Source organism: Cupressus sempervirens, chromosome 5 (genome assembly GCF_028749045.1).
Source record: "Cupressus sempervirens isolate cs-2001-9-10 chromosome 5, ASM2874904v1, whole genome shotgun sequence".
NCBI lineage: Eukaryota > Viridiplantae > Streptophyta > Pinopsida > Cupressales > Cupressaceae > Cupressus > Cupressus sempervirens.
This window is the reverse complement of record NC_143122.1, coordinates 29,859,453-30,003,631: the sequence shown is the minus strand read 5'-3', so window position 1 is coordinate 30,003,631 and position 144,179 is coordinate 29,859,453. Positions and strand designations below refer to the sequence as shown.

At 35.6% G+C, this 144,179-nt stretch overlaps 1 protein-coding gene across 1 annotated transcript; it reads left to right on the top strand.

Moving 5' to 3' along the window:
* The first annotated feature begins 54,494 nt into the window (after window positions 1-54,494).
* LOC149554436 (Class II aaRS and biotin synthetases superfamily protein) lies at window positions 54,495-133,406 on the top strand. Its single transcript, XM_089828490.1, has 9 exons — window positions 54,495-55,165; window positions 66,090-66,474; window positions 67,376-67,994; window positions 68,459-68,638; window positions 69,743-70,000; window positions 70,155-70,289; window positions 98,765-99,046; window positions 119,690-119,830; window positions 132,810-133,406. Exons 1-9 carry the CDS (start codon window positions 54,619-54,621, stop codon window positions 133,143-133,145), a joined length of 2,883 nt encoding a protein of 960 aa, XP_089684616.1. The 5' UTR covers window positions 54,495-54,618; the 3' UTR covers window positions 133,146-133,406.
* Window positions 133,407-144,179: the final 10,773 nt, after the last annotated feature.

The following is a 144,179-nucleotide window of genomic DNA, read 5'->3' as shown; positions in this document are numbered from 1 at the left end:
TTGGGAGATCCATTCTAGATGGCATTTCAATTATCTAGGAAACTATTCATTCAACATCAAAGAATAAGGAGGCATGCATGTTGATGAAACTAGAGATAAAAAAAACATATGATAAGGTAGATTGGAGATTCTTATGCAAAACCCTGGAAGCATTTGGATGTTTGCATCAATGGATTAACATCATATATCAATGTATCTCAACTCTAAAAATATCATTGTTAATCAATGGTACACCAAGAGGTTTCTTCAGTATTTCAAGAGGGATTCGACAAGGTGACCCTCTTTCACCTTTCCTCTTCATTATTATGGCTAAAACCTTTGGGAGAACTATCAAAATAGCTCAAATAAAGGAAAATATTAAAGAAATTAAGGTCACAAATAATATCACTAATACCACTCATCAATAATTTGTAGATGACACTATCCTAGCTAGAATAAGATCTAAAAAAGAAGTAGAAAACTTTTTAAAAATCATTAAAAATTACACAAAAGCCTCAAGACAAAAAATTAATGCAGAAAAATTAGAAATCTTCTTCATTAATACACCACTAAAAATCAAAGCAGTTCTTTCAGCATTACCCACTTACCATTTATCATGTCTTCAATTGCCTAAGAATATCAATAATAAAAGTAGAAAAAAAACTGAGAAACTTCTTTTGGAAAGGTACAGAGGATAAAAAGAAGGCAACTCTAATTCGATGGGACAAGATCTATAGGCCTAAAGAAGCAAGAGGATTAGGAGTAAAAAACCTAGAGTGGCAAAATGAAGCATTAGGAGCCAAACAAGTATGGCGGATGTATCAAGAAAGATATAATAAATGGGCCAAAATAATGTATAGCAAATATCTGAATGCAACATACTGCACATATCTTCTAAGAACTAGGAACCCTCTTAAAGGATCAGTAGCCTAGAATTTCATGCTAAAGTGTAACCCATTGATTTCAAATTTTGTAACTTAGGATATAGGTAGAGATGATAAAGCCCTTTTCTGGGGAGACTCCTGGAACAGTCACCCCCCTGGATCAATCAGATGTCCCTATAAATCTATAAATATACTAACTTCAAAATGGGGAACTAAGTTAGCAGATTATATCTAAAATGATCCTTCTAATGAAGAAGTTCCATGGAGATGGAAATCTTAGAGAATGTGGGTCTATTACTAGAAAATTAGGAGAAATTAGAAGTTATCCTTAGAGAGTGCCCAATCAATTAGAATTTATCCTTAGAGAGCGCCCAATCAACTTCCATGACAAGGAAGATAAGCTAATTTGGGTAGCCTCCAAAGATGAAACATATAAGGTAAAGGAAGGATACAATATCATAATCAATTCACAAAGATGGGAAGCAATAAGCATGTCATTAAGTCTCTATTGGGATACAATAGGATTACCTAAAGCAGGTATTTTCCTATGGGAAACTTCACAAAATCGAATCCTAATTACTGATAGATTTAGGAAAATGGAATTTGAAGGCCCATCTAGATGCATAATATGTAAAGAAAATTATGAAACTGCAGAACATCTCTTTTACCAATGTAAATATGTCAAGGAGTATTGGGAGTGGCTTAAAGTGAAACTTAATTGGATAGCTCCACTCCCGGGGGATTAACAAGACCACTTGACAAGGTGGTCTAAAGAACCTAATTACAAAGTGTATGGAAAACTTTAGAATATCACCCCTACTATTATAATGTGGGAGATCTAGATAGAAAGAAATAGATGGATTTTTAATAATTAATAACTCAATGCTTCATCTCTCCTCGACAAAGTTGAGGCAAGAATCACAGAAGTTATGAATTGTAACCTTAGAAAGATTATAGAAAAAGAAGGCTTGCTCTAAGAGTGGGATGCAGAAATTAAAAAGAACTAGAAACATTTGATCAATCCTCCTCTCACTTATAAAAAAAAGAAGAGCACAGCCAGAAGTGAATGTAGGTGGGAACCCCCACCTAAAGGATGGAAGAAACTTAATTTTGATGGAGCCTTAAGAGGAAACCTAGGGATGGTAGGAATAGGATGTATAATTAGGGAAGATTCTAGGAACTAGATTATGAAGAGAGCTAAACCCCTGGGCATAGTGACTAACAACGTCACAAAATTAGAAGCATTACATGAAGGTTTTAAACTTAGTATTAAATTAAAAATTAATAGGATTATTATAGAAGGAGACTCTCAAATTATATTGAACGCACTTAGGAAAATGAAAACTCCTAATTAGGTCTTGCTCAATCTAATGGATAAGTTTGAAGAAGTAAGATTTAACCACATTTATAGAGAAGGTAACTCAGAAGTCAACCAAATGGCTAACAAAGGAACAGATGGTGAGAATATTCTTGAATTAGCTAGCATCTTAGATAATGTAGCTTATCATTAATCTTCTCTCCTTTTAATTCCTCTCCCTTTGGCACTTGGAAGTATGATTTAATTATCTCATGAAACTTTAATAATTTTTTATACTCATCAATTTGAGTACCTATTATAGATAGGCAAAACATAGTAATCATAAAATATATGGATTGCTTTTCTCACGACCGACAATGATCCTCAAATGTCATCATCGCTCACTTCTCTCTAGATCTTTCTAGAGCTCTGAGATAGTATTTATAACTTGGCTCTTTGTCATTTCTTCACTGCATTTTCTTTGGGGAGTTTAGACATTTGCTAGGTTGGCATAGGTTGACTTGTCCATCTCTAATAACATCAAGCGTCATCCTTCGTCTTTCTTTTGTGCCCCGTTCAATACCTGGGTCCCACTGTGCAAATGACCTTGTAGTCTTCCTTACCACTTTTGCACCTTCCACTTGGCATGATCATGGGGACTTTCCCTAATAGAATCCTTCTTTCCCAGGGACCCCTAGAATGGTGACACATGTCACCTTTTTAGGAGTCTTTCCCCATTAATCACCAAAACTCTACGGAGCTTCTGGATTGGTGACGTGTGTCACCCTTTTGGGAGCTTCCCCTTTATTAAGCCTTTCGGCTCCAAGGTTCCTCGGATTGGTGACATTTGTCACCATTATGGGAATTTTTACTCCAACGGAATGGTGACATGTGTCATTGTTCAAGGAGCTTGTCTTTTAGTAGGCTTCGGGTCCTTTAGGTATCTCGAGATGGTGACATGTGTCACCATTTCGGGCACGTGTCTCTTATGCTTCCTTGTGGGTTTTAGGTGCCCTAGAATGGTGACATGTGTCACCATTCTAGGTGGTTTTGATTGTTATATAGGTTCCCATTTCATCTTAGACTTGTAGGTTCAATAGCTTTTTCAACAATACTCATTAGACATTAGTAAAGATGTAAACTAAATTTATTAAATATGGATTAAAAATAAAGGGTTATATTTCTAACACTAATGCTAACATTTTAGTTTAGCTCTATGATGAATGAGTTATAAGGAAACAAAGATAGCAGTACAATTGGTAGGAATAAAGATTTGTTATAAGTTAAAAAGAGAAAATCATTTTTTTGCTCAAATTCAAACTTAAGAAGGTATGTCATCGATATAATTTATAAAAGGAGGAATGCCTCCTTAAAGTTCCTTTTAGGGCATCTATAATATATACAGGACTTCGATCTCGGACTATACCAAAGTCTTTCTTAGCCCCGTTCTTTTTTCTCTTGTGCTTGTAGTTGAACGGGGAAAAACTTTTGTAAATTATTACTAATAATATAATATATGAGAATTTGCCTTTTACCAATAAAAAAATTTATTGATGCTAACATATATTCAACTTTTTATAGAACTTTTTTATTTACATTATATATCTTTTTCCAAATCTAAGTCTAACTTAGATATCTTTTCATTTGATGTTTTATATTTCCATTGATCAATTAAATAATAGAATATACAACAACATACTTAATATTTATTTTAAATAAATATATAGTGCAATGCATTTATAAGTTAAAAAGTTTAGATGATTTTAAATTTATTAAATATTTAAAATAACATATAGTTCAATATATTTTTTGTTTTATTTGCTAGTGAAAGATTACTAATTCAAATCCTACTACTTTTAAAGTTATCATATTCACATTTTGTAGAATACAAGACTAAATTTTGAAAATGAAGAGCAATAAAAATAGTATTAAAGAGAATATGCTTGCAATTATATGAGACAACAACGTGAACAAAGGACTAATGCTCAAAGAGAGGAAGTTAGAAGTCCTAGAAATGAAGAGCAACAAATACAACACAGAGAATATGTACAAAATTATATGAGAAAATGACACGAACAAATGAGTAATGCAAAAAGAGAAGAAGAAAAAAATTATTGAAACCAAATTGATAGAGAAAGAATGATCAAGCATAGGGCAACTATGACAGTGGAAGAGATTAAATAAGAAATAAGAGCACATCATACACAAAAATCTTAGGATAATCAAAATATAATGATAAGACAAACAAAAAGAGCTATGAATATAGATGATTTGAGTGAAAGAGAAAGACAACAATTACAATTATGTAAGTGTGAATCAAATCAAGGACAAGCTCAATCTCATGAAAATGGTGGGTTTAGTTCTGATGGGTCAAATTCTATGGCAATAGATCGTGTTCTATAAACACCAACTAATAGAGTAGAAGATCTAATGAATGTCAATTCAAACAATTATAATTTACAAGAGGAGTTGACATCTAAAATAAGAATACAAAGACAATTGAAAATAACACAAAATAGAATGGATGGGGGAACAATCGATACTAATGAAAATAAAGAGATTTTCTTGAGGACTTTACAAATAATATTTTGAAATGGACTAGATAAACTTGCTATGCCAAGTATGTGCTACATTTGTTAAGAAGGTTATATTGCAATGAAGGTTGTACGGGTCCTTGAAGGCCCTATTTGTCATCAAAGTTGCATTAAAGGCATATAGGAGACTACTAACTGAAACTCTAATTGAAAGAGAAGAAACATATCATGTGTTATTGGAGTTGCCACTAGTACAAAGTAGAAAAGTATTTGTTATGTTAGATGTTTCAAGAGAGGTGTTCAATCCGGTGATAAAGAATGAAGAAAATGAAAGTGAAGCTCACCTAAAACAATTCATTGAAGGATATATGGATAGACCATATGTAATGAAAAGTGACACGCTAATAAATGTAACTAGATCTTGGAATTATAACTCCAAAAGAAAAAGAGATAATAAATGGCAAGCAAGGACAATGATAGTTATTGTGAGAGTGTTTCCAAGATTTACAAATATGCCTTCATGAAACTCAAAAAAATGGGTTGATTTTTGTTGGTTAGAGTTATTATTGTACAAGCCATTTCATGATATACAAAGAGATATTCGAGTGGATTATACTACAATTATATCCAATTGGGAGTCCCTTGATTATAATCCATGACATGTGGCTATGAGGACTATTGAAAATGAATATGAAAATCATGCTAAATTTCATGACAATTCTAAAGATGACAATGAATTACCAAATAATCAAAATATAATTGAACATGAGTGGGAGATAATATCAAGATTACATTGCGGACAAATGATGGATCTAACAGAAATAGATATGCTAGGCATAAGAGATATCGATAGACAAAATCCATGGAGTGTAAAATATCAAGGAGAAGAATACACAAATAAAGAAATACATTTTATCAATGCTATGAAATAAAATGATTTATTAATACCTAAAGATATGGTGATGAGTATATCATATGAAACTTTAGGTGCTAAGAAAACAAAAGCACTTGATAATATTATGACACATTATAATCAAGGTGAAAATGTCATGCTATTATGTATGATAATTCAAGAACAACTAGAATAGGGAAACCATATCTAATTCAAGTGATTCGTCAAGGTTTTTATGATGCATCAACACCACAATGTTCTCCCCTATTATTATTAGCACCAACTAGAATTGTAACTTTTAATATTGGCACATCAACAATTCATTCAACTCTAAGATTTGGACTCTTACTGATTTTTCTGACTTACAAGGTACAAGGCTCACAACTTTACAAGAAGAAATTCAAAATATTAGGTACATGTTAATTGATGAAATGAGTTTTATTGGACAAAATTTATTACAATATAGATTCAAGATTAGGTCAATCTTTTCTAGAAAATTAAAACATGAGTTTTGGAGGAAGATTGATTATTTTAGTAGGAGATTTGGGACACTACCTCCTACTAGTGACAAACCTCCTTATGATAGTAATGCTCATGAAAAGTTATTATGGGAAGAGTTCAAGACTACTGTTACTTTGGATAAAGTATTCAGACAAGAAGTTGAAAGTGAAGACCAACAGAGGTTTCACCAATTACTCACTAATATAAGAGATGCAACTCCAACTATAGATGTTTGGAAATTGTTAATGACAAGGACATATGTTTCATTGCCCCAAAATGCTAAGGAGGAATTTGATAATAATATTAATTTATTTTCAAAAAATGATAATGTGCATAACCATAATAGAAAGAAATTATATCATTAAAAAACTAGTCGCCCACAACATTGCAACAAAAGAAGATAGTACTAATTTAGGGGGAGGTCAAAATAATGAACTAGATGTTGAATTATTATTTGCTAAGGATGCAAGGGTCATGTTAACATCTAATTTTTGGATTGAAGCAAGACTTGTCAATGGAGCTTTGGGATACATTTGAAATATCATATACAAACCTGGAAATGCCCCACCAAATTCACCAACATATGTTATGGTTGAATTTGACAATTAATCTAGAATGCCATTTGAAGAAAACCCTCCAAAATCAATTTCCATTTCTCCAATACAAAGGGGGTGCCCACGTCAATTGCCCTTACGTTTGACTTGGGCATTAACTATCCATAAATCACAGAGATTAAGACTTTCCAAGCTAATAATTGACATTGGACCAAGAGAAAGGGCATGACTAACATTTGTTGTTATTTTACAAGTTAAGTCTTTGGATGGACTTAAAATTTCACCACCATTTTCTTATGATTGTTATGAAAAGATGAAGACAAGGAAGAAACTTTTGAAAAGGAAAGAAGAAATACTCATATCTTTAGAAAGAAATTAATTGTATGCAATATTTTTACTATATTTCAATATTTATAAAACATAATGAATAGGACAAGCATCATGCTTTAAAATATATATTTTAGATTAATAAATTCAATAGATTAAGGTTTACATGTTGTATTATGGATGCTACTAGCTTAGATATATCTTTATACATCTATCGAAAGCACATTGAGAGATATCAATCTCGAGGTGCCTATCTATTGAAATAGGTGCCTTGAGATTGATATCTCTTGGCACATTTTAGATAGAAGTATAAAGATATCTAAGCTAGTTGTTTTTCAGTTATTTTTCATCTCACTCCACTTTTAACTCTTATTTTTTATATTTATTTAATTTGTTTAGCTATAATCTACATTGTCAACTCCATTTTTTATATTTATTTAATTTAATTAACTATTATCTACACTTTAACTTTTGTTTCTTTTTATTTATTTAACTTTAAAATCATTAACTATAAAATAATAAGATATGTCATATATTATTTAAATATTTCTATTTATTTAGTTTAATTAATTATTAACTCTTATATTTTATTTATTTATTTAACTTAATTTGTTATTATTATTTTCTTATTTTTTAAAATGTCATTTTATTTAAATTAGAAATTATTTATAATTTAATTTATTGAAATAAGATTTTATTTAATTTATAAATTTCAATTCGTCTCCACTTTAAATTTTTCTTTTTTCCCATAGAAAATTTCTTATATTTTTCTATTAAAAAGATTCTTATTTATTCCTATTTATTTAAAAAATAATTAATTATTATCTCCACTTTTAACTCATGTTTTTCTCATTTTATTAACTTTTAGTTTTTAAAATTAATTGAAATATTAGCTTTAAAATAATTTTAATTATTTTTTAAACTAGTTTAGTTTTTCACTTTAAATATTGATTAGCAGTTTAACAAATTGAATATTTAGAAAAGGAATTGCTATTTTTTATTAGTTCCTCTGTCATTCAATGTAGTACAACTTTTTAATTTGTATGTCCAATTATAACATTTTATTATTCAACTACTTTTTGCGACTATAAAGTTTTAATATTTATTGTATATGAAATAATTCAATGCAATATATTTATTAATAATTTGATTGGTAGTTTTGTGCTATAGTAGGGAATGCAATATATTTATTGATAATTTGATTAGTAGTTTTGTGCTATAGTAGGGAGTGCAACTTTTTCATTTGTTTGTCCAATCAAAATAATTTATTATTCAAGTGCTTTTTGTAACTATAAACTTTTAATATATGTTGTATTTGAAATAATTCACAAAAATATATTTATTTACAATTTGACTGTTGGTTTGTGCTACATTAGGACTTTTAGTTTTTTGTACACAAAATAAAATAAATTATTTTAGAGATTTTATACATGTTATTGTTGTCAAGAAACATACTTTAGATACTGTCTATGAAACATAATCCATATTCTCTATCTTCTATCAACATGAACTAGATGCTATGCTTCCTTGTTAGTTCTTGTCATAGGCTATGAACTATAGGCATCGGCTAAAACTTAACCAGTTATTAATAACAAATTTGAACCAATTAAATAAAGATTTTTTTAATATATTTCTAATATATTTTTTTAACTAAAAGTAAAGTTGCCCATTTGTTAACAAAACATATTTCAAATAATATTTTTCTAAGATCTCATTGGTTAAAACATTTTAGGCGATAATAGCCTTTTTTCAGATGGAGGTGCATTATTTTTTTTAATTTTATATAGTAAACCATACTCTCTCTTTTTATTGATAAATGGCCAAAGCGTTTATATTATGCTAATAATTTAAAGAAATTACAATGTTGAGTGCCTCCATTCAAACGGGCACTAGTAGGAAGGAACAGAGAAGAAAACCTCCAGTCTAACTCGGGACCATAGTCTTATACAGAATACAAATATAAAAGGGCCATACCCCAGTTCTTTAAAATATTACATTACTTTTAAATACTTAACCTATTTTATACATAAGTTCTTGATATATTTGTTACTAGGAGATCATTCATCCTTAACATTTAAATGGTCTAGTCTAATCTCAAAAATTAGAGTCGCCACCCTGCTTACCGATTATCTAAGCAATCTGATAAGGATAAGCCTACAAAATTTATGCTATCACAACCACTATAAACTTGATTTGATAGTTAGAATATTTAATAAAATTTAAGATATTGTGTTACTTTAGATGATAATCTATTAGAAGATATTTAATTTGACTAGTTAGCCATTTTCATATAAGAATAGTTGAAAATTGGACAACTCAATACTAGCCAATAAAAACAAAATATAGATCTAAATAGATGAAATTAAAAAGACCTAAAATATGTATGGAATTGATGGTGAAGAGATTGGTCTGTGATGAAGGATATTGGCGCGTGTTTGTTGTGTTAGGGCACGCAGGCCCGTCCTGCGTTCTTCTTGCCCCCTAAAGAGTGGTTCCTCTAGTGTGGGGGCTACTAGGTCCTACAGCTTGGGCATTTTTTTATGCACTAAGTTCTTCCTTTGTCTAGCCGTGGGTGAGCGCCTGCAACGGCTTTGTCTTTTGTCGTGCCTGTGGGGAGGGTCGGTGGTGGTGAGGGGTTGAGGGGCTTTTGCCCCATCTTTCCCTCTTCCTTTGCTAAATCGGGGTTCAGGGTGAATAGGGGATTTTAGTGTCGCCTCTCCCCTACCTTCTGGTGGAGAGTTGGAGATGGGTGAGCCAGCTTCGGGGTTGCATGCTAGTAGTATGGCTCAGAAGGGTAAGCCCCAATCAAGGGAAGGAGAATCCTCCTCAAATGGGAAGTTTCGATTACAAAAAACTAATGGATGTTTGCAGAAAGTTGAGGTTCGGTCAATCTTGCTTATTAAACCTGAAAAGATTTTAGAGGATGTTGAGTACTAGAGCAATCATGCTCTTATTTGCAAATTTTTGGGCCTTTGCCTGTCGCTGCCTATGTTGGATTCCTGGGCTCGTCATGTGTGGAACCCAGAGGGAGATATGGAGATTTTGTTAGCAGCTAACAATTACTTTATGGTTATCTTCTCATGCATGTCAGATAGGAATAAGGCCTTTGAAGGTGGCCCTTATTTCTTTAACTAGGTGGGGCTATTCATCAAGCCCTGGCATATGGGCTTTAACTCTGCCGAGGAAATCCCCTCTCGAGTCCTAGTGTGGGTTCGCTTGCTGAGACTTCCATTGGAATTCTGGAGGGAAGATATTCTTCACTCAATCTCTATGCTTCTTAGAAAACCTATGGGAGCGGCTACACAGACTCAAGATCGAAAGGTAATTTCTTTTGCTCCTATTTGTGTAGAAGTTGATTTAAATAATCCATTACCAGATTCTATGGAGATATGTTTGGGGTCTATTTCTTGGATTCAATAGTTGGATTACGAGACCCTACCATTTAGATGTAGAATTTGTCATGAATACGGGCATCTTCTTTGCAAATGCCCCAAGTATAAGAACCCTTCTTTGGATGCTCCTGGTCCCCTTAGAGAGGATAAGGGAAAGGCCAAGGTATCTAATGGACTCATTGATAGTGAGGGATTTACTCAGGTTAAATCTCGTAATAAGGGCAAAGGTAAGAAGAGAACTTGGACAGACAGGCAGACTAATGGCACATTTAACAGGTTTGAGGCTCTTGGAGATATGGTCCAAGAGGAAGACATTCTGGTCGAGCTCTCTTCTAAGGCCAAAGGTCAGCATGAGAATCAAGAAGGAGATATGTAGAGAGAGGATCAAATTCTAGTTACAGGGGACCTACAAGCTGAGCAGTTGGATATTGACTTGCCCCCTCTTGTTCAAGATATCGGGGATCTTCGTGGTTCACAAGATTTGCAGGGACCAGTTTTGGTGGCCACTAATTCCCGTAGGTATAAGGGGACATCAGACCATGGAAAAAATAATAAGGCTCCTATTGTTTTAGGCATTCAGCAAAAACCCTTCAGGAAGGGGCCTTTAGACAAACCAGTAAAAAGTGGTAGGAAGACTGATTAGGAGAAAGTGAAGATAATGGGGGAAATTTTGGTTGAGTCTGGGTCTGTGAAACCCATTGATTCTCATTTTTCTCAACCCCATAAATGATTTTAATATCATGGAATGTAAGGGGGTTGAACAGCATCCCTAGACAAAAGGTTGTTCACAAATTAATTGAGTCCCAGTCTCTTGATATGGTCTTCATTTAGGAAACTAAACTTTCATTGGATGGATTGGCTAATTGTGTTATTTTTATCTAGCCCCAAGGCTCTTGGCAGGGGGTGGGTACCATGAATAGTTTAGGAGGGGTGGCATGCTTATGGGACCCAAGGAAAGTCTCCCTATTATGGTGGATCTCTAGTCGGTCTTCCATTTGTTTGGTTGCCACTAGCTTTGAGAATGGAGAAAGATGCTTCTTTTCCAATATTTATGCTCCTACAGACTTTCTAGGTAAATCCCAGTTATGGACCCATATTCGATTCATCAGATCCCTGGAACCTTTTCTCCCATGGATCATGGCAGGAGATTTTAATGCAGTTATTAGCCTGGAGGAAAAAAGAGGAGGGTTAGCCAGGCTGGACCAATCCTCAAATCTGCTTAGAGATATGATTGGCTCATTGCTTCTCATTGATGTGAAGCCAGTTAATGGTGTCTTTACTTGGAATAATTGCAGATGTGGGGGGAGGCTATCTCATAAAGGCTTGATAGATTTTTGGTTTCCTGTTATTGGATGGACAATAGGTGGATCACCAGTTCTGAAATTCTTGACTAGAGGGGATCGGATCATTGGCCCGTTAAGCTTTCCATCACTTCATACAGAGTCACCAAGAATCCCTCTTTCAAATTCTAGCTGATGTGGCTCAGAGACTTGTCCTTACCTGAACTTATGGTGGATTGGTGGGTTGAAGGGATGCCAGATCATGGTACAACCATGTATAATTTTAGTAAGAGGCTTCAACATGTGAAATACAGGCTTAAGAGATGGAATAAACAGTGCTTCGGGTATCTACATGTCCAAAAGACTACTGCTCAAACAAAGCTAGATATGATTACTCATCAAATTCGAGACCAAGGGTTGAATTCTAAGATGAGTGAAGCTGAGTCCCTAGCTCTTAAGGAGCTGGAAGAATGGGAGCTTCGGGAGGAGATTTTCTAGAAGCAAAAATCCCATATTGACTAGCTTCAGGAAGGGGATAGGAACACTGCCTTTTTCCACAACTTTGTTAAGGCCCGAAAGCATGGGAACTCTATCTCCTCTCTTGTCTTAGAGGATGGAACTCCAATTTGTTCTTGTGCAAATATTTCTAGGGAAGCAGTCAATTACTTCTCTATTCTCCTTTCTAGGGAGGATCTTTGTGCTGGGCCTGAAGAGCATGATATATTGGATTGTATCCTTCACCTAGTCTCTACAGAGATGAATGCCATCCTCTTAAGACCTATCTTGCTTCCAGAGGTGGAGAAAATTTTGTTTAATATGAAGAAAGGTAAGGCCTCTGGTCTAGACGAGTTTTCGATTGAGTTTTTCCAAGAGTTCTAGGAGATAATAAAGTATGATCTCCTAGACGTGGTCTAGGAATCATACAGGAATAAATAGATGTTGAAGTCTCTAAATTCTACCTTCTTGGCTCTCATACCTAAGAAGGAAGGGGCTAATTGGCTAGATCAATTCAGGCCTATAGCATTATGCAATGTTGTTTACAAGATCATCACCAAATTGATTGCTGAGAGGCTCAAGCCATTTCTTGGTTTTTTGATCTCTGCTGAATAGGGTGGCTTTGTGGACGGAAGACAAATTTTAGATGGAATTGTGATAGCAATGGAGGCAGTCCACTCTATGGCTACTTCTAAGGAGAAAGCTATGTTCATTAAATTGGACATGGCCAAGGCTTATGATCGAGTGAGCTGGGAGTTCTTATAGAAAGTTCTTTTGACTTTTGGGTTTGTTGTGGAATGGGTCGAATGGGTTCTTAGCTGTGTGACATCACCCTCCTTCTCAGTTCTCATTAATGGAGAGCCTTCAGAGCTGTTTGGTGCCTCTCGGGGACTTCAGAAAGATGACCCCCTTTCTCCCTACTTGTTCATTATCATGGTAGAAGGTCTTGGTAGATTTTTAAAAGCTTAGGTGCGGCAGGGTTTTATCCATGGTTAGAGTTGGAATGGGAACCTTCCTTGGTATTCTCATCTTCAGTTTGTGGATGATATCGGATTGATGGGTATGGCTAGAATCAGTGAGGAAATGAATATTAGGAAAGCTTTGGATATCTATCTAAAAGCCTCAGGACGGAGAATTAATGAAGACAAGTCTTCTATTTATTTCTTTAATACTCCTCAGCTTATCCAGAATAGGATTGCTAGAATTCTTAGATTCCAAATTGGTTCCCTTCCTCTGATGTATCTGGGGGTTCCTTTGGTCTTAGGTGCTCAGTGGATGGCTTACTGGTAGGCGATTTTGGATAAATTCAGGAATAAGGTTAGTCACTGGACTTATAGATGGTTATCTTCAGCTAGGAGAGTGGTGCTACTAAAGACTATGGTGCAGTCTCTTCCCATTTACAGGTGTTGTGTTCAAGTTCCCCCTTCTAATTTTGTTCGGGAATTTGATGCCTTATCTCAACAATTCCTTTGGTATGGTAGCCTCTTATCCTCAAAGTGGAGCCTAGTCAGGTGGGAGTATGTGTGTAGGCCGAAACATGTGAGTGGCCTTAGGCTTCGCTCCATGGCTCTTTTTGTTACGACCTTGCAACTAAATTATACTGGCGTTGGTGTAACAATCAAGATCAAGAATGGGCTAAGATTCTTTCCCATAAGTACTTTCCTAGTGTGGATTTCTCTAAGGTGCCATGTTTTCCTTTGGTGGGGAAAGGTTCCTGTATTTGGTATACTCTTAAGAAGGGAGCCCAACTAGTTAAGGAGGGGCTCTTCTAGATTTGTAACAAGGGCTCGAATACTTTGTTTTGGTAGGACTCATGGGATGGCCATCCTCCCATTCTCTCTAGCTATCCCCAGCTTCTCCCCCTTTCCCAAACTTTCACTAATGCAGGTTGGCTTAAGGTGGAGCATTTTAAGACTGTTAAGCACCTAGGGTAGGTTGAGATGACTTGCTGGAAGGATTCTCAAGAGTGATCGATGGGTGGCTCTGATGAGGATCGTACCCTTCTCTCTAGAGTTCTGGAGGATAGTTTTTGCAGCTCTCTCAATGGGAGGGACAACTTGGCTTGGATTCCTAGTCCAAAAGGTAAATTTACAGTGGCTCAAGGCTGTGTTATTCTTTATAGGAACTTACATGGTCTGGTTGAAGTGAACTGGTGGAAGAAGGTTTGGAACAGCTTTTCGTGGCCCAAGTGTAACAATTTATTATGGTTGTTGGCTTAGAAGAAATGCCTCAATTGGGAGAATCTTCGCAAACGAGATTTTCAAGGACCTTCGATTTGCGTTCTGTGTATGCATAATGAAGAGTGTGTCTCCCACTTGTTTTTTCTCTGCCCTTTTTTGAGAGAGATATGGCATAGATGGTGGGAGGCTTGGTGTCATGGTTGTATTCATGCTTCTTCTGTTATTGAGTTATGGGAAAGCTTGGGCAAACCTCCTGCAAAGACCTCCTTCTTACAAATTGCCTGGTTGGTGGGTCTGATCTTCATTCTTTGGAACCTCTGGCTAGAAAGGAATCGCAGAATATTTTGTGATTCCAAATTAGGAAGTTCCCAATTGTGGAAGTCGATTCTTAATAGGCTCCAGGAGATAATCTATGCAAAGTGTGATATGTCTATTAATATAGATCCTAGGGATCAGGTTATTGTTAAGAATATGAACCTGAGTGATAACTAGCGAGGATGTACTCCCAGTAAAAGACTAAGCCATGGTAAACAGCAGGTACATCAGGATGGGAGGTGGTCTCCTCCCCCAACTGGATTCTTGAAGATCAATACAAATGGGTCTTCTTGTGGGAACCAGGGTCATGCTGGTATTGGGGCTATTGGTAGAGGTAATGATGGTGGTGCGATTTCTCTCCTCTCTATTTATAAGGGTCAACATTCTAATAATCTGATGGAGGCCCTAGCTATTAAAGTTGCTATTGAGCATGGATGTTCATTAGGGTGGCAGAAGATCATCTGCGAGTCTGACTCTTAGATTGTTGTGGATATGATGAATAACCAGAGGTTGGAAGATGTTAGTTGGCAACTTGCCTCTATGGCTAGACAAATTCTTGGTATATGTAGTTCCTTGGACTCGGTCTCCTTTCGTCATATCCCTCGCAAATGGAACAGAGTGGCGGATTGTCTAGCAAAGTGGGCTTCAGAGAATGGGGAAAGATGGGTTATTAATGGTAGGGATGAGTTACCTTCTAAGTATTGTGAGATCATTGATTAGATGTTACTAGAGGACAGGAATATGTAATGCCTTTTTGGGCCTTTGGCCTTTGCCCTGTAACTTTGCTTTGAGTGAATAAATTTTTACCCCTCTTTTTTCAAAAAAAAAAAAAATGTATGGAATTAAATAGTAAACCATATTTTTATTATGTTTATAATTTAACACTTATTTAATTTATATTCCATTCATTCAAATCCACCAATGAAAATTGATTATATTTTAAATTTTTTAAATAAACTTAAATTATATAAAGATGAGACTTACATTTTTAAACATAATATAGGGTACTTTACCAAAGATTTAGAATTTTTTTATATTCACAAATAAATGTTAAACTATTTTTTTTCAATTTATCTACTTATAAATAATTATTATTTCATATAGTTTTATAAGTTTTAATAATATTTTATTTTTTAAATTAAGTAATTAAATGATTGAGTGGTTATATAGTAATTAAAATATTTTACTAATGTGTTACAAATATACTTTTCTATTTAAATAATAACCTCAATTATTATATACTTTTTATCATTATAATTTTATATTTTTAGTTGAAGTTATTCTATTTTATAATATTTTAGACCATTATATTTTATAGTGTTATAATGTTTCATCATATATTAAATATCTTTAAAAGCCTGGTCCAATGTATTATTGTTATCTTAAAACATTTCTAAGTTGACTCTACAAATTTATTTATTTCCTCTTTAGTTTATTGTCCACTTTTACTTTGATAATTATGAGAAAATCTCATGTAGTTAATTTTGAATTTGATTCAAGAAAGGCAAACCTACATTAAATTCAACATTTATGTCTCTCAAAATATTTAGTCCTTTTCTGAAATAAGAGACTTTACGTAATTATAAATATATTAATAATAAAATAATAATATTTATATTAATTAGAATTTTATTTTTTTATCGACCAAAGCCTTGTGATTCTATTAATTTGATAAAATACATCAAAGTATCTCCGTTCAAATGAGCACTTGTAGGAAAGAATAGAGAAGAAACCTCCAGTCTTGCCCGAGACCGTAGTCCTTTATTATTACATTATTAAAAGGGGCATACCCCAGTTACCAACTTTCAATTTTGTTTGTTAAATACAATATAAATGATTAGATTCCTTCTCTAATTATTACAGGTTTGAATGATCTCTATCACGATCATCTTTACTATTCAGTGGTTGGGATGTGAATGACAAATTCGTCCTGATCTTTATTTGCTTGCAAAAGACTCTTCTTCTACTATTCTGAATTAAGAGGTTACACCTTGCTTACCTGTTGATTAGTGATGCAAATCAAAAATAACATTAGTACTATTAGTTAAAAACATTGAATTAGATATCCCTGAATTCTTGGCTAGATATCCTTAAGTTTCTATCATTTAACTTTATGGAAAAGATTTCTATTATTAGTAGTAAATTTTATGTTTATTCTTACTCAACCTCTAACATAATATCCACCCATGCTACTTACTTAATCCTAACATTCACTAGATTAGTGTCTAAAGACTTTGTTAGTTATTTTGAATCCCTCTTAAAATAGCTTTTATTTAGAATCCTTGTTCTTTAATCTAAGATTATCTAAAACTATGGCTTCGACGTTATGATCAATAGCTCCCAATCTAAGAATAGGATCCATGCCCTAACAAGACCGATTATTTATGCCAATTTAATTAACATTTAATATGAATTGTTTTCTTTAGATTTGAGTTTGTTGATTCCTATGCTTAACAGAGTATGCTTAAACTTGATTTTGATTCCCAATTAACCTCTTTCTAAGAGGAATACATTAGTAGGCACTTCTCAATGCTAATCCCAGGATTAGTATAATTCATGATTTTCCTCTCATATTCTAGTATCTAATAAACTTTTCCTCAAAAAATTTAGTCCACAGAAAACAAGACCTGAAATCTAGAGAGTTCATAATGAATATTAATTGTCCTTAACAATTTCAGCCATGACAAAAAGGCATAAACCATTCAAAGGATGCAATAGATAAGAAATAAACCTAAGATTGCCTCATACCATCACATCCAAACAAACTAAAAGAGATTATAACATATAGTTGTATCTATATTTGTCAAGTATTTACAATCAAAGCTCTCAAGAGAAAGAAGAGCACGAGCTTCTATAAACTGTTACCAAACTATATAAACAAACTATGTATTACATCTATGAGAAAAAAGCAAAAAAACCTAGAGTATAACGGGTCATCAAGGACAAAATAGAGCAAAACATTGTCCATCAGACATAAAATCAAAATCTAGCAAAAGCACTATAAACCAAAAACCTAAACCAAAAGAACCGACGATACTTTCGATCAAAACATCATATCACAAAGGACTAGACCTCATCCTTTTTAATGCAAACCATAATAATTTTCAAGGCTTCCTTGATCTTAGACATTGGGCACCCAGGAGGAAACACATAAGCCATCTTCTCTTTGCTAGATTTGAATAGATTAGGGTGAATAAGTTCCACATTTTCTAGATTGTCCAATTCAACCTCCAGCTCAATGTATGCAGAGTAAAGATTTAAATAATTCTGGAGTCGTACCACACTCTACTCCTCCACAATCCCTCTCCAACACAAAATAAAGTTAATGTTAGCCTCATGTTGATTTCAGATTGGTTTTGACAAGTGAGTGTCAACATACAAGTTATTTACTTAGTTCATGTCAAACAAGTAGTACATGTCGAGCACAACATGTATATTATAGAGCATGTTGAGTCATAGTGAGTGGCGAGTCACTCATGTGTTGAGTCACTCAAGTACCAAGTAGACAGTGTATGCTGAGTGACACAGGATCCAAGTAAGCACTGCATGTCAAGTAACATAGATGTTGAGTCACAACATAGAGAACTACATATGCTGAGCATCAGAGACTTCAGATGCCGAGTGAAACAATTTTGACATATTTGTTTATAAAAGCACAAACAACTATGTAAACCATTTTTTAGCCGACTTAAGACTGAATTTTGATATTTTGGATATAAGGAGGAATCTTGAGTTGGATTCCTTGTACAATTACATGCAACCAATCAAAAAATGGGAAGGATTAAGTGGCAAAATGGATGAATCTCGGTCGTAGATTCATACCTAACCCTAAGTCACCTAAGTCTTCTTAAGGAGGACAAAACCTAAACTCTCTAACAAGTAAGGTATTAAAGGAGCTAAGAAAGAAGTTTGCATGTGCAAACAAAGCATTCATGAAGTTGAGATTATATTGTAGAATCAATTAAAGTAGAACAAAGGAAAGGAAAAGGATACAACAAAGAGACATACGATCAAGGAGGATCAAGAAGACATCAGTTTATAAGTGATCTTTTATCAAGCAATTAAGTGCTAACTATAGAATCAAAGCTGAGACATTCTAATAGGTGATTTCAGTCAAAATCTCTTAACAGGGTAGTCCTAACAGGCTGTATGAAATCCTTTAACATGGTGCTTACTTAATTGTAAGTTAAAGTCCTTTAACCATGCACACTTTTAACAGGATGTTGAAATCCTCTAACAAGGTGAGACCTAACAATCTTTTTAAGTCTTTAACAAGGTAGACTTTTCATAGGGTAGATCATGTTTCATGGTCAAACATTGTAACCTTCATTGGATACACTTTATTGTTGCAGTATTGAAGATTTGTGGATGTCATCCCCACCCCAGTTTTACCTTCTTATTAGAGGATTTCTAGGTAATCATATCTGGTGTTATACATGTGTGAATGCTTATATATTTACATGATTTAGATGTACATGCTTTACATGTTATTTTAGTTTACTCATTGAATGTATGAGATGGATGTGTGGTGAAAGTTTTATAGGTCCAAGTTTAAACTATTGATTCCCCACCCCCTCAAAAGTTTACCTTTCCTATTGTAATTCCAACAATTGGTGTCTGAGCCTTGTCCTCTGAAAGAGAAGCTTTGCAACTTTGAGAAAAGATCTTGAAATGGAAGTCTACAAGTTGGGAAAGATTATTGAGAACTAGGGAATTGAAATACAACTCATTCTACATCAACTGGATGAAGCAACAAAAGAACTAAAGAAATCTTTGAAGTGAATCAAAGAAATTGCTATTGCAAAGAATGACACACAATACAAAGAGATGGATACTATTAAGCTATTTCAAGTGGAGACTCCAATGAATTTGATGCAACAATTGTAGATCTAATGGAAAAGAACAGAGCCCAAGCTGAGGAAATTAGAAATCTCAAGTTAGAACAAGAATCACAAGCTATACTGCTATGTGAGGTGACTGAATAGAAGAAGAAAGCTATGGAAGACAAAACCATGATTGAAGAATACAAAAGAATTTTAAGCAATAGACTAGAAGAAAAGTCAATAGAGCTAACCAAGATTTCCAACATGCAATTGGATGCTCTAAGTCAAATGATGAATGCCAATTATGAACTAAATGTTAAGGACATTGAGATAACCACATTGAAATTGCAAATTGAGAAATTGTAGAATGATCTAAAGAGGGACCTTCAACAAGCCAAATAAAGCCATCAAATACTTTGAGCAATTATTGAGATCCCCTAGATCCAATAATGATACATAGGGACTAGGATATACAAGCATTGAAGGAGAGTCATCCAAAAGTGCTGAAGAAAGGAACAACAAAGGTAATAACTCCAAACCTACTTGTCATAATTGTGGTAAGAAAGGACATACTACTAATGTGTGCAGGAGCAAGACTACAAATTAGAATATCAAGCCTAAGCACATGGTTCACTGTCATAAGTACAAAAAGCAAGGTCATCAAGCACATGAATGCAAAACCAAGACCATGAATACACAAAGTTTTGAAGGATATTGCTACAACTGTTAGAAGTATGGACATAGAGCTTTTGAGTGCAGATCCAAACCCATGTGATCATCAAATAGGCAAACAAAGGTAAGGAGCAATGACAACTCTTATAATTGGGATTATAATACAAGATATAGCTATCATTACTATCAAGAATATGGACATGTTCCTAAAAAATTGTATTAGGACACACTTCAAAGGTAACTACCAAAGGTGGTTGAGTCAAACCACATGTTTTAGCTACTTGAAGACTGGTTACATCAGTAGATATTGTCCAACAAGGTCAAAAGCACCAAGTTGTGAGTTTGATAAAGGAAAAGGTAAGGCAAATATTGAACACATCAGAGATGAAATGAACAAGACATGGAATAAAAAGGATGGTTGCAACACATCAAATGGAGAAGGGATCACTTCACCCAATAGGTTAGGTGATCATACCTCATCAAACTAGGCAATCAAGAGGTATGTGGGACTGATATTTAAAAGTTACATCATACATCAATTCCAAGAATGAACAAAGATGCAAGATGTTGTTAGAAATCCAAGATAATATTTTAAGTTTTTCATGTCTCTATCAAGTATGAAAAGTTCCCTATATGTTCCAAGTGGAATGCTAGAAGATGCCAAGCTAACAGAATGGCTAGTTGATGTCGAGCTCGTAGCGGTTTTCGAGTGATTGAAATGATAATGGATGCCAAGTGAACCTAAAACTAGTTTATGCTAAGCTTACAGTTGTGTAAGCACTCAAACATTAATTATAGGGTTTCAAAGGGTATTTGATCAATTATTGAGTCATTTTTTCATCATTTCAAAATCGAGAAAGAGTGAGCAAAGCATAAGGTGATCTAAAAAATCATCCAAAGCGATTACAGAAGGCTTGAGCAATGATTCATCACCAATTTGTCAGATTTTATAAGGTATTTATCAAGAGTCGAGCTACACAGTTTACATTTTCATAAACCCTAGTTTCATAGAATGGTATCTAGTTCGAAGAATATAGAGAGAAAGGAAGTTTTGAATGTTCAATTAGTGAGTAATGAAGTTAAGCCACCCATTTTTAAAGCTATTCCTGACATTGCATACAAGTAGGACCCTTATGGTGCATTGTCAATGATTCCACTGAATATGTTAATGGTGCAAGATACAAGGAAATGTTATAACTATAAAATTGGTAGCATTGGGGATATGGAGATCAGGGAGGAATACAACAGACTCTATGATAATGGTTTCTTGAAGGAAGAATTTAAAATCGTAGAGAAAAAGGGGTTGACACGAGCCCTAGATTTTCCAAATGTGTTTAAGACATAATGGATAGATAGAATGGATAAGAATAGTGCTTAGCCGAATACATGATAGTTCATTGTGGTTGGACAACGAACCTATCAAAATTACTAAGAGGATAATCCATAGGGTTACTAGTTACCCAACCCTAGATTAGCCTAGGACACTGAGAAGTGATGCTAAAGAAGTGATTGAGAAGAACACTAGTGTTGTCTGGAACAAAAGAGGCATGACAATTGATACAACTACTGATCCATTGATTAAGTTTACTGTCAGGGTGATTTCACACAAATTTTATCAATCTAGTAGACTAAATAGTGTGCCCTACATAGCTATGGATGTGGGATACAAAATTTTCAAGAAAGATCATACATGTGATCTAGTAGAACTCCAACTACAATAGCTAGTTGAGAACCTTGGAGCCATCAGAAAGATAAAGAGTGAACAATGCAAATTTGGTTCTATACTGATATGCATATTCTTTTATGTGCAAAACACCTTTCCAACATCTAGAACGGTATCTTGGAAAACCAATAGGTTAGTAGTAGTTCAGATTGGTGAATACATATGAGCAGTTTAGAGAGAACTTTGAATTTGTGATGACTAGCTACTTTGAGAATTTCAAACAGTCAATGAAGAAAAGGTTGAGAATATCAATATCACTAGTAGAGAAACACTATGATGATGTATGTTTTCTAGTGGATGCCAACTACACTTTTGTACAAGCTGCTACACCAAGGGTGAGATGGTTGAGACCCTTAAGTTATGAAATCAATGTAGATGAAGCTTTTGTAGCTATTACTGCATTACTTGCAGACGAGGTAGATAAAAGTGCAAAGATATTTGGAAATTATGAAATAGCAAAATCCAAAATCATAATGGAACTCAAGATTGCCTCTACCATGAAGAAAAAGGAGAAGATAGTGAAGAAATTGAAAGCTAAGTTTGGAGAGGGTGTTGAGAAGGAGAAAGAAGAGGATGAAGAGGAAGAATACATTCAAGCACAAGCACCTCTTGCATTAACTCAAATATGGGTGAAGATCAACCAGAAGAGGAGGAGACTGAAGCAGTTGAAGGTGTCAAGGAAGAAGAAGTCGAGGAAGCACCTACACCCACTAATACAAAGAAGAGGAAGGTCAAGGCACAACCGGTGGCAAGGGCTAAGAAAATTGTAAAACCAAGCCAAGCCAAGCCTACTGCACCTGCTATAAGAGCTAGTACATGTGCAACTACACAAAAGGCTAAAGAAAAGACCAAATAAGCAACGCAAGGAGGTCAATTGCAGAAAAGGCCATGGAGGAAGCATCTAGCACAAGTTGAGTCTGATGAAGAGAAAACTAAGTTGGATGACATTAGCCAATTTAAGATGGTGAGTCACAATCCTCTTTTAGACTTAGAAAATTTATGTGAAAATGTTAAGAATAGTGCAAATTTATCAGGATTTACACATAGATTTTGACAATCTTGGTAAATTAGAGAAGAACCAAGTGGAGGAGGCCATATATTCCATGATGGAAAAATTCAAGACTACTCCATTAGATATTTCCAACTCTATGCCCAAAATTTTATATGATTGAGTTGAGCAGAAATGGCGCTATTGTCTGAACCTAGAGAGACAAATTAGGGAGACCTCATTGGCACAAGTGATGCTTGAACTAACTAAGACACAGATCGCTAAGGCTGTGAAGAAATATGCAGTTAGATTCACACCTAAATATAGAGCCTTTAGCATATTACAAAACAACATTGAGGATGTAGTGAAAAAGTCCACACAGATGTGGAAACTTACTTATAGGTTGACTACAGTAAAGGAAGGAGAACTAGAACCCATTGAAGTAAAGGATGATGACAAAGATAACACTATTGAGGAAGGAACAAGAATGCAAATAGATGACAAGGCAACAACTAAGCTAGAGTAGCATGAAGAATAGAGTGTGCAAGACACACAATTGTCAAGTGTCAGTCCTCAACATGTCACAAGTGAGATTATTGAAACAGTAACTAGTAAGGTTGTTTTTGACCTATCAGCTCATAACATCAATCCTATTATAGAGAGTGATTGGAAGAAGATATTAGATCAATCTACATTATAGGCCAAACTTTGTGAGAATCTTGTTTTGGTCAGTATAGATGAATTGCAAAAGTTAGTGACTAATACTGAAATGGAAAAGGTGAATCCACAAGAACCACCTTCTATCATCCATCAAGTCACTACCATACAACCTTTGGTCAAAGAACCTTAAGGTAGATCAAATAAGGTTGATACAATTGAGAAGAGTATAGTAGAAACACAAGCCATTATAGAAGAATATAGTGGAACAAGATAGGTAATCTTATTTGCACCTATAGCACAAGGTCAAGGTGCAAGTCAAGTCATTATGGAAAAATAGGGAAAGCCTGAAGATAATAAGATGACACCTCAATTAAAGGAGCAAACAACCATCCAAGTACTGGTAACCTTACTAGCATTTAACACTCATTTTGATGAGTCTTGATATTGCTCTATTTTTATTAACCTTTTACCTCCTACATTTCTCACTTCTTTGGCATGAAATTCCCTTTTTGCTAAACTATTGATAGGAAAGTAGAATATTTAGTACTTCTTTAAAGAGGGAAGCATAGTTCCTAAAAAGCTATTAATTATAAGAAAATGATATATTTTGACTGGTGCTACTACAGGAACTAAGGATGTATGAGTATGGAGCCAGCCGTTTAGTTGGAGCAGTTTGAAAGCTATAATTTTGCTATGTTATTTTGGGCAAATAAGTTATGAATGTTTAAACAGATTAGTTTTGGGCCATATGTTATCTTGGCCAAGTTGTTTTGTAATCAGTTATATGTGGCCAGTAGCCAAAACAAATCATTATCTATATTTAGGGAGTAGGCCATCGACCATTCTAGCTTAGTTATTAATATGGTTAAACATCTTAAGCCTATATAAGCAAATGTTAATCAAAAGACAATATATACATGATATATGAAAACACTTTGTTTATATTATCTCTGAAGTCTGTGATATTAAAAGCGTGGAGTTTCTATAGCAACTGGTTTTAGAACATCTCTCACCTTGTGAACTAGAGGAGGGCCCCCTCTCAGGAAACTTGGTGAGCTTACTTTAGTTTGTTTTGTGAGTATTTTAGTATTGATTGATTTTGTGTGTTCCTTTACAAATTGAATTGACTATGTGCATTTATAAGAAGTTTATCTCATATATTTTTGTTAATTAAATCTATACAATGCATGTTGTTTATTAATCAAGAATTCAATTGTCTGATGAGGTAATTGGTTGCGACATTCTTATGAAGTAATTGTCTGCTATATATCATTATTCTGCCACTACATAAATCTATTACAGAATATTGTCCCTTGCATTCTTCCTACTGCATCCATCCATCTATTGAACCACTTCTTGTTGCTATTCATAATACTCTCTGTCACCATCTATCACACTTATCATACTTCCTGTCACACTTTGTATTAGAACTAGTTTGTTGTAAACAACCTCCTATCACCACTAAACCTCCTGTCACAATCTAAGTAGATCTCAACTCTTAATCAAACCAACTTTTAATCGGACAAAACTTTGCAATAGCATTCATAAAGACATTGTGTTTAATTGTTTAAAGGTGTGTTAATAAGAATCCAAACTTTAGATTATAATCCATTTGCAGAAGTAATCTTAGATGTGTGGTGATTTGGATAGTTTAATTTATTAGCAAGTAGTAATTTACATTCATAAACCTCTTGATTTATTATTTTCACCCCTTGAGCAAACAACCGTTATATCTCTCACAAGTTTACGAATCCCAAATTGACATTCTTAGGGTATTGTTGATTCAATCATATACCATCAAGTTGAACTTCAGTTTTACCCAACATTTTTGGTGTTGTTTCCGGGGAGAGATATTAAAGGTGTGAAACTATAATAGGTCAAGATAGGAACAGCGAGCCCTTGAGAAGTCTTGAGCAATTGTCGACCTTGCTTAGGATATTACCTTTGGTTTCCACTATAGTAAATCATTTAGGTGCATGAATAGGCTTAGAGATAGTCAAGGTAGATTTGTTAAGAAGGAATCGGTAGGTAGTTCAAACATTCAAAAACCACAAAAAGAGAAAAATACATCAACTATTGAAATGAAATCAAGCAATGAAGTTAAAATCCATCCATCTTCTCAATCTACCTCTCTTACTACACCTGCTGATATTTTTAAACAATTTGCAAAGTCATACGAAATTAGGTATAGTAAGCCTGCAAAACCTTTGGAACAACCTTTTAAAACATATTTTACACCTTGGACAACCAAAGTTCTGAAAGAAGTCATGGCTAACAATATCGAAAACAACAATGCAGGAGGAAATACTGTTAGAAATAATAGGAATGCAATTGTTCAACACAAGATAACATTTGAGTTTCCTATTCAGCCTCCTGAGGATGATGCCCCTATGAAAAACATCCCTCACTCAACACTTCCCATATTTAGAGGGTCAACCTCTGAGGATCCTGATATGTTCCTATTTGAATTTGATGTCCTTTGTAAAAGCTATGATTATCAAACTGATGCACAAAAACTAAAGCTCTTTTTAGCTACCCTAAAAGATGTTGCATTACAGTGGTTTATGAGTCTTAGGGACATTAGAACATGGAACCAAATGAAAGATGCTTTTCTAGAAAAATATTAGGAGTACTGTAAGACCAAGGAAGTATGGGATGAAATATTTTGCATGACTCAACAAGAAGAAGATTTAGTTGAAGATTTCTTAGAATGTTTTTCCTTTAGCTTACAACATTCAAGACGTCTTGATTTAACTTTAGAAACTATAAACATGCTTTTCTTAAGAGGGATTCACAATGAAACCATGGATGCCTTAAACTTGATTGGAAAAGGTGATATTTCTAAAATTTCCTTTGAAGATATTTGCAATATATGCAAGAACTATTTGCAGTCTCATCAATCTATTCATAGAAATTCAAGTAAGTTTTTCGCTATGGGTAATACATCAAGTATCTCTAAGTGTAAAATTGGTAATTTACTTGAAGATCTTAAAACTGATTTTTTAAATCATATGGGCAAACAAATTGACATGTTGTAATCTCATAGGAAACATGAGGAAGCTAAAAAGGCCTTGGCAGTATATTGTCTAACTTGTCATAAGAAGCATGGATCAGAAGATTGTCCTTAGCAATTCTCTAACCAAGGTCCATGGTATGGAGGTTATCAACAACCCCAACCTTATCAACAATGGCCCCGAAGTTTTCAACCTAGTACACAACCATGGCATCAAACATGGAGGCCGCAACCTTTGTATCCACCTCCAAAATCATTTTATCTACCTTCACAACCTTATACACAACCCTATCTTCCACAACAATCCTTTCCTCCACCACCATTAATAAACCCCTATCAACAACCTCAACAATTTCTTCCTCCCATACCTCCATCTTCTTCAAATCCACCACAACCACCTAAACCCACATCCATGCCAACTCAACCAAATCCAAATCCTAATAATAAGCCTCCTTAACCACTCTATAATGGTGAGATGGCTAATTTTCCTACCTACCCTGTTAACACAGTTGAGTTGGATGGTGTACACCTCAGATCTAGGAAGGCTCTTAAAGGACCTACTATCATAGAGGTCCCAAATGAATCTGAAGAGGAGTAAAAAAAAGAACCTCCCTTTCCCAATCAATTCATTCATAAGCCGGAGCTTAAAGAACCAACACATTCCGAGTTTGATATTTTAAATGAATTGTGGAATGTTAACATCAAAATTCCTCTTTTGTAGGCTCTTAAGGATGTGCTAGTATACAATAAGACGATACAAGAATTATGTACCCAACAATAAAAAAAGAAGGATCCAAAAATTGTTCAAGTTATTGGACAACTAGTAGAATTAATGTTGGGAAATATCAGCATTCCAAAATATGCATATCATGGCAGTCCTGTCATCCAAGTAAGTATCGGTACAATTATTATTCCTAATACACTTGTGGATTTAGGTGCTGCTGTAAATGTAATGACAAATGAAACAAAAATAAAATTATCCTTAGAGGGACTTAGACGTACTCCTAAAGTGCTTCAAATGGTTGATTGATCCTTAATCAGACCAAAAGGGGTTATAGAAGATGTCATTCTTTCCATTAATAGTTGGGATTATCCAACTGATTTTATGATCCTTAAGCCCAAAGCTAAGTTGGGGGGATATCCTCTCATTCTTGGAAGACCTTGGTTAGTAGCAGCCAATGCCCACATTAGTTATCGGCCAGGTAACATGATTATTTCTAATGGTGAGAAAACAAAAGAGTTGACCTTATATCCTCTTGCTCAACCATTATTGGACACCGAGGACCCAACCTAGGTTGGTTGTGATTTAGACAATTATGTTCTAGTTCTTACCATTGGGCAAGTATAATATTTTGAAGACCCAACTGGTGAGGCCATTTTAGTAAACTTTCTTCAAAATAGGTATGAGTCTAATGATATCTTGGAAGCCATGGTTTTCCCCTCTCATGTGACTATTGACTGTCCTTTTAGGAATTTTCCTTTAGTTGGCAATCCTCGATCTATTCAACACTTCCTCACGTTACATCAACTTCTGCCACATCAATGTTTGTATACTCCATTATTATCCTTAGAAAAGCTAGAAACATCATCGAGACCCCTCCTTAGTGCTCCTACATCATCAAAACCTATGGAGATCTTACCCAAGTGTACCCTCAATATTAATCCACAGTTAACACCAGCTCAAGTTAAGGATCTCATAAGTATGCTTAAAGAACATAAAGATGCATTTGCATGGGAGTATCAAGACATGCAAGGTATTTGTCCTGACACTTATATCCGTCACATTTACATAGAAGAAGGAAGTTGCCTAATTCAACAACCGCAATGCAAACTCAATCCTTCCTTGCATGATATTATCATAAAATAACTCCAAAAACTCTTGAATGTTGGTTTCATTTATCCAATTTCAGATAGCATGTGGGTATCTCCTTTGGTTGTTGTTCCAAAGAAAAATGGTAAGTTGCATACTTGTGTTGATTATCGAGCTTTAAATAAGGCTACTAAGAAGGATCATTTTCCATTACCCTTTATTAATCAAGTCTTGGATACTCTTGCAAGGAAGCAATTCTTCTCCTTCTTGGATGGATTCAACAGGTACAATCAGATCCACATTGCCCCAGAAGATCAAGACAAAACTACCTTTACTTGTCCATGGGGAACCTTTGCATACAATGTTCTTCCTTTTGGGTTATGTAATTCCCCTATGACATTCCAACGCATAATATTAAGCATCTTTGTTGATCTAGTTAATGATTGTGTAGAAGTTTATATGGATGATTTTATTGTTCATGGAAATACCTTTGATGAAGCTAAAGATAACTTAGAGAAAGTGCTAACTATGAATTGTTGGTTATTTGATGGGATTTCTCTAAACAGGGCGAGATTTCTGAATCAAGATAGATGGCAAGCATTGGTAAGGGAGGGAAAAATGATTTTCAAATTTCAAACTCTAAACAGGGTGGGATTTCTCTACAATGTTAGAATCAAGCCCCTAGCTTGGGGCACGAGTCACAAAAGGACGACGATCAGGGTTCTTCAGGCATAGGAGACCAAGCGAAGAAAGATGATGAGGACCTAGATGCTCCGCCCAAGGGGTTGTACAAGATTCCATTAGTTCCCTAGGTGGGTCTACCTGGCCCTGCTAAATGGTCGTCACTTTTCAGGGTCAAGCCTACAGGTAAGTCCTCCTTCCCTCCTTTAAATATTCTCCTCGAAGCGGAGAAAGGCTCCTATGCTATTGCCATTCTAGATGAGCTTGTGGATCATAGCATTGCATTAATGGCTTCAACTTTGGTTGGTAAATTCTTAGGTCCAAGGTCAAATATTGATATTATGAGATCTTTCATTAAGAAGAAATGGGCCCTCAAAGGTCAAGTCTCTGTCACGGCAATGGCAAAGGGTTTTCTATCTTTTGATTTCTCTTGTATGGAAGACCTCTCCAACATTCTGTGTGAGGGGTTGTGGGTTGTAGGTTGTTCCACTCTGGTTCTTCAGAAGTGGTCCTCTAAGATGAATCTAAACGACTCTTTCTTTGTACAAGCCCCTGTCTAGGTAAGGCTTCCAGAGCTCCCCTTAGAATTCTAGAATGAAGATGTTTTTGTGGGGGTAGCTGGATCCTTTGGGGAGCTCCTCTCAATAGATCTGATTACAACCTCAAAAAGATGTCTTACCTATGTCTGTATCTGTATAGGGGTAAGGGAAGGTGTGGATATGCCAGAAATAGTGATGTTCCCTCAAAATTGGGAGTGCATGTTCAAAAAATGATTTGCGAGTCTATTCCTTTTGCATGTTTCCTTTGCTTTAAATCAGGGCTTAAGGCAAACCAATGTCCCAGAGCTAAGGCAAAAAGGGAAAAAAGTAAGACTACTAGTACTTCAGTAAAGGGTAAGAAAATGGTCTAGAAATAGAAATCGACCAATTCATTAGAGAACCAGGATGGGACTGAGGAAAAAAATAATGTCCTTGACCAGAAATGAGATCTGAGCAATGAAGGAGGTAAAGGATCAAAGGTGTCAGAAAATAATGACCACGATGTCGTGCCCCAAGCCATAAAAAAGGCAAGTAAGGATTCATTGAATGAGAAAGCGAAGGAGGTTGGAAATAAGGACCATGACGTTGAGCCCCAAGCCATAGAAAAGGAAAGTAAGGAATCGTTGAATGAGAAAGAGCAGGAGGTTGATACTTTGGGGGACCCCTAAGAGGAGATCAAGTTGGTAGAAGAATCTTTGGCCCCTATCAGTGAATCAGATGGATTCCCAGTGGACTCTGATCACAAACTTAGTGAAGGAAACAAAGGAGAAAAGGTAAGCCATGTAGGGTAGGTGGAGGAAGATGATGTTCATAATCAAAGACTTCCTTTGGAACCACCTTTGGCTTCTTTGGCGAATCCGCCAGCTTCCAATGCCCTGAGGAAGAATTTTTTAGACCTAATCAATAATTTTTCCCCAGATCATATCTCAAAATTGGAGGAATGAATTAATAGTTTCTCTTAAGACAATAAAGGTAAGGGGAGTATGGTTAAAAAGAAGAAAAATCAAAACCAAGATCATCTCCCATTGTCCCCAGTGATGACTAGAAGCAGGATCAAAGTAGATGTTGGGTTAAAACCCAAGTCTCTAGGAAGAAAAAGTCTAAGTTAGGCATTGCAAGACGAGGCTAGAAAGAATTTGGCAAATGGGAGCCAGAGAACCATCAAGGAATGTTCTACAAAAAAGAAATGAAGATCATATCTTGGAACATAATGGGCCTAAATGGTGCCCACAAATAGGAGATAGTCTAGAATATGATTAGAGATCAAAGACCTAATTTTTTACTGATTCAAGAAACAAAGATGAGAAAAGACATCTTAGGCAAATTATCTTTCAGTTGCAATATGAGTAGTGAAGCCATAGATTCAAAAGGAGTTGTAGTGGGGGTTCTGACACTTTACAATAAAAAGGCTTTTTGTAAGGTTTCCCATGTACATAGTGGTGACTCCTGGTTTATTTAAATGTGTATGCTCCTAATACTAAAAGGGAAAGAAGGGTTTTTTGGGCTAAGATTCTTGATGCAATTCAACATAGTAACATAAATAAAGGTTTTATTATGGGGGATTTCAACACCCCCCTTTCAGATGATGAAAAATCAAGGGGGCTGGCCCCAGATTAGGAAAGAAAATTAGATCTCTCTAATTTTATTAATAATCTAGCCTTTATAGATGTTGATCTTTTGGGGGGATGATTCACTTGGTCAAACAGGAGAACTAGTGGGGATTGCATCCAGGTTCATCTGGACAAAGCCCTCATTTCCCTAGATTGGATGCAAACCCATATGTGCAGACTTTCTCTTCTTCACAGAGTTGGGTTGGACCACTCGCCCATCTCACTTTGTTTCAGTCCTCTAATGGTTAAACATAATTTCCCTTTCCATTTTTAGAAGATGTGGACTTCCCACTTGGATTTGGAAGCTAAGATTTCCTCTTGGTGGAACATAGAGGTGGAATGTACAACAATGTTTAAGATAGCTCAAAAATTGAAAAATGTGAAAAGAAACATCAAAGTCTGGGACAAGACAGATTTTGGGCATATCTTTCAGGAGAAGGATGAGAAGACAGACCAGCTCTAAAAAGTCTAGGAAAGGATACAACAGGAAGGATACAATGATCAAATTAGGAGCAAAGAAAGGTCTATCCTATCTGACCTCCACAATATCATTAGTAGGGAAGAGCACTTTTGGAAGCAAAGATCTAGAGTCAACTGGCTCAAAGAGGAGGATCAGAATACTAGATTTTTCCACCTCTCCACCTTAAAACATTATGTACACAACAGGATTTCAAGTATAAAGAGGGGGCAGGCCTCTTTGACAAAGGAAAATGAGATTGCAGATGAAGTAGTGCATTTCTTTTCTTCACTTCTCTCTAAGGATTAATCTTCACTTTCACTGAAAGATCAAGAGGATATTTTGACTTTAAACCCCACTTTGCTACAAGAACATCATAATTCTATGTTGAAGGCTATTCCCTCTTTGCATGAAATTTACCAAGCTTTTCTATCTCTCCCTACTGACAAAGCTCCAGGGTTGGATGGCTTCATGACTTTCTTCTTCTAGAAATATTGGGAGGTGGTCAAAGGGGATGTGGTGAAGGCAATGCAGGATTTTTTTGGGGCCAAGAACCTTTTGAAGGAACTTAATGCTACTTTTTTGGTGTTAATCCCAAAAACCCCGAGAGTTGATTCAATGGACAAGTTCAGACCCATAAGCCTTTGTAATTCTTTCTATAAAATCATTTCGAAATTTTTTACCACTAGAATTCTTAGTGCTCACCATTTCATTATTTCTCCATAGCAAGTCGGCTTTGTCCCAGGGAGACAGATTCTAGACTCAATAATGATGGTTTGTGAAGTGATTCACTCTTTGGAAGCTGGGAAGAGGGAAGGATTCCTGCTCAAGTTGGATCTATCTAAAGCCTATGATAGGGTGGACTAGGACTTTTCGAAAGCTATTCTCTAGGCTTTTGGATTTGATGCTCGAGTTTGTAAATTAATTCTTCAACTTGTTTCCACCCCCTCTCTAGCTATTTTAATCAATGGAGCTCCCTCAAATTTCTTTTTCCCCTCGATAGGGCTTAGACAAGGTGATCCCTTATCCCCTGTTCTATTCATTAGTATGGTAGAGTGTATTGGGATGTTAATCCTAAGGAAAAGATAGGATCAAAGCCTACATCATATTAAGCCATCATCTAGACATATTGCTTTCACCCATCAACAATTTGTAGATGACACAATTTTGGGTGGGGAAGCCATAGTTCAAGAGGCTAAGGTGTTAAAATGTTTGTTGGATACTTACATGAGGGGTTTAGGATAAGCTATAAATTGGAAAAAATACTCGATATTTTTTGTAAACACCCTAATTGAGCAACAAAGAAAGATAGCTCACATCCTGGGATGTAGTGTGGGATCTCTTCCAGCTAACTACCTTAGAATGCCATTGGGGTCAAAACCACCCAAATCTTTCTGGAATGGCATTATTGATAGATTTAACAAGATGTTGGTAGGATGGAAAGATGCTACCCTCAACTAAGTAGGTAAATGTACTTTGGTGAAATCAACTCTTCAAAACCTCCCAACTTATGCCCTCAGCCTTTTCGAGATCCTGGTTAAACATGATAGAATGGAGAAAATCCAGAGGGACTTTTTGTGGATAGGGGTTGAAGAAAACAAGAGATGTCATTTAGTGGCATGGTACAATGTTTGTTTTCCTAAAAGCTATGGTGGTCCAGGCATTAAAAAAATTAGACACCTCAATAATGCTCTGCTAGCAAAGCAGATATGGTGCATTTTTCAAAATTCTGGAGAATGGCGAGATATCATGGTGGAAAAATATTTGAGAAGGCATTCCCTCAGCTTCATATTTAGCGAAGCTAATCTTCCACATGGATCTTTTATCTAAAATGGGATCTTAAGGAAAAACCTTTGGCTAAATCAAAGGGAAAGGCAATGGGGAGAGTATCTTATTCTGGCATGATAACTTGTTAAGCCAGGGACCCCTCATAGATCACCCTAACTATGAGAGATGGGTTTATTTATGTATAAGAAGATTTGGCCTGAAAGTTAGTGACTACAGAGCTGATCAAGGATGGATAGACCTATTGTTAGTTTCCCAGGACCTTAATCCACTGATGACTATCCTGAATGCCATGATCCTTAATAACAAGAGGGATGAAATTATTTGGGAAGACAATTCCAATGGGTTATATTCAGTTACATCAGGCTATTTCTCATTATGGAATAGGATTGAGAAACCTATCTGGACAAAGGCTTGGATGACTGGCCTCACTCTAAAAATCAACATATTCTTCTAGTTGCTTCTTCAAGAAAAAATTCTCACATTGGATAACTTGATTAAGAGGGGTCAGATTATCCCAAACAAGTGCAGCCTTTCCAAGAATGATATGGAGTCAACCAACCCCCTTTTTATTCATTGCCCCTACTCCTCAGAGGTATGGGATCTTATGACCAACAGTTATAGAGTTAGTTGGTGTAAACCAGCCAACATCCAAGAATTCTTTGGACAATGGACTAGCATGTACAAAGGAATGAAGACATAGATGATATGCTCTTGGTCCCTTCCACATTTCTACTAGGGAATATGGAAAGAGAGGAACAATCGTATAGTCAAAGATAGGGAAGCCCCTGCTTTTGTTATCACAGATAAAATTGTTACCACTATGAAGGAGAACTTTTCCATTAGAAAGGGGGGAGACATTGAAGAAGGACGAAACAACATAGAAAAGAAAAAAGATAGGGAGAGAAAAAGACAGGAAGCTAAGTGGCTTTTTCCCCCTGAAGAATGGCATAAAGCCAATTTTGACAGGGCAACCAAAGGGAATCATAGCCTTGCTGGCTATGGAAGAATTATCAAAAATGGCCATGGAAAGGGATTTGTGGCTTTTTCTTATCCCTTACAGATTTAGACGAATCACTTTGCAGAGGCCAATGCAACCTGTCATATTGTTAAACTGGCTCTAGCTACTAGAATTGAGAACCTTTGGTTGGGGGGAGACTCTTTAAATATAATAAATTGTTTAAAAGGTTGCTCTAAACCCTCCTAGACCATTGCAAATGTGGTGGAGATTTTATTAGACTTGGGTAAATTCAAAAGGGTCCACGTCAGCCATGTGTACAAAGAGGCCAACTTAGTTGCGGACTGGTTTGCGAACAAGGCAGTAGTCAAAAACATGGCGACAACATGGCACAATGGAGATATCTTTCCAGTGGCTGTGAAAGATATTATAACACTGGAACGTATCCAAGGAAGTACAAAGGCAATCTTACATTAATTATGGAAATATATGCAACATCGCAAGTAAGACAAGATGTTAATGAAAATCATGGGAAGGTAATAACTCTCCATCATTTTGTGTACTTGTAGCACGTTTTATGGGTCGCTTTGCCTATCCCCATTAAAATTGCCAAAGGTAAGAAAGATTTAGGGATACAAAAATTGCAGGAAGTTGAAGTCTGTGAGTGCAAGATTTTTGAACAAGAATTCAAGCTAGTAGGGGAGAGGAGCAGGAAGGAGCCAACCGGGAGGCAGAAAAATGGAGGAAAAGAACGAAAGTCTGGAACAAGCTGGAAAAGGGTGGTATAGTGAGGTGCATTGAGAAACTCCATGGCTTTGATAAGGAGATCACCAAGCTCATGGTGAATACCTGGAAGGACGAGCGTGTAAAAATTGATAGGGTTTCTCATCAAATCAATGTGGAAATGATAGCTCAGATCACAGAGATACCCATGGAGGGAATAAATTTTTACAGGGATAAGAAAATGTCCACTAATGTAGTTAAAGATTTTGTGAAGAATGAGGAAGAACGAAAGCATTTAGTGAAGGTTGAGACATACTACGAAATGGAGTCGATAAAAAAGTTGTGGAGGTATGTTTTAAAGGTAGTTATTCAATATATTTCTTTGGACACTAGATTCGATAAAGTCAAAACACACCACTTTGTTCTGTTGAATCATTTTAGGCATGGCACAAAAATTTCCTTTCCTTTTTATCTATTTACTTCGATGAGTAAGGGCATTGAAGGTTTTAAGAAGAAACCCCTTGCAAATCTAGCCCTACATGAGGGTTTGCTCCTGTTGGTCTATGAATATCTTAAGACTCGAATGAGCGAGAAGTCCGTAGACCATTCTGGGGATGATTCATAAGCCATTGAAAGCTCGAACTATTCTAATTCTAAGGAAGTTAAAAGTCTAAGCTCGGAAGATGACGAAAACACCTCCTCGAAAGGTAAGAAGTCTAAGGGAGGGGAGAAAATTCCTCCTTTCAGTACTGTTCCTAGCAGAAAGAGCCCTTAGGGTTTAACCCCTAATCCAATGAAATAGGAGGAAGAGGAGTATAATGAAGAGGAAGAGGAAATCGAGTCAGAGGAAGAGAAGAAGGGGGAAGACAGTGAGAAGATGGGGGAAGATATTTATATTCAGTCAGGGAACGCCAAAAAGAGAAAGGTCGAGGAGGAGCTGCAGTTGGAAGAGAGAAAAGATCATACCCCTAAGGCTTCGGGACCTTTCGCTTCTATCTCTCCATCTTAGGAGATTAAGGAAATTGTGGTGGAAGATAGTGGGGAGATAATTATGAAAGATAGAAGGAGGTTGTGGAGAAACTTCAACACTCAAATGATGAAGATGAGGATTGTTAGGGAGAAAGTGAACCTGCAAGTCATGGAAGACATAGAAGGAAAAGCCCATTTCTATGAACTCATAGATCTTGCTTTGGTTGCAATTTCAGATAATGCAAGAGAAATAGGGCTCAATCTACTTAATAATGCCAAAAACAACATGATAGATAATTTTTTCTCTATCAAGTAGCTGCTCCATGAGATTGAGGCGCTCAAGGAGAAAAAGAGCCAGGAGGAAGGCCACAGGACGAGCAATGACCAGGGTCATCTTGCTAGCTAGGAGGATTCTCTCCCAAAGGTTGAGAAAAGGGTGCAAAAGATGGAGATATCGAACCAAAACCTGGCTAATTAGGTGATTGCTACCCTAAACATTCTGAATGAGAACATCAATAGTCTAGGTGAATCACTAAAAAATGCAGGAATCATTGGGGATAAGGAAGAAAAGGACAACTTGGACCTTAGGAAGACTGAGGGAGAAATGAAAGAGACTAGGGGCCAGGTGGAATGAACAAACGATCTGAACCAAGAACGCGTGGGAGTGGAGATCTAGAGTGCCAACAAGGAAGCATAAAATCTATAGGATCCAGATAGTGAGAAATAATTGCTAGTTGTCTTATTTTTTGCTTCATACTATCTTTAGTTTAGTGTTTCTGGCTTTTGTCCCCTGTCCGCAGGCCTATCTTTTATTTCTGGCTTTTGTCTCTTGGCCATGGGCCTGTCTTTTGTTATGGCTTTTTATAGGCAGTTGCATAGGGTCTGGACTTTATTTAATATTATTATTTCAGATATTATGTAAAAACTCTCAGGTTTCAGGATCCCTATAAAACCTATTTTTCTTAATAAAAAAAAACTTAGAGAAAGTGCTTAAGCAATGTATCGACACTAATTTGTCCCTAAGCCATGAAAAATGACATATGTTGATGACAAAGGGAATTGTTTTAGGTCATTTAATTTCATCAAAAGGTATACAAGTTGATCCTAAAAAGATTCAAATAATTCAAGACCTCCCCACACCTTTGACACAAAAAGATGTTCAGAGTTTCCTTGGTCATGCCGGATATTATAGGAGATTTATTCAAAACTTTAGTAAGATTGTTTCTCCTTTGTTTGCTTTGTTAGCTAAAGATGTTGTTTGCACTCGAACCCTTGAATGTCAAGAAGCCTTTGAAACCATTAAGACCAAGCTGGTAACTACCCCTGTTCTTAGAGGTCCTAATTGGGAATTACCATTCCATATTCATGCCGATGCTTCTAACTTCTCAATGGGAGCAGTACTGGGACAAAAGGAAGACAACCTCTTCTCAATCTACTACGTCAACAAGAACTTCACTGGTGCTGAGGTAAACTATACGGTAACTAAAAAAGAATTTTTAGCTATTGTTTATGCTATTAATAAATTTCAACACTACATTATTGGTTATAAGGTGTTTGTTCATATTGATCATTCAACGATTTAATTTTTGATGAATAAACCTATAGTAACTGGTAGGGTTATTAGGTGGTTGCTTTTATTACAAGAATTTGATGTCACTATACTTGATAAGCCTAGTCGAGAAAATGTGGTTGCAGATTTCTTGTCCCAGTTACCGCAATTTGACAGTGAAGTTGTTCTTGTTGATGACTTGTTCCCTAATGAACACCTTTTTGTGATTTTTGCCAAAAGTCCATGGTATGTCGATATTGCCAACTATTTGGTTACATGCAAGTTTCCACCACACTTCTCTCTTCATGAGTGTCGAAAGTTGGTGGGCCTCAGTGGATAGTATACTTGGATCAATGGTCTTCTATTCTGTACTAGCATTGATAATATTATATGCCGATGTACTCCTGAGGAAGACGTATTTGATATTCTTCATGCCTGTCATACTAAACCTTATGGAGGACACTTTGCTGCTTAACAAACTGCTCAAAAGATTCTGACTGTAGGTTATTACTAGCCTACGCTCGATAAGGATTACAAGCATTATGTTCAACATTGTGACTAGTGCCAGCGCATGGGTCATCCTACACAATCAGATGAGATGTCACTTCACCCTTAGCTTTCTATTGAACCTTTTGAAAAATGGGGTCTCGATTTCGTTGGACCTATCAACCCACCTTCCAAAAACAAGGAATATATTCTTGTGTGTACAAATTATGTCACAAAGTGGGTTGAGGTGGTTGCGCTTAAGCATGCTCGAGATACCAAAGTTGTTGAATTCCTATAATCTAAGATCTTCACTCACTTTGGTGTTCCACATGAGATCACTACTGATCAAGGACCTCAGTTCACTTCAGACCTTATTGCTGCATTAATCAAAGAATATGAGATTTTCCATAGGAAATTGTCACCTTATCATCCTCAAGCAAATGGACAAGTTGAGGTAACTAATCGGGAACTGGAGAATATTCTTACTAAAATTGTTGCACTTCATAAGCATGATTGGGCCACATGACTTCCTGAAGCTGTGTGGGCCTATCGTACTACATGGAAGACCACCACTAGTTTGACCCCTTATGAATTGGTTTATGGTAAGAAGGTTGTATTTCCTATTGAGTTCAAGATTAAGACTCTTTGAACTGCCCTTCAACTCGGATTGAGTCTCTCTAATGCTCAAAAGGAACGCCTAACACAACTCCATTCCCTTGATGAGTTACGTCAAGAAGCACTTCTTCATACTAAACTTGTTCAAAATCAACAAGCACTGTGGCATGACAAACACAATTGTCAGTGTTCTTTCCAGCCTAGTGATTGGGCACTTCTGTACGACTCCCGATTCCAAGATTTTAAAGGTAAATTTCATACAAGATAGCTCAAACCTTATGAAATTGAGCATGTATATGACAATGGTGCAGTTCAACTTTGCGCTTTGGACTTTGAACGTTGCAAGCTCCTTGTTAATGACCATCGATTGAAGTTATATAAGAAGCCTCCCTTGAAGGAAGCTTTATTTCTGGAACTTGCCAAGGAACTCACCATGGTTCCCTTTGGTCTGCTTCAACATTGCTAGAATATATATATATATATATATATATATATATATATATATATATATATATATATATATATATATATATATATATATATATATATATATATATATATATATATATATATATATATATATATATATATATATATATATATATATATATATATATATATATATATATATATAATTTTTTTTTTAAAGATCCAACAATGAAAATCAGTCTCTAGCATTGTTGGTCAACTACTTGGTTAGAATCTCTGGTGGTGAAAACTAGTTCGCCAACGCTTCTAGGTGACACTTGATTGAAAACTAATTTTTTGATGGTCTAGTGTCATTGGTAAATAAACAAATAAATAATGAGAGAGAGAGAGAGAGAGAGAGAGAGAGAGAGAGAGAGAGAGAGAGAGAGAGAGAGAGAGAGAGAGAGAGAGAGAGAGAGAGAGAGAGAGAGAGAGAGAGAGAGAGAGAGAGAGAGAGAGAGAGAGAGAGAGAGAGAGAGCACATAAAACACACCTTTAGCAATACACTTTGATGGTTGTGACAGGAGGCCTCTTTGTTCCTATCACCCTTCCCTTGGCATCCCTTACTCATGACCCTCCTGTCACTCTAGATTTTCAAGAAGACTACACTATTGTACCTACCACGTGTCTTTGCTTGATATCTTTCACTTTGATGACTATTCCTTTTCAAATCTTTGTGCTACAGGACTTATTTACTTCTCACATGTTGCTCACTACCTTCCTTTTTCGGAGGTGTTCCTTGGGTTTTTTGGCATCATTACTACTTCTTTGGCATGTGCACATTGATATTGATTATCATCAACTGGTCATCATCAGCTGATCATCCTTCTACTTTTAAGGGAAGATTTTTTACCCTCCTTTTTGTTGTATTTAATTTTATATTTCTTATCTCTAATTTTAGCAAAATTGGGATGTTTTTGTGCCAAAGTTGGGGGAGTGTCGTACCTTTGCATTTCCTCTCCAATTAATCATTTCTGTCCCTACCACTTTCTAGTTATGACTCCTTCACACGGGTTGGAGTCTTATCACCATTATTTTCCTTATTTTCACCCTTAATGATAGATTTCTTTGACAAACCCTTCATTCCTCTCTATTCGTATTTTGGTTTCAACAATCCTCTATTGTCATGGGTGGAAAATGTAAGTGGTTTAAACTAGACTCCATGGACAGTTATTGGCAAATGGTGAAGCTTATAACATTTTTTGTCATCCAGGATGGTATCATTTCTTCTATCGGTTATAGGGTTATGACCTTGCCATTGTTGAAGAATTTGCCCAAGCCTTTGTTCAAGATACTGTGACAATGTGGGGCATTAACTTTCCAGTAATGGTGTAGATAGTGGTTGATGTAACTGATCTTCCCCAAATTGTTGAGTTGTATTTTCCTACTGCCGGTACTCGGGTTACAGAATTGAAAACTGGCAAAACCAATTTCCTGCAGTGCAACGATTCTGTGGAGGTTATTAAGGGACAAGGAGCTCGATGCAAAACCCTTCCTTCACAATGGGATGCAATAACCCTATTTATAGGTCAGTGCATCACCTATGAGGGTCGTTTTGATTTTGTTCATGCACATCATTTATGGCTCATGCTTCATTTAAGGTTAGGGCAACTTGTTAATCTTCCCTATTACTTGTATCATTCCTTGAAAATAGCTTGCACTCAGTTTAGGGAAGGTCATGAGAATTCCTTGGCACATCATGGTCTAGTTAAGCTATGGGTCATACATGGTCTTCAGCTTCAGGAAACCCCCATAGCATGGGATGCATTTATACAACCTACTTATAATGTCATTCAACCCTAGCCAAAAGAAATTGAAACCATGGTTGAGGAACAACCCTCTCCAAGCTGCAACCCAAAGAAAAACCTTGTTGGTGAACCCTTGCAAACACCTGAAAAAGGCTTGTGCACTTCCTCCAATACAAAAACACCTAGCCCCTCTTTAGTATGTCATAATCCTCCACGATCTACTAGTCATTTAGACAATCTAGCCAATGCTGCTCAAGCTACTATAGACGTTGAAGTTGAGGCATTAATCAGTAGCTCTAATAAGAATTGAAAGGAAAAAGCAAGTAGAGAATACCGTCATCAAACCAAACATATGAAGAAGCACATGAATGCACCATCCATTGAAAGTTTACCAAACCCTACTAATGAAGAAGACAATTCTAATGAAGGTGACACTATTGTAGACCAGTGCAATCCTCAGGATGAATTGAAAAATCTAGAAGCAAATGAGGAGGGAGAAACCCTTGAAAGCCAAACTAATAAGGAGCTTGAAGCTCAACCTATAGAACAAATGAGCCCTGATAAAGCCACAGAGTCTCCAAAGAACAACCTTGATCAAGAAGACATGGGTCAACAAACATTTGATGTAGGAGATGAACTTGAACTTGGTGTTGTATGGAAAGATGATATAATGAAAAATACTATCTAGAGGGCCTATGAATAGGATGAGGATCATTTAAAGAAAAATCTGGAAGATATTATTGAAACACCTCAAAAAGAAGCCCTTTCGAGAGATGCTATAGAAAATATGGAGAGTTCCTGTCGCCCAAAACCTGACAAGGCAATGACATCACAGTCTTTGATTGTCTCTAAAATACCTCCAAAGGACCTTTCGGGTGCTTCTAGTCTTCTTCTTAATCTTATTCCACTGACAACAGCAATACTAGGCACTTCTATGGTTACTATCAATGAATTTCTACACACTTTTATTCAACTTCAGCAAGAGCTTCAACAACTTAGATCCAGGGTCATACTATAGGACAACATGATCAATACAGTTGTTGTCCCAAAAGAGTCCATGGAGCACCCAGACAGCAATATTCCACCTGGTTTGTATACATTATTTGCATGGGGACATGCAAATCCCTCGATTGGGGGGAAATGATGAGTCCTGATAATGCTTTATTTTTATTAACCTTTTACCTCCTATATTTCTCACTTCTTTGGCATGAAATTCCCTTTTTGCTAAACTATTGATATGAAAGTAGAATATTTAGTACTTCTTTAAAGAGGGAAGAATAGTTCCTAAAAAGCTATTAATTATAAGAAAATGATATATTTTGACTGGTGCTGCTACAGGAACTAAGGATGCGCAAGTATGGAGCTAGCTATTTAGTTGGAGGAGCAGTTTGAAAGCTATAATTTTGCTATGTTATTTTGGGAAAATAAGTTTTGAATGTTTAAAGAAATCATTTTTGGGCCATATGTTATCTTGACCAAGTTGTTTTGTAATTAGTTATATGTGGCCAGTGGCCAAAACAAATCATTATCTATATTTAGGGAGCAGGCCATCGGCCATTCTAGCTTAGCTATTAATGTGGTTAAACATTTTAAGCCTATATAAGCAAATGCTAATTGAAAGACAATATAGACATGATATATGAAAACACTCTATTTATATTATCTCTAAAGTCTGTGATATTAAAAGTGTGGAGTTTCTTTATAAGCTAGTTTAAAACATCTCTCACCTTGCAAACCAGAGTAGGGCCCCCTCTCAGGAAACTTGGCGAGATTGCTTTAGTTTGTTTTGTGAGTATTTCAGCATTGATTGATTTCATGTGTTCCTTTACAAATTGAATTGACTGTGTGCATTTATAAGAAGTTTATTGCATATATGTTTGTTAATTAAATCTATACAATTCCTGTTGTTGATTAATCAAGAATTCAATTGTCTGATGAGGTAATTGGTTGCAACATTCTTATGAAGTAATTGTTTGCTATATATCATTATTCTGCAACTACATAAATCTATTACAGAATATTGTCCATTGCATTCTTCCTAAGGCATCCATCCATCTATTGAACCACTTCCTATCGCTATTCATAATACTCTCTTTCACCATTTATCATACTTCCTGTCGCACTTTGTATTAGAACCAATTTGTTGTAAACAACCTCCTGTCGCCACTAAACCTCCCATCGCAATTTAAGTAGATCTCAACTCTTAATTAAACCAACTTTTAATTAGACAAAACTTTGCAATAGCGTTCATAAAGACATTGTGTTTAATTGTTTAGAGGTGTGTTAATAAGAATCCAAACTTTAGATTATAATCCATTTGCAGAAGTAATCTTAGATGTGTGGTGATTTGGATAGTTTAATTTATTAGCAAGTAGTAATTTTCATTCATAAATCTTTTGATTTATTATTTTCAACCCTTAAGCAAACAGTTGTTATATCTCTCACAAGTTTACAAATCTCGGATTGACATTCTTAAGATATTGTTGATTTGATCATATACCATTAAGTTGAACCTCAATTTTACTCAACACTTCCACTAAAACTCTTCAGAAGCCGAGCATAGATGCAACCCCTTTACAGATCTCAGTGCTGAGCTCGAGTTCATCAAAGGCAGGAGAAGTGATCCAATATGAAGATGTAAGCCTCGATGAAGAAATTGTTCTACCTATGTATGACTATGATACAATAACTATAGAACAAATGGGCATATTGCAACAAGCCCTAGCAAGGGAAATGCATCAAGAAATGCTTAGAAGGGAGCATAGGCAGAAGTAGGCATTGCAGGACATCAAAGACATCTTTTTAGATGCATTCAGTCTGCCGACTCTAGATGATACCAAGCCACTAATAGAACAACTGACAAATATAGTGGAGAAAGTGAATGATGTTGACCTAGATACAAATGCCAAATTATTAGAATGGTCAGAAAAGAACTTTCAAAGCAAAGTTAATGAGAAAATATCGGGTGACATAGCACTAACACAAGTTGCATTGGCAACTAAGGTTGAGGATGTGAAGAAGGTAATTGAGAATATCTTCTCATTGTATACTAAATTGTGTAATCAAACACTCTTCACACAAGAAACCAGAAGTCACATCTTGAGCTTGGAAAGTTAGATAAGTTCATCAGGGGCCCAACTACCTATGAATCCAGCTTAGAGTGAGAAGCATTTCAGGACATTCTTCAAACCTAGAGTCAGTCAGCTGCATTGGTAGAAAATGAGGCCAACATAAGGGCCAAACTGACTAGCATCCAGGCCACTCTAACCCCTCATATGGAAATTTTGCACAAGGAGCCAGGCTATGCTGAAACCCTAATGAAGAAAGACCCAAATCTATCAACCTTAGATGGTCTAGTTCACCTTACTACTGAGATGGCTATCCAAATCAAGTCTTTGGACGTGACATGTGAGAACTGGGATGTAGCTCTCAAGATAATATTAGATGTCCATAAATCTTTTTTGGACAAACACATAATAAGTGTATAGTCCTTTGACATAACTATCAAAAAGGGGGAGAATATTCTTGGAGAGATGAAATATTTTGAGAGATAGAGCAAAAGGGGGAGATATTACTTTTGAGAGTAATAAAGAATAACTTTTTTGGGGAGATACAAAAGTTTGGTGAAGATATAAGGAGAGTAAGTAAAGAAGGAGAAGCATGAAGTCAAAGAGATATCAGATTATAGGTGTACAAAATTTTGGATACATAATAAACATATCAACTCATGGGGAGATATTAGATTACAAGAGTACAAAATTTTGGATATAGAATAGACATATCAGCTCAGGAGAAGATATCAGATTATGAGGTATCTAAGTTGTTCCAAAATTTTTAAATTTTGAAGTTATGTATTTAAGTTGAGTTAGAGATATGTTATGCTCATGAGATTAAGGATATTAATATATACTCAAGTGTTTTTGACACTCATGTCAAAGGGGTAGATTGTTGATCTTAGTTGGTTTTGACAAGTGAGTGTCAACACACTTAAGTTATTTGCTTAGTTTATGCTGAACAAGTAGTACATGCCGAGCATGACACGTATATTATAGAGCATGCCGAGTCACAGTGAGTGTCGAGTCACTCATGTGCTGAGTCACTCAAGTGTCGAGCATATAGTGTATGTTGAGTGACACAAGAGCCAAGTAAGTAGTGCATGCTGAGTAACACAAATGATGAGTCATAGCATAGAGAATAGTATATGCTGAGCATCAGAGACTTTAGATGTCAAGTGAAACAGTTTTGACATATTTGTTTGTAAAGGCACAAACAATTATGTAAACTATTTTTGAGCTGACTTAAGATTGAATTTTGATATTTTGGAGATAAGGATGAATCTCAAGTTGGATTCCTTATGCAATTACATGTAGCCAATCAAAAAATGAGAAGGATTAAGTGAAAAAATGGATGAATCTTAGTCGTAGATTCACACCTAACCCTAAGTCACCTAAGCCTTCTTAAGGAGGATAAACCCTAAACTCTCTAGCAAGTAAGGTATTGAAGGAGCTAAGAAAGAAGTTTGCATGCACAAACAAAGCATTCAAGGTGGCTAAGGAGTTATGAAGAGAGATTGCATTGCATAATCAGTTAGAGTGGAACATAGGAAAGAAAAAGGATACAACAAAGAGACATCTGATCAAGGAGGATCAAGAAGACATCAATTTAGAAGTGATCTGTTATCAAGCAATTAAGTGCTAACTGCAGGATCAAAGATGAGACATTCTAACAGGTGATTTCAGTCAAAATCTCTTGACAAAGTAGTCCTAATAGGCTATATGAAATACTTTAAGAGGGTGCTTACTTAATTGTAAGTTAAAGTCCTTTAACTAGGGACACTTTTAACAGGGTGTTGAAATCCTCTAATAAGGTAAGACCTAAAAGTCTTTGTAAGCCTTTAATAGGACAAACCTTTGACAGGGTAGATCATGTTTCATGGTCAAAACATTGTAACCTTCATTGGGTACACTTTATTGCTGCAGTAGTGAAGATTTGTGGGTGTCATCCCCACCCCAATTTTACCTTCTCATTGGAGGGTTTCTGCATAATCATATCTGGTGTCATATGTGTGTGAATGCTTATATATTTACATGATTTAGATGTACATGCTTTACATGTTATTTCAGTTTACTCATTGAATGTATGAGATGGATGTGTGGTGAAAGTTTTATGGGTCCAAGTTTAAACTATTGATTCACCCCCCCCCCCCCTCAGAAGTTTACCTTTCCTATTGTAATTCCAACACCTCCATCTTCAACCAAGCTTGATAAAATAGGACATTATCCTTGATTGATAGAATAGGATGCCTATATACCTTAGCTTGACCTAAACTTCCAGGTGGGTGACTCACATAAATCTCAGCTAGCAGAATCCTCTGATGTTGATTGATGCTTAAAACAAAGTGATCTAACCCATCTAACTAGGTAGGATCAAAAATATTGTGACACATACCAATAATCTCTAACTGCACTATGTTTGCCCTAGCCAAGCAAGCTATAAATGACCCAATAAATGAGCTATTCGTGCGCTAGGTAAAGTCATAATTGAATACTTGCTCACCTAAGACTCCACTAACTACAACCCTAGATAAATCATCCATTGTGTTTAGAATTTTATTCCACCTCTCTAGTTTGACATTGCCCCTGAATGTCATAGTTTTGGTTTCTAGGGTGTAATAAATGACTACAATAGTCTCCATGTTAACTCTAATACCTATCCCAAAAAACTATGAAAAAATGTGACATGTAAAGAATAGGGAAAGTGATGCCTCATTTATAGAGGAAAACATAGTCGAAAGCTCTAGAACGGCTCATTGTTTAATGATTAAAAATTATGATTGTTATCAGTCCCCACCAAAATTATTGATTAATAACGTTATCTATGATCATTATTAATTAATCTCCTAATATTTGTTTATTCTTATAATTTGAGTTAATTTTTAATATAATTATATTAATGATAATGAAAAAATATTGGTTCATGTTTTATTGATTATGATAAATTAATATATTGTCATCATCTGCTCCCTTGTTTGCCAGATAATCTGCTTTTTGGTTTCCTTCTCAGAATATATGTTGAATCTTTGTTTCTTCAATGAGATCGAATAATTTTAAAACTTCCTTTAGTTTTGAATTCAATACCCAATTTGGGGTATTCCTTTTCTTTAAGGTGTTGAACACAAAAAATCCCCTGCTATTATTTATTTTTTAATACCTAAATTTAAACTTAATTGTAGTCCCTCTTGGAGGGCTTCTAATTCTGCTAAATTTTTCATAATATCTCCCATAAATTTTTCTCTTTTAATGATCCATTTTCCAGAGTCCTCATTTATGATGCATCCTATTCTTGATTTTCTTGGATTGTTCCTAGAAGCACCATCAAAGTTCAATTCTAACCATCCTCTCAGAGGCAGTTCCCATTTACATCTATCCCTTGCCTCTTGATTGCTCTTATATACTAGTGGAGAGTTGATAAGTTTGTTCCAATTTATTTTTATCTTACCATCCCAATCAGTGAAAGTACTTTCCTCTTTTACTGTTATCCTTTAATGAGTATTCATGACTTCAACTATACATGCTTCTATTTTGTTAATTAATGTAGAAATATTCATTTCCTCCTCATAGAAAATTTGTTTGTTTCTTTCTTTCTATATCTCACACATAATGATGGATGGACAGATGTTGCAAAGTTTTCCATAAATGTTAAGTGAGCTACCATTAGGCCAACCTATCATGTTGCTATCAAGGTTACCAAGCAGAGGTGATGTCCAGGAAAGTTTTTTCCATAGCCATTCCCAATATTCATTTCGATACATACATTGGAATAATACATGTTCTATAGGGTCACTTTTTTTTGGCATTAAACACATCTCAAAGGTCCCTTAATTCCTATTTTTCTAAGTCTTTCTATTGTTAATATCCTTTTTCGGAGAACTACCCAAAGGAACATTCCTACTTTTGGAAGGCATGCTGAGTCCCAACACAGTTCAAGAGGCATATTAATAGCTCCCATCTTTATGACTGAATAATTAGGTTGTATCCTATTTTGACGTTGTATCTACCATCTTTGGAGGCTCCCCATATGAGTCTATCTCTTCTTTCCATTTGATTTACTTTTCTCTGTCATAGGATACTTTCGAATGTCTCCTTTTCTTCATATTCAAGATCTATATTTTGTAATGATTTCCATGCCCACATTTCTGTCCCATTTTCTACCTTTGAGTATTTATAATTGCTTACTTTAGTCCCCCATAAGTTTACTAATACGTTTTTAACATTTGGTGGAATACCTAAGCTATCCAGGGAGGGATGACCATCCCACAAATCCTCCCTGAATAGTGCTTCTTCACCCTTGCATGTACCCCATGTAATATATTTACTAATCAAAGATCGACATTTAACTATGAAATTCTAGCTTTCTGATCCTTTAGGTAAATTGCACATTCTGAAAAGGGAAGTGGGATTTGCTACATTTAAGTATTTATTATAAAGATTTTTTTCCCATTTTCAATCCTTTTCTTGATATATTTGTCATACCAATTCTCCTCCCAAAGCTTCATTCAGCCAATTCATATTTTTTATCCCTAACTCCCCTTGCTCCTTGGGTTTGCAAATATTCTCCCATTTTATGAGTGCCATTTTCTTATATGATCTTTTGTATTTTTCCAGAAGAAGCTTCTAGCCTTTTATTTACTTTTTTAGGCAGTGGAAGGCATGAAAGTTGATAAGTAGGAAGAGCTGAAAGTACAGCTTTAATTTTTGTCACTTTTCCTGCTTTTGTTAGCTACTTTCCTTTCCAATTTCAAATTTTCTTATCCATTCTTTGTAGTATTTTATTCCAGTCTTTATTATGTCTCATACCTTTTTCTAACTCTACACCTAGATATTTACATGGGAATGATCCTTTTTTGTAACCCATAATATTGCAAATCTGGTTTTCTAATTCAGGTTTGGTATTCATAAAGAAAATTTCCAATTTGTCAGCATTTACCTTTTTACCTGATGCTTCCATATATTGATGAATTATAGTTTTGAAGTTATGGGCTTCCTCTAATCATAGCAAAATTGTGTCATCAACAAATTGTTAATGCGTTATATTTGGGATGTTATCTATTACAGTAGTGCCTTTAATTTTACCTTCAGACTATGCCTTTTTTTATAGATCTCTCAAAAGCTTTTTCCATAATTATAAATAGGAAAGGAGACAACGGATCTCCATGTTTTATACCTCTCGAGATATCAAAATATCCTTCTGGGGTCCCATTAATGAGGAGTGATATTTTAGGGGTTGTTATACACTTGAAAATGAAATTGATCCATTGATGGGAGAACCCAAAGACTTCTAATGTTTTGCACAAGAATCTCCAATCCACGATCTAAATATGTTTTTTGTATATCCAATTTCATAAACACACTTGCCTCTTTGTTCTTGGTTGTTGAAAGCATTGTTTCTTGTATAATAATTATACCATCTAAAATGGATTTTTCAGGTACAAAACTTCTTTGTTCCTCTGATATAAGTTTAGGAAGAATCAATTTAAGACATCTTGATAAAGTTTTAGAGAGGATTTTATATATTGTATTACAAAGAGCTATAGGTCTAAAATCTCCCGAAACTTCTGAATCTGCCTTCTTGGGTATTAGCGTTAAGAAAGTATGGTTAATTTTCACTAACAAAGATCTACCATTTCTAAATGCTTCTATAGCTCTCCATAAATCTATCTTGATTATATCCTAACATTTTTGATAGAAGAAAGCATGAAAGCCATTTGGTCTTGGAGATTTATTTGGATTAATATTGAAGAGTGTTGACTTGACCTCTTCTAAGAATATAGGTTTATTAAGGAATTTGTTATCTTATGCAAATACAAATGTTGGAATAGATTCCAACATCTTATTTTGAGTAGACCTATTAGAACTATCAAAGTTGTTTAATATGCTTTTGAAATAATCTACAAATACTTTTGATATATTTGTAGAGTCTTTGATAACGTTACTTGTGTATCCTTGATTTTTGAGATTTTCTTTCTAGTTCTATTAAAAATAGTGTTGTTATGAAAAAAATTATGTTACGTTCCCCTTCTACTAACCATATTTCTCTTAATTTTTGTCTTCAAAAGATTTCTTCTTTTGCCAATATCTCCTCCTTCTTTTGCAAGCAACTCTTTTTCTTTTGTGTATTTCTTAGTATCCATTCTATTTTTTTATTACTTCATTATTTAGTATTTTTAGGTTTTCTTCGTTGTCTTATTTTTCTTTAAATATATTGTCAAGGTGTGTTTTGTTCCACTTAAGTATGTTTTCTTTGATCATTTTCATCTTAGACACAAAACAAAACATTTTTGACCCTTGGAAGTTACCTTGTGACAACCATAATTTAATATGATCCATGAAACTATTATCTAGGAACCACATTTTTTCACATTTAAAGGGATTTCTTAGAGGTTTTTTAGGTTCAATTAATTCAATTCTTATCAGATAATGATTTGATCTTGCTATTGGTAAGATTGTTGATTGTAGTACCATATTTATATCTCTCAACTCACCTTTGAAGAAAAATGCATCCAATTTTTCTGCTACATAGATAAAAAAATTCCTTCTGTTATTCCATGTGTAAGTTCCAGTATTATTAGGAATATCTAGTAATTTGGTAAGATTTGTCCAACTTTTGAAGTCTATAGTAGCTTGTGAGATTTGTTGCATGCCCCTGTGTTTTTCATCTAGATTTAGAATAACATTAAAATCCCCACCTATTAGTATCTATTCATTGTTATAATCCCTAATGAATATACTAATTTCTTCCCATAAGTGTTTCTTATATGCATTCTATGTTGGCTCGTATACATTCATTAGTATTATTTGGAGATTGTTCCTAATACTCTTGATTTTGCAACTCATCCAGTTGTGATTTGAGTTTATTAAATCTAGGTTTATCTTTCTCAGATTCTATATCATGCATAACCCTCCTAAAGCTCCTTTTCGTTCCTATAGGATTACATTCCAACTACCCAGTTTCTTATCTAATTTTATTCCTTCTTCTCTATTCATTTTAGTTTCTTGTAATTATATGATTTCTAATTCAAATAGTGTTAAATTTCATGTTAGTGAGCATTTTTTGCTGGGAGCATTAAGACCCATAGCATTCCAAGTTGTTCTCCTTATACCGACTTGGGAAGACTTTTCCCCTTCCCTGCTTTTAGAATTTGGCTAATCTTCTACTGTTCTTTTGCCTGATCATCTACTTCTCTTAATTCTTTAAGTGATTTCCTTCCTCGTTTTGATTTTTGCTTACCACATTTTGGGGTCTTTATGCCTTCCTAATTGATTAAGATGCCCAGTTATTCTAAATTCTCCTCGGCAATGTTGATGCTTTCTGTTTGGTTTTCTCCTTCCTCATTTTCTTTTTCTTTTTCTAGCTCTTTGATTATCTATTCTATAGGATCCATTTGTGTTTCATATTATCCTCAATTTGTATGATCTCTTCATTTTCTATTTAATCTAATTTCATCTGTTATGTGTCCATCAAGATTCCATATTCTTCTCAATTCTGCCATATACCTTTCTCCTTGTCTTCTGCTGTATTCCTCCAATTGCTCTATTCTAGGGATTTTGATAATGCACCTGTTCTTGCTGAAAATGAGTCTATTACTTTGTCAATATGTTCTTCTGCCTCCTTTGATTCTGTGTCATCTTGTACTTCAAAAGGATCTAATCCATTTATTGGAGTTTCCCAAAATTAATAAGTTCATTTTTTAGCTCTTTTCCTTATGGTGATGTTGCTCCATTATGTTGAAGATGCTAGATCCTTCCTTGTTCTGTTCACCATTAACTTCTATAATTGATTCCCAATTTTTTTTCTAAACTTTTCTGCTAAAGATGCTAATCTAGATATCCCTTTATTTTGTATTGGTGTGCTCACATCCAATTTTTGATGTTCCTCTGTATTGAAGAGCCATAATTTTTTTTTTCCTCCATAGCTTGTATCCTTGTCTGCTCTTGTTCCAAGACCTCTATATTGTTGCTCAACCCTATCCTATTGTCTTTTGTCTAGACCTGATCCTTTTCTAACTATTGTTTTTCATTTTCTTTGCTCTTTTTGATTGCTTTTTATGATCCTTTATACCTTTTGATATAGATTTTTCCTTGTTTGATCTTTCCTAATCCTCTTTTTGACTTTAGGATCTTTATCTGATCTATAGCATCATTGATTTTGAGTGTAATTTCTTCATTGAGTAATTTGATATTTCTGATATACTCCTATAGTTCCTGAACTTCTCTTTCTTATTGTTTTGAATCTTCTTTTAAACTTGCTAGTTTTTTACTTAATGCACTGAGGAGATTGATTCCTTCCTTGCATCTCCTATGTGTAATTTGATTGATATCTTCTTCCTCTAATTTTTAAGATTTCTTTTCAGTGCTCCTAAATACAATATGTATGATTTCTGGTTCTGTTATCTCGCTTTCTTCAACCTTCTTGTTATTTGTTAATATAATACTGTCTATTTTGTTCTGCATTATGATCTTTCTATTGTTGCCGTCTTGTTCCCTTATAGCCAGTTCAATATTCTGTTCTTCTATATTATTATCCAGCATGATTTCCTCAATATCTGAACTATTTGAGGCCACCCTTTTTCCTGCTTTTAGATATTTTACATATCTGATTTTTTCTAGGTATATGGTGAAGTTGATTTTATAGAATGACTTTTTTGTAATGATTCTAATTTGTTCTTGATTAGAGAGTTCTGATTTTAAGTTAAGCAGTAGTTTAACAATTAAGGATTTGGAATAATGCAGTTCATATCCCTTTATTCCTCCTAGTGTCTCTCCAATTTGAATGAAGATGTTAATGTCACATAATTGAACTGGGATGTTATTCAATGTTACCCATATTAGTAGATCAAGTGATCTAATCATGATTTCATTAAAATTGGGCTTCTATTTCAAAAAGTTTAAACTATACCCATTTATGAGTTTTAGAGCATTTTAAAGTAAAACAACCCAAAAATTTAAATCTATACAATTCATATACACTAGAGAATCTGAAAGGAAAGATATACTTACCTGTTTAAAATCAATAGATTCGAGCCCTTTCACCATTTTTGATCTTTCTGGTTTCAAACCTATCCATACAACATCCATACCATTTCTTTCGCAGTTAAACCATTTTATCTTCACTATTTTTGTTGCTGATGATAATTGTATTATCCATCTTTGTTTTTATTTTTTGGTTCAAATGTGGCTATATGTTTGACATAATGCAAATTTTCGAATCGAAATTTTGGTTGATGAGATGCTATCAATTTATCCGTAGGGATAAATTTTGTTGAAGGTTTTCAATTGATACCGAGGTGAGGATTTATAGGGACACTATTTGCTTATAAGATTTTAGGGGGTTTAGGGCAAAGCGGAGTAGCAAAGCAATTTAGGGTTTGTCTCTCCTTAGATGCGATGCTAAAATTTGTATTGTATGTTTGTTTGGTGGGTACTTTGAAGGCTAGGTTACTCTTAGATTGAGAACTCCTTGCAATACGTGGTCTTCTCAAAGAAAAAAACTTGTTTTTTTTCTCTGTTGTTCTCTCTTTCACCATGATTCTATAAGATTCTACCTTGGTTGCCCTTGTTGGTGTTTTGCTTTAGATCTTTTTGTCTTTGAGAGCGAACTTGCATCCACCTTTTGTCGACAACGATGTTTTTTCCATGATTAACTGATTCATGCATTTGAGGATTAGGGATCTGTGATAATTCCTTACAATTCTTTTGGTGATATTCTACTAATTCTTTGATTTGTTGTTCATGCCACTCTACTAAGATATCAAATTGGGTTTTAAGTGGGAGCTACTTTGATTTAGGTTTCTTTTGTATTATGATGTTTGCCAAATTATCTGTATAACTTTGTTTCCTTGCCAGGTATGGTCTTCATGATTTAGGGTTACTATGATCATTATTGCCTTTAAACTTCTCGCTATTCGCGAGATTCACTATTTTTGCTTTATTTGCCATATTCACTATTTTCCAACTATTGTTATATATTAAAATATTATCAGTGAAAAAATTATCACCTTTTTTTTTCTTTTAATTTTTTTTTGATGGAGGGTTCAAACCTTCGAGGCAGCCCAACGAGGCATGAGGCCTGCGAGCTACCAACCAATGAAGGCCAACACTCGAAAATTTAGGAATCCGATACGGGCTCACCCATGCCTGAAACCTCTTCAGCTTAGAGCCAAGGACTGAGGGGCATCCACACTGTTCAAATCACTGTGGGCACAATCTTGACCTCATCCCTTATGATGTAAGAGCCTTGCACTCAACAAGACTTGATCTTTGGTGGACTCTTTGTAAGCCATTTAACTTCACCAGCAGACCAAGTTCCCATTGACTTTTCTTTTAATTAGGAAAAATATTATCTCAATATTATAATTCTCTTTTTGCAATGTTGTTTATAATAGTTTTTTGAGCAGCTTTTTTTAAAGCATTTTAGAGCCCAAAAACACGTTTTCACAACATTTCTCATAATTCTTTTGATACAAGGCATAGTACAATAATCCTAAATTTCTGTATATAAAGGTGTACTGTTTGAAAAGCCAGCCAGTAATATTGGACGTAAAACTGGTTTTCATGCGTGAACTTAAAAGGTTTTTACCACTAAAGCGAAGGCTTAAAATAATTTTTAATTAACCTAGGGTTTTGTTAACTGGCTAGAGCTTTGTAAATCAGCAATGGCGACTGTGGTGGTGGGTGGCAGAGGCTCGGCTCTCTCCGCAGAAACAATTTACAGTATCGCTTACGAGCTTTGCACTCTTCAATTGGACTCGTCGGCACTGGAAAAGATTTCACAATCGTCTGGCAGATCGTCATTGTCTCTGGAAAGAATTTCTCCACCAGGTGAAAATGTAAACAAAGAAAACGAACTGTTTTTGAGCAAAGTAGAAGCCAGAGCTGCGCTTGTAGTTCTTGCAAACAAGTTCTTACAATCTCATGCGCGAATTCGCCCCGTCATCCCCCTCTTCATCGAATACGTTTTGAAGAAAAATATAGCATTGAATTTGCCCGCTTCTTCGGACAAGGCCGTTGCACATGCTGTTGCGGAGGCAATATACTCATTTGATGGCGATTTTTCGGCTTTCAGACTTTCGAAAGATGATTTTTGGGTTGCGGCGGAGGAAATGGATGTCATGGAGTCGTCGTTTGCGGTAACTGTCGGAATTAGCGCGCTTATTGTTTATTCTTCCTCGGCTTTATCCGTCGTTGCGGATGCCATCGCAGGTAAAATAAAATTAGGTGTATATTCTGCAGCTAGAATACAGATAAATCTAGTTAATTTTAATTAATTCTTAAACCATGCTTTTCTGCATTATTTACATCTGCGGCTTCGAGGTCATTTGCCGACGCCGTTTCAAGTGAATTAAGATAATATAGCTTTAAACTTCCTGTCGCTAAAATTGTAGATAGTTAATATTTATCTCTGTATTAGAAAGAAGAGTAGATTAAACTAGCTTTGCTTTCTATAACTAAGTAAAAATGCACAAGTTGGATTTTGTATAAGAGATTTGCAAAGCTACTGTAATTGAATTGAAGCAGTATTAAGCTAATTCCATATTCCATTCCATATTTGACGTCCTGTTATGATTGATGACAATTAAATTGGCAGATTGATTGATCTTATCCTCTCCAAATAAACTATGTATATTGTCGGCCTTTGAGATGATTTCAAACTGAGCCCAAATCTCATCATATGCTAGACACTCTCTCTCCATAACAAAGTGCCATTCAGTCTCCATCTCAAATCGCACCTGTCATGGAACCTGAAAGTCCCTTCTTCCCTCTCCTCTTTCGACCTTTTCCATCTACCCATCTTGCATCTGGGATGATGTGAAACTTGTTCTCAATTGTGCTGTCAGCAACCTAGCTTTCCATTTAGTAGCTGCCCCAAGGTAAGCCTTATCACCATGTTCCTGGTTTTGACTGAACACTTTGATGTAGTGAGCCTTTTTTGACCCATGTTATTAGTCCACATGTCAGCTCAAGATTTTTATATGACAAACTTTTTAATTTCCTCATTGGTATTGGGGCATTCTTGTAACTTGATGTTCCACTTACTCAACCACTTAATGTTTTGCTTTATCCACGTTTTCTTCCTGCAGTCCAAACCTTCTTTCATCACAATTTTGAGCCATCTTTGATTATCCATGTTTTCAAGTTACTTTGATAACTTGTTAGCCAAGTTATCACTGCCACCTCCAACGGGAAAATACCAGCTTCCGCTAAGAGAGTTTCATATGGTACTGAAGTCTTGACTTTGAGACTGCTTATGATTGAGTGTTTCTAATCCTCTCTAATTGGCTCCATCAACATTTTGTCATGTTGCAACCTATTATGGCAAAGTAATAAATTTGTTATTAAACAAAGATCATAATGATCTATATATACAAGTATACATAAGAATGTTTCTATAATTAACAAAAAGAGAGAAATAGAAACATTCCAAAGAGAGGAGAAAGTTTCCATATTGAGCAAAGAGAGAATATGGAAATATAGAAGAAGAGTGACTATTAGATATAGAAGTAAGTCTATAGAAGAGAGAGAAACAATAATAGAGAGATTTAATTCTAATACCCTCCCATAATGGTCAATCTAACTTCAAAACAACAAAAAATTTGCAAGGGAATCTGCTATGTATGTTCTGGAATCTTGGTCTATGGTACCATTGACTATGGTAGGACGAGTTTCAATACTAAGAAAAAACGTCTTAAGGCGACAGTACTTGAAGATTGTCATCATTCTCCGCTTCCTGGTGTTGTAGTTCTTTCTGTTGTATCACTGCTTGCCTTCCAAGAGAAGTTTGGTGAGAGATGCCATGACATGTTTTGATGCAAGAAATTGTGAATATTTGAAGAGGCATGAACTTAGAGGCGGATTGATGGAAGAACCAAAAGCAATGAAAGATATTTAGAAGAGAGCACAAAAAACTCAGAAAGAATATGAAATTAGATTCAAAATCTGTTGGCTCAAAAATTGAGACTGTCTCAGTTGAGATGTGGAAAAATGCAATTGGAATATACAATCAATATAAAATTTTGGCTTGATCTGAAGGGTAAAAACCCTAGTCAAAAGTGTAGGAACCAGAGGTGGCCATGAAAGCTTTCGATATTTGCAGAAAAAATAGGTCATGACGTGCAAAAACCAGCTAGGTGAAAAAGTAAGGAAGAATCTCCAAAATGCAGGCCATGAAATGTTTAAAATTCCTACCAAAGAACACTGAAAATCGCGTCAAATAGGGCTGAGAACTGTGTCAAAATAAGCACAGGGTTAGAGATGTAGGAAATCCCAAACCGAGTGCTGCAAAAAAATCGTGACCAGAGACTTCAAAATGGGAGCCGAAAGGAGCGAAATCATGCCCAAGAAAGGCCCTGAAAAAATGGTGCTCAGACCTTGCAAAAACTGCGATTAATACAGAAAAAAATGTCCTTCACAGTTAAAAAATAATTCTGGACGGATCTTAAAAAAGAACGAATTCCTGCAAGTTTGAACACACCCAAGCAAAGGATGTTGAAAACCTTGAGTCTAAAATTTTATAAAGGAATTAAAGATTTTCAAAACCTATTTCGGAAAATTAGTTAGAAAGTTTCAATAATGATTTTTTTTTTTTCGAAAAAAATAGTTGATACTATATGATGGTAAAATAATGAATGTGTTATTAAACTAGACATGATAAATAATCTATATATACAAGTATGCACAAGAATGTTTCTATATGAACAAAGAGAGATAAAAACATTTTGAAGAGAGAGAGAAACTTTCCATATTGAACAGAGAGAGAATATGGAAACAAAAAAGAAGAGTGACCATTAGAAATAGAAGTAAATTTATGAAAAAGAGAGAAACAAAAATTGAGAGATTTAACTTTAATACAACCAGTGTGACCAACAAACTAAAAAGAGTTTTCTTCATTTCCCAATCCCAAAGCTCAGCATTTCTGTATCCATTTTGAAGTAGATATGATGCCTTGAGAAAGAAATTCAAGAAAGGATCCTTGATTATTGGCTGAAGCCAATAAGGGATTACTAAAGTAGTCATGACAGACTCAAATGATATAGTGTAGAAAAACAAAAGCAAGTTCTAGTAGGAAATCTGACAGTTTGTGGTAGAGATAACCACAAAATGGTTGGGAATTTACTATTATGAAGTAATTGGTAAAATACTTGCTTGTTATTTACTATATATAGAAAAGAATAAAACAATGTTTCTTTAGGAAACGATTGTAAAGAATATAAATATTCTGTTTTAGCTAAAAGAAAGCTAAAGAAAGCTAACAGATAACTACAGCTAACTAAATATTAGAAACAATCTAATATTTACAATAGATTACAAACAGATAACCATTAACTAATAATAGAAGCCTATCTATTATCGTAATATTTACCAGCATGACAGAACACAACAATGGGAAGTGAAATGTACAGAATTGGAAGACATGCTTTTTGGCACCAAAATCAGGAGGTTGCAGTAGATAACTATCCAGCATGGTAGTGACGCTTGCAAAGACTTGTGATTTTTAACAGTGAGTGTCTTGTTTTGCTTGTTGCTGTGGTGCATCCATATTTTAGATCTGATGTACCTGAAAGGAGATTTGGTGTCAATTTTCGCTGAAGGGATGAGATAAATCATAAATGGTTTGGACTGCTTAGGAGCTCATCTTAATCAGACATCTGTTCGGAATGTTTCAATTTAACATTATATTGTAGATTTGTTGTGTTTGTCTGTTCTGTCTGAATCCATTAGGTAGAACGATCAATTTGACATCTTGGTGAGGGTCAGAGGTCAATTCAATGGGCTAAATGAGTCCTAGAACATACAATATGAATGAATTTGCAATATAGGTTGGAAATGGCAAAGTATACAGTATATGACTCTACAGGAATATGACAATTCAAATCAAGTTAATTGATAAATCCAAATTAATACCAACACATGTCAAATGAGGGTGTTGGTTGAGTTTTTTGAGTCTGTTTTGGTTTTCTCTTCAGCTTACTCTATAATGGAAAGTACTGTCATGGGTAAAATAAGATAAGATACATATTAATATTCTTCTCTGGCAAAATAAGACACTTCGAATAATTTTATCATAAATTTTGTATCCACTGCAAAACATGCTGAACAAGGTTGTCAGATATGGCACTCATAGCTTACTGATTTCTTATGTGACTTTGTTAGTGATTGTACATGGTGTCACCTTAAATGGGATATAAGACAATATAAAATATATTTCGATGTATTGCAGGTTTAAAAAATAATTAATAGCCAGTATACTTTATCTTGGATGTGAAGGGCACACGATTATACTGAGGGGGTGGGGGTGGGGGCGGTTGGGGTGAATCAGTATAATAACAGCTTTTGTCAATTAAAACATTTTATCCAAACAATTGTCTTAATAACTTCAAATGTTGAAATAAACAATTATGCACAAGAACACAATAACTCGAGATTTATGTGGAAATCCAATGCGGAAGAAAACCACGTCAAAATAATTGCTTTTATATAAACTTGTTCTTTTACAAAGATTTGTAGGCTATGACCTACTAGAGGCTCCAACCCCTATGTTTATAAGCACCGACTCACTAGAAGCTCCAACTTCCACTCTTCGCAGGAACACCAACTCCCAACTGCTGTCTTTGTGAGCACCAACCACTGCACACAAACTTCTTTTCCACCTTAATACTGTTGCTAACTTCAACTGATGATGGACTATTTAAGACACTCCTTTATTTGTTCCTTTATATTTCTCCCTGCTAATTTGCATGTGCATACTCTTCATTACCAGCATATATCTTTTCTCAACTTTTATCTGTTCATATACTATTCACATTCACACTTTTATATATAGATATATAAATCAGATTGGAAATCTGATATTTATATATTCCTTTACTTTTTTTTATTCTTCCTTGTTCTCATTCACCGCTTACTTATTTTGTTTTCCAATGATTTACTTTCTACTCGTATCTTTCATATTTCTTATGAACAAGTGTGTCTTTATAAGGATGTCACTTTACAACACATCCTTTTCTTTTCGTTCAACAAATCAGACCCTTTGCTAATTATCACTATTAATTGTTTTGACTAAAATTGATTAAAAACTTAAACTCACTGTTCAAATATTTTCTTCCTTAATGTCTTATTTAATTGCACCTCTTTGTTTTGATAAATTCTCTATTACTGTATTAATCTTTGATTGCATCTGTGACTGCTTTTGACTTTCGAACCTTGATTATGTTTACATACGCTGTTATATTTATTTATTTATTTCCTTAATTAAGTCACACTCTTTTTTTTTGACCGAATTCATATCATGAATCATTGCTAAAATTGTATTATGTCACTGTATTTAATTGTTGATAGTTTCTTTCTTTCTGCCTGACTGAATCTTTATTATGATACCTCTATGTCTGGTTAGATGGGTTTTTAGAAGATTAAACTTCACAATCTATTTGACTTGTCGTGTAATTCCTTTTTCAATTATCCGGCTCTCTTTTTTTTTGGATTATTCATTCATTGTGCCATCCATCTGGTGTATGTGAATTTATTCTCTGGCTCTCTTATCCGCTGTTGCACGTCTTCATATTTTGGTGTGTATCGCTGCTTATAGGATTATTGCTGACACATTTCTTGTTGACTGAATTAACTCTTGTAGTTTGTATACTTATTCGTTTGGCTGCCGTAAACTGACTTTCCATCTTGATGCCTCCGCCTAGTATTTTTTTCACTGTTTTCCTTGGGAGGTGACGTGGCAAATATTATATTTGAATATGCGACAAAAATGCCTGCCTTCAGCTTGTCTTCATTATGGGTGTTGCTGTTAATACTGTCCCAGCTATTCGTAGTTTCTGTTGTTGCTTTCAAATAAATCAACGAGCTTCAATATCAAGCTGCATAATAGGTTTTTAGTATAGTTTGCATCTTTTAATATAGTCTTCAAATGTATCTCAATAAGTGGTGGCATTCTTATTTGAATCACTGGAGATAAGACTTTGGTGATGATATTGTCTTCATAAAACAATCTGTATTTTAATTCTTTCAAGACATTTTTATAGACACCATTTCTTCTTTCATCGGGCTCCATCAAATTTTACAAACTTATCTCCAAATGCACTTGTGGATCCGCGATTGCTTGGTGCTTAAAGTATTTATTACATTCATTAGCAATTTTCCCTGTATTGTTACGCTATATTTACATAGGCTCGACTCCTCTGTTTTATTTCTTTCTTGCTGTATATTCAAATCTCAGCAATATACTCAAACCCTGTGTCTTTTTATTGCCATTTGTCTCTTTATTCGCAGGATACTTTTCATAGTCAATGGTATTTGATTCATAGTATTTGCATAATCAATATTTTTCACACTTAACTAAGTGTGTGATTATTTGATTCTTTGTTCCATGACAATGGTGACTTCTTGTTGCATCCTTGGCTTTTCGAGCATTTCTTTGGATACTTGTATGTTTGATGCTAGTGGCAATATCTCACATCTTTCGCTGCTCATTCGTTCTTATCTTTATTCCTTTGCTCCATACAATTTATGAGAGTATTAGTTTCCTGCCACATCAATCCTTGAAGTATCTTTTGATACCATGGTGTATTGCTTGCTACATATTTATCACTTGACATAATTCAATGCATCTTCCTTCATGCCTTTGACATCGATGACAATATTTCCATCAGGATGTTGGTTGAGGCATGTACAGTTTTCAGTGTTGCATTCCATTGCTGGTAAAATGGGATAAGCATATATATTTTACAAACATCGTGTAGGCAAATTAAATAATTTAAATCAGTTGTAAATCTTGATCCACGCCAAGACAACTGGACCATTGTGCAAGGGACTTTCATTTTCTGATTTATTGTTACCTTTCTCAGATTGAGATTGTAAGCTTCATGTAGAGCACGCACTGTGGGATTTGAACTGCAATCAATTTATTTGTAATGGGGTCTAGCCCAAAGTCAAAACATGTTTCGATGCATGTCAGGACAAAATTAAGATGCATTTCAATGAATGTTAGGTTAAATATAGATGAATTAACAGGATCCTTTTTAAGATTTAATAATTTATTTATATCTGCTAGGCCAAAATGGTTACTAGGAATCACATTGGTGTTTACTTGTTTAAGATATTGCTACTTTGAGCCCCAAGTTTTTGAGCACATGCCAAACTAGTGTCTTTTGAGGTATTCAACAATTTTTGGATGTAAAAGCTTAATTTTTGCTTGGTGTAAAACATGCCACTGCAGGATTTGAACTCTAATCAATTTAACATAATGTGTTTTATGTGAAAGCTAAGAATGATTATGCCACCAAGGTATTGAATTCTAATCAAATTAAATAATAATGAACTATAAGTCAGAATTAAGATTGTTCAAGTGTTTTAGGCCATTAATATCTACACGTAATGACTTCCTTGAAGCTAAAATAAACTATTCAATATTGTCTTTTTGGGTAAAATTGTTTGCAAGTGTTATTTAAGTGTGCAGGTTGCTTGTCTAGAATGTTAGGTTTCGCAAGAAATGAGATCAAGCTAGGATTTGACGTTACTTGGAGATGACATGCAACTCCACTCGATAGATGATCAGGGATCAAAATAGTAGAGTGAAGAGAAAACCTGAAATGACAGAGAATAGAGACAGAGAAAGAGAAGTACATGCGACTTTATTTTGGAACTCAATGATGTGATGCATTGGTAATCACTATAGGGACTTACACCCTTCTTTCATGAAATCTATCAACTTTCTTCAAACGATGAATGGTTTTCAATGTGAGCTTGTGAACTAATTCTAATGGGCCAGGGGTTTTGAAATAAAATGCAATAGAGATAGTGGATTTAGAAATCTACGCTACACCCAATAATGCAAGAGACTATTGATGGCTTAGTGAAACCAAATTAGGCTTTTCTTCGCCAAATGAAACAATTACACAAAATTGATGTTATCTTCTAAAGATATGTGAGTGATTTTCAAATCACTTCCACACATTAAAAGCATGATGTAATTGACCTTAAACTTCAAATAAGAGGTCAGACTGACCATGCACTGCAACTCGCAATCAATAAAATGTTTCATCACCAATCGACAATAATGTATTCCAGTCAATTGCTGAACGTAAACAAATTCTTCTTTATACATTATCGGTGAAAGGGTCACCACCTTTGATAAGAATTGAGTCAACACTTCTTAATTTTGCATTTGAGAATAAAATATTATTCCCCAAACTAATCTCCCTTGCATGACCACAAATGAATTCTTCTCTGCTTTATCTCTTCCAATGTGAGGAAGTGTCATAAGTTTTCATCATGTCTGCCCTTTGCAATGGTCACAACCTTGCATCACAATTACTATCCTTTGAAAGATTCACAATCCTTTTTCATCTCTGCCCTTTGAAAAAGTCACTTTCCTATTGCTTCCCATTCCTTTCTTCTTCCTTTAATCTTTCCTTAATTCCTATGCTTCCTTCTTTCTACCTTCCTCTTTTCCTCAAAGAGCAGGTCCTCCTTTATAACCCTTAAGGGAAATGTAGAGTCACTACCTTTACTAAGAGTATCTCTTTTAAGAAAGAGACATCCTTTCTTAATTAATTGCTGTTTTTACCTTAATTCCAAATATGATTTGTCCTTCCTTTTCCCTTCCTGGAAATCAGAGTCTGTCTTATATAGCCTTTAAGAGGAGGCATAGGGTCACAACATTTGCAAAGGACATACTTCTTCATAAATAGGTCTCTTCCAGATTAATTGCTGTCCCTTCATAAATGTGGCTGCTTTGAACCGATGTGATTAAGGCTTGTTTATAATTTGTTTGCAGATTAACATCCACTTGTTTATGATTCTTTTAAGATTAACATCCTTATGCTCAACAAGTTGCCCATCATATGAAGAAGCTGTTTGTTCAAAGGGAAAGAATATTGTGGAATGATTAAGTCCTTTGTGTATCTGTCTTAGAGAAAAATGTGCAGTCTTATTAATAAGACAATTTTCTCTTTCTGAATAGAAATAAATCTGAACTCATTGATCAATTTTGTTTTCTCCCTGCTTAGGGATTGTGTGCATCCTTTATTTGACAGTGGCATGACGTGAAACTGCCCATAAAAGTAGAACAGTTAAATGATGCTATAATGCCAAAGTTCATAATATGACCAAACTTTGTTTTACTGTCTTGTTACTTCAGGTTAAAATTATCTGTAGATCTTACCAAATTGTGCTTACATGTTTATAATGTTGTTCTCTGTGTGTGAAGCCTAAAAGTAAATTCCCTAAGTTCAGTTTATTGTCTTGACAGGTCCCTTGTTAGCTAAGTCACAAGGTTTGAATTCGAATTCGAGTTCGGCAACCATAAAATTCGGACAAAATTCGACAAGAGCATAAATTCGGAAAAAAGTTCGACATTAAATTTGCCAATATATATATATATATATATATAAGTAAAATAACAAAATATTTAAACTTTGTTAAATAGGTTTAAAATCATTATAAAAAGATTGAAACATTTATAAAATATCAATTACGCTTAAATTATATGATTAATTATTGAATAATATAATTTAATATATATAGAATAAATGAGCAATATATTTTATCATTGTTAAATAGTTTTAAATTCATTTCAAAAACATTGACACGTTTAAAAAATATAAGATATTTTTAAGTTTATGATTAAATTTTTATTAATATAAATTTAATATAAAACATAAAATTATAACAATTTAATATTCTAATTTTGTTTAAACAAAACTAAATACCAAAAATGAAAAACTATATGACAATATTAAACTTTAAATAAATCGCAAACAATGATAAAACCTAAAACAATAACAATAGTAATAACGCCTAACTATGTTGGCCCACATAAAGTTTGTCTAGCATCGCATACGGAAAACGTGAGGCGCTTAAAAAAACTGGATAAGCGTTGGAATAAGCATTGGTTCTCAGCTTCTATTAAGCCTCCCACGAGTTTTTACAGTGAAGTCGAGAGCTTCCAGATGCAGCTACATGCAGAAGCAGATGGACTCCAAAAAGCAATGAAGATAGTTGTTGGCCTCCGGTTAAATAACACATTCACTGTTGCCTCTCGACTGCAATATATGATAGCTTCAACTAGGGTAGCCAATGTTGAAAAGGAGAGACCCCGAGCAGCATTGTATAGAAAAAGTGTAGTCAAAAACCTTTAACAATAGTATTTCAAACTCCTAAAATCTGTTATAAATTTTTTGCCTTGATGAAAAAGCCCGTCCTCATTTCCGTACGAACACAAGTCGATTTTTAACGAATTTTATGGAAACTTTTGAAGTTCGCCCAAATTCGAATTTCATGCATGAAATGCGGCGAACTCTGTGACACAGCTTGTTAGTGCCAAAGTTGCCAATATGACTTATTAATAGCCTTTACTTGTTTATAATATTAGTTTAGTTTGAGATAGCTTCTAAAATAAAATCCGGAAGCTTTGCTTTGTTGTGGTGTCCACGCATGTTCGCTAGCCCATACTGATCTATAAGCCTTTCAAAGTGTGTGCTTGCTTGTTTAGATTATTGTTTCTGCGCATGTTAAAAGTTCAGTAATAAGCTTCCTAAACTTTGACTCATTGTCTAGTCAGGTCACAGTATCTGGTAAAAAATGTTATGCATCACTATTTGATTTTTCTAACATTGTTTCATTGTATCTTAAGTGTTTAAAGAAATTCTCTGAGCTTTTAAAAATAAAATACCTAAGCTGCCTTTTATTGTCTCCTCATGTGACATTCTTTGGGCCAAAATGTTGTGAAGGACTTGTCAGAATGCAATTACTTGTTCAGAATATAGTTTGTGTGAGTGGGAGGTTTAAGAACAAAGGTTGAAGTCTGCATGCATTTGTCATTGCCTTGTCAGGTCTTAACAAAGTCTGTTTACGGAAAAAATATTTGTCCCTGTTAGTGCTTGAGTTCTGTGGGCAAAAATGGTCCGCAGAACTAGTCAAAGTCAATTTAAATTTTTAGAATATTGTTTCTGTGAGTTATTTATATTAAAGTAATTTCTGCGAGCTTTCTTGGATTGTCGGCTTAGGTCACATTCTGTATATGAAAATGGACTTCAAGTCTATCAATCTGTGATTTTATGTTTAGAATAACTTTACTAAGTTTAGAATATAATTGCACAAGTTTCTTTTATTGCCTTGTCAGGTTTGTCTTGTGAGGCTGTGCAGATCAATTCACAAGCCTTTGATTTAGAGCCTTCAAGTGAAGGTTTTTCTAACAAGTTGGAAACTGACGTTGCCTGTGATATGCGGACACTCTTGTTTGGCTCTAGACTTGTGAGCCCTAAGAATTCAGGGTTTGATGGTGATTCAGCATTTTTTTCTATTCCTTTTGTGCACGGATGCTTTCGAGAGGATATTAAATTAGCACAGAACAAGATCAGGATTGAAGTCAACAGCATGGTTTTTGGCAAAAATTCATCTAGACTCAAGCACGATATAGGTGACACAATGCAGCTTCAAGCATTAACAAAGGTGATTTTGTCCATTGCCATGTCTTTGCAGGCGATTGGCATTAATAGTTTGACGAGGTAGGTAATTTTTATTTATTGAAACTTACATTCTTTCTACAGGCTAGCAAATGATGCCCAGTCTTTGTCATTATGGATTTCTGAAACTCTTATACTTTTCAATTTATTATTAGTTTTACATTTTATACATCTTTTGTATTTGAGTAAAAAGTTTACTTAATGGTATTTGATGGTCAAAAACAAAAAAAAGTTAAAACCAGTATCATAGAGTCCTCGTGAACAACCTCCAAATTCTTTATTGCTAAAATTGGTTTTGGAAATAACTGCAGTTTAAAACAACTTACCATCCATTTTTAAAATATAAAATTCTAGAACCATTATTGTTTATCTTCCAGTAGAATAATTAACATTGCATCTGAAAGCAAAAACCATGAAATTCAATATTCACTGGAACAAAGTTACAATGCAGTGCAGATCATCCAAAAGCAGCCTGGGTACATCTACCAAGCTGAGAAGGAAAAAAAATAGGAATAGATGGAGCAACATTCTCATGCACTAGGAAACCAGTGACAAAACTAAGCATTTTCCTATTGTTAGACTAACTCTGCAATAATTTGTTGTCATCAGTCAATTTTTGACAATTTTAAAAGTGATTCAAAGAAATTATTGTCGTTTTAAAATAAATTGGTAAATGCTTTGGAAATAAGTAGCTACTTTGGGAATATTAGCCACCAAAATCTTCCTTATCCACATGGTAGAGTGTATTCAATCCGCAATATTTTCTTGTCAACATTTATCTGTGATAGTTATATATATATCATTAATGATAAAGGTGTGCTAATTGTGTTTGAAATCAAAAAGATTGAATGAAATTAATTTGAGTTATTTTAAGACGGTAAATACTTTTGAAAAGAATAGCCAATTTGAAAATATTTGCAAATAAAATCTTCCATATCCACAGGGCAGAGAGTAATATGAAAATCAATGAGAGGCTTGGTGCTGATGTGGAATTGATTAAAAAGGCTTTCCAAAATTGTGCTAGTGCTAGTGGTTTGAAGGAGAGAGTTGAATTGATTTTCCGGAAAGCTGTTATTGAAAGTGATTCAAACGGTGTAACTGTCACAAGCCAGGTTTATGGAATGTTGCAGGAGTCTAGGAAAGTTCTGGCTCTGGAGGCAGCTTGCGCTCTTTGCTTGCTTGGGCTGCGAGAAAAGCTTGTTGCTGTTGGTACAATCAAACAGAAACCTCCAGGTGATATAGAGAACACTAATGATGGCTTTAGTGCGGTAGAAAATAGCTCGAAGCCTCAAGAAAACAAAGGGAAGCAAAGAGTCGAGAAGAAGAGAAAAGGAAATCAGGAAATTGTTATGGGGAAGGGAACTGGTATGGTGAGACAGCTCATTATTCAAATTGTTCAAAGGAGAACCTTGGGAGGGAATACTGATATGTCACCTGAAACATATGCTCAGGAGCTAGAATCATATTTTGATCCAAAGGACCCAGAATTGCAGATGCTATTGGAGACCATGAAGACTATTTTAGAGAGCAATGAAATCAGAAGGCTCCCAAAAATCCCCAAGGTTTGTGATTGCTACTGCTACTCAAGCTGTATCCTCCTTATATTCTTATTTAACCCCAGTGTGACCTTTCCATTCTTGAAGTTTGTTCTGTGTACAAGCTGTTTTGCAATGATTTCGTCCATATGTTTTCGTACAAAGACTATTTTTTTGCCTCTTTGTTACTTTTCACTGAGCTTTATAATGTTGATGCTGTTCTCAGTATTGTCTTTTTAATGTCAGGAATAAACTTTTAAATATCCTCTTCTATTAATTAGTTTAACTATTTGAATGTTTGCATGTGAAATATTTATTTTGGTTATCTTTGTGTCTCTTCCAGTTTTCTCACTCTGTAGTCATTCAATTTCTTTTCAAATGGTTACGTTTATGTGAAGGAATGATGCGGTACAGATTGAGACTCCTATCCTGTAGTTGCTTTTTCAAAAAAAAACTTAATCTATTTTATTATTATTTGATGAATTTCGCAGGGCACTCGAGATTTTAAGCCTGAACAAATGGCTATCAGGGAGAGAGCATTTGGCATAATTGCAGGGGTTTTCAAGCGCCATGGTGCTGTGGCTCTTGATACACCTGTTTTTGAGTTGAGAGAGACATTGATGGGGAAGTATGGCGAAGATTCCAAGTTGATTTATGACCTTGCTGATCAGGTATTTATAAAATCATAGTGCATACAAAGCTTAAATAGTCATAATGAATTTATGTTAGGATTTACCTTATATGATTGAGTATACTATTTAAGCTTGTAGTCCTGAAATAAGTTCTTAATATGTTAGGATTGACTGATTCTATTAATCATACATATGTTGGTCCCTTTACTTGATGGTGCTATGCCTTGACATTTGCATCTAAATTTGAGGATCCAATAGTGTGTGCAGGGGTGGGGGAGGTCTTATTCAACTGTACTATCAAATCAAAGTTCTTTTTAATTAATTAGTTGCTGATTTCATACTGTACATCATTCAGGAGATTAGTATATATGGAATTGAGTTACCTTAGTATAAGGGTTGGTTAATTTCAAGGACATGGGCAGATGTTTTTGACTATCTAAGTTACAACAGAGCAGAGATATTAGTAGCCTTAAGATGTTTTAAAATTTTTGATGAGTGGGGCTTATTGGAGTAAGTAAACCCTAGGATAATATGGGATTATTCTGATTCATAGTACGTACACCCTTTTCAGACAAGAATTTTTTGAATCACTAGTATGTTGCTTATGAGCAATGAGCTGTTGTTATTACATGATATTGTTTGGGGTGCATAGAATTCTCTAGTTTTATTAGAATCTGTTATTGGCAGTTGAAGCATATAATTTTTGATGATTTTTTGAACTAGAAGATTTTGAAACTTGAATTGAACATTCTTGCAGGAAGGCATTTTTCTGAACATCTTCCGCAGGAATTATACATAATAATCATAGTATTATAAGATCCTTGAAAGAAATCTTAATCTAAGTTAAACATTGCATGTGTTCTTGGTATATAAAATTACATCTTTCCCTTAAGATTAAATGAGTTTTCATCCTTTGATAATGCTATAGTGTTATTAATTGTAAGTGGACTATGCTCGAAGCCAACTATCTGCGTCATTATGAATAGAATTTATATCTAGTGACTTTTATGATTTTTCCTCTTTATCTTTAATTGCAAACACATTCATTGTAGTCTTTTATTGGGGTCATCTGCATTGACCATTTGGATGGTTAATGGGTGAATTTATATCAACTGTGCTAACATTAGATGTGCTTCCTTGAAGGGCGGTGAAATATGCTCTTTGAGATATGATTTGACAGTTCCCTTTGCACGATATTTGGCTATGTATAACATCAGCAATTTGAAAAGATATCATATAGCAAGAGTCTATAGGAGGGACAACCCTTCAAAGGGTCGGTATCGTGAATTCTACCAGTGTGATTTTGATATTGCTGGGCAGTATGCATCAATGGTACCTGATTTTGAAGTGATTAAGGTTTTGACTGAGCTGCTTGATGAACTTGACATAGGTGACTATGAGGTAGTGGTTCCTTATTCATTCTGATTATTGTTTTTTATCTGAGGGTTAGTATGAAGTAGTGGTTAGTTATTCTATTTGCACTTACTTGTAAACAAATTTCATGCAAATAATATAGCTAACATATGCAGGAATTAATGGAATTTTCAACATACAGGTGAAATTGAATCATCGTAAATTGTTAGATGGAATGCTTGAAATATGTGGTGTACCCAAGGAAAAATTTAGAACAATATGCTCTGCTATTGATAAGCTGGATAAGCAGCCTTGGGAGCAAGTTCAAAAAGAAATGGTAATAGTAAATGCATTGATTAATCAATTACTTAAATTTCATTTGTTGTTGTTGTAATGGTCATTAGCATTTTGATGAACACTTCACATGAAACAGGAGTGGTGAATTTTTAATGATGTATACTGTGTGGGTCCTAATGAAATATACAGAGTATTTTAAAATTTTGACTTTAAATTATTCAATGACTCAATTACAATATTCAAACCATTTTGTTGAGAATCTAAAATGTTTTTTTTTCCATGGGGATCTGGTTTGATTTTGAATTGACCATATTGTGTGTTTTTGGTTGTTCAGATGAGGTATTTGGGGCCTCTCCTATTTTTTAATATAATTTCATTAGAAGATTACATGGTATGCCCCATATGGTAAGAGACTGAGCAGACTGTAACTGGTTCCAAAGATAGACTAAAGACATATACCAACCACCTGTGTATTTTACCTGTAAACACTACCACCAACCATAGACTGATCTTGATTTTAACAACAGATAGACACCATACATGACCAAAACTCATACTTAAAGAGCACCAGCCAAGATATTAAAATAACTTCAAGCCAAGATTCACTGCAAACCAAATAAGACCACTTATATCTACAGAACAAGAACCATCTTCTATCTTCACTAGTGCAGCCATCTTAGCCAGAAACTTGATTGAATTCTCAGCCTTGGCCACATTAAATCTCTCTTTCCAAGGAGAAGACTTGCACTGGTTCTAAGAACATCAAAGCTAAGCCTTTATTCCTTCGTCTTCTTGGAGTTGAAAGCACTGTATATTTGCAATCTTACAAACTAGTTTCGCTAAACTTGCTTGGCTGTTCCTAACTGTATAGGTAAAGGCAAGCCAATAGAATTCAAAACACAAGTTTAGAAGAGAGACAAGCTTTTCAGTTGACATTTTATTGACATTCTGCTCTAAATCAACTCGTATCTTCCCAGAGCCTTTGATTGTTAGTTAATCTTAGTAGGTCTTCAATGACCATAGAAGAGATTTCAGTATTTTCTCTGTGTCTAGCTTCACTTTCAACATAATCTCGGCCTAAAATCTCAATGCAATACCTCATAAGGCTCATCCTATTGGAAAGAAACACTTTCTTCAATCCTGGTGTTTTGGTCCCTCTCCTGAAAGGTGAATGTATCAATGTATGTGATCTTCCCCGACAACTAGACTCCTTTACAAATGTTCTCTGTAATTTTTCTTGCTTGGACTTTAGTTAATTTATTCTAAATTTCTCAATTAAGGTTTGAATTGGGGTGTTCCCTGCTAGGATTAGTTATTTATCTTATTAGATTTAAGCTATCTTTAACACTCATATGCAACTTTATTACTATTTTAACTCAAGAATGGAAGGTGTAGGTGTTATTTAAGTTGCCTATAACCAACAATGGATTCCCTTTACAGGTCCAAGTCTGTATCAGGGAGGCTTATGAAGTGCTGACCCCTACCCTCTATTGGGATAAGATCTATTTGCTTGGACTTATACAAGCCCCTCCTTGGTAACATCACAGTCTTCCCTTCTATGAATCAAATAGTGATAGGATTGAAATATAATTTCTATATACTATCATTAGTATTTAATTTATTTATCTTAAATATATATATATATATATCTTATATATATTAGGACAAATAAGGATCTCTGATTCTAATAGAATGCAAATATAATATTATGCAATTCATCATTGATTTATAGATAAATTACAGCATATCACTATGCTGTGATATAAAACTTGCCAGCCATTTAAGTAAAGGAATCCTCTTTTAATAGGCATTATTAACATGTATTCTGAATATCAGTTATAATTTAAAAGTAACATTTGGTGACTTAAGATGAGTTTTCTCTCATTTTTCAGAGAGATGATCTTAGACCATCCTATAATGGTGCCATTCAAATTTGTCTAAAATCTTATTTGCATGATAGTATGTCTCAGATTCATCCCTTTCTAGTTATTCTATTATGCTAGATAAACCAAAGTAGAACCACACATGGGATATTGGTGCAAGGCACCTCCCTAATTTTGATTTTTGGAGTGATTAGAGATTAGTTTGGTGTGTGTGTGTTTAATAAGTTCCAAGAATCCTTGGAGTGCAACTAATCCAAATGTAAGAGCCAAGTTGTTCACTAGGTCTTAGGTTGCTAAAAGTTGCTCATTGAGCCAAGAGTTGCTCAATAGGTCATATATGATTAGGATGGAAAATTAAGGTCTTTGATTACTTAAATAGGTCCTCTTTATCTTATCTAGGGTCCTAGAATGGTCCTAGGTGGACCCATTTGGCCAAAAAGCCCTAAGGAGCAAAAATTGCTCAAAAGTTGCTTGAGCAACTTTTGCAAATTTTGCAAGAAATTGCAAAATGGTAGTTTTGGTGGTTGTAACTACCCATGCTCGGGTATATGAGCATGGAAGATCATATTTTGAAGGTTGGAATGTTTACCATCAGTTTGATGCACATGTGGAGGTTTTGTACGGACAAATTTCTTTGTTTTCTATTGCTTAATGGTGTAGTACGACTATGTACGGATTGGCATAGGAGATCAAGTTCATTTTTTTTTTTTTATAGTTTAGTCTTTCTTGGTTCTTTTTCATATTTACACTTGTGCTGAAGTCTTAAGGTTTGCAAGCTACAACATTTTGATTGCTGAGTGGCCTAAGTATTGCTTCACAAGGTTGTTTGTACAAAAATGGTTCTGACCTAATCACCCACAGTGGAAAATGCATGAAACCAGGTGGGGTGATAGGTTAGATAGTGTACATAGCATTGTGGGATTGTTTTGCACTTTTATGATGGGTTTCCAAGCCATGGAGTGATGCCCTAGGCTGACTGCTAGGAGTATGTGAGCCTGGATAGTTTTGGAAAAGGTGTTGCAGAGCACACCCATGATCATGTTGGGTCAATCCAATGGAGTTCCTAGAAGCTCTAGGAAGTCACCTTGAATGTGCAAGTGGAGTGGAAGGGTGGTTGGGGGTTTGAAGAGATTGAGAGATTTTTGATTGTCGATTGGACTGGAGGCCTAAAACAATGGCTAAAAACTAGGGCTTAGGAGTAAGTAGGGTTGTGGGTGTTTTGAAGTTTTGCAAATTTGGAATCTTGGAGTGCTAGGGGATAGCTTTTAGATTCCTAATGTTGTACTAGGGGTTGTTTGGGAGAATTTGAAGTGTGGGAGCAAAATAGGGTTACTAGACCTAGAAATCATTAGGCCTAATTAGCCTTTGTGAAGAAATGGAGTTTTCTTTGGTTGTTGTGATCAGAAGTGTTGGATGAGGTCAGGAAGGTTATGTAGCATATCTACAATATTAGTAGACTCCAAGGAAGTGAGAGTACAAGATCATAAGCGAGGGTTAGGGATCTAAGGGAAAAAAGGATTAGTAGGACTAGTGCCTAGGAAGGGAGATTAAGCCTACACCAGATCAACTACACCTAGGAGGCAAGTTGGTGAAAGAGTCTTCGAGGCTTGGATTGGTGGACAGGACATGGAGCAAGAATCATTCTGATTCAAGGTTAGAACCTTAGTGAAGAGTGGTCATTGGATTGACCCCTAGGCCCTCTGCATCAAATATGCATTTGAAATTATGAAATGAATGAAAAAACAAAGCATACATAGAGTATACACATTAATTCATGAAGACACAAACATACACATAATATACACATTGTTACATTTTTTTTTCCTTTACTAGAATGATTCATTTATTCATATTGCAGATCATAGCTTTGATACCATTTGCAATGTACCTTGTTGGGACTTTACTTAAATTTTTCAATTAGTATTTGAATTGGGATGTTCCCTGATAGGATTAGTTATTAATCATATTATATTTAAGCTATCTTTAACACTCATATCCAAGCTTATTACTATTTCAACTCAAGGATGGAAGTTGTAGTTGTTATCCAAGTCGCCTAGAAACCAACAATGGATTTGTTAGTATTTTTCCTTGATGATTTGATTCATGTTTTGTGTACTAGCACATATATTAGCTGAGACTGTTTTTGCTCATTTAGTATTATTACTTGTGCTTGTAGTTGATTATGTTGGTTAAGATGTGTCTTTGAATCACTATGAGTTGGAACGATGAGGTGGAATATACAACGAGCTAGTTGGTGATTGCTGGAAGTGAAGTTTGGTAAATCCGGTCTTGTGACTGCAGCTTTGACAGTATAATGAATTGTGATGATACATGTCATACATTTGGATAGGGCTTACTATTGCATGAATGGGTAAAAACTGTAATGTCCCCACTATTAGGGTTATTAAGGGACAAGTTATACCGGAAAAATAAATGTTAGAATTTAAACAATAATAAGTCGAACTACACTATTCTACCCTCTATTTTAAACCCCAATCTTAAGGATGTCTCTAGATTGTGCTTCCAACTCATAGCTACCTCACTGTCTTCCCGGGAGCGCACCCCTTAAGATTCTTCTTGGACGAGACATCCTCTATCCAAGGCCAATCACATATGCATATGTTGACATCATTAGAATATTCTGATGCATGGAGATTCTCTATTAATCCTAGTAATGGTGGTCAGCTAGAGACCTTAATGCCTCGCATACCCCATGATAGGAATCCCTACTAATCTCTATGATGTCAGTCCCATGAACTGGCACAAGGGATCAAATATTCTTACATAAGAAATCATGATACTATTACAATAGTCAAATAATTTTCAAATATTCACATCTTCTTATACAATACATTATGTTCAAATATATATTCACAATTCAAATAATCATCATCAAGTATTCACTATTCGAATATATTATTTAAAATATAATTGATGACTTCATCATACTATACCTTGACCAAATCGTGGGGTCCACACTACCTCATTGTCTGTTGAGTTCAAAGTTTCATTTCATTCTTGTTAAGGGGAATTTTACCTTGGGTTCCACCCAACATGAATGGGGCACTCTTTCCACATGCTGCTGACTATGTTATTCAATGTGACTGCTGCTGGAGATGATTGTCCTTCTCTTCTTTATTTGATGCTGACGTGGCCACTCTATATTGCAGCCGCATGCTTGAACCGTTTCGTTTGTTTCGTACTCATTATCCTTTTTCCTATGTTTTTCTCCTTCGATGCTATCCAATGCCTATGACACCGTTCACTAGCGGTGGGTCAATCCATCATACGTGGCATTACTTGTTGACTCTTACCCGTGTGCTATGTGATTCCCATAGTCTTCAATATGGAGGCGATATTTATAAATACCTGCCATGTACCATGTCAGATATTTTTCTAATGTCATTGGTCGTCGTCGCCACATATCATATCAATGTCCATCATGTTTGTAGCTGATGATATGTTTTTTCAACTTTTCCATTATTTATAATCTGGCAGATAAAAGGGATTGACGTGGCTTATAAGAGTCATCTTGATCCATTATGACCATGTGGAATCTTTGGTTCATTCTATAGCACCGATGAATATGATATTGCCATTTCAGCATTACCCCCTTTTTAATTTCTCGTGCTCGTTGCTCTACAAAGAGATGCAATGAAAATATTGCAGGCAAAGAAAGTAATCGACAGATAGCTGGGAGCTTTCCATCATACAATATAAGCAGCAAGGATGTTAATGTGTCACTTTATCACGGGTATGCCATGGGAATATTTTCCACCATTCAGGATGCACGCAAATTGTGTGCATCCTGAATATTGTAAAGCATATATTGGCCATGTGTATCATTTGCCTCTGATGGGAGTTTTGTTCCTCTTTCACTTTGCGTTCGTTGCATATAGGCACAAAACCTATGATTATAAAACGGTTGCTGGAAACAAGAAGTGGGGATTACTGTTCTCTTTGAAGAAGATACAAAATACCCTCAATGAGCTCATCATGATGAAGATCACCAATAGTCTTAGCCCACCATTTAGGCTGGAGAGTAGGAGAACCAACATCGGATGTAGGAGCTAGAATTGGTATTGGATCTTGAATGGGTGGAAGATTGAGCTCATCATGATGAAGATCACCAATAGTCTTAGCCCACCATTTAGGCTGGAGAGTAGGAGAACCAACATCGGATGTAGGAGCTAGAATTGGTATTGGATCTTGAATGGGTGGAAGATTACCATCATCTAGAGGAAATTTAGGTTGAGCATCTCCAAACTCAGAATTTGCATCATCCCTCCCATTAGGTAGACCTAGTGGAAGACAAACACCCAAATCAAAAGCCTTTAAAGGTTGATCCTCAAAATTCTGCATAGATGAGGATGAGTGAAAAGGTCCACATGTTTCATCAAAGATAACATCTTTGTCAAAGACAAGACAATCAATGTCTACATCTATCAATCGGAAAGCCTTATGGTTGTTACTGTCCCTGTGAACATAAGCTTTTGACTCTTGGAATCCAACTTGGAGCACTTGGAATCTGGAATCCATGCATAAGCTAAAGAGCCAAAGATTTTGAGATGATTGATCCTAGGTTTGAAACTAGTCCAAACTTTTTCAGGGGTCTTTCCTTCAACAACCAGTGTAGGGTACCTATTAAGAAGATAGACCGCAATAAAAACTACTTCTGCCAAAACTTATTAGGAACACTCCTATATTATAACATGGAACGGGCCATCTCAACAATCGTACGACTGCACTGCTCTACAACATCGGTTCTCTGAGGAGTGTGGGGTATGGTTAAGTAGCATTTTATACCATGTGTGTCACAGAAATTGGAGAATGCAGTAGAACAAAATACCCCCACCCCCCGGTTATTTGACCTAGGAGTGATTATACAACCAAATTCTTTTTATACCAAGGCCTTAAACTTCTCAAACACAATAAAAGCATATGTTTTTTGTCTAAGAAAATACACCTACATTTTGTGATTGAAATCATCAACAAAAAGAAATAAATACCTACAACCAGTAGCAAAAGGTTTATGCATTGGCCCATAAATATCAGCATGAACTAGCTGAAGTACCTTAGAGGCTTGCCATGAGTCACCATTTGTGAACGGTGACCTATGTTGCTTCCTAGGCTGACAAGCTCCGCAAACACCATGATGCTGAGTCTAGATCTTAGGTAAACTAGCTACAACTCCCTCCCGAGTCAAAGGAGAGAGATAGTGCACATTTAAGTGCTCATAACATTGATGCCAAAGATTGGTGATGGAAGAACTTCAGGCTACCATGGCTAACTCTCGAGAATCGCTAGTATCCAAATGTCAATAAAGACCATGATCCTCAATACCAATAGCTACAGTAGTGTGAGTCTCTTGATCAATAATCGAACAATTATGTGAGCTGAATACAACATCCAACTAAGGAGAATGCCACATGATCTGAGTGACAGAGAAGATTTAGTTTCATGCTAGCAACGTAGTACACATTGAGGAATATGAGACCCGTTCTACTAGAATGTACCTGAACAGTGCCCTTACCGACAACTGTGTATTATTCTTCTTCTCCAAAAACAACAGAGTAGTGTGAGTCTCTTGATCAATAATCGAACAATTGTGTGAGCTGAATACAACATCCAACTAAGGAGAATGCTACATGATCTGAGTGACAGAGAGAAGATTTAGTTCCATGCTAGGAATGTAGTACACATTGAGGAATATGAGACCCATTCTACCAAAATGTACTTGAACAGTGCCCTTACCGACAAATTGTGTATTATTCTCCTTCTCCAAAAACGATAGAGTTAGTGAACGGAGAGAAGTTTGTGAACGAATCATGCCGATTAGAAAAGTGATGCGAAGCAGCCGAGTCAATGTACTAGGTACAAGACTTCACATGATCTGCAAAGCTTTTAGCCATGAAGGCGTAAAAGGAAAATTCTTTTTGCTCAATGTGCTCGGCAACATGCGTTTTTTGCTAAGACCCTCCCTTCTTGTGTTTAGAACATAATCACTGATGGCAATCCTTCATGTGACCATATTTGTGACAGTAATTACACTTTGTTCTTTTTCTTAGAATTATCCTGAGGTTGACCTAAGCCTTTTTCCTGTGAAGGCTGACCTTTCCCTTTGTTCTTCGACTGAGAGTGTGCTGCAAAAGCTTGCTTTGTAGAAGATGAAGAAGAACTAGTTTCGAACTGTTGATTGCAACGGTCCTGTTGCAGAAGCTTGGTACAAAGGGCTGGAAACTTCAGATCAACATTTGTGGAAGTAATATTGAGAGTTTCAACAAAATGCTCATAAGACCTTAGAAGACTCTTCAAGGTAATAACCACCATGTCTTCTTCCATCTTTTGACCAATTGCCTCCAACTGATCACGAATGTCCTTAATCTTGCCAAATGCTTTTGTAAGGACGTTCTCTCATCCATCAACTTTTGTTAGATTTCAAATCTGACAAAACATATAAGAGGTTTGAATAGAACCCTAGCCAGCTGAAAAACACTAAAAAAATCTGCAAAAATGGCGTTTTTCATAGAAAAGGACCTAAAGAAAGGTCAAAATAGTGAGTAATGGCACCCAAAAACACATTAAAAGATAGTTGATTTTGTTGCAAACATGAGCAAGAGCATAAACCAGTGAGTGAAAAAGAAAAAAGCTGGAGCAAATCGCGACCAAAGTAGAGCTAAAAATTGTGTCGAACAGACGCTAGTTATAGACCTGGCGTATTTAAGAGGAAAGTCCCAGCAAAGACATGATCACATAGAGGAAAATTGTGCCAAAAATGGCACTCGAAGATTTGTGCTTCAGCAGAAAAATAAATTTTAAGACAAAATGTAGGTGAAAGCCCAAGATCCTTAAAAACTTGTTCCCTCCTCATTGGTTCCCAAAACCACAGATTGGGATCCTATGTGTTTTGCCAGCTTGATGCTTGGATTCCAATTGGTAAAAGGCCAACGTGACAAGATTGATTGATACGAATCCTACACTTCTGGCTCTGCAAAGCTAAGGCGAGTGCACCTAATCCTGAACAAATAGCTAAAATCCAAGGATGTTTGTGGCAGATAACTTGATTATAAGTGTGAAAATCCTTTGAAATGGCAATAAATTTAGAAAAAAATTAACTTGTATGAAAATTATGAAAAGTGTTGAAATTATATTGACTTCACAACTTCAATGATAACTTCAAAATGTAAGTACTTAATGTTACAAGCTAGGGTTGCCGTTGCACCAAAAAATCGACCTTGTCAATGCCCGATACAACCACTAGACTTATAGAACACAGGTTGTGGTTAAGTCATGTCATGAATCCCAAAGGGGAATAGTGGTGGTTAGTCTAGCAATCCCCCCCTTAGCGTTACCCGAGGAGATTTGAACCTGTGACTAAGCTTTGATACCACTTGTTACAAGCTGGGGTTTCCATTGCACCAAAAGATTGACCTGTCAATGCCCGATACAACCACTAGACTTATAGAACACAGGAGGCGGTTAAGCCATGTCACGAATCTTAAAGAGGAACGATGGCAGTTAGTCCAACACTTCAAACTTGTATGTTCTGAAAATAATAATAAATACAATTACTTGTGAATGAAATGGTTTTTAAAATAAGAATGCGTGTGAATTATTATAATAACTAAAGATACGAATTTTCAAAGGAAAGATATGAAATAATTGCCAGCATAGAGATTATGAATCACAAGTAATATAAAGCCCAATGCTAAGATTCAAAAGGCAATAGAGTCAATATTATAAGTTTATAATGTAGAACTTTATAAAATTTTAGGCACTTTAACTGTAAACAATTTAGTAACAAAGACATGACGGATCAAAAATATGTATGCAATTTCAAACTAGTCCAGATTGTGCTTTAACCCGTTAGGTATGGAGACAAACTAGATACAGACACAGCTACAATTAAATATTTCACTATATCTATGATAATCAAGTTTTAAAATGCTATAGATGATCCAATCCACTTGTCTGATTTTTAAATTGTTTACAGGATTTAAAAAATGTTTATAAAGGACAAAACTATATAGTATTTTTGACTCTAAAGCTTTGTGCAAATAAAAAAAACTTTCTTACTGGTTATACCAGAAACAAAAATGCAACGAAGATACTCATTACTGATGATCGATCCACTGCAATTCTATCCCAAATTTGCATATAAAAGTTTACTCAATGACCCAATATCCACAAGCTTTGTTCAAAAATTCAATCTTCGCCAAATAAAAAATAAATCAGGAGTGCATATGCAGAAGTTTTTTAGATATTGTATATGAATTGTATCAATTGTTTTTCGTTTGTTTTTAACATTTCATATTTATAATATATGGGAAGACATTTCCAATCATCACATCTTTTGTAACAAATAACTGAAAATTTAATATAATTTTGATTTAATATGATGGGCGGTTTTATGACTTTGTGTATTATCTCCTTAAAAATAGTGGCATAATGATTCGGATGATTTGCCCCATATGCAAAACTCCTCTGTCCAATTTTACACGTCTTTTCTATTCCTCTCATTTTTATTAATCCAATGTATTATTTCCTTCCAGGCCTGCAAATTGTTTGCAATTTCATCCTGCTGTCTGAACCATTTCTCTGCTTTTGTATCCATGCACTTCAGGCCTGCATCAAATACAGAACACTGTTAGATATAATTCACTGAACAAGACATGAATCAACAATGGACAATTTGAATTCATCGTGATTTCTGGAATAGCTTTCAGTTCGAATGGCATCAGAAACACCCTGGCGGCATGCTTCAATTTCCCCACGACTATAGCAGTTGGTTGTGATGTTCCATTTTGTTCACCTAACCATTCATAGAGTGTGTGTTTATTCCTCACATGAATCATCGAACTTGGTCATTGCAATTTATGGCTTTTTTCTAGTTATTGTCTCTGTCACAATCAAACTTTCTGTATGAATTTTATAAACTCATATTTTACAAATGTATGCCGTGCCGAAATCACGATCATCATCCAGTCAAAATTTTGCAAATTCTCCTTGTTCCACGCACATACCTGCAACAAGTACATATTGCTATTATATATAAATTTGTTGAACAAGACGCGGGTTATGGATATGTAAAAGACGGCGCAAAACTCTTGTAGCATCTTTCGTGTGATGACAAGTCCTCCAAGTGAATGCTTTTGAACCTTTGAATGCGAGAATACATGGATGGTGTGACTTCCTGCATTTACTGGAGGAAGAAGTTTGTTGTTTAGATTTCCATGATGCAGGTAATCTCATCTTCTGGAACTTACTCATAACTATGATGATGCTCCAAATGAAACAATGTATCTCCAGTAGTTATCGGGTTTTATGATGCATGTATAATCAATAAGCAGTAGATATTTTGAATGTAATTTTGAGTAATTTGGTACTTGTGAAGTCCATTAACACTGACACATATCATGTGAACTTGAAAATCGCCGACCCCCAAATCTCAAATATAGGTAGGTCTGGATCTGTGCTCTCTATTACTGTGCAATATACTGGTATATTCCCGTTAATCACATGAAATCTAGTAGACACTCAACCTCCTTACATATTCTTATTCTGATGTTGCATCCTCTACCTCTACATCAAGGATGCTTTAATACTCCTACTGCCGCTGGCTCATTACATTGCCGTTATTTTCAAATGTCAAATTAAAACTTCTCCAACATCCAAAATCTACTGTCTGTAATGCCTTCAACTAAAACCATGGATGCTGGAAAGAAAACATGGTCCTTTCCATGTGATAAAAGTCTTCAAAAAACAATCGCTGGCTCTGTGAAAAGTATCAAGGTCTTAATGTTTAACACAAGCCTTTAACTGTAATCATTAAACATTGTCAAAGCCTCAGAATGGTCAATGATATGTGAATGCTAGTTCTGTTTTACAAGTGATGACTTGGCAAATTTTGACCATATCAATGTTCAGTTAACTTGTTTTCACAGCTCAACCCCTTGATTATACTTAACTAATTACCGCTACTTGGGCAGTATACATTATTGCAGAATATTTGACTGTTATGTTTATCATTGCTTCTTTTCTTTATCTCTGTGACGTGTCTTACTAGTTATCAACAATGACATTGTTTTCATGTTGCTCATTATTGTTTCCTCTTTTGCCTGTAATTTGTATATATGATCCATGTTACTAGATCTATAACTCCCGATGGTATCTTTTGAAAAATAATGCCTCTGCTCATTATCTTCATTTTTTGCCATTCTGTACTTACTCTCACTGCTGCACATGAAAATGTCATTCCGTTTTTCAATGGGTACTGCAAATCTGATCGAGAGGATTAAATGGGCAAACTCTGCATATGATTCTGTTGTTTTCTGACAAGGATACATCTGGATCTGAATTCTTTTATCAATCAAGATACTCAGCTTTTCTTTTTCTATCTGATACTTAACATACATCTGGATCTGTCAATTCTTTCATCAAACAATGTATTCAGCTTTTCTTCTTCTATCTGGTACTCAACATAGGAGTCAACCAAAACACTATCCATAGCATCACAAATAACTCCAGTATTGCCAATGATGAGCTTTTTGAGAATCATACTCTTCCTTGGTCTGAAAGTATTTCTCCAGCATAATTGCTTTGAGAGAGGATGATCAAATGGGGCCTCTAAATTTTGCAAAAAATCAGGATCCATAACTCCTTTCCACAAATTTTCTTGAAACTCAAAACCCTTCACAAGCCAATTTCGAAAATAAAACCACCATGGCTCTGATACCATATTATGCAGGTAAGTGGTAAATTATTTGATGTATTAACATGAGCAAAGAGGCACAATGAATAAGTTTACAGTATATACAAAATAAGCAAGTTTTTAAAAATAAAATGCAAATAAGATCAGAGATGATCTTAGCACCTATAATTACAAGAAAGTGCACTATTATGTATTAAATAAATAATAAAACATTATTTTAATGGAAATATACGTTGAAGTGTTGATAAATCCTGTTAGAGATGAAGATCGAATGAAGGATCAAGTTCAACAAAAGCTAAGCACATCTTCAAAGGATACAAAGGACAAATTTAGAAAAGCCTTTCCTCTAAGGCAAGAACATACATCCAAACTCCTACATAACCTCTATGGATATTGCTACTTGTGCCTAACCTCTATGGATATTGCTACTCATGCAATTATTTTGGTCACAAAGCAAGAGAATATAGAAAATGAAGTGGAAACTTTCATGGATGGAGAATTAGAAATAATTATGGGCACTTAGCTCAACATTGCAGATAAGGGTTTATAGAATCACACAAAGAATATAAGATAAATTATAGAAAGAACAAACATAAAGGACCTATCTTTGTATGGAGAAAGAAACTTGACAAAGATAAAAAAAGAAGAATGAATCTTCATGGACTTCAAGGCAAAATTATCAAACACAGATAACTAAAAAAGTTTGGAGAAAGAAGATAACTAGAGGAGAAGAAGAATCTAATGTAAGTGCAACTTGTACTTAATATAATTCCTTGTTTGAGATGAGATGTGTGAACCTAGGGGGAGATAATTATGAGATTATCCATTAGTCCCTTGGAGTGAGATAGTTAAGATAGGTTGATATCTTGAAGATGAGAGGATTAAAAAATATGATTGTAGTGATGTCAAAGTTTGCAAAAGGAATATTCAAAGAGGCAGATACGATAATCACAACCTAAAGCATGTAGGAGCATTGAAGAATCCTTCTTAGGGGGAGTACTAGAATTTTTTCAAAGGTGGACTTATATATCCACATGCAATTGATGATTCGTTTGTAGATGGAAGCTTGATAATTATTCCTTTGCTATTGATGTCAAAGGGGGTGAGGTATTGAAAGGAGGAGAAACTAGAAGAAATGAGGAAGTATTGCCATCAATGACAAAGGGGGAGATTGATAGAAATATTGTGATTGATGTCAAATATCTTCATGAAGATTATTGGAGATATTGTCGAAGTCATGATAAGATATATTAATGATATTGTTACTAATGTTAAGAAGCATGGTTTCAGAGGACTATTGTCTTTTCTGGGTTGAATCATAGAATATTAAAGATGTGTTTAACATATGTTGTCTTAGGCTCGACAACTAGTGAAGAGTTGAACATATTATTAAAGAAGCATTAAGCATCGTCATTGACAAAGATTTATGCTTGAAAAAAATTACATAAGAAACTGTCACATATACAAAGAGACCAGAACACATCTATTAGTATTGAACAACATGATTTGCAATGTCCATTGCCTGATCTTATAGGGTTGAAGACAAATTTCTTCAAATTTAATTGCAAAAGATTTCTTTTGTTAAGACTTATGCTTAAAATAGTTCGGATGATAGCGAGAATTTATTTACATATATCAGTTTCCACATACCCATTGCTATGATCATGAAATATTGGGAATGATCCTTTCAAATTTGCATTGTCCTTATCATATTTGCATACGCTTTCCTTCCCATATTTGTGTATATATTTCTTTTAGAATTTGTCAGAATTTCTTCTTGGTACTCATCACACCTTGGAGATGATCACTGAATCGAAAAAGAAATAGGTGGGTTCTCAAACAGAGTAATTGTTGCTTTTCAAATGTATTGTTTTAAACAAAATAGATTTTGGGAGTTGAGAAGGAGAATGAAGGAAAATAATAGTTTACTTGAAGATCCATACCAATTATCTATCCTCGATGAGAATGATTTGAATAGATAAGATAAGATAAATTTATTAATGTCCAACAAAAGGCCACAAAAATTATGGCAAATAAGGTAAGATTAAGAAAGAGGGTCATCACAAAATTAATGACAAATAAGGATCATCTCTTGCAACTTGTGCGTCATTTGCCTTTCCCGGCCCGTGCAACCAACTTCCTTTGAAAGACTATTGGCTTTTTGGCGTTTTTGGGCCTGTATTTGGCTTTTTTTTGTGAACCTATCTGTTCTACAAATATCTAAGCTTTCATGACTGCCTCTACTTCCTGCACTTTCGACTAGGGTTGCTACCCATCAAATCAAGCTGAAATTTTATTTCTCCATATTCGAATTGGGTTTTTCCAGATCTCAATTGGGCTGGTCTATTTTTTCTTGGTGCATCGTTTTTTGTGCCACAATTTTTGAGTCAGCGGATTTAGAATCTAATTTCGAGGTTTTTTTGGGTTTTTTGTGCTCTCTTGGGCATTCTTTTATTTTTTTGGGTCTTTTGTCAATCTGCCTCGAAGTTCGTGCGTTTTCAGATATTTAGGTTTTTTCATCAAAAGCATGTCATGGTATCTCTCTCAAATCTTCTCTTGGAAGGTAGTCATTAACTAAACAAAAAGAACTACAACACCTGGGAGTAGAGAATGATGATGATCTTTGAGCACCGTCACCTTGAGGCACTTGTTCTGGGTTTCGAGACTTGTCCTACCACAGACCCATATTGCAGAACATGTAGAGTTCATTGACCTATAACTTGCAAAAGGTTACGAACTAACAAGAAGTATTGTCAAAATGGTTTGAGGTAGAGGAAATGCAAATAATCTTATAATGGACATGCTGTGGTAGGTTGTAGCGAGACTTGAAGCTGTAGGGATTGCCTAGAGAAGAGGTGTTCATCTTGAGGATGTTAGTGATGATGAAGAAGCAACACCTAATCCTAACCCTGAACCTGAGGTGGAACAAGATGAGGAAAGACTTCTTAGAGTTTTATCTAGGGACAACTCTAGATCTGTTTTTGAAGTTGCTTGCTATGATGGAAAACTTGAGACTATTGTTGTATTGGATTGGATCTCTGAGATGGATAAGTACTTTGAGTATGAAAGCACTCTTGATAATAAGAAGGTGAAGATAACAGTCACAAAGTTGAAGGGTCACGCTTCACTTTGGTGGGATCATTTGCAGACTGAAACACAGAAAAGAGGGAAAGAAAAGATCAAGATTTGGGCAAAGATGATTGGAAGAAGTTCCTTTCTCCAAATTACCAAGTTAACTTGTTCAGAAAAATGCAAAATCTAAGACAAAAGGACCAGAGTGTGAAGGAATACACTAAGGAATTCTACAAACTTGATATCAGATCTGGACATGTGGATGATGAAGTTGAAAATGTAGGTGGATGCCTAAATGGTTTGAGGACATCAATTCAAGATCGGATCAGCTATGTTAAGATGGATAGTGTAGAAGAAGCATGTTACTACGCCTTGAAAGTGAAAGAAAGATTGGCGAAGAAACATCATCAAAGACAAAGAAGTAGAGATGGCAGATTTCAAAGGGGTAGAGGCAGAACCTATGGAGAAGGTAGCAGATCTGACAATGCAATGCAAGATAAAGGAAAGGTAGAATGGAAAGAAGAACCTTCTAGGAAAAGAGGTAATTACACTAGAGGTAGTTATACTAGTTGCTCTAGGAATAACAATTGTGTTAGAAGGGAAGAAAGATCTTGGTTTAAGGGCACTTGTTTCAAGTGTGGAGAAGGACATAGAACTTTTGAATGTAGTAATTCTGGTAAGAAGATTTGAGGTAGTAGCAAAAATACTCTGGCTTGTGAAGAAGTTGTTGAGACACCTAATGAACTTGAGCATGGTGAGAACTTGATGATAAGAAGAGTTTTGTGGAATGAGGAGACTGACGAAGAACCTATTTTAAGAAGAAGCTTATTCAAAACTAATTGTAAGGTCGCTGGGAAATGTTGCAAAGTAATCATTGACAGTGGAAGTTCAAATTACTCGGCATTCGAGGAGCTGGTTAACAAGTTACAGTTGCAGAGATTGAAACATCCTAAGCCTTATCATGTTGCTTGGATCCAACAACATAAATTACTTGTAAGTGAACAATGCCTTGTTAAATTCAAAATTTGGCATTATCATGATGAAGTTTTGTGTGATATTATGCCTATGGATTGTTGTCATATTCTATTGGGTAGACCTTTAGTATGATAGATAAGCTTTGCACGATGGTAGATTGAATCAATATACTATTTGGGATAATGGGAAGAAGCAGATTTTGTTACCTTTGGTAGAAAAGCCTGATGAGAATCACTATACCACAGTTAGAGTATGTTTGGTTGAAGGAAATCAGTTTGTTAAAGATAGAAAGGAGCATAATGTTTGTTTTGCTTTGATTCCTAGAAAGATTGAGAAACAAGATTAACTTGAGCATGCACTTGAGATTGATTCTTTGTTGGCAAAATTTCAAGACATTATTTCTAATAATGTACCTGATGGTTTACCTCCTGTGAGAAGTATTAGTCACTGTATGCATCAGATACCTTGAGCTAGTTTGCATAATAAAGCACCACATAAATTGACACCTGCTGAAAATGCTGAATTGAATAGACAAGTGCAAGAATTGCTTGAAAGGGGTCTAATTAGTGAAAGTTGGAGTCCTTGTGCAGTACCTGTTGTTTTGGCACCTAAGAAGAATGGAGAATTGAGAATGTGCATTGATTCTAGAGCTATTGATTAGATTGTAGTGAAGTATAGGTTTCCTCTACCTAGGATGGATGACATAATGGATTGTTTGAGTGGAGCATAGTATCTTACAAGGATTGATTTAAAAAGTGGCTATAATCAAATTAGAATTAGAGAAGGGGATGAATGAAAAATTGCTGTTAAGACAAATGAGGCTTTGTATGAGTGGTTGGTTATGCCTTTTAGTCTAACTGACACACCTAGTACTTTCATGAGGCTAATGAATGAGGTTTTGAAGAAATTCTCGGGTAAAGTTGTGATTGTATATCTTGATGACATTATGGTATTCAGTAAGACTAAAGAAGAACACCTTGAGCAAATTAGGCAAGTATTGTAGAGATTGAAGGAAGAGAAGTCCTCATTAACTTGAAGAAATATTCATTCATGAAGGAGGAGATTGTGTATCTTGGTTTTTTAATTTCAGCTGGTTGTTTGAAGATGGATCCTAAAAAGGTAAGTGATTCTTGATTGGCTTGCACTTGAGAATGTGGGAGAAGTTAGATCATTTCATGGATTGACAAGTTTCTATAGAAAATTTATAAGGAATTTCAGTTCAATATGTAATGACAGAAACTAGGAGAGGTGACATAAAGGATTTCGAGTGGACACATGGAGCACACGAGTTTTGAAACATTGAAACAAACAGTAGCAGAATTACTTACACTTGCTTTGCTTAATTTTAGTATAGTTTTTCAAGTTGACTGTGATGCTAGTGGAAGTGCCATTGGAGCTGTTTTGAGTCAACAAGGAAGACGTGTAGCTTTCTATGGTGAGAAGTTGAATGATGCTAAGAAAAAATATTTAGTTTATGATTATGAATGCTATGCTATTGTTCAAGCTTTGAAGAAATTGAGACATTATTTGATGCCTACAGATTTTGTGTTGTTCACTAACCATAATAATACTTTGCAATATTTAGGAAGTCATAACAACTTGAATCGAAGACACATGAAGTGGGTCGAGTACTTGTAGAATTTTTCCTTTGTGTTGAAACATAAAAGTGGATAGTCGAATAAGGTTGCTGATCCTTTGAGTAGAAGAAGGAATTTGTTGACAAAAATGAGGGTTAAGGTACTTGGTTTTGATGATTTGAAGCATTTGTATGAAATAGATTTTGGTTGTGTAGAACCTTGGAAAGCTTGTAAGAACTAGTTAATAAGTAAACTGATTGTTTCATGCAGGAAGACATGTTGTTTAAGGTAACTCAATTGTGCATACCTAGAGGATCTACGAGGGATAATATCATGAAGGAGAAACACAATGGAGGACTTGTTGGACATTTTTGAATTGATAAAACAATGAAGTGTATTTTTGGTAGGTACTTTTGGCCTCAAATTTATAAGGATGTATAGAGGATGGGTAGAAGTTGCAGAATTTGTCAAACAACAAAAGGAGTTAGTTAGAATTTTGGGTTGTGTTCACCTTTGCCTATAGCTAATAAGCCTTGGGAAAATATCAGTATGGACTTTGTTCTTGGTTTGCTTAGAACTCAGAGAGGTAATGATTCTAATCTAGTAGTAGACATATTTTAAAAAATAGCTCATTTCATACCTTGTAAGAAGACATCTGACGCAGTACATGTGGCTGAATTATTCTTCAAGGAGATAGTGAGATTGCATGGGTTGCTTAGAACTATTGTTTTAGATAGGGATACCAAGTTTATTGGTCATTTTTGGAGAACACTTTAGAGGAAGATGGATACTGAATTAAAGTTTAGTTCCATATTTCATCCGCAGACAGATGGACAAATTGAGGTTGTGAATAGAAGTTTGGGTAACTTGTTGAGGTGTTTGGTTGGGAATAAGCCATTTGTTTGGGAATAAGCCTAGTAATTGGGATTTGATTTTAGCACAAGTAGAGTTTGCATATAACAGTTTTGTGAAAATAAGTACAAAGAAGATTCCTTTTGAGATTGTGAATGGATTGAATCCTAAAGGAGCTATTGAACTAAGGGATTTGACTACTCAAATAAAGAGAAGTGCCGAAGCAGAAGAATTTGTAGATTTCATGAAGACTTTGCATGAGGGAGTAAGGAAGAATTTGGAAGATAGTAACTTGGAATAAAAACAGAGAGCAGATAAAGGGAGAAGACATAGATCTTCTGAGTTTGGAGATAAAGTGATGGTTCATTTGAAGAACATATTTCTAATTGGTACCTATTGTAAGCTTAAGAGGAAGAAGTTCGGTCCTTGTAAAATTCAGAGAAGGTTTGACAGTGGAAATGCTTTTGAAGTTGAACTACCTAGAGACATGAACATTTCACCTATATTCAATATTGCAAACATCTTTCACTACTTTGAAGCAGACGAGGAATTAAAAGATAACTTGGATTATCCTAAGAAGAAGGCTAACAACATTGAGAAAATTTTGGATAGTAGTATAAGAGTCCTCGAGGAAAACACTATGTGGAATACCTTGTTCAGTGGAAAGATAAACCAGATGAAGACAGTTCATGGATAACACAAGCTGAGTTGGATCTTTATGATTCAAGTTAGAGCATCAGGGTTGCCTGATGTGGACATCAATTCTTCACTTACCCCAGGTGTCTGATGTAGGAGCATCTTGGGTCAATGAGCAATCTTGCATCACCCAAAAACATTTCTTTTTTTCCTGTATCCATTTGCTGTTCGCGAAGTAGCCATTGTTACCTTGAGTTTTGTGCTGTGCACAGTTGGTATGTTGTTGAGGACCTATTTTCAATCCTTCCCCTAAGAGCCAAATGCTTATGTTTCATATTCATCGAGTTCGTGTTGTTCTTTCCAGTCTTTGTTTGCTGCTGTTTTCATATAGCGAAGCATGTTATTTTGTTTTGCGCGATTTCCTATCGTGTTGTGGCATCTTCCGTAGTTAGGAGTCGACTCCTAGATTGTGTTTGGACCTACCTTCAAGAACGCGTGGACAATTGATGCTTATTACATGGATTATGGTCTACATCTCCTTGTCTGGACCTATTTTGTAATTAAATGCCTGACTAGCCGACTTGTGGTTTAGTTGGCTATATAAGAACTTGGATTTGATGTGGGAGGAGGTAGTATGATTAGTAGAAGGTAGATATAGGCTATGAGCTTGGACTCTAATGTTGTATTTTTTTGTATAAGGCCGCAATCTGAAAGGCCTCACACCCGAGCATATTTGGTGTTGTTTATCATGTGTAATCAATCAGTAAATCTATAAATTCTATGGTCTCTCAGCTGCAATTCTATGAATGCTACTATGTGTACTCTTGGCAAGGTATTAGAAGGTTTAAGTGGAGTTTATTCCTCCTACCATCCTTGTGTCAAAGATCCTGAATGGTCATACCCAAGTCAACAGACTCATGCGGTACATTCCATAACTTCTTTGCCCCGTAGTATTTTGGGTCCTTACCTGCTAGGAGGCACAAGTTATTGTGAACAAACACTAAGTATATTTCTTTTTTTGAACCCAAGTTGTTACGCTTTACTGATTGGATAAAGGAGTATTTTTGATGTGAGTTTCATTACACTACAAGACGTAGAATCAAATACTTATTGTTTTGAGGAGAAACACCAAACACTCAATCCTCTTTTGATATAAGGTCCTCTCATGCTAATCTTGCAATGTAAGATCATGAAATAACTTAAAGGTCCCTTAATCGTGGACTTCTCTTAGTTTTATGATGTGATATGCTGGTTATCACAAAGGTACTTACATTATTCATTAAATGAATATCAACTCTTTCTTTTATAGACTTGTCTTTACAACATGCTTTGAAAATATAGTTTTGATTTTCAAACCTTTCCACTTCAACTCAAACTTAATTGGCTGTCTTCTGTTACTAATTGTAAATGCAAGGAATCCTGAATGACTTGGACTATACTAGATGGAATGTCGGCAATGACTTGACCCAACTAGTGCAAGCTTCTAAGAAACGCTCGAATGGCTTTCAAATCAATGTCTCCTCTTCAATCCTATTTAATGGATGGATGTTCAACGTCAATTTAAGTGCATTTAATCATCGACTTACCACACAAGGCACTCCTACCATCATCAAGATGCTAGTGGCCCAGATTTGTTTGAGTCAAGAAAACAAACACCCACAACTGCCATCGAAGTACACACTTCAATGGCATTATTAAGTAATCCACCTTGAAAAACCAAGAATGAGTTATCAATTACTTTGACAAGCATTATAGTGATAATTTCGTCAAGTCTCTCCCTTAACAAATCTATTCTAGTCTCCTACGCTAATAGTTCTCTCCTACTCTAATGTCCTAAGCTTATGCATTACAAACAAGAAGGCCTTGGCCTTTTATGGTAATTCCATTACAAGGAAGGGCCAATATTAATCCAATATCAAGGGCTAGAATTTAATCCACAAATCGTAATTAAGGTTGCCGAATTTATAACCAATTAAATGTGGCCACCAATTAAGGGGCCAATAAGAAAATTACAATGAGCCAATGAGAAAATAGGGCACTTGACATGTTGTGACTGAATGTGCTTGAAATTAAAAATCTTTGATTGGAAATCATCCTTATCTTATGTTTGGAGTCTTGGCTTGTAGAAGGTGTTTTTTAAAATTGCAAATATTTCTTGCCCGACTGTTAGAAAGTAACTTTTGATTAACTGTTCACTTCTTTGAGTATGATGGCAATGGCATATCCTTTCATATTGCTTCCTTCGAATCCCCTCCATCCCTTAGAAAATTTCTCATGGTCTTTTCTTGAATTTGTACTTAGGACTTGTAAGTTGGATGTAATTCTTGATTCTTCTTGAAGATGGCTTTGTGTGGCTGGGTCTTCATTTCCTTTTAGAAATTCCTCTTGATTTCAGTCAAAATTTGTAGGTTGATAGCTTGAACATGAATCTTTCCTTCTCACTCGAGTGCTTGGGCTTTGAGCCATCTTCTTGTCTCAAGCTCAACCTAGACATCATCTCCGTTGTTTACCTTGCCAAACAAAAAAAAAGCTTCATTAAGTTCATGAAAAAAAAAAAAAACACATCAATAATGAACAAAATGGATTTCTCTTATTCAAGATCAAGCCTTTCTATCTTCTTGCAATGACCAATGTCTCAGGTATCTCTAGAGGCCTGAAGACAAAGTTCTTGGGTGGAAATCCTAAGGTCTAATTTCAGTCGTTTAGTGCTAAAATTCCTTTCTTCTACAACTCTCAAATCGACCCATTTGATTGTCTTTCATTTTGCATGAGAAAATAAGGTTATAGTGAAAGTGGGAAATTTTAAATTGGGAGGATTATTGTGGTGGGAATCGTTTGAAGAGAGGATTTCCACTGTGGAATCCTTTGGTTAGAGGATTTCCACCAAACATAACTTAGCTTCCCCTTGAACAATTTCCAACACTTACGTTATTATCAATCAACATTTGCCTCAACTCATCATTCTTCACCTCTAACACTTGCTTGGAGTCAATTTTGGTACAAAGTAAAAAGGGAAAAAGGGGGAAAACTTTGGTTTGAGAGAATTAATGTGGTGGAAAGCCTTTGTATAGAGGATTTCCACTGAACATGGCTTATCCTTTTCCTTCAATTTTTTCGAACCTTTGTTGTTACCATTAAATCTCTTCTCAAGTCGCATCCTTCATTTCTAACTCTTCTTTTAAATTAAAAAAATGGAGGGGCTGGATTTCTTGACATGGGAGGAATTCGTGGGTGGAAATTTTCCACCAAGTTAACTTTGCTTCGTTGCTATACATCTTTCCAAAACTTCATCGTTGCCAATCAATTTCACTTCAACATAGCATCTCTCACCACTAACACTTGCGTGAAATCCATTTCGGTGCAAGGTAAAAAGGGGGAATTTTTGGTTTGAGAGGATTAATATAGTGGGAATCCTCTCGCTAGAGGATTTCCACCAAACACAATTTCCTTGAAATGTTATCACCAAAACTTATCCCATTTCGACCTATCCTTAACAATTTCTTGTTCCATTTCCCCTCTTGATGTTGAATTCATGCCTTAGACCAGATTTGAGCGCCTTGGAGGGTGGTGGAATTTTGGGCTTGGGAGGATTAATGTGGTTTGAATCCCTAAAGTGAGGGTTTCCACATTGGGAATCCTTTGGTCAAAGGATTCCCACCAAACGTAATTTTGCCACTTAGACTTCCAAAACTTGTCATCTTGCACCTCTCATGCTATTCATTTTCAAGTTTCCATGCCTTAGCATGATTTTGGATCAATTTCATGTTGACAAGGAGAAGGGTGGAAATCCTAAGGAGAGAGGATTTCCACAGTGGGAATCCTCAGGAGAGAGGATTTCCACAAAACATGATTGCAGCAGTTTTCCTTGGGAAAATTACCATTTTCCTTCTCTTCATCTTTTTAACATTGCATCAATTTGTTTGCTACCTTATTGAGGATCCCTCACAACCAAATTTGTGCTACACCCCTTTGTCCTAATGCCAAATCTTGAGAGCTTTGGGGACATATGATAGCTGGAGGATTTACTTTCAAGGTTTGCTCACAATCCTTCTCCCATCTCCCAAGCATTTAAAGTTTTCTCATTTAAACCATAACTCTACCTTGCCACTAGGACTTGGGCAATGAAATACCTCAAAAGGACACCAAAACCATCACTCAAACCCCAGACAAATATTACTTCCTCGTAGGCCAAAATTGCCCAAACTCACTCTTAGAGTTGGATACTTGAAAATGTTGCCAAGTAAAACCACCTAAGATGACTCCTACTTGCCAAAGCAGAAAGAGGGGGTTCCCATTTGCAATGGGGCGATGGTGTGAAAACCCCACAACAAGTATGCACTCCAATTCTGCTCATTGACAGAAGAGCTCGCAACCTAGAGAGAAAACCAACAAAATAAAAAATAAAAATACAAGATAAATTCAAAAGTGTTAAGTGCTAAATTCTACAATGCAAGTGGCCCAAAAAAAAGAAAAAATCTTAACAACTTAGTTGTGATAGGATCTTAATTGCAAGAGGCTGGATGTATACATACTCTAGTCCATGAAGGTACCACCATGTGAGAGCATCCATTTTTCTTTGGTCATTCACAATAATAGGGTCTGCATCTTTTCCTTAGACTAATAATCCAAATTCTGTCCTCTTAATAATCCAAATGCCCTCTTATACCCACTAGCAACCTCAACATCTCAATATGGTGCCACTATACCCAAAATAGCAAGTACCTATGGGCTATAATACTTAGGAGATAGAGCATATGCTAGGAGGTGCAAAGGTGTCGTCATCTTGTATCAGCAATGAAGAACAATTGCATCCACCTTTTTGTACAAGGTGTCTCAAGATCACTCTCTCTCCTTTGTATGATTTAGGATATCAAATTATGTCCATGTAAGTTACCTTGGTGGAAGCAATTTTAATTAAAAATGTAGATATCTCTCAATAAAAAAGGATGGAGGATTATATTATAACTAACAAATTCTACTTTCTCCAACATGGTGTCCATGGCATCATAGATGTCCCCCAACTATGGTTTATAAGTGTCGGCAAAGCGAAGCATATGCATGATAGGCTCGGTGAATTCCAATACGTAATCCACACGGGCCCACCAATCATCATCCAATATCATTGCCTTGACCTTTTGGGCCCTTGTTGTATTGGATTGCTTCCAAATGCCCCATTGGTTGCGGATGATCATTTGTGACAATGCCTCTTTTATCCTCACAAGCCGTCTAAGAATGATTGTTTGTGATGCAAAGCGGGTTTTAGCCACCTAAAATCGTGGTAGTAGCAAGTTGATAACAAATTAAAAATATCTAAATAACTCAATTTTTTAAATTGAAATATGTAAAACATGTCATGAAACAATAAATCATAAATGAAACTAAATAAATTTAATTTTAAAACTTACCTTCAATCATTCTAATTTGGAGAAAGGTTTGCAAATTGCTTGTAATCTCATCACCATCTTATATTTTCTTCATCCATTTTGTTTGGGTGCCAGTTTCTTGCATCACCAAATTGAGGGAGTGAGCAATGCACGATGTCCAAAAGATGTGATCATATCTAGCTTTTACCAAAGCACTTACACCCCTGCAAATTTTTGCAATGTTCATAATTACTTGGTCAACATTCATACTACCCACCATGAATTCTGCATCTTTTACTTCTCCCTCACAGTCAATAGCCTTCAAAAACATTGCTCCGTTTGGGGGATGCAAGATAACATTGACCAAGGGACAGTTTTTGCAATCTTTCCATTCATCAAAGACAATAGACATGCCTGATTGAACCTAAGAATCTCTTATTGGTTTTAGTTGGGTCTCTCCCTTTTTTCTCTAATTATGTGATAAGCTGGTGCACAAGATTTCATATCCATGGCCTTGGTAACCAAAAAGCATTATATATTGCTTGCAACATCTTCCTCCAATAAGGTGATCTCACTAAGTTGAATGGAACACCATTCACATAAGGGAAACGTCCAATTTTTTCAGCAGTAGTATCTTTCAACTTATTTTAAAATGCCTTGTTTAATGGTCCTCTCTTGCGGGTGGCAATTTGTGGCTTTTCTATATCATCATCCACCCTAGAAGCTATTGGTAAGAAGGGATCGCTAGAGGCTTTTTGAGTGGGTGGTGTCATTGTTTTTCACCTTGTTTGCCTTTTGCAATTAATTTATCAACATTTTCTTGTTCTAATTATGAATACTGCTATTTGCCCAGCTAACAATCCCCTCTTATCTAGTCCCTCACACATATTAATCCCTTAATCCCTAGTGCCAGAAAGTGAAGTTTGACTCGGGAGTAGGAGCTTCTATATTGTGTGTTGCAAAAGTTACATTTGCAAATAAACCCCCCACCTACAACACTAAGAAATTCTTGTAGTGTATCTCCTTAAAGGAGACGCTTTATCAATTTTAAATAGTTGAGACCCCTCCCCACCCATTGAGCTGTGACTGCTCATTGTCGTAATCTATAACAAAAATGAAAAAGAACACATACTTCAAAACTTCTACAAAAACTTGAAATTTATAATTTTTCTTTTTCAGAAAACTTGAAACAATCTATATCAGGAACCTAAATAATATGGTTGAAATGCATACCTTGAACTCTCAAATCTGCTTTTTGGAAGGTATTTGCCACTCCACATTCGATCTCCTTCAAATACAATCATCTCGCTTCAAATTTGCATGACGGAGAGAGAAAATGAGAGATGAAATATCTTTGTGAACTCCATTTAGGGGTCATTTTAGGTCTTAAGTCAAAATAATTATAAAAATATCAATTGTCAAAGTTTGGCCTGTGTGTCCCTGGGGATCTGTGTGGGATTCCCCTTGGTCTGCGTGGATTTGCAAATGATTCACCCTGGATTCAGACAGGGTCCGTATTTGACTCTGTCCAAATCTGGCATGAATTGATTCACAAATCCAGATACAATAGGCGGCCTGTATGCATGAATCCAGTAACGTAATATAAATTTGAAAGGTCAAGGTCCTTAAGAAAGGTTTGAGCTGCAACCCATTTTGACTGAATGGTGGAACAAGTTGACACTAGAATGCATCTCTTCTTGTACATGCCTTACTCATGGATGCTACTTAAATTGGCTGGCTTGCTTTTTCTCAAAGAGTGGCCCCATGTTGGTATCATGAAGTTAGTGATAGATATAAGAAGGTAGCTGCCTCAAGCTTTGCTGAATTCCATGTGGAAGACATGATTGTGGATGTGTTTCAGAATTCTCTAGACTCAGACTGCTGGGAGGCTTCTCTTAGTTCTTTTCAGGACAAGTATAAGAAAGATGTCTCAAAAAAGATAGGGGTTTCAATGATCAAGAATTCATGCTCCTATTGTCTCTAGACGTCAATATGTTTTTCAAATTTCTCTATTCTATTTTATATTCTTATAATACACAATTGGGTTTTATTTTAATTTAATTTATAATTAAAATTTGAGTTTAGCTTTGTTTGTGTAAGTTGCAAGTCACTCTTCATCTAAGTAGGATAGGAATACATGCTCCTTTTCCCTCTCAGTTGAACCCAATCAGTTGGTAGTAGAAAATGCAGAAGTGTCGGGGTATGTGAGCATTCCTACCCGTACCTACTATTACACAAGCTGCTCAACTGCAATCACAGGGCGACATCACATTGGGATGGGCTTGACAGGGGTAAGAGGCCTATGTATGGCTTTCACAGTAGAACTAGTGGGAGCAACACTACTACTTGTACCACTATATTTGGTTCCCTTTCTATTGAATCATTTTCTGATTTTGGTGAAGTGTAAAATAATTATTTATCCATCTAATTTTTGAGTTTAATCAGAGATTTATTATTAGCATGACCATTGATTACTTTCGTTGTTTGGAAAATTAAAATATATCATTTGGTAAACAATTAGCAATTATCAGTTTCATTTTATTATTTTCATTTATATTATACATATAATGCTTAATAAGCTTATTTTGCCTATATAGTTTATTATTTTTGTATGAATGTCACTCAGCTAAGCTGAAAGTGAGATTCCTATTTTTCTTGTATAGTTCAATTTTTTTTTCTTAAATTTTTATTATTATATTATTTTTGTTCAAATGCACCCAAGTACCAAATCTGAGGACCCAATTATTTTAGCAAACATTTCTGCCCATTGAATCTACCCTAAGTGAACCATGCCCTGGTAATTTAGCTGCTAATTGAGTTAATATCGGAGGAAGACATTAATGCACTAAATAAGGGTCTTTCACCTCAATGCGTTTTTGGGACTGGCAAAGCTTTATATCAGCATTATAAGGTTCATTTGATCAAAATGTATATATGTGTGGGTCCATGCATTGACAAGCTCCAGTTGCTCGACTGTTATGAAGAATGTATCCTTGGTTCAATTGATATTCTCTTAAGGTTCTTGATATTAATATTTGCAATGTTTTCTTGTATTCCATTCGTTGATGTCTTGTGACATCATGCTGCTTGTTGGTGTCACAAGTTCCTCTGAATACTACGGGAGCCCATGGCCTTATTATATTGAAATTGCATATCAGGTTTACTAACTTTTGTCTTATTATTTTGTATTGGGAGCTTATTTAACTTAGTAGTTCTAGTATAAAGAGATGATTTTATTTTACCTGCTGATGCCTATGATATTACCTGCTTTGGGACATTATTTATACACTACCATTTTCTCTTATGCATCGTGGTACAGATTTTTGTTAGTGCTTAATGATATGAAATTTTATGCCAGAGCTAAGTTTAAGTGTGTACTTCCTTTTCTTAGGTTTAAATGAATTCCTCACTTTCTGTATTTTGTGAATTGTACTTTTAACTTATAGGTGGAAGAGAAAGGATTAACTCCAGAAACTGCTGACAGCATTGGATCTTTTGTATTAAATAAGGGAAGGCCATTGGAAATGCTTGCAAAACTTAAACAGAAAGACAGCTCTTTTCTGAAGCATGATGGCTCTGTACTAGCACTACAGGAATTGGAAACATTATTCAATTATCTATATCAATCAAGTTGTCTGGACAAGATATCTTTTGATCTTAGCCTTGCTAGAGGTCTTGATTACTACACTGGAGTAATATATGAAGCTGTGTTCAAGGGCACAACGCAGGTTTGTCAAAAAGCTTTACAAACAAGCTTTCTGTACCTTTAAGGTTATAATGCTCTTGATATGCTTTAGGTCTATTCTCTGCTTTTTGTTGGAAAAATAAAAATAATGCTATAGATTGAAATCATGTGGACATTTGTTCCTTTCCTGAACTCATTGAAACATAACAACAAATCTAATCGTAATGAATACATTTTGATGAAGTAAAATATTTTTTTCTTTTCATGTTGTAGTACCTGTAAATTGGAGAAGCAATGCCAGAGCTATATTCTCTCTATGATTGGTCAGTTGAGTTTCTATAGAGGCTCTTGCCCAAGGCAAGTGATCTAAGTACATGCCAGGTTGTATAAATGGAAAAGAATAGAAAAGATAAATTCTAAACTGTACTGCTTAAAACTGCCAGTGCAACCTTCGTGGCAAAAATGATCACCCTACTTTTAGAAACTAAACCATAAACCACATACAACAAGCTCAACAAAGAGAATTAACAATCAGTGGGTTTGATGGTGACTCCTCTAGAGGATACACTTTTAATGCCTGGCTCCAAGAAAGTGCAATGGATGGCATGATAAACCCCGTTAGATGGTAAAGTGTACATTGAAATTATTGAGATAATCGATATATTACAAAGGAGTGGAAGACTTATTAAATAGGCGATTATAGAAGATCTTTCCATAATGGAAATGATCGAGAACTGAAGACATGAAAAAAAGTTACAAAAAACTAAACAACTTAAATGACTATTATAAGGTAAATATACATGCCAGAGATATCCAATTCATTGTCCGTGAGAACAATCTAGAGATTATCCATGTAGAAGGATAGATATAGGCAATATAAATCTTAGTCAAGGTGCTTTTTGGGAAGAGATTGGGTAATTTACAATCTCCTCATCTATTTTGCCAAAGCACAAGGACCTCTTCATACTGACCAAATTTGGAGCAGTTTAATAAAATAGAATTTTTTTTAAGGATTAAAGTGGCTCATAATCCAGTCCTTGGTCATTTCATCTGGCATTTGCATATTTAGCTTAACTGAAGAATCTATGACAGTGGAAGCTCTAGTTCACGACACTCCATTTTTACTCAAATCTTCATCTCTCTAAATTATCTTAATGAATTTTGGGGTAGCAGCTTGAGGAATACACAAGGTACACTAGAGGCAGCAGTATGAGACTGTGCCACTGTATGGTGAATCTCTTTATGCTGGTTTGCGTTTTATGCTGCAATACTAAGAAAACACTTCCAAAGAAGTGAAAAACAAGACCAACCAACTGTAGAGACATTGAAAAGGAGAATAAATGTAAGCTTCGAACTCTTGTCCCAGCCTAAACATATGAATAACTTTGATGCAAGAGACCTTGCATTGAAAAGACGGTGTTCTCTAGTGTAAAGTTTGATTATTAGATATGTGTCCTACCATCATTTGTTAAGTTTTGCCCAAAAATAAAGATAAACAGCAATAAGCAAGACCAAAAATAGGTACAAAAGGTACAAGAAATTGTTGAATTTCTGAGGATCGCTGCATATCTACTAAGCACTGCCATAATGTTTGGTATGCGTTTTCCAAATGGCAGCGTCCTCTTGTATTTGTATGAGGAATAAACCAAGAGAAGAGACATGTGCCTTCATGAAACATGTGTATTCATCTATCCTACTAAAGTTACCTAAACATCAACACTCCCTCTTAGCTAAGGAGGATAAACACATGACATGTATTACACCATTGGTAGGCATGGCAAATTTTAAAGATATGTTTGATCAGAAGTTATCCAATATTTTGATAACACGTATGATATCAAGAGTATTGGCCCTTAGAATATTAACATATGTTATTCATTAAAAATCTATGTGTTGTTCTCCAAAATATCAACACTTGATATTCACCATGTACTTAATAAGGCAATGGTCTCTAGGATACAACATATGCTATTCACCATTTTGATCTCACATTTGAGTATTGGTCTCTAGAATAACAATATATGATAGTCATCAAATACTCTTAGTAATGGCCTTCAAAATGTTGAGATGCAAAATATTCACCAAGTATTGTGAGTAATGGTCTCCTGAACATCAAGTTGCATGATATTCACCAAGTACTTTGTATAATGGCCTCTAGAACATCAATTTGCTTAATATTCACCATGTACTCAAAAAATGTTTAAAAGGTATGTGCACATGCATTCTCATAATGCTTACCATATAGGCATCCACCATCCAAAGTATAATCTATTATTATCTACATAGACATCGTAAGATATCCATCATAATAGAAAATTAAGTATTGTAGGATTGTCACCTTTCAATAACTTTTGCAAATACAAGTGACATCATTTGGAAGTCATCACTTCCTCATGATGTACATAGGGAGTAGGCCCATTAAAATCACACAATCATGAGGTATATTCATGAATCACAGCTCTCTTGACTACTATAATTTATTAATCACTGGAGAATCCATTACAACATGGTTTACTTCCTCTAAATCAGTATGATCAAGATCACCGAAGGTTGATCAACTCTTATCCTCTATCTGCTTCCTCTCTTTCAAGGTTGCCTCTAATGAAATGTCAAGCTCCCTCTGAATGAAAATCTCCCTCTTCCTCTTACTCAAGGTGTGGGATTACACTTTTCTCACCATCTGCTTAATGCCACTACTTTGATTCCTATACAAGTCACCACTGCTTTGACCCCTTCATTACCATTAGTTGCTTACTGGTCGCTACTAACTTTCTTTGTTTTATTCCATTTCATATTTATAGTGGTAACTTTTTGAATTACAGAACAATTATTATCATATCTCTACTACCTTAGTGGTAGGTCCCATGATGCATGCAACGTACTTCTTACTCTTACCTACAACATGATGTTCTACCAATAATTCACACCCAAGATCTGATGTGTCCAATTTTGTAATTTAGGGCAAACGATGCGGACGCTGTAGAGGACGACTCAAAAAATTAGATACGCATAACAAGCAGTGAGTGGTCATTGATTTTTGATGTTGGCTTGTTTCATTATCTATTTCTTTCTACGGTCCTCTGTTAGATGTGTGTGTGTGTTTTTTCTCCATCACTGATGTCCTTATTATGGTGATTGTAAACATTTTTTCCTTCTGACAGGTCTGTAATTATTGCTTGTTCTCTAATTGATTCCAAATACTTGCTGAATGTCTTCAGGATATATTTCTTATGTTTTGTATTCTCTCATTCATTCTAGAGTTTAATAGTTATTACCACCATGGAGTTGAATATCTGGTTATGCGCTATTCTCTCCTCTATCCAGGAATCACACCCTGTCTGGTTATGCCGATAAATCTCCTTTTTAATATACTGATAACTTCCAGTGGTCTTCGTTACTGTTCGTTATGTTAAGGCTGCCTGGGATGGTATTTTTATCTAGGTGCAGGCTGACTGTCACTATCGCTCCTTTTAATTCGATGGCTTTCTTCCTCTTCGCTGAGTTAATTTGCTTGTTTGTTTTTAATTTGGGGACTCCATGCAAACTCCCCGATCATTGTCCTCAATACTAAGACTTGTATTAATTCAAGGTGGAAGAGATGTCGGAACTGATCTCAACTAAATGTCCTATCAATTGCTTATCAGGATTGTGCCCTGAATCAATCTGCTGCTGCCCTATTTTAAATCTGCTCCTTATTTCATTCCAGACTTCAATATTTTCTTGGTCTGCTGACTCTTTTAACTTCATCTATTTTAGTTTGGTATCCTCACTATCAATATATTTTCCCACGGCATCAATGTGAATGTTTAAACTGGATAATTGTGTATGGACTGCGATCTCACATATTCTTTCCCCTATTTTATACAGTCTTCTCTTCTGTTTGATGACATTGTTGTGCAGGTATTTGTTGGAGCACCTCTATTTGATACAATGTTCATCTAAAAAATAAAAAATAAATTTTTAGATTCCCAGTGGTTTGAACCTGCTCTGATACCATGTTAGTTTTGAGAGGATCGCTGCAATGTAATAGCACTGCCATAATGTCTGGTATGTACTTTCCAAATGGCAGCATTCTCTTGTATTTATATGCTTCATGAGACATGTCTATTCATTAATATAATTAATATAATGAAAAACTTAATTAAAGTTATATATATATATATATATATATATATATATCATTGTAATTATATTAATTTCTCTTTGATCTCACAGGTTTATCCTACTAGAGTTACCAAAACATCAGCAAATATTAACTTAAATATTATCACAAATGTCTCTTTCAGCTGAACATGACCATAATGGTCATAACAAACATATTTCTATTTCATAAGACTAGAAATGAAGATCTCTATCACAGCTACCATTTTCAACATCATTCAACATTGAAAGAAGAAAAATCACAAAATAAATGCAATTGATCCCTGATTAATAGGGATTACTAATTTTTTCCCTGTTAAAATTGCATTTTTGAAACAAATTGTTGATTTCTGATTTAGACCAAATTTTTTCCTGATATTATTGTGATTAAACATGATTTCAATTTTTTTCCCATGTTGTAGGCTTAGTTGACAGAGTTCAATGCATTTATTTGCGCTTGATATATCTTACTTACATGATTAATTTTATTTATCTATATATACCTTAGCACTACATTTAGTAACCAATTCCTTGTGTTGTTGGCGAACAACAACATCAACACAATGACAGATATGCATGCTGAAGCTGTCAATTTCCTATGAAATGGAAAATCTTGTTGTTGGTGAATGCTGCTGCTGAAAAAAAAAGCTTTGGATTTGTCATTGTTTACTGTCTAGAAAGCTGAGGGTGGTCAGAAGAAAGTATGCTTTAGGGGCTCTTGCTTCTATTCTATTGGCTTCACCAAAGAGGAAGTTATCCTGAACAAAGTAATGAGAATCGGAATCGGCAAGGCCGAATCGAATCGTGAATCGACCATGAATCCCCCATGAATCAGCTATGAATCAGCAAATTAAAAAAAACTCTTCAAATTTAGAGATTTCAACAATTTAAAACTTATTTCATGCACCCTTTATTGAATATAACTTAAACACACTATAACATCATCAAATAGAAGTTAACATACATAAATGATAAATCCATTAGATTCGTAACTATGCTACACGTAAAATGTAATTTGGAGGCTGTAGCTGAATTAAATTACTAAATAGAAATCATATGATCATAATGATTCAAATCATAGAATGTATGTAAGATGAATATCCATAAGACATCAAATCATAAATGTACGTAATAATCTAAGATGAAGATCTATAAAATGTATGTCTATCAATAGCTGTAAACAAAATGAAAAAAAAGGCTCCAACTCAAGCCTCATCATCATCTTTAAGCTCGGTCGCAGCCTCAGTCTTAGCCTTTGAGTATCCAGTTGGCCTACTAGAAAGGCGTCTAAGGTAGGTCCTAGAGGACTGCCAAGCCATACCTCCCGCATGTAAGATGGGATCACGAACAACATCACTATGGCCTATGTCTATGCGTGTGCGTGTGGGTGTGTGTCTACTAGTGCTTGAACGTGCTCTAGCTGCCTCCTCTGCCATGGCCACAACCTCAACCTCTCTATCCACTTGGTCAACCCACTCATGGTCTTCCTCAGTGAAGACTAGATCCATAGCTTCAGTGAGCTACTCTGATTCTGGATCAATCTCCTCCAGAATGATAGAAGAGGAGTTAGCGCCCAAAATTTGTCTGATCCTAAGACAAAGGTTGTAATGAACAAAGACAAGATCATTCAAGCTCTGCATAGTCAACCTATTTCTCCTCTTCGAGTGGATGTGCTTGAACATGGACCAATTTTGTTCACATCTAGAAGCGCTGCTTCGCTGACTCAGAATACAAATGGCAATTTTTTGAAGTTTTAGGGTTGTGGGCCCAAACATTTGCCACCATCTATCTAAAATAAGTGAAAACAAAAACAATTAGTCTCATTTACAACTTTAAAATTACATAATCAACAATTAAAATGCACAACTTATAAGTCATAAACTTTAGATTCATGAATATATTATTTAATTTTTACTTGGTTGTATTGTTGTCCGAGCATCTGTGGCCATCCTGCCAGAGAAAAGTGGCCCTTCTTTATTATTGAACTTGTTGAGCTCAATGATTGCAACTGCATTATCCTCATCACTATTCAACCTTTGGATCATTGTATATAAGCCGGTGAGAACCTCCTCATCTGCCTTGAAGTCAGGATGGAAATGAAATACCAGATTCAAAAAGTAAGTTGCTGCATGGATGGGTTGGTGGAGCTGATTTTTCCATCTCCTATCAATGATATCCCAAATAGGAACAGACTTCTCCTACACTCCTGCATACTGGGCTCTAATGGTTTCCTTGGCCCTATCCATGCCCTCATAAATGTAGCCCATAGAGGGCTTCTCCCTTTCAGCAGTTCGTAGGAGAGATACAAGGGGCTCAATGACCTGCATATAATGTAAAAAAAATGAGTCAAAACTTAAATATAAAATAATATAACTTAAAGTGAAACTAAATCATTAAACAATTCAATATTAAATATTAAATATTAAATACTAAATGTTAAATTGCAATAAATTTACCTTAAGGATTTCTTTAGCATGTTTCCAAAAACCATCATCACCAAAGATGAAATTCAACACATCTACCCCTGTAGTGGTCGTAGCATAGGAAGATGAAATCCACTCCCGCCCAACAAACATGCTCCTCAAATCATCCCTTGATGTCGACAAGGTCTGCAGTGTGATGAAATTCGAGGCAAACCTCGTGATGCTTGGACGAGCTAACTCCTTGCTTCTTGTGTAGTCCCTCATTGCGCTAAGGACAAATGAATGATTATAGATAAACTTGCATTGTTATTTGCCCTTACGACACATGATTTGACCCACTCAAGCTTGCCAATTTCCTCCAACATGAGTTCAATGCAGTGTGCCGCACAAGGAGACCAAAATATGGTGGGGTGCCTTTCCATCAAAAGTTTACTTACAAAATTTTTAAGTTAATTAGAAATTCAAACATGTTAGAACTTAGGAAACTTAGAATCAGAAAAAGTTCAAAATTCAAATAAATTTATTTTCAAAACTTGAAAAGTTAAAAGTTTACTTGCAGTAACATAACTTGCTGCATTATCTGTCACCACCTGCACCACATGTTGTTCCCCCACCTCTGCTATGACTTCCTCAATAACCTCACATAAGTATGTGACATTTTTTATATGAGTGGACGCATCAATGGATTTGAGGAACATGGTATATCCTACAAAACAATGAATTATAATGAATCATCAACAAATTAGCAATCAATAAATCAAAATTTGAAATATTCAGTCATGATTCACAATTCACTATGTAGGTAGGAAAGTAGAATGATCAGTCACCTCCACAGGAAACAAGAAAATTGAGGAGTGTTCTATTCCTCCTATCTCTACAACCAGCAGTCATGATGGTGCAACCTTTTTCGATCCACTACTTTTAGTGCTCGTCAAGCTCAACCTTCATATCCTTTACTATTTCATCCCAGAGCTATCCACTTAACGCAGCCTCAGTAGGGGCTTTAAACCCTAGACCACAAATGCCAACTGCATCTATCATGTTTTGCCAATAAGGAGCCCTATCACAAATAGATTATGATTAGAAATTTAGATGTCAAATCATTATGTAAGCTTGTAAAGTGAATCTATGATTAATCAATGAATCATAAAACAAGTAGATATAATTAAAGTTTTACTTTAACCTTAAAGAAAACAAAGAAAAAATAATCAATTACCTGGTTGCAACAAATGGAATGTTGCAAAAGTACCAAAATTTGCAAATCTCTTTTCTAGCAACATCATGAATCTCCTTATTCAAACCCATGCCCTCAAGTGTGGGTTGTGAGCCAGGAGTAGTGCGGAGCACAAAGTAACTATCCAATCTGTTTTTCCGCACTCTAGGCTACAATAGGTTGGAGTTGGACTCAATCGCAGTATAAGACCGACTAGAACTAGCACTAGCACTAGCATGAGCACTAGAACTAAAACGAAAAGGAGGCCTGGAAGAACCCTCTCCAATAGAACCTATGAATGTGGAAGATGATGTAGATGCAGATGCGGCTACGGGAGCATGAGAGCCAATAGCCCTTAACCCTTCAAATTGCATTTTCTTATTCATTTCTCTTGTTCATATTTTTCTAACGCCACTAAACAAGTGCATTTTGCCTCAGCAGTTTGTTGAGTGCAAATTGTATTATCATGTCCAAGTATAGCAGCAATGTGGTATTTGAATCTATAAATACCACCAGAATTTATTTTATTACAAAACATACATTTCATTTGAAATTTGTTTTTTCCAAGGAACTCTTTGGTATATTTCCAATGTTCATCTTTTTTTCCCATTGCGGAAAATGAAAGCAAAGGGCTGCTGCAATAAGAAAATTCAAGTAAAACTTCAAAGTTTGAAACTAATAAACAAAAGCTACAAAACAACAAACCCTAGTTTGCAATTTGGTAAAACTAAAAAAAATTTAAGATTTGCAAATGAAAACTAAAAAATTTAACAAAAATTGTATAATACACCAACATGCAAAAAAATTCAACACTTACCTCTTGCAAATGAGTTGAGGAGTGTTGCTATTGACTCCTTAATGCTCCCAATGCAATTTATGGCCTCCCCAGATGGACTTCTGATCTCTTTGGTGCTTTTCCTTCTTGCTGGTTGGAAACCCATGGTTTTCTTTTCTCTTCTCCTCTATCACTTTTCCTCTATTCTTTTCATGCTTAACAATTAGAATGCCCTTTAGGGTTAAAAGAAAGAGGAAAGACCAAAAAGAAAACAAAAAAAAGTGTTTTATTAAAAAAATAAGTCCACTTTATGCCTTGCCGCGCGGCCGATTCATGGAGCCGATTTAGGCGATTTTTTCCATGAATCGCATGAATCAGCGATTCATGAGAAAAAAAATGGCTGATTTGATTCATGACTCGTGAAAAATCGCCTAGGTTGAATCGGGGCGATTTCATGGTGATTCTCGGAACTCTGATCCTGAGCAAAGAGAAGGTGGAAAACAACCTCACCCTCATTAGCATTCCTCATACCAAATGTTATGGCCTTTTCTGTCTAAGCATGATAACTGCAAAGAGACTCTTGGAGAACAATAAAGAATTAGTGACAGATCAGTCTCTCCCTAGCAAGCAAGCTTGTTCCTCTAAATCTGACTTGTACTTCCTGACAGCCGGTCATATTTACAAGCCATGGATAAATATTCATTGTCAACATTTGTAATTAGTTCGGTTCTTATTTCATTAATCATTTGAGAACTAATAAAGACTAAGATGTAGTATTGTAGTTCACGTGCTCGTTTCTTAGCTTACAAGATATTATGGTAGGTTCCAATGAGAAAACTAAAATCCTTTGTAGCTTTGATAGATACCCAATTGAATATGCTGAACCCTTTTGTAGGTGACATAGAAATTAAAAACTTGGTCGTCTAGTAGTTTTTATGGTTCCCAAGGCTATATCGATTCCCTACGTAACATAACCTTTTAGTATGATTGTCTTTGGTAGTAGTATAATGCTTGATTAAAAGATTAAACAAAATGAAAGGAAAAATCATATTTTTCTTTAGCTCCGTGATGATGCAATCTGCTTCCCCCTGATGTGTTTGTGTCCACTGTGAGATCATTTTCACATCATGAATGTTGGTTCTTCCCGTTGTGCCCCTTGTCTGGGTCATGAGCTTCTTCCATGTGTGCCTTCTAGTTTTTAGTTGCCTTGGACCATTCGTCTTTGTGTTTGTAAGGACGACACCTACAATACATGAGCCGTGTCAGCAATCTCTATAAAAAATGGAAAAATTCAAAGAGAGTCAAGGTCATTAGCCAGTCAATAATTACAATTTTCATTTAATTAAAAAGAAATATATACATAAGTATGAAGAAGAAGATAAAACAAAAGGTCCTAAATTTAAAAACATCTGTTTATCAAGATTTATGAACCTCGTATGCCAAAGAGACCATGAATGAGTTACCAAAATACCAAGATGTCCTAAGCATGATGGCCTTTCTGATAGGAGCTCCAGAACCTGCTCAAGAAACACAAAGGGCAAGAATATTGTAGCAATGCTTTACCACCCTATCACGAAGTTGTTAAGCTTCCCAAGAATCTTTTCTCTCATGAAAGATAACTAACGTAGCAATGAGGAAGATTAAACAAATAAAACCAAGAGAAATAATGGAATTGTGTGAAGGATAAGCTCATAACCTGATACAGTGTAAAATATGGTCACATAGTAAGGGCATGTCAAATTATGTCCCTAAAATCAACCACCCTCACATAATTAGAGGAATCATTAGTTTTATCTCTCGTTAAAGGAGTGAATGTTATCAAAAAATTATGTCAAAATGGAGGGAAATATAATAAAAAATCCATCCAAATTAATCATCATGCTAAACAAGATTCTCAAAATCAATGTCATCATTACTGCAACATAATAACACACCTAGACACAAGTAAGCATTTATCTACTTAAAAACATGCATGCTACATTTATTATTTATGCTATTTTCAAATCATTAATAGAGAGGAGACTAAGCTAGCTGCAACAATCACTATATGATTGGAAACACATAAAACTAATAAGCCAGTTATTAGCGTTACAGAATTTGGCGAGTTTGAGCAGGACTTGGCAAGTCCCAAGGCGAGGTGGCCGAAACGAGGCTGGTTGCTTCTGGACTCGGATTCGGACTTGGACTCGATTCAGTCTTGGCTGAGTTTTGCTTGACTTGTTGAGTCCTGTTCGGCTGCCTTGACCGGTAGCTAATGCCCATAAAGTGGCAAGAAGAACTTCTTAAATGTTATTTCCTTGTTTGTTTTGGTTTGTAATGCACGACTAAGACCTAAAAAGGTCATTCTATCACTTGCAAACACAAAGAGTAGAGAAAGAAGACTTGAGAGAAGAGTATCAAGGGCTTTTAGCTCAGGGGCAAGATAGTTTATACAAATATAACATTTAAGTTCTTTCTTATACTTTAAGTTATATTTGTATAAATACTGTCAGGATGTTTGAGATAGGTTTTAGCTTCATAGGAGTCAAAATTCAGATTGTAGATTTTGGGGGTTTTCAAAAGATTCCAGGCTTAGCCAAATTTTAGGATTCAACATGCCTTCAACAGTGTTATCTCCCATAACTTGCCTTGGCTATTTGAGGTCAAATTAAGGCTAGAAGTTGATGATCCTGTCTTTAGCGGTGAAGAATTGGAGTTGGTTGATCAGGTGGATCGATAGGCAAATGCAGAGGTAGTGGCAATGGCAGTGGAGGAGGCTAGAGCACGAGGAGACCCTGTACAGGACCCTGAGGCCGAGAGTGATGGATCAGACTCAAATTATGAGGATTATTTAAGTATAATTAAAATCAGTAATATATTCTAAGTTAGTATGTATGTGTCCTTCAAAAATATTTTTGTATTTTCAAGTGTTCGATAAATTTACCAGTTTACAATTGAGTTGTTGCCCTAGCTTCCGATGAGTTTTGAGTTTTTAAATTTTTTGGGCCTATTGAGTCATTTCTGGGTTCAAGTTTTCCGCAATGGTAAGAGCATAAATGACAAATTTTTTCATTTCTCCAATTGATGGGATAAAATCTGAATTTCATTTGCTCCTTAAATCTCTGTTCTATTGAAATGCTGCAAGATATTTATTAAACCCAAATTTGGATTTATGTATGATGGAAATTAGTAATATTTTCTACAAAGTTAATATATTGTGTGTTTTTGAAGAATATTCTAAAATATTTATGTATTTTTATGGGTTCGATAATTTTACCAATTTATTAATGAGTTTTTCTCAAGTTTTTGATGAGTTTTGAATTTTTAGACTTTTTGGGCCTATGAAATGATTTCTGAGTTTAAGTTTTCCAGCAATGATATGAACATATATGACAAAAAAATTTGATGTCTCCAATTATTGGGATAAAATCTTAATTTTATTTGCTCCCTATATCTCCATGCTATTGGAATGCCCTTTTAACTTAAAAAAAATAAGTTCCCCCCCCTTTTCTATGTTTATTTACTACTTTTTTAAATACAATTTTTACCTGTTTAAATCATGATTAAAAAATAATTATTTTTCTAGTTTGCCAAATTTTTGACGAAAAGATTTTTGCTTCTATGATTCAAAAAATGTGGGGAATCTGAAGTTAGATGTAATTAGTGAAATAAAGGGGGGTGGGAGGAGGAATCATCCTTGAGTGATATTATTATGTCCTCAGTATGTGCTTTCTGCTTTTTGCCAAAACTAGGAGATGATCAATGTTGGCATTTACAAGGTGAGTGACCACTTTGTGACCTTTTATAACAAATTTTAAAATAAGCTACGCCCAATCTTTGATGTGGGGCAAACCTTTATTAACAATCAAGGAGTATCTTTCAATTGCCAGCTTCTTTTATAACAATTTTAAAAATAAGTTATGTCAAACCTTTGATCAATTGGGCAAGATTCCTATAAATTTATAAAATATTGTTTAACATCCGATTGTTTATTTGTTAGTAAGCAAACCTTTATTAACAATCAAGGAGTATCTTTCAGTTGCTAGCTTTTCACAATCCAAGAATGTGATTATCTTGAGACCTTGTAAAATTGCCAGAGTTTTTGTTGCATTGTTAGATTTGATAAGCAAATAAAAGGGCTGCCTTGGATGTAAATGATTGAAGGGGAACAAAATATAACCCCTGCAAAAGCCTTGCTTGGATTAAAGTTAAAAAGACTTCCTTAGGTGGCATTTGAAGATACAACTTTATGCTTAAAAGAATTAGCAACTACCATCAAGTTGGTGAATATTGGAGCTTTTTTACTTTTGTTAATTGGTTTTAAATTTATCCAGTCTTATCATTTCTATCTGTAATGCTCTTCTCTCGACCTAGTATGGTGTTCGCTAAAATTTTTGTAAGCCATTGTAACCACAGCTTACAAAATGGGAACTTTTAGGCAACGGTGTAGTGAGATAAATCTCTCCTCTCAGCAATAGGGGAGGCTCCCTTCTTACCGTAGGTGGCTACAACAAAGACCTAACTGGAATTGACAAAGGGGTAGTTTGCTGAATCAATTCCTCTTTTTTCAGGAATGATTTTCTATTTCCAACTACTAGTTGCAATTAAACAAAAGGAATCTATTGCTGTGGTGATACCGGTGGCTTAAGTATTGACATAAGAATGACCTTAAGACAACAGTTATACTTGACTTATGTGGTTGATAGTAAGAACCCAAAGTCTCCTACAAGCAACCTTCTTGAAACAAAAGGGCGAATAGCTATCAAAGCTCAAAGTCTTTATTCAACTATCCATATATGAAATAATATACTAAGATATGAAATAATATACTAAGAAATCAAGCTCAAAGTCTTCAAATCCTAGTACTCGGTACCACTAACAAACTAGATTAATCTCGTTTAAGAAAGCTCAAAGTCTTCCAAAATCAACATCAAACATTTAAATGCTTTTAAAGAGAGAAGTGACAAAGATGAATGAATCAATGTGACATAAGAAACAATGATCAATTCCATGTATCTGAACACAAAGTTTGGAAAAAACTTGCTTCTTTATTCACTTCAGAGATTTGCAACAAGAAATACAAAGCCTTCTAGTCAGAAGCCCAACCTTCTCCTATAAAGAAAAAGATGATTATTTGCAATGAACTCCCTCCTTTATATAGGAAAAACAAAGAGAGAAAGGTGGAGGAAAAAATCGAAAAACCTCAACCACCAATACTTATCCTAACTAACTACTTTGACTTTATTCAAAGTTACATGCCTAATGCAATTGCAACTTAACTACATGAGCTGATTGTACAGGTATATGTTATCTTGTACTTACAACATAGATGCTCTTTACATGTAACTTTCCTATCACAAATCTACTTAAAGCATGTAAAATATGATTTGGAGTTTTCACATGGTATCAACCAACTCTCCGAACTTTCGTAGGGACTCTCATACAACCACAACATCTGGTTCTCCATTGTGTTGTAAAATCATGAGAACTTTCTTTGAGTGCGCTTACTGCCCTAGATGTTTCCTTGTTACAATCCTCCACTTGATTATGCAAATTCTTCAGTGAAAACTTCCAATTTGCAAATGTGTCAAGCACATTGATGTTAAAGTCATCCAACTCAAGTTGTAGGCTAATAGCTCCTGCAAACTCTGTGAGAATTTCTTGTTGACTTCTTACTCCGTTGTCCTCATTGATGATCTCACATGGCAACTCTTTAAAAGCTTCTTTGATCTTATCTTCTTGAGTAAATACCAGAAGTACTTCTGCCTTTACCTCTTCTATGAGCTTTTGGAGAACTTGTTTCTTGTTTTCCATCACATGCACAAATCATGGTACATTTCAATGGATATAATGACATCATACTCACATAAGAAGTCTAAATTAACTTCTATTATGCTGTTCCAAGCACCAAGATCCCCATCCAACAACTCAAATTGATGGTTAAGTGATTTCAACATGTCATCCAATTTAACAGAGATTTCTCTTCCTTTTCTCAACTCCTGTTATACTTCTCGAATCACTTGGATTCCCTCTTTGTCAATATCGTTGTTTCATTCATCAACAATATGTGCCTTCCACTTCTCCCTTTCTGTGCGTACAATTGAAATAGGTTCACTACCTGCAGAAAACCTCTTCATCTCTTCGATGATTTCCAATAGACAAGCATTCTCTTCTTTGAGTTTCACTTTCTTTTCCCATAGTTCATGATTCTTTTGAGAAAGAAAGTTTACCGCCTCATGTGTATCTTGTTGATGACTTAGTCTTGTTTGCCTACCAAGTTCAAAACTTGTGATTCTGTAATCTACAGGCTGCATGTTTTCGGTAGATTTCTCCACAAAAGAGGTTCAGCCATTTCAATATACTTGATGTGATTATCATCAACCACCACTCGAGAAAGTGTTTTAACTTTTTTATTCTTTGAAACCCTTGGCTTGCTTATTTGTTTGTCATCTTCTTCGAGTGGAATTTCTTCTTTCTTTCTTTTCTGTGTAACAGTGCTCAACCATGGAGGAAGATCGAAAGAAGATGCACCAGTTGAAGTAGTAGTGACCATAGTTAACTTAGGATTACATTGAATAACAGTAGTAACTATAGCTGGTGTCTCAGTCTACATAGCCACAGGAGAAGTGCTATGTGTGACCTCAGTCATAAATTGTTCGAATTGAGATGAAGTTACATCAAGCAATGTTGTAGATTGAACAGTGGCAGAAGGAGTCGACAAGGAATATGCATCAAAAACATTCTCAAAATCACACTGATCTCCTTGTGCTTCTAATGCAGGTACGACTGAGGATATAGGCAATGTTGGTGTAATAGTCACGAAATCTTCAAAAAATGGATGCTTAATGGAGAATGCACCCATAGCAACACCTCAAGGCGAATCATGAGATTAATCTGATACTGGAGCCGAATCCGGAAGAGAGGTTGCAGCGAGAACTTCAAGAGGACGTGAAGCAAGAGGTGATGACTCCTTTGATTTCCTTGCTTCATCGTCACTTGAGTCAACTTGAATTGATTGAGATTCAATCTCCTTCACCTCAAGTACTCTTCAATCCTTTCCTCCTTTGATAGAGAGCTTGGGCAAACTTTGAACATGAGGTTCAAATGTAGATGAGGACATGCCATCTTTACCTTTACCCTTTATTTCTTATCTCAAACCAATCGGATCAGCAGGATCAAGATCTTTATCAAACTTTAATGTATTTAAGACCCCTTCTCTTCATCCATGTGTTGGTATTAGCAAGGATAGATTGGATTCTATCCCAAATGGATGTACTTTCTTTGCATGACAACGTAGGAGGAAGAATGGGTAACTTCTCCACATTATGTTGAAAATATTCAGGATCTAGCATTTGATCACTGTCTTCAAAACTAGGAGGAATTGAAGCCAAGTTGAAATCTATAATTTGTTTCACAGTTAACTGAGTATAAGCCATACGCTGTATATCCACCTCAGTACGTACATCAATCCAGAGATCTTCTAGACAATGTATGTGCAAGAACTGCTTCCTCATTTTGTCATGCAATCCCCTCCAATCAAAGCAACTCCTGGCAGCAAATTTTTTCAGTGTGATCCTTTGGAGTTCAAACTGCACATTCTTGGCCTTAGGCACAGTGTCTATTGAGTATCCTCCAATCTTCAATGGGTTTGCGAGATGAGATCCCCACTATGAGTAGATGCAAACTAGACTGATAAGCCTGGACTTCCATAAGTTGTCTTGCTAAGTCCATCAGCATAATTCTATTGGTGGGATACCTTGGTAGTGTGTATGGCTCTCCCTTGAAGCACCCAACTCATAAATTTGTAAAGTTGGGGGAATTGTAAAAACATGTAACCATACTCATTAACCTTGTTCCATGCTTCATTAGATACTCTCTTATTAGGAAGCTCTTTATCAAACAAGCACATAAATGCCCAAAGAAGGCATCTTGAACTTTTCTGAAGTGTGTTCAACGTTGATTCAAAGGCAATTGCTCATAATATTCCCACACATGAACTATAGACCTGTCATGTTTGGTTGATAAACTAGAAAAGGTGCCTAGAGCAGCAACACTGTATGCCATGTAGGAGTTCATGTTGAACACACCAGTTGATAGACATTCAGCAATTGTTTGCATATTGAGTCACTCATCAATTCAGCCCAAAGGACATCCTTTTTTGACCATATTATGAGTGAGATGTACTTATACATCTAGGGTTCGAAGGTGTTTGAATCCTTGAGCCTTGCCAAGCGACTGAGAAGTGTGACAAGGTCATTGATTTCTTCTTTGAAATCACTTCTACGTACTCCCTTAACCGGCCATCTGACAAGATTTGGTCTCTTAGTAGTCAACAAGTTATCATTCACAAACTTGGTACAAGATGGAGTATCCTCATTCCACCATTCCATAGCCTTTTTCCTTGTGATATTTGTAACAACTGAAGTGTGAGGAACATGAAATATATGATCAATAGTCTCAGGATCAAGACTAATGATAGTATTGCCATCTTCATCTTTTATGGTTGGTGAAGCCGCATCAAAATGTCTTGCACATGCAAGGATGAATTTCGGTTCATGAGCTACCAAGCGGAAAGTGGACAGATGATGAATATGATTCCGCTTGATCCACACCATATCTTCAGTAGTTGCAGCCTCAACTCTTGCAAGAAAGTCTTCAATGTTCATATGAGGAATATTAGTATCCCGTACTTACTCACAGTATGAGGTTACTTGTGATGAAGGGATGGAGTTATGATTCTGATCATACTAGTACTTCATCTTCATTTTGTCTTTGCCCTTTGCTGGAGTAGACTCTCTTGACATTGCAAAATGGTATGCCTGCACAACTGTTACATGAAAATTCCAAAAAATGAGAACATCTTCATTTGAAGGATCCATAGCAAGACTTTTTGATGGATTTTGAACGAGGTATAAGTGGGGAAAAGGGATGGAATGAATGAGGATAGATTATGAACAAATGGGTTAAGTTTGGAATAGCTAAATTGTGAGTAAAATAGTCTAAAATGGGCTTTTTAGGATGAATTACATATGTGACCAAGCAGCTTGGATCTAAGTGATCAAGGAGAAAAATGAATAACACATTGAGCACATCATGTTTAAATAAGTGCAAAATGTGAGATTTTATCCAGCAAGCATGTGGAAAAGACTTCAACTATAGGGCAGCCATATGGAGGCACATGGAATGCGTAATGGTTGGGTTTTAACTTGCATTTGCATGTAAGGGAAAAACAAACTTATCTTCCTTTTTAGAACGGGATTTTACACCCGACTACATATGCAAGTAAGATGTGACCTTGCATATGCAACTTTGGAGAAGAAGACAAAAGATAGAAAGAACAACTTCATATACACAAGAGAAATGCAAATCTGAAAATGGAGATGACAAAGATTTGCAATAAATTTGAGGACAAATATATACAAAAATGAGAAAGAGAAAACCTTGTCCAAATTTTGAGCAAATCTGAAAAGAATCCAAGAGATTTTCGGATTTTAGATTTGTCCAAAGCCAAGACATAAATAGTATTCGCAACCCTCATAACATGGTTCGAATTTGGACATGTGGATATGATTAGAGAAATGCAATGCCCAAAATGTGGAACAAATTTTGACTCAGCAACTCCAAATGCAAAGACACATTAAAATGATGTCTAGGGCAAGAAAATAGCTTGCAAAATGATGGAAAACAAGCTTGAATCCAAAAATCCTTACCTTTGAACTTTCTTTGCAAAGACTCAATGTCAAAATGCATAGGTATGAGCCATTTGTGATGGAGAATATGCCCTAGATGGGTTGTTTTAATCAAAACGCATATGTTAAAACACATGTGTTTCCTTAAAAAATCGCTGCTCAAAGAGATTGAGGCATTTGTTAGTTTAAAATGCACTTTTGAGATATTATTGCATCATCAACACTCATGTGTTCAGGCCAAAAATTTCCACCAGCTTTGGATAGGGCAAAACGCATTTTAAGAATGTAAAAACATATGTTAGAAATGCATGCTTTCTCTTTTAAAATTGCTCACAGCCCTATAAAGGAAGACGAAATGCAGGTATTTGGGAACATGCAATATCATCAAGAATAGGCATCATGTTTGAAACTTATTTTACAAAGGCATTTGCATGTTTTAACTACATGCTTTTTCGTAGAAAATCGCCTCCAATTCTTGAGGATTAATGATTTTAGTGAAGAAAACCCTTTTAGAAAGCATTTACATGCCTTAACATATATGCAAACCTTTCAAAAATCGCCGCCAAGCCTGAGCACATTTTTGGAAGTCATAAACATATATGTAAAACATATGCACTATGGTAGAAAATCGCCGCTTTTGCTTGAGGTGGGTTTTATAAGTCAAGATGCATTCCTTATTAGCATTTACATATGTCCAAACCATATGCAGTTGGCTCAAAAATTGCCACTTTTGCCTTTGGTTTAAAGGAAGACACAATTTTAAAATAATTAAAAGCATATGTATTTGGGACCAAAATCACCACTCATAATAAAAATGAATAAATAACTCATTTTAATTTAACATTTACATGTAAATTTCTTACCTACAAACAATTGGGGATAATCTCAACAGAAAACTTTCAAAAGAACACGTAAACAAGACTACAGAAAGGACAATTCGAGGCTAATGAATTGTTTTCATGAGACCTTATCAATGCATTTCAACAAAGAGGATACACCTATGAATCCATGAGAAAATTCTGTAGGGTCACAAAATTGAGGACAACATATGGCCCTCCTATTAGCCTTAACAGGGATTTCTACTTGAGCACAGAATTAGCTTGGCTGATCTAACAGCTTATGTAGAATTTGATCCTTTAGTTGCACGGTAAGTTTTGTTAAAACAATTTGTATCAATATTGTAAAACTTGAGGTAATGTTTTCAGACTAGGTACTTCCTTATGAATGTTTACGTGTCAGATTATAAGTTCCAAGTACCTACTAGGTTTCTAATTTTGTTTCATCATGCATGAGATGTCAGAATAGTTTAGTACTTGATGCAGCACATGTTGGACTGGATTAGAATATTTCGAAAAGGAGGAGTGAAATGACCCTTTTAGCATAGTCATTTAATTGCTGACCAGATACAGCAATCAGAGTTTTGGCTGGATACTCGGAATTCTCTATGGTAGATCCTTTTTTTATGTCATTAAAGTTCCACAGTGCTCGTTTAGGGTGTTTTCTTAACGTATATTATGAACCTACATGCTTTCCATACCCTTTGAAATCTTTGCATCATTTGATTGTTCAGGAAAACCCACTGACAAATCTAAGTTTCGGCTCACTGGTCAAGTGAAGCTTCATTGACTTGTTTTTGGGTGGGGGTGGAGTGTTGAATTTAATTTCTTAACTTGAGTTGCAATTGCTATTTTGTTGCAAGTTATACTTTTTATTTTCTGTTATTTTATTTTCTCTTTTTCTTTACAAATCTTTCATACATTTCAGGAACGGTCTTCAAATTTTTACAAATGGAACATTTAAGTACCATAGATTTTTTTATTATAATAATTTATGCCTATTTACTTATGAATTATCTGTACAGATTTCTTTTGCTAACTATTTGACCTTAAATAGAAGAGAGAGTTGTACGCTGCAACTCAACTGCAAACACGTGATACTATTAGACTGGAAAATGTATCTTTCGAAGACATAAAAAACTGTTCAATTCTTAAGACATAAGACCATTACATTATAAACTGTGAGATTCATAATCAAATAGTTCATTGGATATTGTGCGTGAAAAATGTTGTGTGTTTAGGAACACAATATGCTGTGCCTCCTTGGTATGCTGTCTCCAAAGCTGGCAGATTGCCCCATGGAGATGCACATAGAAAATATATGTACTGTAAATTTCTACCTTTTGGGAGGGACAAGTTTTGAAGGCATCAACTAATGTCATATCTGCCAACAAATGAAGTCAAAGCTGCACAAAACATAATGGTTTGGGGCATGCAGACATACAAAAGTTAATTATTGCACCTGCAATTCCTGGAAGAAATTCTCAAGTTTAAAATTTAACATAAATGCATTATAGACTATAGTATAGATTAGACATCATTTATTATTTTATGAGAGTTAGCATATGAAATTTGAAAATCAGTTTCGGTCTTATCTTTTCCCTTTTTTGTGAACTGTACACTTCCTGCAGGTGGGTTCAATTGCAGCTGGAGGACGCTATGACAATCTTGTTGGAATGTTCAGTGGGAAGCAAGTTCCTGCAGTCGGTGTGAGTCTCGGGATTGAGAGAGTCTTTACAATAATGGAGCAGCAAGAGCAGGATCTCAAGAAGGCAAGTTGCTAATCAGTATTTTCCATCCTGTTATATAATTGTTTCAAGGATCTTGTCTGCCTTTGGATTCTTTGTCTGTAGTAACAGGCAAAGTAGCAGTATATAATACAAATATTTCATATATTTTATTTGTAGGTTTCAACACTTCCATTACTTTACTGGCTATTCATAACTTCATGCTACTCATACCATGACTATTGCAAGTGATCGCCAAAAATAGTTGCATGAGATATCAAGATTTAAAAATTAATCATTGATAGGCGTGCGCATCCAAGCCATTCTTAACTCTTATTCCCATTACTCATCACTCTGCATAAAAGCTTCCACTTACTTCCACAAAATTAGCATCTTCGACATCTGATTCTGTAGGTGAGGGCTCCATCAGCATTTTTTGACCTCCCACACCGGAGCTTCAGGTTTTTGAAATCAAGGGTCTATGCTGCATCATTCCATGGTTTTTGTGATCTTAGACACCCATTCTAAATTGAGTATTCAGCTACTTCTCAAGGGGAAAATAATTTAGTGTAGTTTTCTCCTTCAGATTGAAGTGGCTGAAATTATTGACTAGAAACTTATGTATGCTCAACTGAACACCAGCATTATGATTGATCACCTGCTCCAGATATTTAGTTATCTTTTTCTGATCTATAAAATCTCATTATAACCGTGAGTTTCTGTAATTAACTACTTCACATTGATCTCACTTTATTTGTTTTTCATAAATTTGGTCTTTCTGCCTGGTTTGGCTGTCTTAATGTTGCTAACTGCACTAGGGTTGGGGAGGGGGGTGGAAGTGAGTACAGAAATTTCCTTCATAATCAGAAATATATTTAATATTATCATTCAAATTTCTTATCATGGGATGCAAATGACAGCTAAGTACCTGAGTCAAGGTTGACAGTGAGCAAGGAATTCAGCAGTTTAGAGTTTAAACATCCGGTCCTCTCCTGCGAACACACATCAGTAAAGAGACCATACACCTTATTGAATGAAATCTTCCTTGTGGGCACAAGTTCAGGATGAGTGCTTACAGAAAAATTAGGAATCCAAATTGAATCAAAATGATGAAGATACAGAAGCAAAGAAGTAGTCAACACTGTGAGTGTAAATTTGAATCAACTTGCTGTAATGGGGATCCTGGGTCTAAAATATTCCCCGCCTTTGAAAACAAACCTGTGCCATCCTTCTCTCCATCATATCTCATCTTGTGCAAGGAATGTTGATGTGAATGTCAGTCATTTGTCTGCCTTAAGGGATATAAAATGTAAGGCATCTAGGAAGTGCATAAGGGGCCACAATCCATGCCTATCTCCCTTCTCTAACTGATTACTCTTATGTGTTAATGAGGATTAAAAGTGCTATTATAAACCTCTGAGAATCCATATAACTGTTTTATTGTCCAAGGAGAGAACAGGGGACAAGGTCAAGCTTTGGAGAATTTCTGCTGCTTTATTACATTCCCGAGACTAATATATTGCCTGGTCACTGTTGGAGGATTACATAAATTAGTAAATGTTTCTCACAGTAACTTCAGTTGCCAACAACGCAGAGACTTGGAAGGTGATAAATATCTCTAACAATAAACCATAATTGCCAATGAAGCGGGCGAGACAGATCCCTTACTTAAGCAGATCAATTCTGCAATAGATATCAAATTTCAATTATTATGTTGTGTAGACTTTGATTCCAGGGAATTCGTGACAGTTGGCAAATATCAAACGCTATAAGCCCAAGCCAGGTTATTTATAAGAATCTGTGCGCCTATGGCAAACTGAAAGACAGTAACCTTTAAGACCGGAACATGCTACTGCTTTCTACCCCATGCCCAGGTTCTTTGAGCCTCATCTAGTTCAAATTGACCCAGTCCATTAGAGTCGGATTTCATTTTGTAATTGTGTTTTGGTTTTATTTTACCCAACCCATGCTTTTGACCTTCCAGTCATTTGGCTGGGTTTGGATTCCTCTCAATTTTACTTTGATATTCTTTTAAAGGTAATGTAAAAGGTTACTTCAAAATTATTTTACTTGAATATTACAACACAAAAGAAAATAATAACATGATTGAGTCATATTTGTTACAATAGTAACATTGATTAATATACTTCATATTATAGTTAGCACAATTGATTCAATGCTACGACTTGGCAAGCCTTTTTCTTTTGGATTTGTATTCCATCAGATTCATCACTAAAAATTAGTAGTCCTGGAAAAACTCAGCAGTTCAAAAAATGAAGTGGAAACCCAAATTTTTAATAAAGTGCTGTAAAATTTCAATAGGAATTGTGGAATTTGGATCTTTTCAGACTGGCCTGTCAGTTCCAGCTTGATCTGGTAACAATGTTTTATTTTCATCCTTATTGTTTTATGCAATGTACATCGTATGCTATAAATCAATGCATCAATTTGTGTCATGAAGCATCACAAAATACATTTAAAATAGACTTATTAAATTTTAATTGCTGTGGGATTCGGCCTTTTTTGGGTAATTGCAAGATGACCTTAACATGTAGTCATTAAATTAGTGACATTTTCTTTAAGAAGTACCTGTCCTCAGGGCGTCTGCACATCGGGTACTTGGAGTGCCTGAGTACCCCCACCTTTGCCATTCCACAACCAAATTGCCGGCGGGATGGGTACTTGAATTTCTATTTGAAATTTGATTTTTGAATGTTAGGATTGTGTATGTGCTATGTCAAATGTTCAATGATTCTGGATTGTGTTGCAATTTTTATATGTTCAAGTATTTCAATTTGCTATGAGATACTGAAACATCATTTCATGACTACCATTTCAAGTTTTATATGTATAGTATACAACACCCTCTCCCTATCCCCTCGACCACCATCCCCTGCTGTCTCGAAGTTGAGGCCCTTTATTCCCCCATCTCGGAAATTCATCTCCGCGTACCCAAACAGCAGTGTTTTATTGGTAATAATAGCGGAGCTAGGGGATATATTTAGAACACTAGCACTTGTTGAATATGGGGAAGAGGGGAATGGTGAATATGTTGAATTTAAATCAATAGTAATATACTTGCACTAGTCACAGTCCTAAATCCCAAGATCTTAGGATTTTAGTCTTTGCAAAATTTCAATGAAGACTATCAAATCAAATTGATCAAGAGGATGAAACATGTAGTTTGAGGGGCAGATTTAATGAGATTTGAAGGAAGAGATCAAGTTTTTTTGGGCCAAGATGAATTGAAAATAGACAAAATTATCATAGTTCACATGACAAAATCTCTTGTGCCACAACCAACTGTTGTCAACGTTTGCAACAAAACAACTTACTTCAGAAGGATTTAACTAAAATACATTACTTCTAGCCTTTGAACTAGATGCAATCATGTTTCCTGACTGATCTCTGATTGTACATTTTCATTCTTGAATTGCAAATGACAACCCTTGTCTACAAGCTGACTAACAGATAACAAGTTATGCTTAAATCATTGTTAGTTTTCTCTTCAAGAGTAATAGAACCTTTTCCTTTAATCACAAGAGGAGTGTTATCACCAAATCCAACAACTCCATGATCATACTTATTCAATTGCACAAAACTTATTCTTGTCACTTGTCATATGGTGTGAACATCCACTATCTACGATCCATTCATATTTCTTTTCAACATGTGAAACTAATGCTTTTTCCTCATTCACTGGACTTTTATCTTTAATAGCAACAAAACCAATTTCATCATCATCACTTCTCTTTGTTTCATTATCTGACGCCCCTTCTCCAACATAATAACATTCTTTATGATATTTAGACTTGTAAGGCTTAGGCTTGTACTTAGGCACTGTACGAGGACATCCAGATGCAAAATGACCAATCTTATTACATGAAAAACATTTCAAAGGCAATTTTCCTTCATGTTTACCTTTACCTCTGTATTCACTTTTGCAGCTAATGCTTCAAGCTTCCTTTCTTCTTCTCTGTCTGGCCAATCCTTGAAATACTCACGATTCACTAGCTCTACTAGTACTTGCACTTTTTGTTAACATCGTTTTATCTTTATGAACAATAGCCTTAAAAGTAGATTCTACTTTAGGTAAAGACTCTTCTAATTTAGAAGTTTCAAAAGATGACAACTTACCAATGACTGTTTCCCTGTTGAATCCCTTGATGAGAGGTATCACTTCTTCAATAGCCACGATCTTGGTGTCATAAGTTAGTGTTAAATATATCAGAATCTTTGCCACAATCTCTTGTTCGGTTATGGTTCCACCTGTATTCCGTATACCAGTAACAATCTTTGTTATTTCTGAACATAAGATCTGATAGTCTCATCCTCTTGTATTCTCACATTCTCTAACTTTGTTTTCCAATTCTGCAACTTTGCCTGCCTTGTATATTTGTCTCCTTCAGACAATGCTTCCAATTTGTCTCCCCATTAGGAGACTTGGCCCCGTTGGGAGTCGATTCAATACATTTAGTACATTTGTCCCTGTTAAAGGACAAGTCCCTGTTAAAGGATTGAAATCCTGCTAAAGGTTCCCAACCCTTTTAGTAGTTGATAAGAACAAAAGGCTCACTGCTAGACCACACTGTCCGAAGAAAGAAGGTTAAATCCACCTTCAAGAAGACTCAATGTTTGAGATGTGAAACTTAGAGCCACCTTCAAGGATATTTAAATCTCTAGTGAGCTGACTGATGACAACACACTTGTCTTAACAATTCCAATGAAGTAAACTTAATGATATCATATTCCACTCATACCTCTACCAAATCATCTAACAATCCTTCAACTCTGCTCTGATATCCAACATCAAGGTTTGCGCATACAATTTTATTCCACTTATTCTATACATTACAACCAAGGAAATTGCAAACATGCATTTAGGTTGGCCTATTAGGACTTCCCCATGCACATAAAATAGATCCATGCAAAGATGCACATGGCACCTTTTACAATTATATAACAATTACAATTATCAAATTATGTGTCATGATCCATGATTAACACTTGCCAAACCAAACAACACACCATCCCATTGGCTCGGCCTGTTAGGACTTCCCCAATGCACATAAAATAGATGCATGCAAAGATGCACATGGCACCTTTTGAAATTATACAACAATTACAATTATCAAATTATGTGTCATGATCTATTAACACTCACCAAACCAAACAACATGCTACATCATCCCATCGGCTCCCAACAAAAATAATCTATATGTCACACACTAGTAATCATGACAAAATGAATCAAATGACCCACAAATCCCGAAGCATGTTCTTATCCAAGTCTTCTTCCATGCTGTATGCTCACAAACCTTATGTCCAGCTCGTCAACATGTTATACCCAAAATACAACTACTTCTAGCATAATTCTCTGTCAGTGGCCTGCAACCAATCTTCACCAAAACATCTGTAACTTACTCACACCATCATATAAAGTGCTCTGACCATAGACACAAGGTTTAAACTCATCCTGCAGCACATACCCACGCTTGCATACTCTGGAATATCGTACATCATCTGTACTATTTTGAACAATAGTTTGTAACATACAGAATCTAAGTCTGTCTAACTCCTTTCTGAAACATCTGAAAATATGTTGACATCAGTGACAAAACTTGTGTCTCAACAATATCCCCAATGCTGAACACCTGTAGGATATTGTGATAACAGGCTTCAGGCCCTCTTCTTGATTAATAACATGCTCAAACCTCCTATCTGGAGGAATATCTCCAAATACTGTACTATGTTTACCTAACATGGTGTGAATATCAATATGATAAGATGACTCATTGCAAGTGAAGGATTTGCTGGAAACAAAAAGAGCCTCCATCCTCTTTGGGAAAACCACCTGTAGTGCACCATTAGCCATAGCCTTAAGTATTGTTTTCTTTCAATTAACTGTGAATTCCGACTGCATCTGTTTGAAGTCTTGAACATAATGTTCAATGGACTCCAACCATTGTACCCCTAAAATAGCATCCACATCACTCAATCCAAGCACATAAAAATCACCTATCAATGTGTAATCTACTATCAGTATGTTCAGTTGTGGCACAATTGGGTTGCAGCTTAATGGAAATCCATCTGCAACAATAATGCTGAATCCAGGGAATTCCTCAACTTGTAGTTGTCGCTTTCCTATTAATCGTTCGTCTGTAGAATTGTGTGTAGCTCCACTGTCCACTAAACATACCATTCTTTGTCTTTAAGGACACCTTTTAGCAGAAAAGGACGACTGTGAGGTACTTTAGATAATGTGGCGATACAAGGAGTCTCTCTGCTCACAACATTTTCTAACTCAATCTGTTGTGTCTGGACCTCTTGTGCAACATCCTGATCAATGCTGTCTTCTTGCTCATTTTGTTCCTCATCATGTGAATGGACTTCTATCAAATGCACTTTGCCTTTTCCTAGACAACGGTGACCTGGTTCCCATAGTTCTTTGCAAGTGAAACACAATTTTCTTCTTCGTAAATCATTTTGTGTTTCGTGATCCATTTTGGAAGGTACATTTCCTGGCTAGTTGAGACTCATGTTCTTCTGCTGATTGGAACTTCCCTTGTCAGATTTCAAAGGACTGAAATCTTTTCTTGGTGGCTGGTAGGAAGGTATGACCTCTAAATCCATGGCCAACCCAATAGCATCATGTAATGAACCAGACTTGTTAGCCTTAACCAACCTTTTTAATTTGTTACTTAAACCTTCATTGAAGAGCATTGTCACCCTTCTTTGATGAATATCAGGGACCACTACGAGATTGTTTTAGAATTCAGTTATTTAAGGCTCCAGAAGTCCTACCTCCTTAAGCTGTGCTGTTTCCTTGTAATAGACTTCTCTGCCTTTCCGGTCAAAGTGATTTTGACAAAAATTTCATAAGAATGAACTGTGACATGATCTTGTGAAATGAGTCCGTGGTGCTACCAATCATATGCTACTCCCTCCAGGTGCGTGATAGCAAACTGAATTGCCATTTCTTCTTCCGTTGGCTCAAGTGCCAAAAAAGTGTCCAACTTATGAACGCATGATCTAGTGGATTCTTCTTCGGTTCCATTGAAAGTTGGAATTGCAAGTTTGTTTAAGGCTGGTATGCTACTGGGCGAAAGACCTGCCTAGCTTGCCCTCTAGGCCTCCTATCTTGCACTTCCAGATAATTCCTAACTTTGTCCTTATACTAGTTCATGAACTGATTTAAATTCATCGGCTTCCTTACATCAGCTGGAAGCTGCTTGGATTCATTCCAAGCCTTCATAATATCATCTCTAATGTGCAACTTTTCTACCTCAACCTCAGGAATTGGTTCTGTTTCAAGTGGATGATGTAAAAGGTGGGATGCAATGGTTGATCAGACCATGGCTCACAATATTAGAGGCTGCTTTGTCTTGGTTCTCATGCCCGGCTTCACTTCGGTTATGTCGACTACTGTAACTTCTTGACCTCGAATGTCCAACTCTCAATTGTCTCATTGCGGTGGTCATATGATCCTGGAATTGTTGCATCATTTTCTGCTACTGTTGGCAATCATTAAGTTATTTATTTAGTTCCCTTTGTGGGCTGCTATCTCTTCTTTCTCCTATCCCAACATCAGCATCCTCTTGTTGCCCTGACCTGCTTCTTGTGTTGTATTTGCATGGTTCAAACCCTTTGGTCTGCATAGGACTAATTTATACTGACATGCAATGGAGAATCTGTGACGTGCACTCAAAAGGAAAACCTGCAAATTAAAAGTCCCACAGGCTGCAGGCTTTGTGGCAATGATACCACTAAAATATCCTCACTATTGAAATCTAGAATACTTAACTAATTTACTGTATCATTCATCAGATTTCATATAACAAATAAACGAAAAACAACTTGAAGAATTTGTTATTCTTAGAAAGCTTTGATTTGAAGTACTCAACGCCTCTCCATGCAGGACCATACAAAGTTCATTCAACCTTTGATATCCTACATACCCGTCCTTGATACAGGGCTGCAGTGACTTCATAATTGCTGGTAATCAATCCCTTTTGCTGTTTGTTTCTGTCTCAGAATTAAGTGTCAATTGCAGACTATCTTACTGTTGGTTATCTTTGTTTCAATTGCAACTAACGTACTTGAAAGAGCTATTTGTAACAGCGGCTGGTGGCATTTCTCCTTCTAAAGCTGAATTGATTGAACCTATGATCTTATTGCATAAATTCTGTACTAAAGCTGCGTCCAATATGTAACTCCAGGGGTTTTGTCCTGGCCAAGCTGCAGACTGAAATAATAATATAAATCAAGCATAGAATGTCTTTCTCTTCCCATGCAATTTACTTAAGCAACTCCCACTCCTACAGAAAGCAAGATTTTCGTTCTTTCCTCCAAAGGACCAATCAAAGGCAAGTTACCAAATACCACACAATCAAACCTTCAAGTCGAAGCAATAGGAAAGTGGCCCCAATGCCTATGATTGAAAATCAGGAACTTAAGAATATTCACCCCCCTTATTAAATGATCACTTAAGTCTTTGGGGAAAGATATTAAATAAAGACCTAGCAATTTATTTAGTTAGTAAGATACTTAGAAAAGAGGGGACATTACACTACTAGCTATCAACATTCCACATGAGGATGGCAATTTGCACCCTATTTGCATTTAAATACATCTAGTTTCGCTTGTTTCTTTTATTTACACATATATCGACTCATTAGATGCATCTCCTCATTCATTTTCGCAAAAAAGAAAATGTATGTCTAATAAAATTAAGCAATTTATCAAGTTACCGATTTTTTTGCAGAAGAGTTGCTGCCCACTACTCATTTATTTTTTCAACTATGATCTTGAGTGTCCCCACACCATGTTGGATATTCACTACCAGTGACACTCTTGAATGTTAAGGTGTTAACTATTACCCTCTTGTCCCTTTGGACCTTCACTCTTATTTTCTTCTTTCCACTGCCCGTTGCCATGGCCCGATGTGATATTTTCCCTTTGACTTTTATAGAGTAACTTCCTCCACTAGGGTTCTGTTGTGATGTTTTCACACCATCAACCCATTGCAAATGGCGACCCCCTCTTTTGGCCTCTAGTTTTAGGGTTTTGGTAGAAAAAATGTTAAATCTTACAGCTTAAAAGATCAAGTGTTTAAGTGATCAAATCATTAAAGTTGCAAATGTAACGAGTTAGAAAGGTTTGGTGGTCACTAGGTTGAAGTTGTGAAGTTGGCTAAATTTGAGAGGGAATTTATAAGGATTGGGATATTTTGGTTAGTCAAATGGTTTGAAAGATGTTATAATGACATTCTCTTTTTAATTTGGACTAAAATGACAAAATTAGGCAAAAGAAGTTTGAAATCCCTGTGAATTTTGACATTCCACTTAGGAAATGGATAAGGTTCCTATAATAATAGAATTTTCATTCTTAAAATGGGAAAATATGGATGCAAGGTGAATTTCTATTTCAAAAATACAAGAAGTCCGAATAGGAGTCGAATTTCCACTCCTGGGTATAAAAACCAAGTCAAAAAGCTGAATGTCACTGTGCAAGCCGTTTTACCACTGGGTTAATAATTTTGAAGAAAAGTTTAGGAGTGGAAAATTCTTATGGAGAAAGAATTTCCCTTTTGCGCATATGGTGGCATTTCTCCATTTGTCTAACGCAAGTTTTTTGAAGCTAAAATGGGGGAAGTCCTTGTGGATAGGAAATTTCCACTTGTCCTTGCCCCTATATGGGTCGTTAAGTGTTGAAATCAGATTTGTCCTTGTAGGAGTCTATTTTCCCCTTGCTAGGTAATTGGATAGGTGGATATCCTTCTGAGGGATGATGTTCCCCTTTGGGGAGTAAATGTAGGAACGGAGTAATTTTGAAGGACCTCAACAGCCCCCATAAGGATTGAATTTCCTCTTTTGGTAAATGAGTGAGCATGTGAAACGAAATCTGAGAGAACTTGTTGTCCCTTTGATTATTGAATTTCCATTGGGGAATAAGTAAAATAGTGACAATGATCAGTCCTTTTGTGGATTGAATTTTCCTTTGGGGATGTGATAGAGACCCCAAAACTAATTCAAAATGCAAGTAAGAGGAAGTGCTTATGCAGGTTGTTTTTCCACCAGAGCTGGGTCAGTGTTGTTGAGGCACCGGGTTTCCATCAAAGGCCGTGAGATGAAATTAAATGAAATTCAAAGGGAAATTAAGTGAAGTTCAGCTTGCACGAGTCCTGGAATATTAAGAAGCAAAAATGTTTTATCCCACATTGGCTGTGGAAGTGCAAACTAAACCTAGAACTCCTTTAAAGGGCCATCAAACAGCTATAAGAAAGCACAAAGCGAGGAGTTGACTAAGGTCTTAAAGGTCAAAGGTGACAAACAAAGAGGGCCAAGCAAGGAAGGAGGCATTGACAGCTAGCAAGTGGTGTTCAATCCAAGAAAAGGAAAGAAGAGATTGATTTTGCCAAGAGAAAAGTCAGACATGAGGAAAATTGCAGGAGCAGCAAAATGAAGTTAAACACCCACATTTAATCAGATGCTATGTACATTCAAAGATGAAAGGCAAGTCAATCAAGGATGAGTAAGTTATTAGATGTGGAGCAGTGTAGTACAAGTAAATCTGAAACCTTACTAAGAAAGAGCCACCATTTAAAATAAAAATCAGATATTGGGAATAAGGACTGAAATAGCATCAAAACAATACAATATCAGACTCAGTTCGTAAAAGAATAGAATCCATAAGGATTGAGAAAACAGCAAGCACAGAGGTCTCAACCTAGGTTTGAACTTCTCTCAAAGAGGTACGATTTGTTGGAAAAAATCAAGAAAAATTCCAAGGTGGTTGTCTCTACTTGGGTCCATTGTTGGACACAAGGAAGATCATTTCTTGTAAAGAAAATTGAATGATTGAAGGGGAAATACATCCAAGTAAGCCTGTCTCGGAATTTATCCTCACAAAATCAGATTCATGATCTGTGGAGAAAGGTTTAGTTTTCCAAGACTAAATCTTCAAGTACCCTCATTAGTGCATGCTTTCACAAGTCCATGACCTGAATTTTCTGAGTTCAAGTAGACTCTGTAAAATCTCTCCAGAGTTGTCTTTAGGTTTTGTAGTAATAACAAGTCTCATTCGAAAGCTTTGCCTTAATTGTCAGACCTTGAAGCCGACACTCAGATTATATTTTACAACGTCTATGGTTTGATTTTCTGAGTCTCTGAGGCATGTCTTCAGTCTGTTGTGATGTAATCACACTTTGCCCCATTATAAATGGGGACCACTAGTTCTTTTGTTGGGGGGGTTGTGTCAGTTTCAGTCTCTGGTCTCTTGCCATTGTGAAGTTTGGGAGTTCAATTAAAGATTAAAGCTTTGCCAAGTTTAGGAGTGTCATTGAAAAGTAAAAGAGAAAGCATGACTGAATGGGTATGCTGATGCCACAGAAGTGTTCTGAAGGACTGCATTAGGTCAATTCTGACAGCTACTTTAGGAAAATTGCTTTTTTCCGTCTATTTTTTGCTCTTTTGAAAGCTTCATTTTTGGCATTTTGGGGCCAATCCATTTTTATTTGTTTTTTTCTAACTTTAGAAAGTTGCTTTTGGCACAAAAAATATTTTAGAAAGGCCAAAGTTGCATCCAAGTGTAAAATTCCTGTTTTTAACTGCAAGCTCATCTGGGATTTCATGAAAAATGGTGAAAAGTTCTGGATTTCAAAATGATGAAAAGCATTCAAAATTGTGAAAATTCATAGAAAATCCTTGTTCTAGTATCAAAATTATCTCAGAAAAGTCAGAAAAAGCTATGGAAAAAAACACTAATGGAGGCGTTCTACCACTAACTACTGAAATTTGGTCGGTTCTTCAATATTTTATGATCTTATAAAACCTAGATTTTCATTATATCTCCTGGAGATTTAAAACCACTTTCAAACATCCTGACAGTATTATATAAAACATAACATAGTAGAAGAAACTGAAACTTAAATGTTCTATTTTATATGAATATTCCACTGTCCAAGCAATTCCATGAATCAACCTAAACTATGACCAAGAAATGTTCATCTTAGCAAAAAATTCCTCAAACCAATGTAAAGGAGGGAAATTCTTGAAGGCATGAGAAGTCCTACTTGGAAATGACGAAAATCCTTAATCTGCAACAAAATCCATTTCAAGGTACGAAATTCCCTGACAAGGGACAAAGTCTGACTTCTGCATCATAAGAAATCCTTAACACCATATGAAGTCCGATTGAAGGAAAGCAGAATTCCTTATTTCAACACAAGGTCTGCCTGCACTTGAAAGAAAGTTCTAGAAGTATGAAGAGACTGACTTGAGGAAGAATAAAGCTAGCAAGATTGGTTTAAATGAGAACTTCTAGACTCATAAGAACTTGTAGAAGAAAGCAAAAGAAAGCTGGGAGATTGCTATGAAGAAAATAAAACAAGCTTTAAAAGCCTCTCCAAGAAGTTGACCAAGAAAGGAAGCAGAAAGGAAAAAGTCAAAAAAACAAAGTAAGAAAGCAAGGAGTTCGTTCTCTTCATAAACATTTCAAAATTCCTATAAATAAATTTGTTTGGCATTTCATTCTTCACAAGAAGAAATAACAGCTCTGGAGTTGACAATATTTTTCTGATTCCAAAGCAAGGCGAGGGTCCAAAAAGTTTCAAATTGTTTTATAAAATAGATACTGGGAATTGGTTTAGTTGCTCATTGTTTTCTTGAGTTAATGAATTTGGTGTTATTTCGATGTTCATTGAAAATACACATTGGGCATTTAGATGGTTGTCAGTTTTATTTGTATTTCGGTGCATTGTAGCTCTCATTGTATTTTGTTAAAAGTAAAGTTATTCAAATTTCACATCACATACTTTCTTAATATTGGAGTTGCTGTGCACTCAGTGTTTTTTCGTGCATTTACCTTTCTCTTTAGTTGATCTCTAATACTACTGCAATTTTCTGTTATGTTGAAATTCTACAAACTGTGACATTTTCTTTTAGGCTTTTCGGTTTTTTCAAAATTTTCAAAATAAAATGTATTTTCCACTCTCATTCTGACATTTACACTAAATATTTTTCAGGTTCGTGCAACACAAACAGAGGTTTTGGCAGTGGTTTTAGGAGATGATATGGGAGTGGCTATCAAACTTGTGAGTGAGCTCTGGGCTGGAAAACTGAAAGCAGAATTCGCTCTCACATCTATAAAAAAGATTGGGAAACAGGTACAATATGCATTGGAATCTGGCATACCTTATATGTTGATTATGGGTGAGAATGAACTTAAGAATGGTCTAATTCAGCTGAAAGATATAGGAGCTAGTCAACAAGATGAGGTTCCAAGGGATAAAATTGTTGAGGAACTCAAGAAGAGATTGAATGGTTCAAATCAGTCAAGGGTTCACACTGTTGTACAATGAAAAGGTGTGCTCTTTTACTTCCAATTAGGCATTATTTGTAGGGGTGGACGCTAAAAGATTATCGGAGGATTTTTTGTAGCTGAGAAGAAATACTTGTCAACTTTTGAGGTTCTGTTCTTCCAGATTTTACTATAATTGCATGCAGTTACCATTCGGGAAGGATGATTGTTTACAGTTGGACTAACCATAAGATGATTGTTTACACTCTCTAAAATTTTCTGCCTTGCAAAATTCAATATTAATAACATGATTTTTTGGGGATTTTGCTCTAGCTAAAAAGCTACACACAGGTATATAATTAAATTGTAGCACTATTTTAGTGGTTCTAACTTACTATGCTTTCTAATAGAGACTACTCCTTAAATGATGTTAAAAGACTGCAAAGCCTTAAGTTTCCAGTCTATCGCCAATGAACTGAAATGTTTCTATTTAAAAAATGCATGATTTCTTTTTATACCGATGTTTTAGATTGCTTTTTGTGATCCATCAAATTCCTCCTCTTCGTAATGATCACTGAGCATGATTCAAAATTGTTGGTGTAAAGACGTATTTACTATTTACACTTACTTAAGTTTACTTAGGTTAATGCATTATTTTATTATTTTATTTTGTGAGACACTTAAGAGTTTGCGCACCTTTTTGAGTTGTCATGTTGACAACACAGATGTACGCAACTCTAATTCAACACATGGTGTCTACAACACTGGAGTTTGCATCATTCACTGAGTTGTCATGTTGACAACACAATTATTCGCACTTCCTTTTAGCACATGTTGTCTACAACACTGATTGTGTGTTACACCCTTGTAGGCTTATCCTCTCATCATCGCACTTACTTCCGTGCTTAATGGAGGATAACCCATATCTGGTGGACATGTGCCTGGTTGTATGACTTATCATGTAGCTGATTCCGAGACATTCTAGAGATATCTCAGAGGCTTTTATATACAAGCATTCCTAGTGTACTCTTAAGACATATTGAATGAATATATCATCATTCTGGTCATACTCTCCTTTTTTGGTCTACAGTTGTCCTTGTGTTTGAGTTCTTAGTTTTTGGGTGAATTTTGCCCTAAGGCAAATTCTTACATGGTATCAAAGCTTGAAGATTTTCTCATCACATAAGCTGTTCGAGACCATTGTTGCTTCAGCACTTTGGCCTGAATCCAGAGTACTATAGAAATTGGGAGCGTCTAGAGCTAGATTTGACCTCGCCATTGTGTTCGAAATGCTGATTTGGTGATGGTCGACTATAAACTCGGCTACCCTAGGCCAAAGTCGACCGTGAGGCAATTTTTTTTTTGCAAATCGGCACTCGGAGGCCCCAATTTGCAGTTCTGGTATGATCTTTAGATCTGCAATTTTTTAATTTAGATCTTGTATTTTTATTTGATCTCTGCAATTATTAAATTTCTATTTTTGAATTTTTTTTTTTACCCTCCGGGTAGGTAGCAAAGATTTTTTTTTTCAAGTATCGAGCTGTCAGATCCTAGCCCTGCACCCTGCGCAGAGAATATTTTGCAATAAATTTTGTATTGTGCACATATTATCCGAATCGGCGGGCATTTTCAATATTTTCTGGCATTCAAAGTCAAATCCAGATACATCGGAATATTCCCTCAGCGACACCATATACCACTGGTGACAAGCCTCACCCATCGACCCGGCGACAATAACTCTATTGTGATGATGTGATCTATTTCACTTCTACACCTTACAGTGGGGAGTATGTTTGTGCTGACGAGACACTTTAGGTTTGGGGTCGATCAGTGCTAAGTATTTGGATTGCTTGGGACAGTGGAAGATTAGTGTTGTATTGCTTGTGGGCAAGCATCTCCGAGAGGGGAGGACCGTCATGTCCCCTCTTTTAGCTTAGTCTAGCAAAGACATGTGAGTCAGCTTATTATGGGGTCTTGTAGGCTGATAGGGTTGGATAGAGACGCAATATGGTTATTCAGTGCTAGGGACTTGATGTTCTGGCAGTTATTGATTAGTTGGGAGCAATTCCTTATTTTTAGGAGGTATGATCTTGCCTAGGGTTGGGTCTCCATGAAATTTCTCTTTGGGTTCAATTTCAGAGGGATAGGGCTTGTTTCCTAAATTTTAGGAGCATCCCTAGATTTTAGGGATGAGATTGCTAGCGGATTCTTGATTTCTGACTTCAGTCACAGACATGTGACAGGATGATTTTATGGTTTTTGATGTCAGTTGGACATTTTGTGGCTATTTGGGTTATATTTTTAATATTTCCTAAGTTAGCATTTAATAATTAAATAAGGCTAAGTTATTAGCCATTTTGGAGTAATAAGGGGTTTTTGGCATCATTTGGATGCGCATCCTATGGTATGATAGCTCGTTGGAAAGGTTTCAAAATTTTCTAAATATTTCTCTTTGGTCTGAAGGCAATTCAGTCAACAGATTTCTGTCTATGAGGAAAAAGGTCATTTTCTAGTAACATGACCACTTTAAAATAAGAAATTATAACACTTTCACTACCCAACACCACTTGGAGACACTTAGGGTTCGATTTGCAATTGAGAGGGGTTATAAGGAGATAGAAGCTTCATTCTAAGATCATCTTTTGCATATTTGACAACTTGTTTATGAATTTGCTCTGAATGGGCGATTTCTAGTCTGTGACGTAAACCCTAGGTTAGTGATTGGCTGGGACGTAGCCCTCAACAATCTTTGGCACTGAATCTCTTTAGCATTGTGCATGGTGATTAAGGACAGAGGCATCAATTCTCATCGGGGTTTCAACGTGGCATATCATCTTCTAGTTGGGACGTGGTTCATTGTAGCTTGTGGGACACCATTTGCAGCAAATACACCACGTGGTGTATAGAGTATTGCTTGTATTCACCTCCAAATGTATGCTGGATTCGAGAACAATCTTCACCTTCCAGTTTGACATCAAATTTGTATGTGAGCTTTGGGAAATGCATTGGATTTATTGCTTGGCTCTATAATTCAGACAAATCTACTTGGTACAGTTTGCAATAATTTTGATTTTTACTGAATACCTTATTTATTTCACTCTTGTTTCATGGTTGCTGTTCCCTATTCCTTTCTATGTTATGAAACTATAAAAAACAAACAAACCTTTCTGCACTTCTACCTAGTTTTGCAAGAAAACACAAATAAACAAGAAAATAGATTTAAAAATATAAAATTACAGCAGATCAACAGAAGAGATCCATCAAGGATCTTTCACCCACTTTGTGCCTAAGTCTCATTCTCAAACCTTGTTGACTCACTCACATCCACAAACCAATTTATGGCATGAGCGGTTTGGTCATCTTACCTTCCACTATCTTCATCAACTTTGCTTCAAACACATGGTCAAAGGTCTACCTAACATCAACTTTTCTAAGGGAGAGTGTTCATCATGTTCAATGGATATGTATCTCGAGGAGAAGTATGATAAAGGAAAGTCTTCTAGAGCACTAGTTGTTCTACAGTTGGTTCACATGGTTTTAGCAGGACCCTTAGTGGTGACTTCAATCAGCCAAGGCCGCTACATCTTCACATTTGTTGATGACTTCTCACAATTCACTTGGGTCTACTTCCTTCATCACAAGAGTGAAGTGGTTCATAAGCTTCAAGCCTTTAAGACTCATGTTGAACACAAATCAAGGAAAGCCATCAAGGTTCTACGGGTGGACAATTAGAGCAGATATGTGGACAAAAGACTTAGACTTTCGTAGACTTGAGGGAATTGATCTTCAGAATTCACCAACATTCAGTCCGCAGAAGACAGATGTTGCAACACTAAGGATTAGGACTCTCAAATCCATGGCAAGTTGCATGATAAAAGCCAAGTCTCTTGATCCTACACTTGAAGTTGAAGCCACTAATAGTGCTACTCACATACTTAACAGGTCTCCTCATAATGCCTTAGATGGGAAGATTCCTTTTGAGGCATGGTGTGGCAGAAAACCGGTTGTGAGTCACTTTAGAGTCTTTGGTTGTCCAGCATGGGCAAACCTATCTTCCAGGGGATGCAAGGCACCAGCACCTAGGCCTTGTACTTTCATAGGATATGAAGACGGTGTTAAAGCTTACAAACTCTTGGATCCAGAGACAAACGAGATTTTTGTGTAGAAGGATGTTCACTTTGAGGAAAATTCACCTAGCTTATCCTCTACTCCTTTCCTCACTTCATACAGAGTGGAAACTGATAGTGACACCAACGATAGTGCTTCAATAGATTTAGACACGTGGGGTTCTATCGACAGTTGCAGCGAGAGGTCACTACATCAGTCTAGTCCACATGCTTACATTGCCACAGTGAAAGGTCCAGCACAACATGGTACATGTCTTCCAGTGCCAGCGACAGAAGACGACTGCATGGCAGACATTGTAGGTTTGTTCATGAAGTCACACACCGTAGACTTGGGAGATAGCCTTGATGATTTACATCTTCTCTTTGATGAAGATGATCCTTCTATAGTTGTTGCGAGGGCTCACTCTAACCCTCATGTCCATTCTCTACATGATCAATCTTTACAGGTGGCGTGATTGTGGATCCTTATGAACAACTGTCGGAGGTTTCTTTGTCAGTTGAGGAGACAGATGGTCCATTGGAACAGGTTCAACAGACATCCTTGCCATATCTACATTCGTTCTTTTCAGCAGTGTTGGAAGGGGTGAACATCAGTATCAGCACAGGGATACTTGAGTAGGTTTCAAGGCCATCATACATCTTCAGGGTTGTACCTTTGCCTTTGTTTCTTCCAAAGGGGAGGAATGTCATTCTGCATTCATGGACTAGCTTCTTCCTTAGAGCACCTTTCACTGACAGGCATTCTTCATTTGATGGGGGGGTGGCAGGGGGACTACCTTGTCTCTCTTCCTCTTCTTTCTTATGGGGGGGCACTTTTTCCTCTATGAGGATTTGTCTCTCTCCTTCTTCACTTCTGTATATACTGGATGTATGTTGTAATGGGGGGTCTTGATTACTCCATCCATCCATGCATCCCTATTCATCTCTCTTTTTGGGGGAGGGTTTTTCCCGTGAGGTTTTCCCTCTTTCTCTACTTTATGAAAGATTGCATTTCCTTATGTACATGGGTACCTAACATGGCCTAGTAGCCGCGACCCATTCTGCATTTCATCCTAGTTTTCATAAGCTTAAGGGCATTCCCCTAAGTTGCACTTAAGGGGGGGTGTTGGTATAAATATGTATTTACTATTTACACTTACTTAAGTTTACTTAGGTTAATGTGTTATTTTATTATTTTGCATTATTTTATTATTTTATTTTGTGAGACATTTAGGAGTTTGCGCACCTTTTTGAGTTGTCATGTTGACAACACAGTTATTCGCACTCCTTTTTAGCACATGTTGTCTACAACACTGATTTGCATGTTACACCCTTGTAGGCTTATCCTCTCATCATCGCACTTACTTCCGTGCTTAATGGAGGATAACCCATATTTGGTGGACATGTGCCTAGTTGTATGACTTATGATGTAGTTGATTTCGAGGCATTCTAGATGTATCTCAGAGGTCTTTATATACAAGTATTCCTAGTGTACTCTTAAGGCATATTGAATGAATATATCGTCATTCTGATCATACTCTCTCTTTTTGGTCTACAGTTGTGCTTGTGTTTGAGTTCCTAGTTCTTGGGTGAATTTTGCCCTAAGGCAAATTCTTACAAAAATGTTATTTTAAAAGAGATCACAAATTTCTAGAAGCGTTTCAGTTCACTATGCAAGGCATCCCTTACAAAGCAGATATGGTTTATACCTTTTTGACAGACAATTTCTATATTTATAGCCAAATTATGCACCTGGAAACTGTTAGATGAAACATATTTGTCATCTATGTCTAGTGCTACAACATTTATTACTTGTTTAAGGCTACCTTCCTTATAAATCCAAGTTTGCCATAAAGATAGCTTGAGTCAAAATATGCCATACGTACAGTGAGAATTGAAATATTGATGCTATCTTCGATATAGATAAGCATGATTGAAAGGCGCTTGACCATTGTACAACAACAAAACCAAAAGGCAGATGAAACTTGTAGCATGAGTACTGAGACAAAGTAGACCCCAGAAAACAAAAAAGCACGGTGTGTACAACCAACTTGCCAAAAACTACATAACAATAGGTAAAGCTAGGACTCCTGAGGTCTCACTTAGATAATATCAAACCTTGGTTTAATTGACTTCTCACCCTCCACTTTAGCATGGGTTTCGTATAAAGATTAAGGAAGAACTTTCTTCCTCCTCACAATGGTCCAAGAGAAGCTATCCTCCAGCTTTTTAAAACGTGGGGAACAAGGAAATTCTCCCATCAAGAACCCATCAAAATGCAAAGGAGCAATATATTGACAAGGTGAAGACATACATTGATCACCAATTGTGTAATTGGAAGTTGATCTAAAGCCAAGTACAAAGCACATTGAGATATCAAGCTAGGTTGTTATCTTGTTAATGAAGTACAAGTTGAAGCTAGTTTTAGATGGTACTTAATTTAGAGTTCATCTGGAATTGGTTAAATTTTTTTCATTATTATTTTGGATCACACCCACTCATCATCAGGTGAGAATGAGGATTGTGGTAGAATGTAGTTTAGTCTTAGTCGACATTTAGAGAAAGTAGAGGTGGACAGAGAAAATGAGAAGTTTTATGAGTAAATGAGATAGGGAAGGACAAGAATATAACTAAGGATGAAAGGTGAAAATATATTTAAATTCAATGTGTAATAATGGAAGGCAATAAATGATATTAAACTATTGAAGTAGGAGATTCTTTCGACATCAAGTCAAATTGTTATATTGTACCAATTTGTGGGACCAAAGGAAAAATTTAAAATAGTCTGATGACATTTACATAATGAAAAGTAGTAAAGGTGATGACATACTAAGATTGGTAAAAAAAAAAACATAACAAAAATGTAAGCAATAAGGAAAAACGATTAAAATAATATAAGCAAAAATGATCACAAGTTTAATAAACTATTTTTTTAATAGTAAATAGGTGTAATTAATGTTGCGCCTATTTATTCTAAATTATAATGATAATTTTGAGTCAATGGAGTAATAGACTAGTTATCAAAATTATTAAAATGGTAAACAATACAATGATTAATAAAGATAATACAATTGAAAAATACATAGATTGAGATTGATAACTTGTTAAGAGAGAACAATGTTTTGTAAGAGTCAGCATTATTATTTGTGTAATATTTTTCAAATAATAATATTACAATTCTTATTATGAGCTTATGATAATTCATGAATAACACAAGAATTCTTGTGTATGTAAGGGCAAGTTGTAGGAAAAATCAATTTGATATTGTCTTAAGTTTATGATATAAAAGTTAAATAATATTAGAAGATTTTTCTAGATTGGTGTGAAAAGAAAAAGACTTTTTTTGTCTTTCCTACTTGAGTGCAATTTAGGGAGGACAAAAAGACACAAAAATGGTTTGTGATGAGTATGTTTTATGAATTACTCCCCCCAAAAAAGGACATGTCAACTTTTCCCACTTGAGTGCAATTTAGGGAGGATGAAAAAACTTGCAAAAATATTTTACGATGAGTAGGTTTTATGAATAACTCACCAAATAAGAGCAAGCGAGAAAGAAAGTAAAGGAGACAACTCATATTGTGCCCTTAAAAACAATTTATTCTATCAATGTAAAATAGATTGTATTTAGCATAAGGTTGCAAAACTTTCATGTATGTTTAACACCTAAGATAGTCATTGGATTAAACGCTAAATAGTTACACAAATGACATCTTATATAGGTGATGTCAATATTGTTACAGGGAATGCAAGATGAAATTACAAGAGTATGATTCACAGAGTGCTATTTAAAATAATGTTCTATTGTAAATTGTAAGCACCTCATAGGTGCGTACAATTTCATGATTGTTTGACACACCTTAATGCGTTTTATCCAGTTATGCATTTGAGGACTTTATCTGTCATTTAAATTAACGCTTAATTAAATTAAAGTCCTTCCTTATTTTAGTTTCATCAAAATTAACGTGGGCCCTTATTTCTAAAAATCCCCATTAATTGCTTTATCAATTCAAATGTTTGTTGTCACATAGGCCGTATGTTATCACATGTGGCCTTGCATATCTTATAGAAACTCACATTTTTATTTCCCTTAGAATTCACGATTCTCTTCTTAAAAGGGACTTGTAGTCTAAGCTGATTGGTGAGCATAGATTGACTAGGTTGACCTATTCCTCGAGTTTTGGACCAAAATTGGAATTGTGTAATGGTTACTTGATTTTAGTGAGAATTCACATCCCATCAACTTCCTTTGAGTTTATCATTTGATAAGGTATACAAGCAAGTATTTACTTCATTTTGATAAGATACAAATTATTGCAAGGTTGGCTCCACAATTTGAAAACATGCCATGGTGTAAAGATCTATAAATCAAGAGAAAATCAAGCATTGAGATCAAAAGTTTTTTTCCTTTTATATCAAGCATTCAATAATTTCATCATCAACGTGAGACTTTCAAAGGATTATGAAGATGGCTAGGAGATCACTAGATGCTCTACCTTTTAGCTTGGGTATGGCTTCTTATTATCCTTAGACTATACAATTGAGTTTCCAATCTAGACTCAATTACAGGTTTTTAGACACATTTGATTACATTTTCATATAAGGTTTTACTCAAATGCTCTTTATTGGATTTCTAGGTTACATCTATGTATTTTGGTTGATAGCAATCTTAGACACACTCTGAAACCAAGAACACACATTTTCTCTTTATTATACTGACTATTTGTAGAGGTTGGAATTATCAAAATATGGGGTTGACAAAGGCAAACTCTTATAAGGCTACAAATGTACATTTCCTTTGATTTGCAAGTGCATATACAATCAAAGATTGATTTCAACAACAAAAACTAGAAAGTTCCAAATTTTGTCTTTTCAACACTTGTAATAGGGACTAGGTCGACAATGTTGTCGACAACCGAGGCTAAAAAAGCAACTCAAATATAGTTTAAACTTAGGTCTATACAATGGAAAGTCGGATCCTAAAGCTCACTAGTTTGCACAATCTTTGAAGTTAGAAAATCACAACTACACTAAGACAAACTCGATTTGAATCATAGGAGCTCAAAAGCTCCAAATTTCTTTTAGTACTTAGCTTGCAATTTTAGTTCTGTTGGTTTTATCATTTGTGGTTATTAGCATATAACTGTGTTAGAGTGGGGTTGTCGTTGCACCAAAAGACCAATTCGTCAATGCCTAATACAATCACTCAACTTATAGTACACAGGAGGCAGTTAAATCCTTGTCACAAGTTCCGAGGGGAGCACTGAACAAATTTCCAACAATCTCCCATCAACATTACTTGGGGGTATGAGGATTCAAACTTGTGACCAAGCTCTGATACCACTTGTTAGAGTGGGGTTGTCATTGCACCAAAAGACCAATTTGTTAATGCCTGATACAACGAATCAACTTATAGTACAAAGGAGGCGGTTAAGCCCTTGTCACGAATCTCGAAGGGAGCGTTGAACAAATTTCCAACAAATCGTTGTCACACTCTTCTCTCAATTCTAAGGAATAAAATAATCTAAGCCACAAACATATAAATTCTATTGACATTTGCATTTGGAGTTGTTCCATCATATTTGTCTCATTGCAGCTTCAAGTTCTAATGTAACTGGGAATGAGGGATTCCTATGTAGTTTGACTTATCTCATTTTCCCACCATCAGGTTTTGGTGAACTTGACCTCTTATGCATGTTTTTTTTTATTGGACTTGTTAGACGTTGCATTTATTTGTGTTTGCGTGATCATCAAAAGAATAAAATTAAAAAGATTTATCTTGTGCTTTCATTACATTGCTTGCCTAGTGATGCTTTAGATTAATTTCTTGCATCTAGATTACTTTACAATGTTTGATTTCTTTCTATGAGACTTTAAAGTCTTTGATTGGCCATTTAGTAGTGTTGACTTTGATATGTTAGATGAAGCCCTTGATGACCCCATCTCTATTCAGTCCTCCTTAACAACTGTTAAGCCATATTTTTGCCAATGATTTATTAACATGATACATTTGAATGACTATGCTAATAATGATGGGAAACCTAAAGTACTTGTTTACATTTTCTCAGATATCCCCAACAAATAAACAAGCATGTGATTGTTGTCAAAGGTTCTAATGATGTGAATTCCTATTAAACTCCTATCAAACATTTAATGAATAAAGGAAAAGCACAAAGTCCATTGTTTTTTGTAAAACAACTAAATCTTGATAGCAATATCACACAGTTAAATCCTGATAGCAATATCACAATTTGACTTGCTGTGGAATTATCTCCTAATTATCAATTGATGAGCTTAAGGGGCTTTCTAATGAATGGTTCATAAGGCACAACACTTGGTGAAGGTTTTGCAAATGGGGTTGCAAGCTTTGGGTTTAACAATGGAGGAAACTCGGTAGTTAAGCGCGTTCAGGCTGGAGTAGTACTGGGATGGGTGACCCCCTGGGAAGTCTCGGTGCTTCACCCTTGTGAGCATCACCTAGATCCAATAAGTGTTAAGTGTTCCATTTATTCTCATGAGAGATGGATTCATGTTGAATCACTACTCATGAAATATGGGTCAATGAGTTTGACTCAAAAATCACACAGTTAAATCCTGATAGCAATATCACAATTTGACTTGCTGTGGAATTATCTCGTGCTTCACCCTTGTGAGCATCACCTAGATCCAATAAGTGTTAAGTGTTCCATTTATTCTCATGAGAGATGGATTCATGTTGAATCACTACTCATGAAATATGGGTCAATGAGTTTGACTCAAAAATCACACAGTTAAATCCTGATAGCAATATCACAATTTGACTTGCTGTAGATTTATCTCCTGCTTATCAATTGATGAGCTTAAGGGGCTTTCTAATGAATGGTTCATAAGGCACAACACTTGGTGAAGGTTTTGCAAACGGGGTTGCAAGCTTTGGGTTTAACAATGGAGGAAACTCCGTAGTTAAGCGCGTTCAGGCTGGAGTAGTACTGGGATGGGTGACCTCTTGGGAA

What these genes read in the sequence shown, in the direction of transcription:
- LOC149554436 (XM_089828490.1), top strand. Translation starts at nt 54,619, where the DNA reads ATGGCGACTGTGGTGGTGGGTGGCAGAGGCTCGGCTCTCTCCGCAGAA. An exon ending in GGCATTAATAGTTTGACGAG is followed by an intron (nt 66,475 to 67,375) that starts GTAGGTAATTTT and finishes CCATATCCACAG; the next exon opens with GGCAGAGAGTAATATGAAAA. An exon ending in TTTATGACCTTGCTGATCAG is followed by an intron (nt 68,639 to 69,742) that starts GTATTTATAAAA and finishes GCTTCCTTGAAG; the next exon opens with GGCGGTGAAATATGCTCTTT.